The sequence below is a fragment of the Crinia signifera genome, chromosome 6 (assembly GCF_055691185.1).
Source record: "Crinia signifera chromosome 6, ASM5569118v1, whole genome shotgun sequence".
NCBI classification, from domain to species: Eukaryota; Metazoa; Chordata; class Amphibia; order Anura; family Myobatrachidae; genus Crinia; species Crinia signifera.
The window spans coordinates 279,323,575-279,467,753 of record NC_139222.1 but is presented as its reverse complement, the minus strand read 5'-3'; the positions used below and the strand labels follow the sequence as shown (position 1 = coordinate 279,467,753).

Here is a 144,179-nt window from a genome sequence, read left to right as displayed (position 1 = left end):
CATCGAGTAACACTTGGTCACAATTGTTACTCGAGCGCCAAATGTGTATATTTCCAATTTAAGTGTGCACCAAACCCATACACACTGGGAGATTTGGGGACACTATCCAATCTGGATATCCAAATTCTCCAATCAGTGGAATTAATTGCTGGATAATACTGACTGACCATTGCCATCCCTTGAACAAGTCTAAGGTTAAACCTATTCTTGTAGAAATTCAGACACCGAAGACACAGACTTAAATCACCTGATATACCATACAGCAATTAAACCCCCTTACAGTTAAAATATAGGCATACAAAGCCATTGACAAAATTAAGGGTCACTGCTGGGTCATATATCAAAGGAGGTGATTATAGACCAGGAGGGAGTACATGCCAATACCGCACGACAGTTTTTAATATTCACTGTCATCACCCGTTCAATGTTTTATGTAGTTTGTTATATTTCGCAGTTTTAAGTAAACCAATTAAAAGGTATATTTTAGAGTATAACATTTATTTTTCTCTCTGGTGCACCACACCTATGACAATCCCTACCCTGTCTCCAACTATTCCAATTTTAAAATTGTATGGCATTGTATATGGCATACAATGCCATACAATGCGATGGAATGCGATTATAAGTTGTATAAGCACCTTAATGGGTGCTTACAATGTTAAATGCACCCTAATGGGTGCTTACAATGTTAAATGCACCCCCACGCCACCCCCCACTATAAACGTGAACCCGAAGTGTGGCGAGCGCAGCGAGCCCTCGAGGGGCGGCGGAACGCGTCCTACGACCTTTTCATACCCCCACTATCCACGTCGGCGTGGAGTTGATTCTATAAAGTGTGGTGAGCGCGGCGAGCCACCGAGCCTGAAGCGTGGCGAGCGCAGCAAGCCCCGCGAAGGGACACGGACACCTGTGAAGCCCGCGAGGGGACGCGGATACCTGTGAAGGTATCCACGTCCCCTCGTGGGGCTCGCTGCACTCGCCACGCTTCGGGCTCGGTGGCTCACTGCGCTCGCCACACTTTCTATTCTCAACTCCACGCTGACGTGGATAGTGGGGGTATGAAAAGGTCATAGGACGCGTACCGCCGCCTCTCGCGGCCTCGCTGCGCTCGCCACGCTTCGGGTTCGCGTTGATAGTGGGGGTGGTACAGCCTCAAAAATGCCATTTGGGGGCCATTGAACATGTTTCATACTAATTTCAATACATTTGGATGCTTTTCTGTTAAAAATCACATGCGATCGCATGCGAACAAATCGCATGCGATGCGATCGTATGCGATGCGATGCAATTTTTTCATGTACGATGGCCATCGTGGGAGCTGTGATACTCCACAAGTACCTATTTTTTCTTGTATTAAGTTAGGTTATTGAAATAAGGATTTTTTTTTTGTTAGTTGAATTTTTAAGTTTTAATAAGTAGTTTACTATTTTTGATAGTTTTTTACACTGTATTCTGTGATGGAGGGAGGAATGAGGGTTACCAGGGATTGGTTGCTGGCAAGGACAGTGTGTATAGTTATCAAAGAGGTATTACTAGAGTCATGGTGGTGTATTCTACTTCTGCTTTTTAAATTGAATCCCACAAATATAGTAATAATCATAACAGATACACATATACATCATACTACTGATGCTCCCAGGTTTCGGTATGCATCAGAGGATGGTAAAATATACTGATAGCCAATATGTTAAACTAATTAGAAGGTTTAAAATAAATATATGAGTAAAACCATACAAGTAACTGAGAACTCCCACACCAGAACCATTGATAGAATACATCTAGTGAGGTATCGGTATAGAAGAGGCATTCTAAGTAAAGATGGTAACAGTGGTGAAAACATAATATCTATATGCAAACTGACATTTCTTCCTTAGACGCTCATCATGAGCTGATAAAAAGAACAATAAGGTAAACTGATTGTTGGGTATATTGACATCTACGGTATTACTCCGGTAATGTTGGGTTAATGGCTACCTCCATTTTAGTCAAATCAAACAACACTAGATCTAAGGGAACTCATTGAATTGTTTCTTATGATGTTTTCTCAAACATACTGTCTCATAAGCCATGGACATTACCACAAGGATTATATTATATTTACAAACTTAAGGTTTCTAAATGGTTACAAACAAGATCTATTGTAATAAATTTTACTTTTACTAATTAATACAGTGGTGATTCAACATGAAGATTTGAAAGTAACACATGGTATATTAAAGAAACACACTTATTTACATTATCCCAAGTTTATAAAATTGTATTTGAATTTGTGAATATAATTAAAATATAGTACAAGCATCACAAATACTAAACTGATGGTGATGTTAAAAGAAAAGTTGGATGAAATTATTTGGGTTAAAAATTGGTTTATTGAACAGGTGTGAGTGATGTGATTCCCCACAGTTGGTTTATTTGGTTGAACCCCGATAACTGGTTCGCATAAGTCAATGTTATATATATATGTTTTGAGAAGTTTAATGTTTTTGGGCAAGATAATATTGTTGATTTTCTATATACTAGTGAAATGCTTCAAGAAGGTTTTCCGATGTATTAAGAGAGAAACAAATGATGTGTTTTGCAAGATATATGAACTTTCTTGGAAGATATTACCAAGTTCAGAGGATGGAACTGTTAAAACAGAAATAACGCATCAATAATTCTATGCTTTTGTTATACTCTGTTTTCTCAAATACTGTTATTTATTGCTGCAGGTGGTGTTAGCTTGTTGCACAGGATACTAGCCACGGCGTATGAGGCCTACCCTGTGCGCTAAGCAGCAGGTGTTTGTCAGAAGCAGAAACCATCTTCTCAGTTATGGCTTGCATAATGTATTACAAAATGGCGTAAGGAGCCAGAATACTGCTGAAAGAAGTAATTTCTTATGAATAAATGTTTTGGTTTTCTGGGTCTAAGAATGCAGTATTGATAGAACAGAAGACAAGGGCAGACAGTCAGTCTGCACAGTTTTGTCTACAAGTAATGAGAACTAACCAGATAACGGGGTATGCATGCGTAGACCCCAAGGCCAGGGGCGTAACTATAGCACCGCAGCCCCCGCCACCGCGGGGGGGCGCTGTGCATGTGGGGGTGCCGGGGGCTGCGGTGCTATAGTTAAACCCCCCCTCAATCCCCCGCAGACTTACATATCGCGCTGGTCCCGGCGGCTCCGTTCTTCTGCTGAGGACCACCACAAAATGGCCGCCCCCATATAGCACACAGTTCTCTGAAACTGTCTGCTGTATGGGGGCGGCCATTTTCTGGTGGTCCTCAGCAGAAGAACGGAGCCGCCGGGACCAGCGCGATAGGTAAGGCTGTGGGGGATTGAGGGGGGGTTTGCATGGGCGGCGGGGTAGGGGTGCTCGGCGGGGCGGCGACGGGGGGGTGGGGCGCCCAAAACGTAGCTACGCCACTGCCCAAGGCCTCCAGGTCAAAGAGACCTCGACATTTCTCTTCCTAGTTACCAGTTCCAAAATGACGTGACTGATTATAATATCATTAATATAATTAATTTAATACTGACGTGTCCAATCACATTTTAGCCCATATGAATAATGAAGTAACTGAGCTGAATAAAGTATAAATATTGGGCATAAAGAGGGAGTAGCGAAGCGATTGAGGAAGCAGTTCAGGGGACACGTGATTGGAGCTGGAGGTGCAGGTAAATATCCCTGAGGTACTGGCTGATTCTGTCCCCTACTTCTGTTCTTAGATTTAGGTTTTTTATGAAGGAATTAGTCCATTAATATTATATCTTTTAGTGTGTTAAGTTTGGTTTGGCCTTTGCAATACATGTAATCAAGTTATCTTTTATTATCTTTCATTATTTTTCAAGTAAAGCATTTTTTTATATTTTGGTGTTGAGTGAATTCATTTCAGCGTTACATTAAAGGGTTAAATGAAAACTGTGTTATTAATCATATCTAAGTGTTATCAACCTGTATAAAGCAATGTTATGTATGAATGATTTAACACTATCAGGTCGGTGTCCAATGGCCAGGGACGCCGGTGACAGCCCCCGGCTTCAGCCCTAGACGTGTGAAGCCTGAGGGGGACCCCTTTATTGGGGGTCCCCACTCCCCCATGTACCCCATCCAAGGCTGACCAGTCATGGTGCTCATGGTTTGGCCGGAGGACCTTATGAAAAAAGTGTTCCCCAGCTGTGGCATGACACTGCGGGCTGTTGGAGCCCGGCACTGATTTTAAAATACCGGGAACCCCCAGATTTTTTGTCCCCCGTATTTTTGGAACCAAGACCGGTCCAAGAGTCCGGGGCTGGTTTTAGAAATACGGGGGATCCCAATGCTTTTTGTCCCCCATATTTTTGGAACCAGGTCCGGCTCAATGAGCCCGGGCTGGTTATGCTCAGGAGGGGGGACCTCATGTCACTTTCTATTTAAAAATTTTTAACACTTAATCGCAAATTTCCTTGACTAAAATCGCACATTTTCACACTTTATCCAACCTTTTCCCCCAGATTTCGCAATCCATTAAATATGCGTATTCCGGAAAAAAAAATACGATTTTGAAAAGTGCGATAAGGTGCGATTTTGAAAAGTAACTAAAACTCGCATCCTATTAAATGTCACTATTTCTCCTTTCTCTCGCATGTTCTATTTCTCCTCTATCTCACACTTTCCATTTCACCTGTATCTCACAGTTTCTATTTCTCCTCTAACTCACAGTTTCTATTTCTCCTCTACAGATGTAGCAGGCTACATCCTTGCTGGCGGATCGCCAGAACGTCCCCGCTGGCGATCCGCCAGCAGCATCGCCATCCATCATAATGAGACGCGCGTGCGTCTCACGCGCACGCGCGTATCCGTCGCCAGCGCGACGGAAACCCTGTTCGTCTCCGCCTCAGGGAGACGGACAGGGTTAGGGGAGGTTAGGGGGGGTGCGGGCAGGCGGCGGGGACCCCGGGTTACCGCCGACAAGCCGGCGGTGACCCGGGGGAGCGGCTGGAAGCGCCGTCAGAAGGGGACGTGCGCGCCTCTCGTGCGCGCGCGTCCCCTTCTCGCCATCTATATGGAGCTGGTGGGGGATGGCGGCTGGCGTCGCCAGCGCCATCCCCTGCCAAGATTGGAAGTACTCCATCTGTAATTCACAGTTTCTATATATTTCTCCTGTTTCTCACACTTTCTATTTCTCTAGTATTTCGCAGTATCTATTTCTCCTTCATCTCTCACCCTCTATTTCTCTTGTACAGTACTTCACAGTTTCTATTTCTACTCTTTCTCACAGTTTCAGTTTCTCCTCTATCTCACACTTTCTATTTCTTCTCTTTCACACTTTTTGTTTCTCCTTTATCTCACACTTTTTATATCTGCTCTATCTCACATTCTGTTTCTCTTATCTCACAGTTTCTATTCATCCTGTATGTCAAACTTTCTATTTCTCCTCTCTCTCACACTTTCCATTCCTTCTTTATCTCACAGTTTCTATTTCTCCTCTCTCTCAGTTTCTATTTCTCCTCTATCTCACAGTTTCTCTTTCTACTCTCTCTCTCTCACACACTTTTCATTCCTTCTTTCTATTTCTCGCGTATTTCACAATATCTATTTCTCCTTCATCTCTCACCCTCTATTTCCCTTGTACAGTATTTCACCGTTTCTATTTCTCCACTTTCTCACAGTTTCAGTTTCTCCTCTCTCTCACACTTTCCATTCCTTCTGTATCTCAAAGTTTCTATTTCTCCTCCCTCTTACAGTTTCTATTTCTCCTCTATCTCACAGTTTCTATTTCTCCTCTCTCTCACACTTTCCATTCCTTCAGTATCTCAAAGTTTCTATTTCTCCTCTCTCTCACAGTTTCCATTTCTCCTCTATCTCACAGTTTCTATTTCAACTCTCTCTCTCTCTCTCTCACACACACTTTCCATTTCTCCTGTATATCACAGTTTCTATTTTTCATGTATCTCACATTATCTATTTCTCCTCTCTCTGACACTTTTTATTTCTCCTCTATCTCACAGTTTCTATTTCTTCCCTTTCTCACACTTTCCATTTCTCTTGTATCTCAGTTTCTATTTCTGCTCTATCTCACACTCTCTATTTCTCTTGTATATCTCAGTTTCTTTTTTAATTAGTATTTAATTATTTTATTAGATATTGCAAATCACATATTTTTAATAACAATCATGTTTAAAATCAAGACAAAATATTCTTCCATATTCTGTGCATTCTTAATCACATTTCAATAACATAGTACTTTCTTAATCTCTTATAAGATAACAAATACACGCCATCTTCTTAAATTTATCTTACTATATAGCCTTCTTTTTCTTATTTTCTAGATTCATTATCTTAAAAAGGTGTTTTACCCAATTTTACCATTGCCTCATTATACCATTTTGTTAGATTTACTGCCAAAATCTAACAAATTGTTTCTCTAGTTTGCGGGGAGAGAGTTTGCACATATGGTATCCATATTTTAGTAAAGTTATCTGCTTTCTTATCCCTATTCATTGGCAACTCTATCCAGTCCATTTGATACAAGTGGTCCACTGTAGGTTGGAGAAGACCAAGGGTCAATGTGTTTGACAAAATCCACTGTTACAATATCGTTTTTTTTCGCTGCTGCTGCTGCCATCTTTGCTAATAGTTGATGCTGGCCTTGGTTTAATAGATATGATTTATGGTTAGGGACTCTATCCCACAATGCCCATTTGGGTGTTAAGTTGAATGTTATCCCCAATATATTTTGAATATATGTGTGCACTGTGATCCAAAACTTCTGTATTTCTGTAAGCCCATCAAGTATGGCACTAGGGATATGGAGCTATGGTTTAATAGTGTTCCTGCTAGGCTGTTTTAGCGGGGCGCTGTGCCCTGCCCGATTTTTAAAGTGCAAAATGCACCCTGCCCCTCTGGCAGCGCCCCGCTAAAACAGCCTTCCTTTGTCACCGCTGTTGTGACCGGGGAAGCCCGGCACCGCTGTACATAGCAATGCCCGGCACTTCCCCGGCAGTGTACCGTCTTCCGGGTGGCCGGGCCCGCCCCCTTTGCATGACGCCGCCGGCCGGGCCCACCCCTTTGCGTGACGCCGCCAGCTGGGCACGCCCATTTTCGTCATGGCGCAGCCCGGGCACGGCCCCTTTTGTGACGTCGGGGGCCCGGGCACGGCCCAAATAGTGACGTCGGCGGGCCCGGTCCGACCCCCCTGCCCTGCCCACCCTAGTTCCTAGAAGGAACACTATTTAAGACGCAAGTAGAGGCCCTGGCAGAGAAGAGTGGGGTGATGCAGAAGTCAGCAGGGGGGCCTAGCACGCACAAACAGGACAAGCTTAAATGCTACTTGTTTAACGATGCAGAGTGCACCAGGCAGTCCTGTAAGTTTAAACACGCATGTACACTCTGCAGCGGCAATCACCCAGCGAAGGATTGCTATAAGCGGAAAGGTCAGCACGGGGACAAGACACCCGGAGCGACAGTCACTGATAAAAGCACCTAGACCAGTGAGGCTAGGGGGGATCTGGGGGTGGCCATCCAGATACCCTAGAAAGTCAGAGGCCAAGCTGTTACAGGAGGGCTCCCGGGAGGGTTTTAGGATCCCTATAAGGAAGCCCGTCTTGCCCAGCGCGGGCAGCTCGAACCCGGAATGGGTTGGTATTAGGGAGGATGTATAGATGACTGTTAGTGAAATGTTGGTTTAAGGTAAAGTCCTGGTTACACGGTATATACAACGATTAGTGGCATGTGGGTTTAAGGTAAAGACATGCTTACACTGGACATGCTTACACTGTATATACAGTATGAGCAGATGCGCGTTAAATTTCCCTGGAACAAAACTCCAAAGGTATTGCATTTTGTCCCCTTTTTAGAATGTGTCCCAAACAGCAGCTATGCTGGGAGAGATAGTTCCACAAGCGCCCAGGGGCAGCCCCCACCCTTCCAGATAGAGCGAGGAAATACTTTGTTGCTAGATTGATACCAATTAAGAACATTTCCTGCTACCCCACCCTTTTGTTTTTTTATGGCAGGAAGTCACACAGCTTGTTGTCTTTGAAAGAGGAAGCTAAATGCTGATAACAGGATCACTCTGGGGGGGGGCAGAGTATTACACATTATTCACAAGGCAGGCACAGCTGGACTAGTAGAATCAAACAGCTAGGCAGGAAAAACATACAGGCAAGTTCATTAATTATTTGTTTATTTACAGTTTCTTAAATAGAGCAGCCAATTCCAGGGCACCGTACATTGTTAGACAGTGATTAAACAAACTGGGTAACAACGGACAGACTTGGAGGTAGGGCCCTGCTGCAAGCTTACAAACTATAGGGACATAGGAGGGAAACACAAGGACAGGCAGCATTATAGCATAGCAGTCCCACCGAGTGGCAAGTCCAGAAGGGAAGCTAGATAATACATAAGTGCCTCAGAGGGTTATGTGTGTGATATAAAAATATGGCAGGCTTGCCCGAGAGGTGAGTTTTCAGGGCAGACTGGACAAGATGGATGGGGGATATTTGGTGATAAGGGAAGAGATATATGCTGGTGCAGTATGGTTAATAGCTTTATATGCTAGTATAAGTGTTTTATATTGAATATGGTAAGATACAGGCAACCAATGGAGGGACTGGCAGAGCGGATCAGCAGACGATGAGCGTCTTGCTAGGAAGATCAGCTAGCAGCAGCATTTACAATGGATTTCAGCAGCGAGAGTCTGTTCTCCGGAATGCCGGTTAAAAGACTATGGAGATAATAAATGCGGGATAAAATGAGTGCATGGACAATAGGGTCTTGTGTGAGATAGGGCCGTATTTTGAATATGTTTTAGATGCAGGTAACATGATTTGGAGACTGTTGGAAGGTGGGGAACGCGGGACAGTTCAGAGTCCAGGAGGACCCCTAGGCAACAAGCTTGTTGGGTAGGGTGGATTGTCGCAAGTGGCAGGGCGGGCCCAAAGAGCATTTGCACGATCCAGGTGGCATCAGGTCACTGGGGGCAAACATTGGGGAGCAGTCACAGTCGGTTAGAAGTGTCCCATGCAGTGCAGGCAAGGAGCCGCAAAGTGCATAAGTTGCGGAGGAAGGTGGTGTTGCTAGGGCAGGGTGAGGCTTCGGTACCTCGTGTGGCGGGGAGGGAGCGGTGCACAAGGCAGGAAATGTAGGGGAGTTACAGAATGCCTTGCATACTCACCATTAGGCGGCCGCACGCCTGATTCCAGCTTTATTACGGCAGGGGCCATACGGGTTGCGTGCCAGGTAGGGTGAGGTGCGGATGGTAGCTGATCCCAAAATGGTAAGGGGCTTGCTCACGTGAGTCACATGACGGTGGCTGGCACGGCCCATGCGTGTAAGGGGCGTGTTCACGTGAGTCACATGGTGGTGACTGGCACGGCCCAGGCGGTACCAATTTGGTAGGGGGCATGGTCGCGTACCTACGGCGGTGGAACGGACACGTCCCAGGGGTACCACATTAGCAGGAACAGAGCGCACTGCTCCCCTTTCTATTCCTTGCCCTGCAAAAGTGTTTGGTTATGATTATGGATTTGTGAAATAAAGCTGTGACCATTTTAATTGCCCACAAACTATGTTGTCATGTTTCAGTTATTTTGTTGACCAGAGCTGGGTGCCGGTAAGTCGCCCTCTCCCGCCTTATAGTGAGTGCTACTTTTATTTGAGCTCAGGCTTGTTGCCAGGCTAGAAACATGGCATTAATTAGAATGGATTCAGTATTGAATCCCGGCGGTCGGGATCCCGGCGTTCAGAATCCCGACGCCGGAATCCCGACAGCCGAAATGCCGACAAGGGGGGGACGTGGATCGCCCCCCCTTGCGGGCTCGCTGCTCTCACCACGCAGCGGGCCCGGTGCCTCGCTACGCTCGGCACACTAATTTATTCTCCCTCCAGGGGTGTCGTGGACACCCCAGGAGGGAGAATGTGTCGGCATTTCGGCGGTCGGGATTCCGGCGTCGGGATTCTGAACGCCGGGATCCCGACCGCCGGGATTTTAACTGCATCCCATTAGAATATTATTTGTCAAATGACATGGTACACATGCAGGTCTTGTGTGCAATATTCCAATTAGTGATTCTTTCATGCTGAAGGTTTGTTCCAGAGCCGTGTCCTCGAATGTATCGGTACCTTCATTGATCCAGTCATTTGCATAGCGATAATTTGCTGCAATCACATATGTTTGTATGCCGGGTAGATTTACCCCGCCTAGCTGTGGTGTTTGACTTAATTTATATAGTGTCATTCTTGTATTTTTATCTGCCCATATAAACTTGCTGACTGCTCTGTTCCAAATCCTCAGATCTGAATCCGATGGTAATAAAGGAAGCATCTGAATTATCTCATAGTTTCTATTTCACCTCCATCTTACACTCTTGTATCTCTCATAGAGATGGGTCGTTCGCGAACGAAGCGGGTCTTTTGAACGGATCCTATAAAAGACTGAGGGAGCCGCCGATCCCAAAAAGGTGATCCGTCGTTCTTTTACTTTCAGTTTCGTTTTTCATTACAATGCATTTGCCTGATCTCAGCACTGCCACCTGTGGCAGCTGAGATGTACTTACTCTGGAGATTGAGTTCAGTGCTGCGACTGCAAGTGAAAGAAAGAATAACAAGGCTACTGCTGCTAGGGATGGTCATCGGTGCAGAAGCCGTCGATGGTTGCCATCGATGGCGATTCTGCACCCAGCCATCGATCAGTGTTTTACTCGGTCATGTATCGGTTATTTGTTCAGCTCACTGTTTAAAAAAAAAAAAAATGTAAAAAAAAAAATGGCAAAAAATTATTGTAAAACAAATTATGCTTCATTATTATCAAATTACACCTTCTTTCAAAGTGAACCGATGATCCGTGTAAAAGATACAGATCTTTTCACGGACTGTTCTTCTGGATCCCATCTCTCGTTAGTGACCCGTTTTGCCCATCTGTCAGTCTCTCTCTCTCACACACACACACACACACACACACGCACACACACATACACAGTGGCGTAACTAGAAATGCAGCTCACCCCTGCCAAAAAAATTCTTGCGCCCCCCTCCCCTATAGTATGTAAGATTTGTGCCACTAAAAGTCTGACCCAGTCAGCCCTTGGGGATAGTGCATACTGGGACCTGTAGTGCATCAACTTGCGATCTTCATATTGCCGCAGCCCAGGTGTACGATAACTCTGGATAACACATAATGGCATGACACACTGTACACAAAGTACCTTGTGAGAAGCACGGCCATAGTGCAGAGCCCTAGCTGCAGCCACAGGAAGATCAGGCTAGCATGACGATCCATCTACACCCCCCCCCCCCCGGCTGTCCCCACCTCAGCACTGCATGTCTTCTGGGGGGCTGTTGTACAAAAAAAGCATCACTATCCAGCGCAGAACCTGGCAGGCCTGTACACCCTACTCCCAGCGGGTGAACGGTCCATTGCACAAGTGAAAGTGACTTGTGCAAGGGTGTGTAATCTCCCCTCCTCCAGGGACCGCAGCAGATAGGCATCAGCTGGGCTGAATTAACACCAGTGACAGCCGGGCAGAGAGCGGTGGCCTGCCCGGCTGTCCACAGAGCAGGTTCTTGGCTATTCGAAATTTCCTGCTGACTCGCATGCCAATCGGAGCTCGGCGAACCTGCTCTGGGGACAGCCAAGCAGGCCACCGCTCTCTGCCCGGCTGTCATTTGTGTTGGCTTGCCCTAGTGTGAAACCCTGCCTGCGCCCCAGTGACACTGGGGTGTCAGCAATGGAAGTGCGGGGGATGTGAGGCAGGGGCCCCTGTGTGCAGGACAAATAGGAGGGGAGAAGCAGGGAGGGTGCTTGATGTCTGGGTGCCTACCTGAGGCTGTGCATCTCAGTAGGGCTGCTACTGATGTCCTCTGCGGATGAATGACAGGTTGCCAAATCCCACAGGCTCCAGCACCGGTGAGACACACGGGCAACGTGTCTGTACTTTGTACCTGGAGCCAAGATGGCAGCCGCCATACACTACCGCACAGTGGGCCTTATTCTGGTTGGAGCGGCCGGGCCGTACGCGTACGTCCCGGGATTTTTTATGATCTGCGCATGCGTACATTCGCCAATGCGCAGGCGCGACCACTCACCAACGCTTACGGACGGGTCTCTACGTGCGAAAAAACCTGTACGCGAGTGTACGGTATTGGGGGCGGCATAGGGGCGTGTTGAGGGGAGCGGCCGAAATAATGAGGGAAAATGGGCGTAAATATGGGCGTACACGGGGGTGTGCACCAAAAATGAGCGGTGCTACTACCGCACGATCGACTAAAGCACCGTTCATTTTGGACACAAAACAGGCGGCCGCCAACCGCCATCTCAAACCACCCCTACAGATACCGCATGCCAGCGTGCGCCTGAGTTTGCTAATTAACGCTGATTCCTACTCAAACACATACACCTGAATGTAATAAGCAATGCTGCAGTCTATTAATGTGGTAGCCGCCACGTTAGGGGTAGCTATATACCCTTGTTGTAGATATGTATATGTTATGAATGTACAGTTAATGTCATACTACAAGTCTCATAGAGAATACTTTATGTTTTGTGTAATAATTAAACCCTATAGGGGACATTAAATGTATGTCTATAGGCATGCCTCCACAGAAGGCAAGAGACCAGGGCCGGCGCCACCACTAGGCAAATCTAGGCATTTGCCTAGGGCACCGGCCACTGGAGGGCGGTATTTCGCCCCCCCTTGCCGCCCGGGTACCTGTCCTGCGGCGTATATGTGCGTAAAAGCTGGCGGCGGCGGCAGCAGGGGGTCCCTGCAGTCAATAAGAAATAACGAGCGCTATCCGCTGGGCTATGCGGAAGCGCGTCTGTTTTGGAAACACTGGCCGCACGCTGATTGGCTGAGATTCAGCCAATCAGTGTGCGCCGTGCGGCCAGTGTTTCCAAAACAGAAGCGCTTCCGCATAGCCCGGCGTATATCGCTCGTTATTTCTTATTGACTGCAGGGACCCCCCCCCCGCTGCCGCTGCCGCCGCCAGCTTTACAGCGCCGCAGGACAGGTACCCGGGCGGCAGACACCGGGGCGCCCCCACTCCGACTTGCCTGGGGCGCTCTGGTGCCTTGCACCGGCCCTGCAAGAGACTGTTCTTTTAATGGTTTTACACTGTGCTCCCCGCCAGAGAGACATTAGACAGGGAGCAACGAACTGCTGGCAGAAAACCCCTATGTCGATAAAGTTATTCAGCCCGTGCACATGACGGGCACCGTGAGCCACGAGAGCCTGGGTAAAAAACTGACAGCCGTTAACGGCTGTTGAGGAGTTGCTGGAGCAGTAAGGAAGTTAGCAGAGCTACGCAGCTGGAGAGGAAGGTGGAGAGCGGTGCTGGAGAGAACCGGACTGCTTACCGGCGTTCAGGCGATCCTCCTGGTCTCTCTAAATCTGCGGTGACCCAGCAGTGAGTGTCGGAGGGAACCCCGGTGGTGTCACGCTTCCCAGCTTCAGACGGGGAGCTCCGGAGTCCAGACGCATCATCAGTGGGAGGCGGCGACTAGGCGGGGCTGCAGCAGACGAGAAGCAAGAGAGAGGGGTGTGGTGAGTCAGTATCCAGCCCCAAAAAGGCCGCCCGGTACCTCCCCCGTCCAGCCTCTCTCACAATACACGCATCAGCTCTAGCAAGCCTGAGTGACAGTTCTTAACCGGCACCCCGCTGCTCTACTCAGCTGTGGCCACTAATCTGTGCAATATAACAGTGTTACCTCCCAGTCCAACCTGTATCCAGAGCCTGCATACAGGATCATTACTTAGTACAGAGGAATATTCTTTATTAACAGTCATGGTTGAAGTTATAAACTATATGGAGGAGCTTTGTAATTAAAGACTGATAACTAAAGGCGCTACATTGCTTTAATAGTAGCCAATAGTACTGGTGAGCTTTACTTTAAGCTGCCAGCCAAAACTAAAGCGCTTCTGGGACACTATATCCGGAGACAGACTCATTAGCAGCAGAGCAGTCTCGTCATAATAAACCTCACCTAAGCAGCATCAGACACAGCTCACAAAGTAAACTCTCTGGAAGATAGGTACTGATTCGGCATTATAAACGCCAGAGAGATCAACGCAGAGCATGGAGGATCGATATTGATATCCCAGACACGTCAGTGCAGCTTACTCTTTTTGGGACCTACAACCTACTCTGTATTCAGCATATAGACTAAGGCAGGATATCACTTAGGGAGACTTACCTTTCCAACCTTGGATTACAAATTCCTAGGGAATAGACATCGCAGCGGGGGACCGGAAATCCTACAATAAAAAGTAAAGACAGTTATTTAAAAGCGCTTACATAACAGGTGACTATAGTCATAAAAGGAGTTAACTCTAGCCTATCATCAGTCAGAAGGGTTATTGCGCAATAATCACCCATTTGGGTAATTGAAGGCCTTATAGGAGATAAAAGGTACTGGGAAATGTTTAACGTTTTGATGTAGTTGATATATAGGAAATGTTTTAACAGTAATTAGTTTACCTATCTATAAAAGTAATAACAACTTAGTGTAACGGCTTAGACAGAAGCCTCTAGGTGCTAGTATAGCATTTATTTGCGTTATTTGCCATGGTAATGTTTTGATTATACATTATAATTGAATTGCTATATACTCGTTTATTCTGCTGTCAAACGGTGGAGCTGATTTTTAAAGCAGTATTGTTAGACAGTAACTTCTCACAAATGTTATGTGAGTGAATGTTTGTATTTGCATGTTTATATTTCATGCCCAATAATAACCTTGATTTCAAGCAGGCTTTCATCGAAAGCAGAGTTCCAGTTTAATAAAACTACCTTATTATTTTATTTTTGTGCTTTATTGTAACGAACTGTTTATAAGTGTATAGTTAGATAACCTGTAAAAGAGAAGAGATACTTACCCGAAAAGTAGAAGATATTTACCTGTGAGGACCACAGAATTGGCGTCGCACGAACAGGATTCGTACAAGAAAAACAGCAAAATGTCCAGCGGAGATTCAGCTGAAGGAACCCCGCAACCAGCCATGGCCACCCCTAACCCAATTACCTTGCCATATCATTTTGGAGCGCCATGGATTCCATGCTATTCTGGCGAAGAAACAGGAAAGGATGGCGTTTCATTGAAAGCATTTAAAAAGAAACTGAACTCTATATTTATACTTCATCCATTAAGTCCACAGCAACAAGTGGAAATAGTTATAGGGCAGCTGAAAGGACCAGCACTAAGGGAAGTTTGGTCCTGGCCAGCAAGAGAAAAGCAGACGGCAGATCAGATTTTTCAGAGACTAGCAACAACCTTCCATATTGCCACTCTATCAGAGTTAAAGTCACAGTTTTATGCAAGAAAGCAAAGGTTGGATGAGACTTTGAGAGATTTCGCCCTGAGTCTTCAGGAAATGCTGAAGGATATACAAGAATTCGATGCAGAAGATGCCCAGATTCCAGACGAAAATGAGGCTCTTATCAACAGATTAATCGAAGGAGTACACCAAGACAGTGTCCGGACCCAATTGAAACTCTTGCGTCTGCAAAAAGACGAAGCCTCATTCCTAGATTTCAAAGATGCGGCCATTAAACTAATTGGGGTTAAGCGTAACACTGGAGCTGGATTCCCGGAACTCCCAGGGTATCAGGAACATTCATTTTCAAGTCCAGATGAACTTTTGGGGGCAGCAAAGGAGGTTAAGACACAACAAGTGAATGCTCAGAATGCACAGTCGGCTGCTGGAGATCTAAACTACATCCTAAAAGGACAGATAGAGGATCTAGTTACAGGAATGGCTGACATGAAGAAAGAGATTCAGAGGTTAGCAAACAGTCGACCCAACGAAAGACCAGATTCTGATTGGCATACTAGAGACCGTTCTTCACGAGGCGGATGGTGGGGCCCTAGTCAAGGAAGAGGCCGAAGGCCAACGGATCAATTCGACGCCCAAGGTCGTCCCATCTGCAGGAGATGTGGCCGCGATGGTCATATTGAGCGAATGTGTCGTCAGGAAAGACCTTTAAACTTGAATGCCCCGGGGACAGAGACCGATCCCCGGGGAGATTACCCTCAATAGGTCTGTCCCCAGAAGAGTGGTGCTCTCGATATACGGGGCGATGCCCTGTAATACCTGTATATATCGATGATGTCCAAGTCCTCGCCACTCTAGATACTGGGTCACAAGTCACCACCATAGACTATAAACTTTTTTGCCAGCTCTGGGATAGAAAGGAGACACTCCCACCGCCCCCCACATGGCTTAGACTCCTAGCCAGTAATGGCCTGGCCATCCCCTGTGAAGGATATTGTGAGGTCAATGTAAAAATAGGACAGACACTGTTAACTCGGCAAGGGTGTCTTATCACGCATACTGAAGATTCGTCTATCCCTGCAATAATCATCGGGATGAACATCCTGCAAAGTTGCCCCAATGAACTGATTAATGCCTTACAGTCAGAATTACCCCACGTGCCTTCCTGTCACCAAAAAGCCTTATGTCAAGTGATAAAAGTGTTGCGTAGCCAAGAACAGTTTGTGAAAGAAACTGGAGAAATCGGAAGAGTTAAGTTCACGGATCAGAGAGCCTTTGTGGTTAAACCAAATACGGAAGTTATCCTATGGTGCAAAGCCCGGTGTGGCCCAATGGGAAGATCCTATCAGGCATTGGTGGAACCGAGCAGAACACAATCCCGACTCGACCTAGTCGTTGCTCGAACCCTTGTCACTGTAAGCAATGGAAGGATACCTGTCAGAGTGCTCAATCCGCATGACTATCCCATCCGAGTAGCACATCACCAGACATTGGCGAAATTGAGCTGGATAGCTTTCCAAGATGTCCATGACGTAGTGAGCTTCAATCAATCCTCCACCGCTACAGCTGAAAGTACAGAAGATAAGCCCTGGTGGAAAGAGATACACATCGGGGAGGAAAACACCCCGGAGGAACTCATAGAAGGCGTTCTGAGAGTGGTGCAGGAAAACGCCCAAACGTTCAGTAAATACCCCTCCGACTTCGGAAAAGTTGAGACCATAAGACATTTCATTCCAACTGGGAACGCACCAGCCATAAAAGAAAGATACAGAACGCTGGCTCCTGCCTTATATCAGCCGGTGAAAAAGATGTTAGAGGACATGAAGGCGAGTGGGGTGATTCATGAAAGCTATAGCCCATGGGCGGCACCCATTGTCATCGTGAAAAAGAAAGACGGAAGTTTGAGATTCTGCGTCGACTATAGAAAACTGAATCAGGTTACTCATAAGGATGCTTATCCTTTGCCCAGAATTGAGGAATCCCTGACCGCCCTAAAGTCTGCATCGTACTTCTCCACCCTAGATCTCACCAGTGGCTACTGGCAGATCCAGGTAGCCACTGGGGATCGTGAGAAAACCGCCTTCACCACCCCCATGGGACTTTACGAGTTTGATAGGATGCCCTTTGGGCTTTGTAATGCTCCGGGAACATTTCAACGACTAATGGAGCACTGCCTGGGGCATCGAAATTTTGAAATCGTCTTACTATACCTCGATGATGTGATAGTGTACTCCAGCACGTACCATGATCACCTCCAACATCTACATGAGGTGTTTCAAAGACTGGCAGAATTCGGCTTGAAGGTCAAGCCCTCCAAGTGTTTCCTTCTTCAGAGCAGTGTCAAATATCTGGGGCATGTTGTAAGCGCCCAAGGAATTGTCCCTGATCCAGATAAGATTTCAGCTATCCGAGACTGGCCCGTGCCAAAGACCATTAAAGACGTTCGCAGCTTTCTGGGGTTTATAGGCTACTATCGTAGATTCATAAAGAACTTTTCCCGTGTGGCTGCCCCATTACACGAATTACTACGAGGGATCAATAGACAACAGCAGAACAAACAGACTCCCATTAATTGGACTGAGACCCAGCAGGAAGCTTTCGATACCCTTAAGGAGTTAATGACCACTACGCCCATCCTCGCCTACCCTGATTATAGTCAGCCCTTTCATCTATATACTGACGCCAGCTTTCAAGGGCTTGGGGCCGTGCTGTCTCAAAAGCAACATGATCAAGAGCGTATCATTGCCTTTGCTAGTCAAAACCTAAAAAAAAGTGAAAGGAATGATAGTAATTACAGTGCCTTTAAACTTGAACTGTTAGCCCTCGTTTGGGCAGTCACGGAAAAGTTCAGAAATTATTTGCTTGCAACCCCGTTTGTCGCATTCACGGATAACAACCCGTTAGCTCACTTAGCAACGGCTCAGTTGGGAGCCCTTGAACAGCGGTGGTATTCCCGGTTAGCCAACTTCCAATTTGTCATCAGATATCGATCTGGGAAAAGCAATGGCAACGCCGATGCTCTCTCTCGTGTCTCTCAAGAGCAGTTTATTCAAGAAGATGCGGACAAGTGGGAAGAGATAGAAATGCCAGCTTTCCAAGACATCTTCCTTGGTAAAACCACCGTTTCTAAGGAGAAGAAACAGCTAGCCGCTCAAGCTGAAACCGATACTTCGAGCCCTGAAAACAGAGATTATTGGGAGCAGATTCAGGGGGAAAGTCCACTGTTGACCAAATTGAAGACATTGATAACCGCTAAGAAAAGGTGGAAGTATGAATGCGAACCAGAAGCGGATCCTGAGCTCATCCGATTATACAAACAGAGGAGCAAATTCCGTTTCCAAGGGAACCTACTGGTGCGTGCGATCATCAACCCCAAAACACACGCTTTAATCCGTCAGATAGTGATACCCAGATGTCAGAAGGACAGAGTGCTCCAAGCTTATCACAATGACTCCGGGCATTATGGAGCTGAGAAGTTAGAATCCACTGTGCGGCAACGTTTCTTTTGGGTAGAGATGCGGAAAGATATGGAAGAATGGTGCAAGAATTGCACGAGATGTATACTTAAAAAGAAACCGGCAACGTCACAAAGAGCTCCACTACATCCTATTGTTAGTCATCATCCCCTGGAGCTGGTTCTCATAGACCATGTGAAATTAGAACCGAGTCGCCAAGGTTACCAATACGCCATCACGATCATAGATCACTTCTCCAAATTTGCTGTCATCATGCCTGTGAAGGATCTTACGGCCCGAACCACTGCTGAAATAATTTGGAGAGCCTTTGTAAAACAGTACGGTTATCCCGAAAGAATCCTCACCGACCAAGGGGCTGCATTCGAATCAACCTTGTTCCAAGAACTGTGCAAATGGTATGGCTGTAAAAAGACACACACGACGGCCTATCATCCCCAGTGTAACGGGGCCTGCGAAAGACTCAATCAGTCTCTAATTAACATTCTAAGAGCCCTACCCAAGTCAGAAAGGCAAGATTGGCCTGAATTGCTACCTGAGATTTCTTTTGTCTACAATAACACGGAGCATGGAGCTACCGGATTCACTCCATACTATCTGTTGTTCGGAAGGAATGGCAGGTTGCCTGCAGATCTAAAGTTGGAAGTGCCCCAGGAAATGTCCTCAGTGGAGAATCCAAAAACAGAATGGGTACAAACTCATCAAAAAAGAATCCGTGATGCCTACAAACTTGTTGACCAAAGAAGGGATAAATTACATCAACAACAGACTGAGTATTATAATGAAACCGCACTGGCAGAGCCCTTGGCAGTGGGAGATGTTGTCTGGAAGAAAAAGAACCAACGACAGAGCAAACTGGATTCGTTTTGGGAGGAACAGCTGTTCATCATCAAAGAAATACCAAACCCTGGAATGGACATTTACCAAATCTCAAAATTGGGCGAAGAAAACTCAGTAGTAATACACCGAAACCAACTCAAGAAATGTCATGATTCAGTGTCAATTCCTAAGCTTCCTGTCTCGGAGCCTACAGATACGGACAGCAGCGGCTCATTCCCTGAAATGTTAAAGCTATTCTGGCCAGGGTTAGCCAATGGCATGCCTTACTGCTTTATGAATGTTTCTGAAAATCCAAATGTTGTTAACCTTGGTAATGAAATTCCTGTATTCCCTGAAATGAATGTTTCTGTCATTCCACATGATGAAGTGGCCCAGGATACCTCAGAGTTAAGACGTTCGAACAGAAGTACACAAGGCGTCTTACCTCTCAGGTATAGAGAGTAGAAAGAGAAAGTTTTTAATGTGTTACTGACATGGTCAAATGTAATGCAGTATTGTTTATTTTTTCCTTTTGAATCTTATTCTAAGTAGGAAAGATTCCGTTTATTTTTAAAATTTGTTGCATGGGGACATGCAAGGTTCTACGGGGAGGTGTGTGGTAGCCGCCACGTTAGGGGTAGCTATATACCCTTGTTGTAGATATGTATATGTTATGAATGTACAGTTAATGTCATACTACAAGTCTCATAGAGAATACTTTATGTTTTGTGTAATAATTAAACCCTATAGGGGACATTAAATGTATGTCTATAGGCATGCCTCCACAGAAGGCAAGAGACTGTTCTTTTAATGGTTTTACACTGTGCTCCCCGCCAGAGAGACATTAGACAGGGAGCAACGAACTGCTGGCAGAAAACCCCTATGTCGATAAAGTTATTCAGCCCGTGCACATGACGGGCACCGTGAGCCACGAGAGCCTGGGTAAAAAACTGACAGCCGTTAACGGCTGTTGAGGAGTTGCTGGAGCAGTAAGGAAGTTAGCAGAGCTACGCAGCTGGAGAGGAAGGTGGAGAGCGGTGCTGGAGAGAACCGGACTGCTTACCGGCGTTCAGGCGATCCTCCTGGTCTCTCTAAATCTGCGGTGACCCAGCAGTGAGTGTCGGAGGGAACCCCGGTGGTGTCACGCTTCCCAGCTTCAGACGGGGAGCTCCGGAGTCCAGACGCATCATCAGTGGGAGGCGGCGACTAGGCGGGGCTGCAGCAGACGAGAAGCAAGAGAGAGGGGTGTGGTGAGTCAGTATCCAGCCCCAAAAAGGCCGCCCGGTACCTCCCCCGTCCAGCCTCTCTCACAATACACGCATCAGCTCTAGCAAGCCTGAGTGACAGTTCTTAACCGGCACCCCGCTGCTCTACTCAGCTGTGGCCACTAATCTGTGCAATATAACAGTGTTACCTCCCAGTCCAACCTGTATCCAGAGCCTGCATACAGGATCATTACTTAGTACAGAGGAATATTCTTTATTAACAGTCATGGTTGAAGTTATAAACTATATGGAGGAGCTTTGTAATTAAAGACTGATAACTAAAGGCGCTACATTGCTTTAATAGTAGCCAATAGTACTGGTGAGCTTTACTTTAAGCTGCCAGCCAAAACTAAAGCGCTTCTGGGACACTATATCCGGAGACAGACTCATTAGCAGCAGAGCAGTCTCGTCATAATAAACCTCACCTAAGCAGCATCAGACACAGCTCACAAAGTAAACTCTCTGGAAGATAGGTACTGATTCGGCATTATAAACGCCAGAGAGATCAACGCAGAGCATGGAGGATCGATATTGATATCCCAGACACGTCAGTGCAGCTTACTCTTTTTGGGACCTACAACCTACTCTGTATTCAGCATATAGACTAAGGCAGGATATCACTTAGGGAGACTTACCTTTCCAACCTTGGATTACAAATTCCTAGGGAATAGACATCGCAGCGGGGGACCGGAAATCCTACAATAAAAAGTAAAGACAGTTATTTAAAAGCGCTTACATAACAGGTGACTATAGTCATAAAAGGAGTTAACTCTAGCCTATCATCAGTCAGAAGGGTTATTGCGCAATAATCACCCATTTGGGTAATTGAAGGCCTTATAGGAGATAAAAGGTACTGGGAAATGTTTAACGTTTTGATGTAGTTGATATATAGGAAATGTTTTAACAGTAATTAGTTTACCTATCTATAAAAGTAATAACAACTTAGTGTAACGGCTTAGACAGAAGCCTCTAGGTGCTAGTATAGCATTTATTTGCGTTATTTGCCATGGTAATGTTTTGATTATACATTATAATTGAATTGCTATATACTCGTTTATTCTGCTGTCAAACGGTGGAGCTGATTTTTAAAGCAGTATTGTTAGACAGTAACTTCTCACAAATGTTATGTGAGTGAATGTTTGTATTTGCATGTTTATATTTCATGCCCAATAATAACCTTGATTTCAAGCAGGCTTTCATCGAAAGCAGAGTTTCAGTTTAATAAAACTACCTTATTTTTTTATTTTTGTGCTTTATTGTAACGAACTGTTTATAAGTGTATAGTTAGATAACCTGTAAAAGAGAAGAGATACTTACCCGAAAAGTAGAAGATATTTACCTGTGAGGACCACATTAAGTCAAAACCATGATTTCACTACCTGCAAGCCACACACAGCACTCAAACACATTGGAAGCTTATCTTTCTATACTTCTCGACATTTAAAGGTTTGTTTAATTTAAGGTAAGAATCTTTTGAAGACCTGCTTATATATGCTAAGGTAGCTATTTGCTAAACAGTTAGACGCATTCACTACGTGCTTTCATAGACTTTACACAGTAGCACACTCAATCTACACAAGTCGACATGTGTCAACGTGTTCACTCTAATACAAACATAGGTTTGGTATTTAGGATACAATAACATAAACCACATCTAACACCTACAAAGGATGTTTCAGCAATGTTTGAAGCCCATGACCACTATTTTGCACACAATCTTTGTATAGTACCCAAAATACAGAACTCTACCACTATCTCATCTGCTATGAATTGGATTTGACTACACTCTGGATGTAAGATGCCATCAATAACATTATTGCACTCACATCTCTCTAACAAAGGATTCCTACATCTGCTTATGATACTGTCAAATCATATATATGTAAAAACTTATACATGTTTGTTCACAAGCAATTTTATCATGTTTGGCCCATTCACACATCTTTTTTTAGGGAGGACACATATGCATTCCTACACAAATTTACCTTTTCACCCTTGTTTGTCTGCCTCACCCACTCCATGAGGAAAGCATTGTTCTGGACCTGCTTTTACCTACTACTGTAGGAGCTACCTCACCTGCACACAAACTGCTTTCTCACCTATTAAGTTGCTCTGCACATGTGCTGACACAAACTAATTAGCAGGGAAAAGTTGGATAGGAACATGGGAATGGCCATGGAGAGGGTTACACATGGGAAACTTCGACCACACTTCAACAAATGTTCAAAAATACCCTGGTCAGTAAGTACACATAAATCTAGTATTTGTTTCACACAAGAAATTACACATACAACAATTTTGATTTAATTGGTAAAAGAAATTTATTTGCTGTTCAGCATCACAGCTTAAAGTGTGAACACTTTAATGTCAGAAATGAAATAAATAAATAAAATAGACACAAAAATAAAAAAACAGCCAGAACAAGAGGTTGCATATCTCCAAACATGTGTTACCCTGCAAATGCAATGGTGAAAGAAATGGGGACACCAGAATACATACTGCAACAACCAGGGTGAATACTAAGCAAGATACACACCACCAAAAATTTATCCTGCATTTGTAGAGGTCAAAATAAGAACTTTAATGCCCATGGCACGCAAATGGATAGATGGCCAACTCAGGAAGTGGATGTCCAGTGCAATTTAAACATTTGGGGTCCAACCACAGAGGAAGTGAACCAGGTCTCATTATTTGGGCCCTTTTCTCCCCCTTTTAGATGGGGCCTTGGGGACAGGGGCCTTTGGGTCAGATGGCTTGCGGCATCTTCCCCTAGTGGACACAGGAGGGTCAGCAGAGGTGGAAGGTTGGGGAGCAGCTTGGGGTGGGGCAGCAGATGGGGGATTGTCCCTTAGGGACCTGGCGGTGGGCAGCAGCTCCGCAAGAATGACATTCAGGCGGCTGAGGTGTTGGCCAATGTTTTGCATGCCAGCCGCCAGAGTGTCATTAATGCGGTTGAAGGCCTCACACTGCTGCCTGTTTGTGGCCTTCCAATCCTCCAAAAATTCCCCAATCTGCTGCTGACGGAGCGCAGCATCCACCCCTTGCTGCTCGATCCTCTCCAGCGTCACCATCATGCTCTCTTCCCATGTCTCCTGTGGCTGGGGCTGGGGGTGTCTTCTTGGTGGAGGCTGGACCACTCTCTCCACCTGTGGCTCTGCAGAGGAAGATGCTGCCGGTACATCCTGGGTTTCTGCTTCTGCTAGGATAATAATTGAAAACACTGTCCATATTGGAGATCCCCCTGACCTCGGCAACATCAATGACGTCCAAGGCGTCCTGCTCCAGGGGGGTATACTCCAAATGATCGGGCATAGGACCTCTCCCGGTGGACATGCTGTGGTTGTACCGGTCAGTCATCTTCCTCTTCATTGCCGTTTTGAAGTCAGTCCACCTACAAGTTTAAAAATACAAATATCACCATGAGATATGTGCACCACTGTGCTACGTGTAGGGTTACCACCTAGTCCCTTTAATTCCGGACACATGTTACTTACACAGGTTCTGTGGCAGTTTAAAATTAGGTGAAGTGGAGTCTTGAAGTCAGCCAGCCACAGAACCTGTGTAATTAATATGTGTCCGGAATTAAAGGGACTAGGTGGTACCCCTAGCTACGTGACATTTCCTAGTGTGGGTGATCTTATGTTTTTTAGCCATATGTGTCCCACACACACATTCATGTCTCCATTACGAGGCATTTCAGTGTCTCATCACATTCATTAGGCCACTAAATGCACATACATACATCACTATGCAGAAATGACATCATCCATGGCCAAATTATGCACCTCCACCTGTTGTGAAACTACACATTCCACCATAGCTTGACAATGTGGTTATTATGGAGTAATTTAACTATGGGATGGCATACTGGGATGTGTAGTTTCTCACCAGCTACATGTGCACAGTTTGCCCATTCTTGTTTCAGTAGCATCATATGGAACATGTTACAACAACTCTTTCAAAAACACACTTTCTCTTGTCCCATCACATACTTCACATGAGCAGAACTGTGCCCATAACCTCACATCACACCAATGGTGCATGTTTCATATATCAATGTGGGTTATTAGACATGGTTGTGTTCACATGTGACATTGAAGTGTAGCACTATCTACAAACACACCTTTCTATTATTCTCAAAACATACATGTAACATATGTAAACACATATGACATTATCAGGGGGACAAACACCAGGGCTATTTTTCAGCAGGCTCCAGCAGCAACTGAGGCCCTTATTCTAGGTCACTCTTTCTGAGCACATATTTCTTAGATGGTCAAAACCATGTGCACTGCAGGTGAGGCAGGTGTAAAACCCCACCCAAATCTGATTATCTCTGCACAAGTAACACCTGCCTCACCTGCAGTGCACATGGTTTTGTCCATCTAAGAAATATTTTGTCTGAGTGAACTAGAATAAGGGCCTCAGTTCCTGCTGGAGCCTGCTGAAAAATAGCCCTGACAAACACACTAACCTTTTCTTCACCGCTAGCCAATCTTTGACCACTGGTGACACCTGGTTCACTTCCTCTGTGATCTTGTCCCAAAGCTTTCTCCTTGCACTGGCACTCGGCTTCCTGGTTGCCAATTCTATCCATTCGCGTGCCCTGGGCACTAAGATTCTTAATTCGGCCTCTACAAATGCAGGGTTTCTCTTTCTGGTGGTGGCATCCTGCTCAGTCCTCACCCTCGATGTTGCAGCCTGTTTTCTGGTGGCCCCAGTTCTCTCACCATGCACCTGCTGGGTCACACCTGTTTGGAGAGATGCAACCTCTTGTTCTGGCTGGTTGCTTGGCCCTTGTGGAGCTGGTGGAGGTTGAACAGGGCCTGTTAGTGAGGGGCCCGCTTGGTCTGGCAGGCTACCTCTCTCTTGAGCCCTCCTTCTCCGCTCCTGTTCCCTCTTCTGTAGCGCTTGAAGCAGGGATTCTGCTTGTGCTCTCTGCAGAGCGTCCTCAGCTGCGGAATCGTCAGAACTAGACATGTTTGCAGCAATTCTGGCCTGCATCTGACTGAATATTTATATGTTAATCTCCCGCCATGAACAAGGGGGCGTGTATTTTTTCCCGCAATGGACTTGCTAATTTACGCCGATATTTCCCGCCGATAATTGCCGCTTAAATTACGCAGGTCTCCACGCACCTGATCAATCACCTGTATATGCATATACACAGGTTGTGGAGCATTGTGTTCTGCATCGTGAAATGTGTGCACCTGTCATTCCAATGATGAGTGTTGTCAGCTGGTATCTGTTGGAGTTCGTGTATGCTTTGTGAGTCACATTTCAAAACATCACGTTATAATGCTTTCCTTACAGATGTAATGAGTCTGAAATTGTCATACACCAACATGTTGCATTGTGCCCCTTTAAGCAGCGTATTTATAAGTAGACGCTTGCGTGTATTATTTTCCGCACACTGTATATACAGTACGTCTTTCCATGGAAATGGGTGTATTGTGCCCCTTTAAGCAGCGTATTTATAAGTAGACGCTTGCGTGTATTATTTTCCGCACACTGTATATACAGTTCCTCTCTATACATTGAATGCATGCTGTTGGTTTTGGTCTGTGTATATCGGAACGGTCCGCGTAAGTTTCTATTCGCATCCAGTTTGTTAATGTAAGAAGGATTAATAAAGTTAATACTAAACAAACCATTTTTTACACCAATCAGCAAGCACCAAAAGTGATATATGTACCTGCAATTAATAACTGCGCCATTGCCACTATGACTTCAACCAGGGCTAGGGCGTTTTCTACCCAGGAGCTATTGGCCTTGGTTGAGGTCATGGACCGGCGCCTGGGGCCCAGGGGCCCTTATGTCTCAAATAATGACAAGCGGCGGGCATATAATGCTGCCCGCCAGCTAATCTTCGCCCGGACCGGCGTTCACAGGAGCCTGGGCCAAGTTGAGCGGCACTGGTCTGACCTGCGCCGGCGGCAGCCAGTGTTGCTATCATCACTTCGCCGCCATATTGCCCGATGTAAGTTTTTATTTACTAGTATGCCTGCGTTTTTTTGCAATGTTTTCTGTACTTTTTATAAATATGTTCCTGAGTATGGGGGTGTATAGGGGGTGTATATGGGGTGTATAGGGGGTGTATATGGGGTGTATAGGGGGTGTATAGGGGGTGTATATGGGTGTATAGGGGGTGTATATGGGGTGTATATGGGTGTATAGGGGGTGTATATGGGTGTATAGGGGGTGTATATGGGGTGTATAGGGGGTGTATATGGGGTGTATAGGGGTGTATAGGGGGTGTATATGGGGTGTATAGGGGTGTATAGGGGGTGTATATGGGTGTATATGGGTGTATAGGGGGTGTATAGGGGGTGTATAGGGGGTGTATATGGGGTGTATAGGGGGGGGTTAAGTAGTTGCTCAGTTTTTGGGTGTAGCATATCAATTAGTTTGCATGATAAATGTCTGAAATATAACAGCAATGATAATTTGTAAGGTTATGAGCATGACTAATGTGAATTTTTCTTTCCCCCTTTTTTATGAAACCCAATCTTCGATTTCTATGCCATCAACATGAACATTTCAGCACGGGCAAGGGCACGCATGGAAGCCCGGGAGCAGGCAGCCCGGGACCAGGCAGCCCAGGAGCAGGCAGCCCTGGAGCAGCCAGACGAGGAGGAGGAAGAGGAGGAGGAAGAGGAGGAGGAGGAGGAAGAAGAGGAGGAGGAAGAGGAGAAGGAGGAAGAGGAGGAGGAAGAAGAGGAGGAGGAAGAGGAGGCCGAGACAATGGCTCAAGCTGGGGCCCACACAATTTCCCCATCCCCTTCCCCCACCCCCTCCCCAACCCCCACCCCCTCCCCAACCCCCACCCCCACCCCCTCCCCAACCCCCTCCCCTACCCCCACCCACACCCCTACCCCCACCCCTACCCCCACCCCCTCCCCACCCCATTTCCAACCCCCCTACACCTCTCCACCACCCACCCCCAAACCTCTCCAATCCCCACTCACACCCACTACCTCTATCCAAATTCCCATCCCATCCCCCTTGCTCCTGACCCCCCCAACCACCGCACAGCCAACCAGCGGCGACCAGGATGGCTCAAGTAGCCGTAAGTAAATAATGTGTCTAATGTTTACCTACACATTTCTACACATAAACAATCACAACAACCACATATGTGTATCCAACATCAACATTAGTTGCAACATATCACTGCAGGGCGACCATGAGGTGTGTCCTGTCCTTCTCCAGGAACAAGGGTCCCCTTGGTGGTTTTTTTGAGTGTGGCCATGCCTCACCCCTTGAATAATTGACATAACAGTACATCCAATGAGATATCCGACATTAGTGGTGTGGTAGTTATGTGGCTCCAGGTGTTGGGTAACTCCAGTTCCCAGCATGATGTGCAACATAAATGTAGAGATTGTTTTGTTAATAGTGTGTGAGGCCATGCGGATGCATGCTTTACAAACATAGCTGTAGGCCTATAATTTGTACAGCAATGTCCTAAATTTAAAATAGTAAGGAGTGCTTAAGCCACAACAATGTCATAACCCTTAAATAGCACAGCCTAATTGTGAGGTTAGAGGACAGTCCCCCAAAACCAAACTACCAATTGGGATACAGCATACATTCATCCAAGAAGGAGTAATTGAATTAATGTTATTTACTATGTACAGTATGTGTGTGTTAACATATTATTTTTTAGTACTGTGTTTACAGCAGACCCATCTTCAATGTAGTTTAAAAATGTATGTGGCCTTCACACATAACTCTGAACTTTTTATTATGTACAAATACAACAAACATTTGTGTATGTTATATATTAATTTTTTTTTTTATCCCTTCACTACAGACACTGAACAGCAGCAGGAGGAGGTGGCAGCCCTGATGCGGGAGATCGTCCTGACCCTCCTGTATTTACAGATTCTTTTTGGCCTTCTGGAGGCCCGCATTTAATTTATTTTTATCCCCCCCCCCCCCCTTATTATTTGTGTTCATAATAAAAGTTTAAGTTCAGATAGAAGTTGCCTGTGTTTTTAATAATAAATATGTTAGAGGGCTTGTAAGGGTAGGTACATACAGATGTGTAATGTAAGTTATATTTGTAATTTGAGGTGAGGGGTAATGATTGATGTGTGAATGTGTGTGTTTTTGAGTAAAATAACACATAGTGAAAATGCATGAATGTTTAATGTTGTTCGATTAAAACATCACACATAACATCAGGGTAGGTATACATGTTACACATTTTGGACAAACTAATTATGGACATAATTTAGTACATATACAGAAACACCAACATAACTTGATTTAAAAGTAACAGCAATATGGGGACACATAGATAGTGATTAAAATGCCACATTAGAACATAACAAATATACATGTAATGAGGGTTACCATGTTGTTTTATTAGGTCTTTATTAAGGTAGACAATTGAGTTAATAGAAAACAATAATTGAATAACAAATAGATTAATTAATCAATTGTCAGAATTGTAGTTGAAAGGCAAGATTTGCAGGTCCATATATGTGAAGGGTATGCCAGCGTACACGGACGTACGCTCACTCTCACGAGCGGTGACATAAGCTGAGTTTTCCATTGAAAACAATAGGGACCCGTCCGTGCAAGCTGGCGTACGCTCAGATCTCCGCAAGAAGTCGTTGGGAAGACGGACGAAAGACGTCCGTAAACGGCGCCGTACGCTCAGTTGTACGCCAGTTGTCGGAGTGTAAGGGCTGGCCCGTCCGCGTACGTTGCCGTACGCTCATTTGTACGCCACTCCCCTTCTACGTTGTTTCTGCCCGTACGTAAGCGGCTGATTTGTGGGTGGACTTAACCCCAACGGCCGCGTACGGCTAGCATACGTTAATAGTGACCGTACGCACGTTTGGCCGCTACGATCAGAATAAGCTCCAGTGTCCTCCCCACTCAGGCAGGAGAGATTGACACCAGCGAGGGGGAGAAGAGAAAAAAGACAAAAGAATCACCCCAGGTGATAAAAGGCGCTTATGGAGTGGGCTGTTTTATGGGCTGCTCACACAGAGGGCTGTTCAACCCCCTAACAACAGGATATGCAAAAGTATGTAAATACAAAAATACAAAAAAAATGTAATACTTGAAACAATAAAAATAAAATAAATAGAAATGATCAATTGGGTATAACATGGAAATATAAATTAATTTTATTAATCTCATATGGAATAAATATAATTCATTAAAAATACAATTAATTGTAAATATGTATTAAAATATATAATGCACTTGTAGAGTATACTCAATGGCATACAGTAGACCACTTAATGGGAAAATAGAGGGTTAGAAGGACAATGGATACTTAAGTGAGTCCCGCTTGTTCCTAGATTGTGCTCTCCTCTCGTAGTATATTGTATTCCCCACAGGGGGGTGGGGGGGGGGTGTCCGGAATCAACTGGTAATTGTGGGTGTCCGTGTACCCTGCTGGATGCCTTGATTCTTGAATCCAGGGGGGGGGGGGGTGTTGTCAGCATTGTTTGTTATAATTGGGGGGGGGGGGTGTTGTCAGGATTGTGTGTTATACTGGGAGTGTTGGGTGTTGGCAGGATTGTGTGTTATTATTCCTGGGGGGGTTGGGGGTTGGCAGGATGGTGTTAATACTGGGGTGGGGGGGGTGGGGGGGTGGCAGCATTGTTTGTTATTACAACACCAACAAGAGAGACTGCTGGAATCATGACTCATTTGTTTCAATTAAAAATTGAAAGAAATAACTATAGTAGAAATAAAATTAAACACAGCTCAAATATGCCAGCCATGTACCCACCACCCGTATGAATGCCCACCACCCCTGCCGCCATTGTGACGGAGACACATCCCAGCGCATGCCGCCGCTTCAGGAAATATCATTTGATGCTCTCTGACCACTGAATGATTTCTCTTGCCTTCGCAAATATGTCAGTCTCACGTGACATCAGCTACCCGCTTCCGGCAGGCATCACGTGCCCACATACCCATGGGAATGCCCAGCAGTTTAATGGGGACGGCCATGAAATGCAAGACATTCCCATGGCCCACCGCTGCCAATTCCCCTATCCTCCCCTGTCCCCCCTCCCCTTTTGCTAACTGGCCGGCAAGCGAGCAACTCACCGCAGTCGTTCATAGTCGGAAACCACGACCTTCGGGACAAGCCGATTTCGGAAAACTACGTGTGATCCAGAATCGGCCCACTTGTCTGGAGCCCGTTCTTGGGGTATTTTGCCATATGTGGTATAATCGGGGGTCCTGGTACCAAATTGACGCATTTCTTGTGCTGACAATCACTGGCTTTTATAACGCGTGTACTTCTGGTCTCACGGACATCTGACTTCCGCGTCTCACACCTTCTCATTGGGCAACTGCATTTCATCTGCGTTTCTGCCCCGCCGCAAGAATCATCTTCAGCAGCGTGGGTGAGAGACACGCCAGCCTGACCATCCATACGGCGTCTCCCCACATCCCTCTCACCGGAGGGACACTCTAATTTTCGAACATCGGCTGGATCCTTAGCGCACAGTTTGCGCAGGTGAGAGACGCGCTACTGTGCGCTTACTGCATCATTTATATGCAAAATCGATACAATTGGTGAACGATACTTAATCAAAGACTTTATTCAGTAGGTACCGCAACCCGGCACCACTGTAATTGTGACTGGGCAAATTAATATTTGGAGAAATATCCATTCTTGTTCTGTGACGGCAAATATAATATACGGACACAAAGTGATCTGTTGCTGGAATATGGACTGGGTATCAATTTACATATTGATGGATATATGAAATTATCCCAAGGTTTGTCTTTAACTATATGAATTTCTTATAATATATTAACTTTGATAAATACTGATGTTGTTTTGTAGGAGGCCGCCTATTTTATGTTTTATTACATTTTTTATTACTTATTAATAAAATGATACAAAGTATATTTATTAACATGTTGAGTGTCTGTGTGAAGTGCATTCATCCGTGGTGCCTTAAGTTATTAATAGCGCAGAAACTCAATTTTTCTTTTTATAACATCTGCGTTTCAGGCCTACCTTTCATACTGGTATAGGTAAAAGCCTCAGCATTTGCTATTGGTTAATTGGGTTATACAATGTTGCCCATGATTATTGCACTTACATGTGGCTGCGCCATGCATTGTTTTCGAGAGACTACACCACTTCCTTATTGCAGACCTTATTATTAGGCTACCAGTGGCATCAAAAAGCATTTATTTATATTAATATTAATCATATTTAAATATATAGGTATTACATACCTCCCAACATGACCCTCTCCAGGAGGGACACAATGCTCTGCTCCTGGACTTCCCTCTTAACCCCTTCACGACATTTGACGTATATATACGTCATGGCCGGGAAGTACTTCCCGACCGTTGACGTATATATACGTCATGGCTTAAAACTGTCACTGCGTCTAGAGACGCAGTGACAGAGGGACGATGTCTGCTGTCCCTGACAGCAGACATGTCCGTGCATGCCCAGGGGGGGCGGCGATGCCGCCCCCCCGTCGGCGATCGCTGTGATTGGCTGTTCATTGTGAACAGCCATTCACAGCGTTTTCTGTGTCACCGGCGAATAACGTTCGCCGGTGACACGGGATCGGAGGTGATTGGTGCTGTAAAGTACAGCACCAATCACCGCGGGGTGTAAGGGTGACACTGGTGTCACCCCACCTCACCCCTCCCGCCCCCAAAGGCCGTGATTGGTCCGTCGGACCGACGGACCAATCACAGCCATGGAGGGGGGTTTAAACTAACGGTGACTGCACTGCAGACGCCATTCCGGTCTGGAATAGCGTGCATTGCGGTCACCGTGCCCAGCTGCCGCCTATACTGACCAGAACCCATCCAAAATACTTACCTGATCATTGATATTGCTTATGCTTGTGACATCTTGTGACATCCTGTGACATCTTGTGCTGCTGCGATTTATTAGATAGAGAGAGAGTTAGAGAGAGAGAGATAGAGAGAGATAGAGAGAGATAGAGAGGCCTAGTGCTATATTTTGTGCTGCTGCAGTGTGATAGAGCTATAGATAGAGAGATAGAGAGAGATAGAGAGAGATAGAGAGAGAGAGATAGAGAGAGAGATAGTGACAGATTGTGCTATATATTTTTTATATAACTGAAAGAGATAGAGAGAGATAGAGAGAGATAGAGAGGCCTAGTGCTATATTTTGTGCTGCTGCAGTGTGATAGAGCTATAGATAGATAGAGAGAGATAGAGAGAGATAGAGAGAGAGAGATAGAGAGATAGTGACAGATTGTGCTATATATTTTTTATATAACTGACTGCTGCCCCCCCTTTTGTGCTGATCAGTATAAATTAACTGATCAGCAACTTTTTGGGGGCGCAGGTTTTTTTTTATATATAGATATACCTGTCAGTGCTGCTGCTGCAGTGTCATAGAGTGATAGATAGTGAGAGATAGAGAGATAGAGAGAGATAGTGACAGAGAGTGATAGAGAGTGCTAAATTTTGTGTCTGCTGCCCCCGCCTTTTGTGCTGATCACTATATCTGAGGTGATCAGCAACTTTTTGGGGGTACAGAGGTTTTTTTTTTATATATACCTGTCAGTACCACCAAAGGTTGTGCACCTGCTGCCCCTCACTGGTAATCAGTGTCGCATCACTGATCACCTTTTTTTATTTTTTGTGAGTGCTGTGGGGTCTTTTTTACATTTTTTTTTTTACACACACTGTGATTTTGTGTGTGTCCTGTGGCCACTGTGCGCTGATCAGTGACGTACATCACTGATCAGCTTTTTCGGCACAGGGTTGATCTATTTTTTTTTTTTTTTTAATCAAATTCCTGTTGCCTTTGAGCGCTGTTCAGTGACGGACGTTACTGACCAACATCTGTGCTCAATTTTTGCCGCAGGACCTTTTTTTTTTTTAACCCCTTCCATTTTTTTTTTTTTTAACCCCTTCCATTTTTTTTTTAACCCCTTCCATTTTTTTTTTTTAACCCCTTCCATTTTTTTTTTTTTTGAACCCTTCAATTTTTTTTTTTTTTTGTATTTTTTTTTTTTCTGCACTACATACATACACACTACACACTACATACCCCCCGGGTTGAAATAAAGTTTGTACCCCCCCCTACACTATACACGTGTTGAAACATTTCACTACCAGTAACACAAAAATATAAATGGCATCCCAAATGTCATCCCAAATGTCGTCCCAGTCATCCAGGAGAATGTATTCGGTGGAGGAGGCATATGCCATGCTTGCCTCTGACTCTGACACAGCCAGTGAGGCAAGCGGGGAATTTGAAGGATTTGTCTTAAGCTCCTCTTCCTCCTCTGATGATGAGGGACCCCCTCAAAGACGCCCCCGTAGAGCAGCTGAGACCCCCCCCCCAATAATTGATCTCGTATGGACCCCACCACCAGACAATTTTGAGCCCCAGGTTCCTGAGTTTTTGGCCATCCCAGGAATCCAATTTGATTCAACAGGTCTCAGAGAAATTGACTTTTTCAAATTATTTTTCTCTGATGATTTTATAAATTTAATGGTGGACCAAACTAATTTATATGCCCAGCAGTTTATTGCTCAAAACCCCACGTCATCATTTGCTAGGTGGACCCCTGTAGATGCAGTAGAGATGATGACGTTTTGGGGTCTGGTGTTACATATGGGCATAGTAAAAAAGCCACAAATTAGGCAATATTGGAGTACAGATGTTCTGTACAGCACCCCATTTCACCGTATGGCCATGCCCCGGGCTCGTTTTGAGGCAATCCATAAATTTATACATTACACCGATAATGCACAGTGCCCACCCAGAGATGATCCCACCTTTGACAGGCTATTCAAAGTCAGGCCGGTCATTGATCATTTCAGTGCCAAATTTGCAGAGCTATACATCCCTGATAAATGTATTAGTATCGACGAGTCCCTTATACATTTTAAAGGAAGGGTTAAATTCCGCCAGTACCTTCCCAGTAAGAGGGCAAGGTATGGCATAAAAATGTATAAGCTGTGTGAAAGCACCACAGGGTACACCCACAAGTTTAGGGTATATGAAGGGAAGGATTCAAGAATTGAACCACCAGAATGCCCCCCCTCCCTCGTAGGTGTTAGTGGAAAAATTGTCTGGGATTTAATGCACCCCTTCCTGGATAAGGGTTATCACCTCTATGTGGATAACTTTTACACCAGCATCCCCCTGTTTAAGGCCCTTGGTTCAAGAGGTACAGCAGCTTGCGGTACTGTGCGCAAGAACCAAAGAGGCCTCCCCAAAACGCACATTGCCCAAGTAATGAGAAGGGGTGAAAGCAGGGGAATATGCACCGAAAATATGTTGTTGGTCAAATATAAGGACAAGAGGGATGTCCTTATACTGACAACAATTCATGGAGACAGTACCACCTCCATCCCTGTACGAGGTACCAGTACCCACACCTCAAAACCAAATTGTATCCTAGATTACAATAAGTACATGGGCGGAGTGGATCTTTCAGATCAGGTACTGAAGCCGTACAGTGCCCTGCGGAAAACAAATATCTGGTACAAGAAGCTGGCCGTGTATATCATCCAGATGGCACTGTATAACGCTTACGTGCTATTCCGTTCTACCGGCCAGAGGGGGACATTTATGCACTTTCAAGAGGAAGTCATAAAGAGCCTAACATTTGGGAATCAGCAGGCAGAGGGCCCCAGTACTTCTAGTACTGGCCCCCGTATTGTACCAGGGCAGCATTTTCCCAACGAAATCCCCTCCACTGCAAGAAAGGGCAGGACACAAAAAAGGTGCAAAGTTTGCTATAAAAAGGGAATAAGAAAGGAAACTATTTTCCACTGTGAAACTTGCCCCGACAAACCCGGCCTATGTATAAAGGAGTGTTTCAAAATATACCACACATCTATGGATTATTAGGTTCATCATTTCACCGTGCTTCGGGGGTCTTGCTAATGCCACATAGCACCCACCATTCATTCCACCAGAATCTGAGCTGCAAAAACCAAAAATCACTCCTTCCCTTCTGAGTCCTGCCATGCACCCAACTGGTATTTTTTGGTCACATGTGAGGCATTGCCGTACTCTGGAGAAATGGGGGCACAGATTTTGGGGTGCTTTGTCTCCTTCATTCCTTGTGAAAATGAAAAATTTTGAGCCAGAACTGCATGTTTGTGTAAAAAAATGTAATTTTCCATTTTCACATCCCAGTTGTACCAAAATTGGTGAAACCCCTGGGGGTTTGAAATGTACACTATACCCCTAGATGAATTCCCTGAGGGGTGTAGTTTGCAAAATGGGGTCACTTGTGGGGGGGTTCCACTGTATTGGTAATGCAACATAGCACCCACCATTCATTCCACCAGAATCTGAGCTGCAAAAACCAAAAATCACTCCTTCCCTTCTGAGTCCTGCCATGCACCCAACTGGTATTTTTTGGTCACATGTGAGGCATTGCCGTACTCTGGAGAAATTGGGGCACAGATTTTGGGGTGCTTTGTCTCCTTCATTCCTTGTGAAAATGAAAAATTTTGAGCCAGAAGTACATTTTTGTGTAAAAAAATGTATTTTTTTCATTTTCACTGCCCAGTTGTACCAAAATTGATGAAACCCCTGGGGGTTTGAAATGTACACTATACCCCTAGATGAATTCCCTGAGGGGTGTAGTTTGCAAAATGGGGTCACTTGTGGGGGGGTTCCACTGTATTGGTAATGCAACATAGCACCCACCATTCATTCCACCAAAATCTGTGCTGCAAAATCCAAAAATCACTCCTTCCCTTCTGAGTCCTGCCATGCACCCAACTGGTATTTTTTGGTCACATGTGAGGCATTGCCGTACTCTGGAGAAATGGGGGCACAGATTTTGGGGTGCTTTGTCTCCTTCATTCCTTGTGAAAATGAAAAATTTTGAGCCAGAAGTACATTTTTGTGTAAAAAAATGTATTTTTTTCATTTTCACTGCCCAGTTGTACCAAAATTGATGAAACCCCTGGGGGTTTGAAATGTACACTATACCCCTAGATGAATTCCCTGAGGGGTGTAGTTTGCAAAATGGGGTCACTTGTGGGGGGGTTCCACTGTATTGGTGCTTGGGGGGTCTTGCTAATGCGACATAGCACCCACCAAAATTCCACCAGAATCTGAGCTGCAAAATCCAAAAATCACTCCTTCCCTTCTAAGTCCTGCCATGCACCCAACTGGTATTTTTTGGTCACATGTGAGGCATTGCCGTACTCGGGAGAAATTGGGGCACAGATTTTGGGGTGCTTTGTCTCCTTCATTCCTTGTGAAAATGAAAAATTTTGAGCCAGAACTGCATGTTTGTGTAAAAAAATGTAATTTTCCATTTTCACATCCCAGTTGTACCAAAATTGGTGAAACCCCTGGGGGTTTGAAATGTACACTATACCCCTAGATGAATTCCCTGAGGGGTGTACTTTGCAAAATGGGGTGACTTGTGGGGGGGTTCCACTGTATTGGTGCTTTGGGAGTCTTGCTAATGCAACATAGCACCCACCATTCATTCCACCAAAATCTTTGCTGCAAAATCCAAAAATCACTCCTTCCCTTCTGAGTCCTGCCATGCACCCAACTGGTATTTTTTGGTCACATGTGAGGCATTGCCGTACTCGGGAGAAATTGGGGCACAGATTTTGGGGTGCTTTGTCTCCTTCATTCCTTGTGAAAATGAAAAATTTTGAGCCAGAACTGCATGTTTGTGTAAAAAAAATGTAATTTTCCATTTTCACATCCCAGTTGTACCAAAATTGGTGAAACCCCTGGGGGTTTGAAATGTACACTATACCCCTAGATGAATTCCCTGAGGGGTGTACTTTGCAAAATGGGGTGACTTGTGGGGGGGTTCCACTGTATTGGTGCTTTGGGAGTCTTGCTAATGCAACATAGCACCCACCATTCATTCCACCAAAATCTTTGCTGCAAAATCCAAAAATCACTCCTTCCCTTCTGAGTCCTGCCATGCACCCAACTGGTATTTTTTGGTCACATGTGAGGCATTGCCGTACTCGGGAGAAATTGGGGCACAGATTTTGGGGTGCTTTGTCTCCTTCATTCCTTGTGAAAATGAAAAATTTTGAGCCAGAACTGCATGTTTGTGTAAAAAAATGTAATTTTCCATTTTCACATCCCAGTTGTACCAAAATTGGTGAAACCCCTGGGGGTTTGAAATGTACACTATACCCCTAGATGAATTCCCTGAGGGGTGTAGTTTGCAAAATGGGGTGACTTGTGGGGGGGTTCCACTGTATTGGTGCTTTGGGAGTCTTGCTAATGCAACATAGCACCCACCATTCATTCCACCAAAATCTTTGCTGCAAAATCCAAAAATCACTCCTTCCCTTCTGAGTCCTGCCATGCACCCAACTGGTATTTGTTGGTCACATGTGAGGCATTGCCGTACTCGGGAGAAATTGGGGCACAGATTTTGGGGTGCTTTGTCTCCTTCATTCCTTGTGAAAATGAAAAATTTTGAGCCAGAACTGCATGTTTGTGTAAAAAAATGTAATTTTCCATTTTCACATCCCAGTTGTACCAAAATTGGTGAAACCCCTGGGGGTTTGAAATGTACACTATACCCCTAGATGAATTCCCTGAGGGGTGTACTTTGCAAAATGGGGTGACTTGTGGGGGGGTTCCACTGTATTGGTGCTTTGGGAGTCTTGCTAATGCAACATAGCACCCACCATTCATTCCACCAAAATCTTTGCTGCAAAATCCAAAAATCACTCCTTCCCTTCTGAGTCCTGCCATGCACCCAACTGGTATTTGTTGGTCACATGTGAGGCATTGCCGTACTCGGGAGAAATTGGGGCACAGATTTTGGGGTGCTTTGTCTCCTTCATTCCTTGTAAAAATGAAAAATTTTGAGCCAGAACTGCATGTTTGTGTAAAAAAATGTAATTTTCCATTTTCACATCCCAGTTGTACCAAAATTGGTGAAACCCCTGGGGGTTTGAAATGTACACTATACCCCTAGATGAATTCCCTGAGGGGTGTACTTTGCAAAATGGGGTGACTTGTGGGGGGGTTCCACTGTATTGGTGCTTTGGGAGTCTTGCTAATGCAACATAGCACCCACCATTCATTCCACCAAAATCTTTGCTGCAAAATCCAAAAATCACTCCTTCCCTTCTGAGTCCTGCCATGCACCCAACTGGTATTTTTTGGTCACATGTGAGGCATTGCCGTACTCGGGAGAAATTGGGGCACAGATTTTGGGGTGCTTTGTCTCCTTCATTCCTTGTGAAAATGAAAAATTTTGAGCCAGAACTGCATGTTTGTGTAAAAAAATGTAATTTTCCATTTTCACATCCCAGTTGTACCAAAATTGGTGAAACCCCTGGGGGTTTGAAATGTACACTATACCCCTAGATGAATTCCCTGAGGGGTGTAGATTGCAAAATGGGGTGACTTGTGGGGGAGGTTCCTAACTTTTAGCACTTATGGTGCCTAGAAACCTACATGGTGCCTAAAAAAAAATCTCATAAAAAGGAGGCTCCAAAATCAAGTAGGTGCTCCTTCTATTATGAAGCCTGTGGTTTGGTCAACGTGCACACTAGGGCCACATATCGGATATTTTTGAAAACAAAAGAATTGGGGGAATCAATTTTTAGTCACATTTCTCTAGTAAAATCTACTGTATTCGTTAGAAAAATGTATTAAAATTGAAACTCTGCAAAAAAAAAGAAATTTTGAAATTTCACCTACACTTTGTTTTAATTCCTGTGAAACACCTAAAGGGTTAACAAACTTCCAAAATGCTGTTTTGAATACTGTGAGGGGTGCAGTTTTTGAAATGGCATCATTTATGGGGGTGTCTCACATACAAGTCCCTCAAAGTCACATCAGAACTGAACTGGTCCCTAAAAAAATCAGTGTTTGAAATTTTCATGAAAATTTGAAAATTTGCTATTCATATTGTAAGCCTCCTAGTGTCCAAAAAAATTAAAAGGAAGTTGAAATAATGATGGAAACATAAAGTAGACATATGGTCTATGTTAGTTATTAACTATTTTGAGTGGTATGATTATTTGTCTCACAAGCAGAAAATTTAACATTTTGCAAATTGCTAAATTTTCCATTTTTTCACGATATTTTGGTATTTTTCACAAAAAAACACAGACTGTATCGACGAAAATTTACCACTAACTTGAAGTACAATGTGTCACGAGAAAACAATCTCAAAATCACTGGGATAAGTAAAAGCAAAAAAAAGTTATCCCCACTTCAGTGAGACATGTCAGATTTGAAAAAAAGGGCTCTGTCATGAAGGCACAAACTGGCTCTGTCATGAAGGGGTTAATGCTTGATTACCTTCATCTGTGTTGAACAGTTGAATGGATCAGAAAGGTGCTTCAACACAGGTGATGGCAATCATGCAGTAAGAGGGAAGTGCAGGAGCAGAGCAATGTGTCCCTCCTGGAGAGGCTCATGTTGAGAGGTATGGTACTATACATTTATAACAAAAAGTGGCATATTTCATACCCTCCAACGTGACCCATTGCATTCATTACACAATGCTCTGTTCCTGAATGTCCCTGGTAATGTATGATTGTCATCACCTCTGTTGAAACACCCTTCTCGTCAATTACCTAGATCCACACAGGTGATGGCAATCCTACATTACCAGGTAAGTCCAGGAGCAGAGCATTGTGTACCGAATGCAATGGGTCATGTTGGAGGGTATGATATTTATATATGTACAGTATAAGGAATTAGCAAATTGCCTGCATTTGTGATGATACCAATTTACCAACACAATGCGCCATCTTGTGGACCAAATATATATTGCAATGTTGCTGCCTTATTCCAATGATTAAGTATACCAATTGGATACATTACAGTATAGCAGGTGGAATATATCAGTAATAGGGAACCTTTTAATGTTTCTGTTTATTTAAAAAAAAAATTATTGATCATGCAATTCAATAATATAATAATTGCTAATCATTGAAATAACCCCCACTGTATGTATGAAAAAAGTTGAAATGTCTTGTCCTGCCTCCCCTTGTGTCCCTTGCTTGTAACTGCTCCGTAATCCGCAAAAAATTCCTAGCATACGCGAGTATACATGGCCAATAAAGTTAATTCTGATTCTGATAATATAATAAATTATAATATAATGTATGTCATCTATATATCTCCACAATCTTAGTGCTTTTTATTTGGTGTGGGGATGAAGTAAATATTAAAAACTTCTGTGAATTTTTAAACACTGAGGGGCAGATTTATTAAGCTTGGAGAAGAGATAAACTGGAGATAAAGCGGAGAAAAGGTAAAAGGAGATAAAGCACCAGCCAATCAGCTCCCAACTGTCTTTTTCAAACACAGCTGATTGGCTGGTGCTTTATCTCCTTTTACCTTTTCTCCGCTTTATCTCCAGTTTATCTCTTCTCCAAGCTTAATACATCTGCCCCTCAGGGCCATATTAATAGGGTGTGAGGATCAAAAAGTGAGAGATTTTGGGAGAGTTTTTTTTTTAAAAGCAGCAATCAATTACATGGCAAAATCACCTGGTGTTTCAGTGTAAATGATTGCCGCTTTAAAAAATATTGGAAAACTCTCACAAAATCTTTCACTTTCTGACTCTCACCCTATTACATTTGGCCCTAATTCTCTTAACATTAAGATGACTTTTACCATTAGTAAGAGGCAAGTTAATTTTTTTAGACCTTAACCCTTTGAGTGCCAAGTGAATTTTTATCAAAATAAGTGTGAAAATGACCAAGCAAACATTTGTATTTTTAATAATGATATAATCTACTTCAAACAATATTTTGGTACTTGTGGAGTATCACGGCTCCCATCGTATGGCATCGTATGCCATATGTAGTGGCATACGATGCGATGCGATGTTTTACCGATTTTTGAGCATTTTTGCTCAAAAATCGTATGCCATCGCATGGCATCGTATGCCATATGTAGTGGCATACGATGTCATACGATGCAATACGATGTTTTACCGATTTTTGCGCAAAAATGGTGAAAAATCGGTAAAACATCGAATGGCATCGTATGCCATCGATGCGATACGATGTTTTACCGATTTTTGAGCATTTTAGCTCAAAAATCGTATGCGATCGCATCGGATGCCATACGATGGCATCCGATGCGATGCGATGGCACCCGATTTTGCACTGAAATGCATCAGAATGCATTGAAATGTGTATTAAAGTAGTGAAATGCCCTTAAATGCCATTTTTCATAGTGCACCACCCCCACTATCAACGTCAACCCAAAGCGTGGCGAGCGCAGCGAGCCTGCGAGGGGCGGCGGTACGCGTCCTACGACCTTTTCATACCCCCACTATCCACGTCGGCGTGGAGTTGAGAATAGAATAGTGTGGCGAGCGCAGCGAGCCACGGAGCCCGAAGCGTGGCGAGCGTAGCGAGCCCCGCGAGGGGACGCGGATACCTGTAAAGCCCGCGAGGAGACGCGTATAGCTGTGAAGGTATCCGCGTCCCCTCGCGGGGCTCGCTGCGCTCGCCACGCTTCGGGCTCGGTGGCTTGCTGCGCTCGCCACACTATTCTATTCTCAACTCCACGCCGACGTGGATAGTGGGGGTATGAAAAGGTCGTAGGACGCGTACCGCCGCCCCTCGCGGGCTCGCTGCGCTCGCCACGCTTCGGGTTGACGTTGATAGTGGGGGTGGTGCACTATGAAAAATGACATTTGGGGGCATTTCACTACTTTAATACACATTTCAATGCATTCTGATGCATTTCAGTCCAAAATCGGGTGCCATCGCATCGCATGCCATCGTATGGCATCCGATGCGATCGCATACGATTTTTGAGCTAAAATGCTCAAAAATCGGTAAAACATCGTATCGCATCGTATGACATCGTATGCCACTACATATGGCATACGATGTTATGCGATGGCATACGATTTTTGAGCAAAAATAGTCAAAAATCGGTAAAACATCGCATCGTATGCCATCGTATGCCACATGCGATGCGATGCGATGCGATTTTTAGCATACGATCTGCATACGATGCAGGTCGTGGGAGCCGTGATACTCCATAAGTACCAATATTTTTAATTTGAATTGATATAATAAATGTGAGCGTCGCCGGCATTTTTAGCCAATATTTTTCAGATCTCTCACAGAGACGTTGGCACTCAAAGGGTTAATGTGTACAGTGTGTAGAGAATAACATCAGTTTTCACCGAACCTTCGGACTGTAACACTTATATAGACCCTAATAGCGACCACTTAGCGAGGTGGCAGTCAAATGTTCCTAAAGGTCAATTCATCTTCCTTAAACGCAATTGTTACAAAACTGAGTCATATCAAAATATCGTTAACACAATGAAAAATAAATTCTTGAATGAAGGTTATAAAACAAAACTTCTTGACAGAGGCCATGGCCGAGAGAACATTCCCATCATGTGGGCAGTCCTTATCAAAAATAATTATTTTTTTACATTGTGATAATAACTTAGAATAGGTAACATTATGTCAGTCTGGAAGTTGGCAAACACATACTTCCGGGAGAAGGTCCGCCCCAATTAACCGACCTTCAATGGAGCCTTAACATCCAGTATAAATACCTCCACTATTGAGTCACACTCAGCCTTGAGAAAGATAGCAAAAGCTATCGAAATGCGTTTGTGGAGATGGGCAGTACTGCTTTGTGGATACCTAGCCAGCGGCTTATAACCATGCTTAAGCTATCGAAATGCGTTGGTAGAGAGGGGCTGTACTGCTTTATCGATACCTAACCAGCGGCTTATGACCATGCTTAAACTATAGAAATGCGTTGGTGGAGAGGGGCTGTACTGCTTTATGGATACCTAACCAGCAGCTTATGACCATGCTTAAACTATAGAAATGCGTTGGTGGAGAGGGGCTGTACTGCTTTGTGGATACCTAGCCAGCAGCTTATGGCCATGCTTAAGCTATCGAAATGCGTTGGTGGAGAGGGGCTGTACTACTTTATGGATACCTAACCAGCAGCTTATGACCATGCTTAAACTATAGAAATGCGTTGGTGGAGAGGGGCTGTACTGCTTTGTGGATACCTAGCCAGCAGCTTATGGCCATGCTTAAGCTATCGAAATGCGTTGGTGGAGAGGGGCTGTACTACTTTATGGATACCTAACCAGCAGCTTATGACCATGCTTAAACTATAGAAATGCGTTGGTGGAGAGGGGCTGTACTGCTTTATGGATACCTAACCAGCAGCTTATGACCATGCTTAAACTATAGAAATGCGTTGGTGGAGAGGGGCTGTACTGCTTTGTGGATACCTAGCCAGCGGCTTATGGCCATGCTTAAGCTATCGAAATGCGTTGGTGGAGAGGGACAGTACTGTTTTATGGATACCTAACCAGTGACCTATGGCCACGATTAAGCTATCGAAATGCGTTGGTGGAGAAGGGCTGTACTGCTTTGTGGATACCTAGGCAGTGGCTTATGACCATGCTTAAGCTATCGAAATGCGTTGGTGGAGAGGGGCTGTACTACTTTGTGGTTACCTAGCCAGTGGCTTTTTACCATACACCGCTTCCTCAGGTACCATTTTGTGTTCACATTGCATCGCAGGCTTATCGTGCACTTTTGTCCCTATTAAATAGTTTTAAACTGAAAAAGAATATCTTAATTGTACATACTGCTATATACCTGCCGAGTCACACTGAATTGTGAGATATCTTATGGGAACGCCAATAAATTATTCTATGCCCACTTAGATAGTAAAGTATGAACCAAGTTGGTCTACACAAAAAACGGGAAAAACTTGACTCGACCTTTTGAGTGTTATTGAAGTACATTTATTTATATATATGCAAAGTCTAACTAATTTATTCATTTCGCACCCAACCAATAATTGAATGTCCAGATTTATAATCAATGAATATTATTTATAAGTGTAAACTGATGAAACTGTATCATGGATTACAAAATATTACAATACAGGTATTTATACATAGTAACGATTATTATTAGGCTCCAGCATCCTTAAATAAAGCTAACCTCAGTGTTAAATAATGTGTATGTGTATTACAGTGCTGGGAGGGGGCGTGGCTTATGAAGAAGCAGCCATTTTGTGATACCAAGTCTTTGTGTCCGCCATTTTAGAATACCGCCGCATGGCACACAAAGGAACCTTAACAATCATGGCAATCACACATAAACTGCCTGTACTTTCATATAATTGCTTATTCACAACATTTATTCCAAATTACTCCTCTAACCTGCATTTACACGGTACTCACGATCCTGAATATAACTCGCATATTCAGCAAACACACTTTACCTGCAGCATACACAATTAATATCATTTAAGCTACAATGTACTTCTCTGTACAGAACACCTAACTGGCACATACAATCTATGGCCCTGTTATATCATACTCACATCACATGCCGATACTCACACACCATCCGAGCATCATGCTATCAACATTTGTATCATATAAGTTGGATTTATCCGATAGTTTATCTAGATATTCTCACTGGATATCACACAAGCATTCACACTCTTCAATACACAGAGTCCATACAATGTTCACGCATAGCCTTACACATGCATTCAAATACCAAGAATCCAGGCAATAGAGGACTACCCTCACAGCACATGTTATCTTGCAGTTACATCCGAATATCCAGATAATCTAGCCGGACAACACACTCCAAAAGCTTTCAGCCCCACACCCACACATGGACACACAGTGGACTCCCAGCAGGCCTGGAGCCTGCAGACACATGTCTACACATTCTGCTTACATAGTCTTAGCATTCCACCATGCCCAAACCAGTACAATCACTACAGCTTATCCTTACACAAACCAATCTATACAATCTACCGACTGCTGCCTACTACATAGCCACTGTGAACCACGATACAATCCATGAACTACAGGCTAGCTAAATCATTCACACAGATCACCTTCAACTACAGACAGAAGCTTTCTTTGTCCAAACCATCGGTAAACATACGCTGGGCCTATGCACATGTGTTTATCTGAAGACAACTAAAAATGGAAGTTAACTATTCCTATACTCTATAACATAAACCATATACCATAACCGGGATCCTAGTACAAAATATATCGGTCCTACAAGTTTATACATTACTCAAAGCCATGTGTCCAATCTTATCCAATCTTTCTCCAGGACTGTTGCACTGCATGTTGTCTAGCTCAGGTTCCAAAAGCAACTAACTTAAACTGTATTTTTACTCCTCAAGAAAACTTTCTAGGGGGAGGGGTTGATCCTATTGTCTTCTCCTGGTATCACTAGCTTTTGTTTACAGTATCTGATGACTGGCTTAGCTGCTTTCCAGAGAACCATTCATTCACCTCCTTTCATTAGCCTACAGACACGCCCCTCTGTTACTGTATTTTAAATCTTATGTGAACTTATGATTTGTAATAACATGTGTGTGCAATATCATATGGAATTCTAATAACTGTCATCTGACAGTTATTATAATTTCGCACATTTTGAGTCCAAACATGACATTATGTTATATCTAAAAATATGTAAATTAATATTCGATCTTTTCCTTACTTATGAGATATGAATAATATTTATCTCAGACTATATTAATTTAGTGGGCATGATTATAATTATGATTTATGGAAATTATATGCTGGGAGAAATTAGGTATTGACAGTCGCCCATTTGACAGATTATAATAACTGTCACATTAATAATGCATAATTTCCGCATTAATTTTCATAATTCATAAAATTTCAATATTTTTCATAAAAATATTTTTCATTGATAAAAAAAGATTTTTAAAGGGTGGAACTTATGTGTATGTGTATAAAGAAGGGGATGTATCATTTTTGCGCAATGGCTTAATCCGAGATTAATAATAAATGGGGGAGTGCATTTACTTAACGCCGGCATGTCCAGACTATGACCTCACAATAGTTGTAGGGCCACAGCCCAGACACACACGACTGAATGATACATTTGGGGAGTGTATGTGTAGTCTATGTGGGTGTAGTGTTCCTGCATAGGTGTTGTGTAACCTACCGCAGGGTGTACAGGGTTGTACAACCTTCATATGTCCTACAAAGGATGCTGGGGAAACATTGATGCACAATCATAACGAACAATTTTTACAGAGTATTATAAAGATTTCCTGAAAGAGTGGAGAACAGTCATTTCTCCTTGGGCAGTAGGGGATTAAAAAACCTGAATAGGGTCCCAGGATAAAAAACCTTCTACGCCTTTTGGGTCATTCCTAGTGTCTCTTGACATTAAAACTAAGGGCCAAAGAAAGTCTCTAGTGGGTCTTCTGCTCATCACGACGTGGGGTCGTCTAGGGGTCATCATTCTCTTGGTCGGCTTGTGTATTTCGTCGGATCTTGGGGCTTTCCAGCTGGGTTCCTGTCCAGTCATCTGTCGGTATCCAAGTCGTCATCTCGAGGACCATCATCTGTCTACAGCTGGGCTCATCTCTCCCTCTCCATTGCATCTGTAGGAAAAAGAAGTATCAATATTTTTGCATTTTCACCTATTTTCCCTACCATCCTTGGCTTCTTGTATTCCATCCGATCCACTTGTAGACTTCCGATAGTTCTGTCGTCGACTTGTTTCCCTGCAGAGACATAAACAGAAAGAACTTCCCAAACGTTAAAAATATCCCGCCTCCCACATCTGCGAAGCTTCTACACTCTAGAGTGCTATAGTTTAACCCTCGCCTTACTGTCTTTTGACACTAGGTGGCGCTCTAATTTATTTAAGGGTATTTCTACCCTGTACTACCAAACCTCTTTCAATTTAACCTCTATACCACTCCATATATTACAAATACAGTTTTCTGAGCCAGATAATCTGTGTTCTTCTTCGGAAAAATGTGACTAGAGGAAATCTGAGATATTCAGAATATTCAAATCTCTCATTTTCCTCTTCTCTGTCTAATCACTAGGGACTATCAGTTACTTGACATCTGGACCTAACACTATCAATATCTTGAGATTTTTAAATCTCATTTAAAAACACTGTTATATATATCTCGTTGTCTAGGGGATGAAACTTTTTCAACGTTAGGTCCATACGCTCTCCATGCAATTAGTAGCAATAGGGATTTCCAAATTCAATGCGTCACATTTGACCGGGTCCAATCACAGCTCTTTCCGGCTTACTTAAACAACAAACAGAAAAACAAATCTTTAGACACCTTACACGACATATGTCTGATTCTCCGAACCATTCAAAACAAACAATGACAATCAAACAAACAAAAGAGAGTACGTATAAACTAACTTCCATTTCTCCTTATCTCCTTACCTGATTCCTAAGAACCTGGACTGACAATTCACATCACATACAAGTCACCACTAGGTGGCTATTAACCTTTTTAACCACTTCCCTATGCCTATGTGTTCACATACATATGTGTCATGGGAACTATATGTCATGTAATGAACAAGCATGTTTCAAAAACAAATTTCCTTACACGTCATTACCCTGGTACCAAGGGCGGATCGTATGCAGTACTCCTTTGAATAGAACATGTTATCTTGTTCTCTACCTTTCCTCGTGTTCTATACCTGTATGTCTTACCATCTTCTAAACCTTCATGTGTTTGCTGTAATATTGTGTTCTACATTTAAATCTTTAATCTACTTGCTAAAAGGGGAGAAAGAAAGTTTAGGAGTCTTTCTGGTTACCGTTCTTCTTGTGCGACATCTCTGCTTCTCTATACCTACAGCAGTTATTAACCTGGGGATGTAATTAACTTCAAATACAATTTGGCATTCTCAATTTATCTTGTTACCTTAATACTTATTACCTGAGTCAGTGTGAAACCAGTATACCTACTTCTCCAGCTGTCAATTTGGCGTCAACTGTACATTCTCTTACCACTTGGGAAAAACAAACATCCTCTCTGGCTGTTCGACTCCGCCTTACATTTGACTTCTCTCGTCTCGGAGATGACAGCTGTCTGGAACATTACGTCAACACTTAATAATCCTTAACAAGGAGTTGACACAGGGTATAGGTTAGTCAGTTTCACAATTACATCAGACACTTTAAAATAACTGGTCCCATTATATACGAATGGGGGGGTATTGCTATTCTGCATCAACAGTCTAATTGCATCTTTGTCATCACTCTTCCCATTGCCATTTTCCTATACCACAGTTTTAAACAAACACTATGCCTCCTCTTACCTCGCGTTGATGAGAGCAGACATTATTTTTCAATTCTTATTGTGTAATTCATCCGGTTCGAAGCTACCAGTACCTGGGAATTCTACTATCTATATCTTGTGGTGAGTTACTGCATTACTCACCTGTATGTCTATCTGACATCTCCATCCCTACGTATCACGTTATCACTGTGTGACCCGTTATTACCCATAATCACAGGAATAAACGTTCACAGCTAGTAGATACCGATGGGTTATTACTTATCTGAGAGCTCCCCAAACACTCACTTCTCAGCGTCCTAGAACATCCCCACAATCAAGTGAGGTGCGAAGGCTACGAGGCATTGATACTCAATCACCAAGCTCTCAACTAGCAGCGAACTTCTAGTTGACCTACAAGGCGCGGCCAGTCTCTCCAGGGCACAGCAAACTTGTTTTCCTGTGCCCCCAGAAACCGGAGGAGCTCAACGGAATTCGAAGTTCCGATTTTCGCTCCTGTACCCTTCCGGTAGACCAAAATAGGTAGGTCGACGGAAGGGGCAGTAAAATGGGTACGTCGACTCGTACGTCATCGCGTATCCCCCGTGTGTCCTATTTCAACACACAATCCTTAGCGCTAAGGGCAATCCTTTCACCTTCCAGGAATTTCTACATCTGGGTACCATTCACTTTAACATTACTATCTATATTTCTGTACAGAAAGATCCCATGGTTGGCAGCTCTTATACTGGATGTCACACGAGTGTTCCCTTGACTATCAATGGGAATTTAATCAATACCATTTGAATTTCTTGAATTTTGAACAATAATAAAAGAATCCTGTTTGTAACTCAACAGGAGTCTTACTCAATTTCACTTAATTAATTATCACTACCCATCCTTGGGCATTCACCTGTACAGCGCACCTAGGCAATCACATGTGCCCGCACATGTGTCCATCACGCAAACAGTGTCTCTCTGAGCGGCAGACGTTGACACCCATGTGTCCGAGTCCCGCCTTCTTTTGCATACTTCGCAACATTTTTGCCTTCTATTTAACTTAACTATTCAAGAAATCCCAATAGCACACTCTTTCTATAACATTTGTGGTTAGCACGGATATGGCACTATGAATTTAACCTCTTACAATACTGTAGATATCTCATATTCACATGGGAAAACAAATGCAATTTTACTCTTAACAGGTACAAACTCCACACAGTACAATACCTCTTACTAATTTTCATGCACTTATGCATTTGGGGTAACAGATCATAACAGAAAAAAAACTTTTGTTTCTATTGTGAACTATTGAAACTGCAGTCTCTGGTGGGAGAGAAAGCAAATGAATGAACCATTCCTATTCAAATTTTGCCTTTCTAAGTGGAGTTGCTTTGTCTAAGTTTCCAGGTTAAAATCTATTGTCTCAACACCTTAATTTACATCTAAATACCCGCTGGCTGGTTCTTTTAAAATTAACAAATCTTTCTTTGCATGTTGTTATATGCTTAGGGGAAATCTGTCTTTTATCCTGAAATAAAAAAAAGAAAAATGTTATATATCATACTTGATAACCATTAGTTTCAGTTTCAAATTTAATACCTCAGAGTAACATTCAAATTTCATACTGCTTGGAATTTGTTGATTTTTAACTGTACCTGATTTTTCTATTGACTGGTATTTTATCTCTCTCTGCTTTTATCTTTCTAAAGCAAAAATACTTATGACTCAATCCTATCAATTATGGGAATGAAAGCTTACCATTAAACACTCTTAGCCACCTTGCCTACTATTCTCATTACCATATGTTGAAAGATATACTAAAAATAAAATAAATTTATTTAGTAGACATAGCAGTTTTACCCAGAGTTCTTTGCAGCATACAATTATACAATGGCCTTCTCAGGTTGAGATGGTCTGCAGTAAAATACCTGCAATTTATGGCTATACATTATTCCCTTATAATCCGCTTCTGCTGCAATTATAATAAAAACAAAAATATGTGCATTTATTTAAAATTTGCACTGCTTATAAAACAGTTCAAATTAAAAACAAACAATTCAACCTGAAACAGCCCTTGCCAATCATATCTGACTATTATTTAAAAGATAAACATCAAAAGGAGATACCATCACATGAGAAAAAAAAAACAAATTATTAAAACATATTTACTTATAGAATTGCATCTTGATATTTAAATATAAATAAATGTTTTTCCTTTTGTCCCAAAGTCCAAAATTAGTATCTTACAGATTATGCATATGCAGGCCCGGACTATCAGCATTAGAAAAACCCAAAACAAAACCGAAAAATTTAAAATAATTATTTCTATTTTATATGTGATCCCTCCCTTGCCGATCGGCTCAAATCTGCATAATATTGCATATCTTTAAGTATATAATATCCCACGACGAGCACCCATCTATTGAAGTACATTTATTTATATATATGCAAAGTCTAACTAATTTATTCATTTCGCACCCAACCAATAATTAAATGTCCAGATTTATAATCAATGAATATTATTTATAAGTGTAAACTGATGAAACTGTATCATGGATTACAAAATATTACAATACAGGTATTTATACATAGTAACGATTATTATTAGGCTCCAGCATCCTTAAATAAAGCTAACCTCAGTGTTAAATAATGTGTATGTGTATTACAGTGCTGGGAGGGGGCGTGACTTATGAAGAAGCAGCCATTTTGTGATACCAAGTCTTTGTGTCCGCCATTTTAGAATACCGCCGCATGGCACACAAAGGAACCTTAACAATCATGGCAATCACACATAAACTGCCTGTACTTTCATATAATTGCTTATTCACAACATTTATTCCAAATTACTCCTCTAACCTGCATTTACACGGTACTCACGATCCTGAATATAACTCGCATATTCAGCAAACACACTTTACCTGCAGCATACACAATTAATATCATTTAAGCTACAATGTACTTCTCTGTACAGAACACCTAACTGGCACATACAATCTATGGCCCTGTTATATCATACTCACATCACATGCCGATACTCACACACCATCCGAGCATCATGCTATCAACATTTGTATCATATAAGTTGGATTTATCCGATAGTTTATCTAGATATTCTCACTGGATATCACACAAGCATTCACACTCTTCAATACACAGAGTCCATACAATGTTCACGCATAGCCTTACACATGCATTCAAATACCAAGAATCCAGGCAATAGAGGACTACCCTCACAGCACATGTTATCTTGCAGTTACATCCGAATATCCAGATAATCTAGCCGGACAACACACTCCAAAAGCTTTCAGCCCCACACCCACACATGGACACACAGTGGACTCCCAGCAGGCCTGGAGCCTGCAGACACATGTCTACACATTCTGCTTACATAGTCTTAGCATTCCACCATGCCCAAACCAGTACAATCACTACAGCTTATCCTTACACAAACCAATCTATACAATCTACCGACTGCTGCCTACTACATAGCCACTGTGAACCACGATACAATCCATGAACTACAGGCTAGCTAAATCATTCACACAGATCACCTTCAACTACAGACAGAAGCTTTCTTTGTCCAAACCATCGGTAAACATACGCTGGGCCTATGCACATGTGTTTATCTGAAGACAACTAAAAATGGAAGTTAACTATTCCTATACTCTATAACATAAACCATATACCATAACCGGGATCCTAGTACAAAATATATCGGTCCTACAAGTTTATACATTACTCAAAGCCATGTGTCCAATCTTATCCAATCTTTCTCCAGGACTGTTGCACTGCATGTTGTCTAGCTCAGGTTCCAAAAGCAACTAACTTAAACTGTATTTTTACTCCTCAAGAAAACTTTCTAGGGGGAGGGGTTGATCCTATTGTCTTCTCCTGGTATCACTAGCTTTTGTTTACAGTATCTGATGACTGGCTTAGCTGCTTTCCAGAGAACCATTCATTCACCTCCTTTCATTAGCCTACAGACACGCCCCTCTGTTACTGTATTTTAAATCTTATGTGAACTTATGATTTGTAATAACATGTGTGTGCAATATCATATGGAATTCTAATAACTGTCATCTGACAGTTATTATAATTTCGCACATTTTGAGTCCAAACATGACATTATGTTATATCTAAAAATATGTAAATTAATATTCGATCTTTTCCTTACTTATGAGATATGAATAATATTTATCTCAGACTATATTAATTTAGTGGGCATGATTATAATTATGATTTATGGAAATTATATGCTGGGAGAAATTAGGTATTGACAGTGTCGACCATCGATCAATGCCGACCTATGGTATGTTGAGCATTTCCAGTTGTCGACCTAGTCACTGTACACCATTAGTGGTTGGCCCAGTGGGGAAAATGTACTAAAATCGAATTGCTATGAATTACCGGCCATAAATTATACACAGCTCAGCAATAGTCAAGGATATTTGAATGAATTTAGGGTAATTTGAGGGTTCTGATTCCAAATATGCCATTGGTTTTCCCAGATTGGCTGTATATTGATATTGCATATACCCGCAAATTGCATTTTTCCCCATAAGCCATTTAGACCTGCTTGTCTTAGTAGTTGTGGTTTGATCTTCATCGTGTCCTTACTGCATCTGGCACTTTTAGTTACTTGTTTCTTCATTCACAAACATCATTAAAGAGCAAAATGTGTTGCTTTTCTAGGCAAACATCAGTTCATCTCGAAGATCTCGCTTAAAGTCTCCTGAAGTATTTTACAGGCAGGCCCTGAAGCGATACGGTGATTGCTTAAAGTATATTTGCAGGCCATTTCCAGGATGAAGCATTGAAAAAATAAAAGCTGGTGTCTTTCATGGTCCACAAATTCAAAAACTTTTGAATGATTCTCATTTTTTAAATCTATGAATCCTGCTAAATCTTCAACGTGGACCAATTATGTTTCTGTCATTACATTTTTTTTGGGGGGGGGGGGGGGGGAATTAGAAAGCAAAGATTTATCAGTACTTCCTCATCTTTGTGGCCACCGCTTACGTTACGGAAATTACGTTGCATCATCGTCCCCTCGCGGGCTCACTTCGCTCAACACGCTTCGGGCTTGTTGGCCCGCTTCGCTCACCACAACTTTCCTAATGGTAATAGATGTCCATTAGGCCAGTAATTCAGCAGAAAATGCACCTGGAAAATACTCCTAATTTTCCAGACGTATTGGGCTGAAGCCTGAATGGATCTGTCAGATCCGTCATATCAGTCAGATCCGTCATATCAGTCAGATCCATCATATCAGTCAGATCCGTCATATCAGTCAGATCCGTCATATCAGTCAGATTCGTCATATCAATCAGATCCGCCATATCAATGAGATTCGTCAGATCCGTCATATCAATCAGATCCGTCATATCAGTCAGATTCGTCATATCAGTCAGATCCGTCATATCAGATCCGTGCAGGCTTCTTTGTTTATAAATTAGAAGACATAAATAATTTAGAAAAACATCGTACTCACCAGCTCCTAAAAAAATAAGTGTCCCCCCGGCTGTGGCATTACCCAGCTGGCTGTTTGAGCACAGTGTTGGTTTACAAAATATGGGAGGACCCCCTACTCATTTTGTCCCACGTATTTTGGGAACCAGGACCGGGCCATGAGCCTGGTGTTTGTTATAGAAATACAGGAGGACCCCAGCATCCCCCCCCCCCCCCCGGTATATTTTCAACCAGAATTGGGGCTGGTTATTGCCGGGCGGGGGGACCGCACGCAGGTTTTTTAGTTATTTATTTTTCAATAATTTTTTACACTGAGAAGCCTGCACTGATCCGTGCCATGCTGGCAGCTCGTACGCATTTGGCTGCTGTGTATTTACGGCAACCAAATACGAATGGCTTCGGCACTGGAAAATATGAATCAGGAGAATATGGCAGCTTAGTAAATTTGCATATTCTCCGGTCGTACCTGGATAGGCCGTAATCGGCAATCTCCGTAAATTTTAACCCATGGTCTGCATTCTCTGAGCCATGAATACCTGTAAGGGTGCCTTGGGGACCGAGTTTAGGAACCTCTGTCTTACACATTGGTGTAATTTTCACACTTTATTGCACAGGTTCGGCACTCAGGACCCCCCCCCCACAGGTCATGGTTTCCAAGCCACCTGTGAATTTTTAAAATATGAGGTTCTGATAGACAGTATACAGTAGCTTCCAGGTGACCTGAGAAACGGGACCTAAGGAATGAGTTAGAGCCCCACTGCTTTAATGAATCACCCATCATTCAACCTAATTGTGCCCTAGAGCTAAAAGTGACTAATGGCCTCTTCTGAGAAGGAGGAGGTGTGGCTAACTGCGTGGCTGGCCATACAGTGATCATGATGTCATAATGATGGGGGTATTTGTATGTGGAGGTCTGTAGCTATGGTCCTACCTGCCTCATTGATAATCTGACCCTGCTGGCTATGCTGATTTCCTATGATATTGAACATGCTGCACCCTAAGCTTGCACAGAGTACTAGAACCCCACAGTTCCTCTTTATTTTACTGCAGTAATAATTATTTGTTACTGTGCTACGTGCTGTCTACATCCTGAGAGATCCATATTTTATGTGTTTTTTTAAGCATTTCATAGATGGGCGCCAGTAATAGTTTCCATGCTGGACTGTGTTTTAGGCCACTGCCTTGCCCTAAAAAATATGTACTGCAGGAAGTTTCACTCCTAACTGGCACCATATAATATAACGAAAGCCATTCATAGGATCTAAGAGACATCATCCGCGTTAAAGATAACTGACGCTCCGTTAGGGTGTTCATGCATTTTATTCAGGGGGTGTCTGCATCACAAGGGTGAGGGATGGGTGCAAAGATCGGGGGAGAAGGACTTGTCTCATTCACTCGTTTCCCCTGCAGAGAAAAAACAACAAGATGAGACAAAATGACAAAGCGTAGTCATACAGACTGGTGTTATCCACATGCTAACACATCTACAATCGGCCAATTACCAGGTAATATACAGCAGGGCGGGTTGGTAAATGTGGTTGGAAGGCGGCTGCACGTTACCGCGGATTTTACAAAGGTCCATGTTTACCTATCATTCTCTCACGTTCTTGATAACTCCTCATGTCTCCACTTTATCTCCTCCGCCATCGCTTCCTTCATCATGGAGGACTTATTGATCCCAACTGACAACCCTTCTACCAACGAACTTTTGTCCATCTCCTTCTCTTTTGGCCTCTTTCAATGGACCTCCTCCTTCTCTCACACCAACAATGACTCCTCTAACCGGATTTCTCGCATCTCTGTTGTTTCTGAATTCAACAACTCCTTCATCTCTGACTATCACCTACTCTTACCACGATTTGGGCCAATTTCATCCATTCCAGATGGAACGGGATGAGAAATCGGCCTAAATGGGGTTCGTGTGATATCCCCTCAGGTCCGATAAGTAGTCCCGTGGGCATCGGTCCGACCTTGGACCCTCCTCAACGGACACCCCCCCCAGGGTCCCCGCTGCTGCCACCGGTCCCCCTCGCCACCCCGACCCCTCCCCTAACCCTGCCCATTTCCCTAAAGCAGAGATGGGCAGGATGCCACTGCCCCGCTGCCGAAGGATTGGGACGCGCATGCACGTGAGACGCACGCGCGTCCCAGTTCAGTGTAGTCCCTGTCCGTCGATGCTCGCCAGAGGGGAGGCTCTGGCGGGCGCTGAGCAAAGATGACAGGGGCTACATCTGTATGTCATCTAAGCCTTGCCAACCGCAGTGATAGAGGATAGTATTACTGTATATTGTATATGACATTAATAGATAGGAAATCTGTTGTCAGCCCCACACAGCTCTATGGAAAATGGTGAATGCTGATATACCCACCGCACGGTTTTGAACCATCACAAGAAAATTCCCATCAATGACTGCTCGCTGGGCAATTTCCCTGTTCTCATCGTCCCAGTCTACACTATCCATGCTCATGATGGCTTCCATTACGCTGGAAGAGACAGTAGGAAGGTGCATTAGAGAGATGGGTTGTGTGGACTATAGATATGAAACAAATGAAAATGCAAACAAGTTTATAATCAAAACTTCTAAAGATACATTTCACACCATAAGGCGAATGTAATGCTGCACAGGTGGTGGCAGTGTGGGATGACGTCCGAACTCAGATTTTTTTAAAGGGGCAATCACTTACAAGGCAAAACCATACCTTGTAAATGATGGCCTCTTTAAAAAAAACAAAAACATACGAGTTTGGCCGGCATCACGCATTGCCACTGAACTCACGCGGCAATACATTCCACCCTATATTTATTATTGCACTTTGTTTTACAGGAGCCTCACACCTCTATTCTGTACAACAGAGACACTGCTTTTTCTACTATAATAACTCTCGGTCTGTGGCTTCCTGCTGCCTCCATTCCCCTCCTCACATCATGTCACTGCCCCTGTCACATGCAGCCCTGTCCTCACTGACATATCACTAGTCTCCTGATATACTCTGTGCTGCTGGGGACCCTGCCCATCCCAATATATAACTCTCAGTCTGTGGCTTCCTGCTGCCTCCATTCCCCTCCTCACATCATGTCACTGCCCCTGTCACATGCAGCCCTGTCCTCACTGACATATCACTAGTCTCCTGATATACTCTGTGCTGCTGGGGACCCTGCTCCTCCCACTATATAACTCTCAGTCTGTGGCTTCCTGCTGCCCCCATTCCTCTCCTCACATCATGTCACTGCCCCTGTCACATGCAGCCCTGTTCTCACTGACACATCACTCATCTCCTGATATACTCTGTGCTGCTGTGGACCCTGCTCCTCCCACTATATAACTCTCAGTCTGTGGCTTCCTGCTGCCTCCATTCCCCTCCTCACATCATGTCACTGCCCCTGTCACATGCAGCCCTGTCCTCACTGACACTTTACTCATCTCCTGATATACTCTGTTCTGCTGGGGACCCTGCTCCTCCCACTATATAACTCTCAGTCTGTGGCTTCCTGCTGCCCCCATTCCCCTCCTCGCATCACGTCACTGCCCCTGTCACGTGCAGCCCTGTCCTCACTGACTCATCACTCATCTCCTGATATACTCTGTTCTGTTGGGGACCCTGCTCCTCCCACTATATAACTCTCAGTCTGTGGCTTCCTGCTGCCTCCATTCCCCTCCTCACATCATGTCACTGCCCCTGTCATATGCAGCCCTGTCCTCACTGACACATCACTCATCTCCTGATATATTTTGTGCTGCTGTGGACCCTGCTCCTCCCACTGTATAACTCTCAGTCTGTGGCTTCCTACTGCCTCCATTCCCCTCCTCACATGTCACTGCCCCTGTCACTTGCAGCCCTCTCCTCACTGACACATCACTTATCTCCTGATATACTCTGTGCTGCTGAGGATCCTGCTCCTCACACTATATAACTCTCAGTCTGTGGCTTCCTGCTGCACCGAATCTCTCCTCACATCATGTCACTGCCCCTGTCACATGCAGCCCTGTCCTCACTGACACATCACTCATCCCCTGATATACTCTGTGCTGCTGGGGACCCTGCTCCTCCCACTATATAACTCTCAGTCTGTGGCTTCCTGCTGCCTCCATTCCCCTCCTTACATCATGTCACTGCCCCTGTCACATGCAGCCCTGTCCTCACTGACACATCATTCATCTCCTGATATACTCTGTGCTGCTGTGGACTTTGCTCCTCCCACTGTATGACTCTCAGTCTGTGGCTTCCTGCTGCCTCCATTCCCCTCCTCATCTCATGTCACTGCCCCTGTCACATGCAGCCTTGTCCTCACTGACACATCACTCATCTCCTGATATACTCTGTGCTGCTGGGGATTCTACTCCTCCCATTAACACATCATTAATCTCTTCATATATATATATGTGTGTTTGTTTGGACCTCTCAGTCCCTCCTTCCCTGCACCTCTCCGTCCTCCTGTCACCCCTGCACTTCTCCATCATGTCACCTCTCACCCCCGTGCACCTCGCCGTCCCCCATGCACTTCTCCATCCCCTGTCCTACGTGCACCTCTCTGCCCCCGATCCCCCTGCACCTCTCCACCCCCCTGCACCTCAGGCTTGCCTACCCTCCCGGAATCGCCGGGAGGCTCCCGAAAATCGTGTCCTTCTCCCGGCCCCCCGGGAAGGTGGGCAATCCTCCTGCATTGGCCAGGCAGCCCCCGCACCCTCCTTCCCTGCAGCACAAAAATTACCATTTTCGCTGGTCCGCGGCGAGGAGCGGGGCTAAAATGACGCAAATCACGTCATTTTAGCCCCTCCCCTAATTCGCTGACCCTCAAATTCTGTTGTTTGACTGTCATGGGGGCAGGGCTTGATGACGTCTGCCTGTCCCGCCCCCCTGACATGCTGCTGTTGGGTCTCCTCTCCTGGCTTCTCCCGGAGAGGAGAAAGAAAAAGTCTGTCCCTCTGTCCCACCTTTCCATTCCCCTGCACCTCGCAATCCTCCTGTCCCCCCTGCACCCAGGGCTGCCAAGAGAAATCCTGGGCCTCGGTACAACAGCGTCACGGGGCCCCCCTGGAGTGGCAAGCAACAGAAAAGAGGTGTGGCCATTAAAGGATATAGGGGTGTGTACCACACCGTATACCCTTTATGCAACACAATAGTAGACCCCTTATACTTGCCCCTTACACATTATGCTAGACAGAATTCACAGTATGCCACATGGAATGACACAAAATTCAAATTATTCCACACAGATTGAGGCAAAATTCAGGGACAGTGAGAGGAATGGTGGGGATGGAGGGAGAGAGATGGTGGGGACAAAGGTGCATAGAGCGGGATGGTGGGATGCAGGGACAGAGACGGTGGTGACGAAGGGCCAGATGGTGGGGACAGAGATGGTGGGGACGCAGGGACAGAGACAAAGTAGGTCTAGAAGGTCATTTCTATGTAAGGGATGGCAACAGAAATCTTGGGGCCGGTACACCAATATCACTGGGATTGAAAAATGCTGAAACCCGGTATTCCCGGGATCCAGGGATAGGCATCCCTAAAAGAAAATTGCCCCCTGTGCCCCCACACTGACTTGCTGCGGAGGGGGCAGGCGGCCGCAGTGCAGAGGCAGGTGTCGGTTAGACATGTGCGACGTGGGAGGCCCGGTGGCGAGCAGGTTCCAGCGTAGGGTATGATGTGGGAGGCCCGGCGGCGAGCAGATTCCGGTGTCGGGTATGATGTGGGAGGCCCGGCGGCAAGCAGGTTCTGGCACTGGTGGTCAGCGATGCGGCCTGCGCAGCGTGACCTATGGCTGAATCACACAGCGCAGGCCGCACGCCAGGTCGGGAACAGCCGGGCAGTGTCTGAGCGAGTGCTCAGACGCTGCCCGGCATTAGACTGCACACGCGAATGCGTGAGTTGGTGCATGGACACAGCTAACCCCATGCCCGCTCTCCTAGTCCAGTGGTCTCCAACCTTAATTGAGCGAGAGCTACTTGTGACAGAAAGACAAAAAAAAAGTCCAAGAGAGCTACTAAAATTTGAACAATGCCCCTAATACTATTCCGCACACCGTAATGCCCAGCGAAATATGCTGCACACTGTAATGCCCGATACATTATGCCACACACCACCATTTCTCTGAAACATGATGCAGCACACCATAATGCCTGATACTATGCTGCACACTGTAATGCCCCTGACACATTATGCCACACATTGCAATACTCCTCACACCTAATGCATACCTCCCAACTACGGCAGTGGAGAAAGGAATATATGTGCTTGCCGCAGGCACACGTCAAAAATTTTTGGGCGCCATTTTGTCGCTGTGAGGGCATGGCCAGTGTCTAATTCCCACAGGACCGTCCCAAAAAATGGGATGTCACACAAAAATCGATACACACTGACTATGCCACACCACGTTGCCCCCCACAGTAAGGCTTCTAATACATTATAAATTACCTGCTTGTTGCCAAGGGAGTTAATGTCCGTTGCCAGGGGTTCTTGCTCGTTGCCAAGAGGGGGGTTAATGTCCGTTGCCAGGGGTTCTTGCTCGTTGCCAAGGGGTTATTGGCAATGAGCAATACATTGCCAGGGGTTATTGCTTGTTGCCAACGGGTTTATATTTGTTCCCAGGGGTTAATGCTCATTGCCAAGGGGGGGTTAATGTACATTGCCAGGGGTTCTTGCTCGTTGCCAAGGGGTGGTTAATGTTCATTGCCAGGGGTTCTTGCTCATTGCCAAGGGGTTATTAAATGTTGCCAAGGGGTTAATATTTTTTGCCAGGGGTTCTTGCTCGTTGCCAAGGGGGGTTTATTTCCATTGCCAGGGGTTCTAGCTCGTTGCCAAGGGGTTAATATGTACCCAGCCACCCGCCCATCAGCTGCTGCTGCCCCTGCTTTACCCTGCCTTCCCCAGCGCACAGAGAGACAGACGCTAGAAGTCATTTTTCACATCCAGTGTCTGACAGGGAGCACAGACCGGCAGCATTACCAGGAAGTGCAGAGATGCGCTACCTGTCATACGCTAGAGGTGAACTATGACTTCTAGCGTCTGTCTGTCTGTGTGCAGGGGAAGGACAGACAGGGGAAGGCAGGGGCAGATGACGGGCGGGTGGCCGGACACATGGGCGGGCGGGCGGACAGGTCCTTGTCCTCCCGACGCACCCGCAGCCCAAAAAATATATTTTAAAGTGTGTGTCCGGACCCGGGCCCCCCTGGCAGGCCCGGGGCCAGATACAATGTACCCCCCCCCCCCCCCTGCCTCTCGGCGGCCCTGCCTGCACCTCTCTGTCCCCCCTTCACCTCTCCATCAGGGGGTCCTCCCTTTACCTCTCCCTCCTCCTGTCCTCCCTTCACCTCTCCATCTTCCTGTCCTCCCTTCGCCTTTCCCTCTTCCTGTCCTCCCTTCACCTCTCCATCTTCTTGTCCTATCTGCATCTCTCCATCCCCCTGTCCTCCCTTCACCTCTCCCTCTTCCTGTCCTCCCTTCACCTCTCCATCTTCCTGTCCTCCCTTCGCCTCTCCCTCTTCCTGTCCTCCCTTCACCTCTCCATCTTCTTGTCCTATCTACATCTCTCCATCCCCCTGTCCTCCCTTCACCTCTCCCTCTTCCTGTCCTCCCTTCACCTCTCCATCTTCCTGTCCTCCCTTCGCCTCTCCCTCTTCCTGTCCTCCCTTCACCTCTCCATCTTCTTGTCCTATCTACATCTCTCCATCCCCCTGTCCTCCCTTCACCTCTCCCTCTTCCTGTCCTCCCTTCACCTCTCCATCTTCCTGTCCTCCCTTCGCCTCTCCCTCTTCCTGTCCTCCCTGCATCTCTCCATCCCCCTGCCCTCCCTTCACCCCTCCCTCTTCCTGTCCTCCCTTCATCTCTCCATCTTCCTGTCCTCCCTTCATCTCTCCGTCCCTCTGTCCTTCATGCACCTCTGTATGGTACTCAAATAAAATATCCATAGAAAACATATAAAATACTCCACAAAATTTCTGCCATTTACCTAACCTCAAGCAGACAGCAGGCGGAGGATGGGGCGGATGGCAGGCAGAAGATGGGCAGATGGCGGGGCGGGCAGAGGAGGTAAAGTGCTGTCGCCGGGTCGCCATCTCATCTATTGCAGCCTGCGCGCCAGCCACTCCCAGCCCAGGCTGCAACTTCACATATAGCAGTCAGCTGTCACAGCTCAGCACGGCTCTGCAGTATCGGTGGCAGTGGCGGCTGCCACTGGGGGAGCAGTGCAGTGGCTGCTAGAATGGGACCTCTTTCGAGACTATCTGTAGCGGCTGGTGCGGGGGGCCCATTCAAGACCACCCCACCTTAATCCGGCTCTGATCTCCTGGTATACTCTGTGCTGCTGGGGACCCTGCTCATCCCACTATATAACTCTCAGTCTGTGGCTTCTTCTCTGGAAAGCAGTAAGCTGATCTGTGTGGTAAGCTGAGGTGCACACTGATCAGCTGACCAAGTGATAGAAAAGGAAACCCCTTATCAAAAATGTGTCACGTGCGATTTTTGGCCAAAAATTACCCAAGTAATAGGCAGTGATATTTTAAAACAAACCAGAAATAATTTGCGATTTCTGCCAATTTATTTTAGTAATGGGAGTGTGCTCTTTTTTAATAAAAGTAAAAAAAAAATGGCATAGGTTCCCCCCAAATCATAACCAGCTCTGGCTTCTTTGAAAGGGTCCTGGTTTGAGAAATACAGGAAAAAAAAAGTGCTGCTGTCCCCCCTGTATTTCAAAAACCAGAACCTGGCTCTTGAACCTGCCCTGGTTCCAAAAAAAAGTGCATCACCTCCTGGCTAGTCAGCGCTGGGGGAGTGGGGACCCCTCTAATAAAGTGGCCCCCCACATGCCTCCGCATCCAGTTCTGAAGCCTGGGGCAACCCCTGGAACCCCTAGGTGGTGGGTGCCCGGTTGATACAGTAGTTTGTATTGGGTTGTGCTGTGGAACTTTAAGCCCCAGCAAGCCTCCCACCAAGCAGGTATTGAAGAACCACTAGTCCTTGCATGCGGGGCATTAAAGGGCTCACTGGGACTTGTAGTTCCACAGCATGATCAATACTAAAAAAACAAGACCGACACCCTGTATAGAAAAAGTTTAACAACATACTGGCGTATACATACATACATACATACTTACCTATAGGATCCCCTGTAGGGCGGTCCTCTTTTCCAGTAAAATAATCCAAAATGGAACTGGGAAAAAATGTATACTCACCTCCTCACCAGCACATCACCCTGACCGCAAAGTCAGTTGGGGTCAACCACAAAGGTGTTACGCTACACTGCATCCCAAATGACTGCCGGACTTGCCACCCATTGCATCCCTCCCATAGGAGCTAATGAGCTCTCTAAGTGAAGAGGTATAAAGAGAAGATTAAAGGGCCCAAAACATACTTTGGGAGGACACCCACATGGAAAAACGAGTGGTGTAGGTGGAGTCAGAGGAAGAGATTCGCTGTAGAGGAAAGACGCCAACTATCAGAGGACAAGTCATAGCACCAACAGAATGGTGGGTTTGAAGGTGAAGAGTTGAACAGACAGGAAGAGGGAGAGTGGAGACAAATTATCCTTAGATTTGACTTCAAGAAGTTCGTTAACAGCAAATGTAAGGTCGATTTCTGTTGAGTGTTGTACAATCTAGGAGTCTAGGAGATATTTGGAGGAGTGAGAAGTGGTGAAGCCTTTATAGACAAGCTACTCAAAGATCTTGGATGGAAAGATGAGGAGGTGGCTGAGTTGGGAGCAGCTATCAAGATAAAGGAAACAAGAAGGGTGAGAAGGAATGGGTCAAGGGGGCAGGTGGGTAGAGGCTTGGATGAGACAAGGGCATGTATACAGTATATAAAAACACACACACACACATAACCATACGCATACATAAATAACAACTTCAAAATAGCAACACGTTTCTAGTGAAACACTCTGGTAATCTGTCAGGATAGCAAACCATGTTTAAACACATTCATCCAATTCTCCCATAGTGATCGATGGCTTGAATGTGACAAAGGTTCACGCCAGCTGTCCAGCATCGATGGCCCTGTCCACAAGAATCAGCACCTTCAGAAAACCTTAACTCCGCCCCAGCTCTACTCTAATTGGACGTTATCAGACCCATGTGTTTCCATGACTCTGACAGTTCCCTCTTTCCCTATATAAAGCTGGCTGGCCAGGTGCTGGAGAAAGTAATCCCAGAGAACCGAAACGTTTCAAATAAAACATACATTAATATGCACATTCTGTTAGATGAACTGGGACGCACCTTTCCGCCTTTTCCAGCCCTAGGGCATCTGCCACATGAAAAATATCCTGGTAACTCCAGCAGGCCGCAATTGGAATGTCCGGGTAATAGAACAGGAATCCAATACACATCTCATTTACGGTAGCAGGACCTCCCTATGGAGATACAAGTTATTCACATGCAAATATCTCTCAGCGGGGCAATCAAGAGATTGCTCAGGCCCTATGCTAGGAGGTGTGGCCAAGCCTGTGGAGGTGTGACCAGGTCCAGGGGCTCTCCTTACATGCTGCAGAGGGCATAGCCACACCACCTATGGGTGCTGCACCTCACTGACAAGCCTGGGTCTTCAGACATGCCCAGGCCTTGGTATTTGCTTCCCACCTACCTCCTCTGGGTATCCCTGTCTTTAAGTGCTAATTTATCTATGTGTTGAGGTTTATAGTTGATGTTTTTAATTAAAAAGGATTAATGTCACCCTGGTCTCCAAAGCCAATGTTTTTGGATGACAAAAACAAGTTTTTTTTTTTAATCAATGATAGTGATAGGCATTTTTTGATGAAAATAATATGGGTGACATTGATGTTACCACTTGAATTTCCCATTCGTAATACCAAATAGTAAGCTTTTACTGGGTGTTCTTATGTAGACAAATGTCAGAGCAGTCTAGTTTAGGGGGGTCTGGGGTGGCCAAACAGTTCGTGGAGATCTACCAAGGGTCCATGTTTTCCAGATCACCTAGCTGGTGCACAGCTGTAGTCATTACTATCTATCACATTCCCCAGATCACCTAGCTGGTGCATAGCTGTAGTCATTACTAACTGTCACATTCCCCAGATCACCTAGCTGGTGCACAGCTGTAGTCATTACTAACTGTCACATTCCCAGATCACCTAACTGGCGCACAGCTGTAGTCCTTACTAACTGCCACATTCACCAGATCACCTAGCTGGTGCACAGCTGTACTCATTACTAACTATCACATCCTCCAGATCACCTAGCTGGTGCACAGCTGTAGTCATTACTAACTGTCACATTCCCCAGATCACCTAGCTGGTGCACAGCTGTAGTCGTTACTAACTGTCACATTCCCCAGATCACCTAGCTGGTGCACAGCTGTAGTCGTTACTAACTGTCACATTCCCCAGATCACCTAGCTGGTGCACAGGTGCAGTCATTACTAACTGTCACATTCCCCAGATCACCTAGCTGGGGCACAGCTGTAGTCATTACTAACTGTCACATTCCCCAGATCACCTAGCTGGGGCACAGCTGTAGTCATTACTAACTGTCACATTCCTCAGATCACCTAGCTGTGCACAGCTGTAGCTGTAGTCATTACTAACTGTCACATTCCCCAGATCACCTAGCTGGTGCACAGCTGTAGTCATTACTAACTGTCACATTCCCCAGATCACCTAGCTGGTGCACAGCTGTAGTTGGATGGAAGCACAAATACAACAGTTTCAATGCTTATCATTTGTGCCAGTGCATGTGGTCATTGCAAACAAAATATATAAATAGGGGGGTGGACGGACTACAATGATACATGCAACTCTTTACACAGCAAATTATACCACTTTCAGACAGAAATGTCTGAAAATCCCGGCTTTTACCCAGGATTTTTATTGCCAGGTAATTTTGGCGGTCCAAGCCTGAACCACTTTCACATAGAAAAGCAAATTACTGGGTTAAAAATTCCCACATGGTAATTTGCTGAGTAACACGGGTATTTCTTCTTTGTGGAAGGGTCAACCCTGGTCGAAAATCCCAGGCAGGGCCGCCGACAGGGGGGTGCCAGGGGTACAGCTGTCCCGGGCCCCGGCCTCTGGAGGGGCCCAGGCCGCTGCCCACAGTGGCGCGGCACCACCCCACCCCCCACACACACACACCCCCCCGCACAATGCATCCCCCACCCCGCGCCAGCGGCCAGGCATGCACAATACACAGTGCAGCTTGCAGGACGGCGAGCCTAGGATGCAGAGGGGCTCGGCGCTCTGCAGGCTGCACTGTGCAGTGAGTGCTCTGAGTTCCGACTCCTGACATGAAGGAGGGAGAAGATGCTGCGCTGCTTGAGCCTGGGAGATGTTGCGGCGCCACCACCGCTGGTAAGTAATAGTAATTGGGGGGGGGGTAGGGGGAGGCGGGGTGCCAGGGCGCGAGGGGGGGGGGTGCCGCCGCTGGGGGCTCGGGCTGAAGGTCAGTCCTGGGCCCCAACATTGTTAGTGGCGGCCCTGATCCCAGGTCCTCGACCCCTGCAAATTCCTGGGATTGACAACCCGGGTTGACCCTTTCACACAGAAATAGGACCCGCATATAACTGCAAATGACCGCATAGAACGGCTTCACCCGGTAATTTGGTTTTCTGTGTGAAAGGGAAATTACAGATTTATTTTCCTGCACACATGACAAGTGCAATAATATGCAATTTGCATCAAGATCATTTTGTACACGGGAGAGCAAACAGCTGTATCTGCAGATAAGAGGAACTTCCCAAAACCACTTTTCCTCACCCCTGTACTGGAGCCTATTTTGTCACTTCTCGAGCTGGTTACATTTCAGTCATTTTTCTTGCAGTATCCTAGCAAAGGATTACACTTTTTCTTCAGTTTTCTGAAGTATACAGAAGTTTGCGTAATAAAGGTGGCCATACACAAGCAGATTTATCTGCAGATCTGGCTGGTTGGAACAAGAACATGGTTATGGATGAGAGCAAATGACAGTTGACCATTTGCTTGGAAATGCTGGAAAACTGCCAAACTGTCACTCATCCATAACCATGTTTTTGTTCCAGATCTGAAGATAAATCTTACTAGTGTATGGGCACCTATAAAGTACCAGCCAATCAGCTCCTAACTTCCATGTTAAAACCTAAGCTTGAAAAATGACACGATTGGCTGGTACATTATCTTTCTCCATGTTGGGCCTGATTCAGCTTGAGTTGGTTGAGTTAGTCCTTGACTAAGATGGCCAAGATGGGGGGGGGGGGGGCGGGTGCAGACGTCATGTGACCGCATTCTGACAGGCCCGCCCAGTGTTTCTATAGCCGTGTCCAGCATTTTTGTGGGCGGACCCCGGCAACCTCCTAATGATACTTACATATGTGACTCCTTCTCTGTCCATTGTCCCGGATGCACATTCCACCACTATCTGATCGCCCTGTGTACATAGGGAAACGTTACTGAAGGCTATAGACAAACAATGTCCCAATACATGTAACTGTAGCGATTATGGGCAGGACATTGTAAGTTATGTTCTTGTCAAGTCCTGCTAAAATTCTGCTCACATGGGTAAGCAGGAGGCAATTACACCCAGGAAACCAAAACGGGGGTGGTGCAGTTTCTTTAAAATGAACATGATATTTGTAAACATAATGGGGGGGGGGGGGGGGGGGGGGAGCACCTTCTAGAAGATAATAGATTGTATCTGATTGGTTGCCAATAGCAACTTCCCATCTGAAATACAACTCCAATCCTAGTAAATTTCCCCCCAATGCCTTTTGTCAATGTCTGCATATATTGTACATGACTTGACGGCACCAAAGACAGCAAGGGGTATTCAAACAATGTCCCATCGCATCTGATCACATCAAGTGGTGCCCAGTGCAGCACCCGAAGTCGCATGCCATCCTGCGATGGACATCAGGTGCTGGAAGAGGGGTGGTGTGGGGCTGTGTAGGCGGGACCGGAGCTGGGGACCATAGCGGTGGAGCTTTCAGGCGGCGGGACTTGTCAGCAGCAGCAGTGACTTTGAAACACTGGACGGCCCTCTGATTGGCTGAGAGAGCTCTCTATCAGCAGCCTCAGCCAATCAGAGGGCCGTCCAGTGTTTCAAAGTCATCTGCTGCCACTGCCGAGTCCCGCCGCCTGAAAGCTCCACCACTTCGGTCCCCGCTACACAGCCACCATGCCTCCCCTGCTGCTGCTGAGTACCGCCGGTCCCCAGCATTAAGGTACCGGCTCCCCACCAGCGCTCCGGTCCCCATCCCGGCCCCGCTCCCCGAACCCGCCTCTGATTGCATTAGAGCAATCGCATGTGGTTAAAAACCACATGTGATTGCTCATGCAATTCGATAAATATAATGTGCAGCTCATAATATCTATCGATGCGACATTCGATGGCGTGCCTGGCATCGCGTCGAACGTCAGCTTAAAAATGCATGCAATCATTATATTTATCAGCCAGATGTGGCTGAAATCGATTGATTGCATGCGAGATCTCACATATGTATGGGCAGCATTAGATTTGGCGGCACTTAGGGCATACAATTTGGGAGATTTGCCATTAAAAAAAATATGTTTAGTGGCATGTAATTTCTGTAATTCTATTTATCAAGTAGCGATAATATTACCATATGAAGGAAAGAGAGGACCAGGGACTGTAAGTCGGGGGCTTGTAGTTTGTAGTTAGTTCATAGCATATACATTCACATGGTTCATACCATTTTTACTGTTACTGTTCTGGGCAGATTTCTAACTTGTTGGAAACGGAAGTCATATTTTTTGTCTTCCCCGAGACTGCCGATCAAAGTTCCATTCCTATAGAGAGATCAGATAATGCCAGTTATCAGTAAAGCAGTGAAACACTGTCACAGGCACTTAAATACGATCTACTCTACGAGATTGTAATTGATCTGTGCAATGTATGGCTTTAAACTGGGAATATGTTTTCTGAAGATGCAATTCTAAAGATTACTGTAGGAAAAATGAATGCAAGGCCTATCTGTACATCCAGGGGCGTAACTATAGCACCGCAGCCCCCGCCACCGCGGGGGGGGGGGGGGGGGGCGCTGTGCATGTGGGGGCGCCGGGGGCTGCGGTGCTATAGTTAAACCCCCCCTCAATCCCCCGCAGACTTACCTATCGCGCTGGTCCCGGCGGCTCCGTTCTTCTGCTGAGGACCACCACAAAATGGCCGCCCCCATATAGCACACAGTTCTCTGAAACTGTCTGCTGTATGGGGGCGGCCATTTTCTGGTGGTCCTCAGCAGAAGAACGGAGCCGCCGGGACCAGCGCGATAGGTAAGGCTGTGGGGGATTGAGGGGGGGGGTTTGCATGGGCGGCGGGGTAGGGGTGCTCGGCGGGGCGGCGGCGGGGGGGGGGGGGGGCGCCCCCCCCCTAATGGCGGGGGGGGCGCCCAAAACGTAGCTACGCCTCTGTGTACATCACTATTCTGCAGTAAGGGGGTGCGGGGTGCAGCGGTGCGACGGTCTGCGCAGCGTGACCTCTGACCACATCACGCTGCACAGAGCTGCACAGCCGGAGACAGGAGTAGTCAGGCACGCACCCATCTATGCGAGCGAAGGGCGGGAGGTGTGGGGCGCTGGGCTGTTTCCATGAGAGCGCTGGGTTGGGCGTTCTCATGCAATTGTGGCAGTGACAGACATGTGGGGGTTGGCAGTTGACATCACCGGTTGTCAGCTAGCGTGGGCTCCATGGCAAAATAATTTGAGGGCACCCACCCACAAACCTATGTGCAGCATCGGCGGGGAGCGCTATTTGCCGGGCGGCGGGCAGGAAGCGCTACTGATTTAGAAAGGACTGTATGGAAGCTGATTGGCCTGACGCTCAGCCAATTACCATCCGGTCAGTCTTTTCAAAATCAGCAGCACAAATAGCGATAGTACAAGCTCCCAACCGCCGCTGCCCGAGGCAGTGCCGTCTTCCCCATTGGAGTGGGGCCCTAATATCCTTGGGCCCCTGGGCAACTGCCCAATAAGCCCAATGGGAAAGATGGCACTGCGTTCATTCAACTTTTCTATTAATAAACAAATTCCTATTGTTCACCTGTAAGAGATCCCCAAAATATCCGTTAAAATTGCCGGCGTCGCTCACAGCTTGGGAGCAATATTTAACTAAACCTCACTTATTTGACTCGGCCGTGTCTGTATTTATTTATACTAAGAGAACAGTCGCTGTGAGCGACGTTGGCATTTTTAGCGGATATTTTGAAGATCGCTCACAGCAACGTTGGCAATCAAAGGGTTAAGAAAAGTTCATCATTAAACTGCTTTAAAAGTTTTTGAGGAATAATTGATACCGGTAATGCATTATTCTCATTCCGTGAACGCTGAGATGACCATGCAGGAGATATGTGGTAACGGTCAGGTCACCCACCGTCTCATTCAAAAGCTAAAGGAAAGAAAGAAAGTGTCAAAATACTATTTAGATTAGACTTGAATCCTGTCCAATTTAATTTTCTTTGTCTACCCTATGTTTATCAGCAGGTTTTGGTATCTTGACATTCTTAAAACTTTTATAGTTTAAATTTGCCATATGTCTGTGATTGTGATTGTTTAATAAAGGTGCAGTGTAGCAAGATATTGTTAGGATTGCACACTGGTTGCAAACAGTCAATAGCAGAGATTCAAAAGACTTAGGGATTGCATGCTGGTAGCAATGCGCTATACAGGTACTAAGTACTACAATCCACTGTAGATTTATGTTTTTATTTTAAATTGTTTCAAAACTAGTCTTAAGGCCCAATGGAGGGGTGAAAGTTTATGCTTGTGCAATGCTCAAACGTTTGAAAATGTTTTTTTTTTAATTTAATGGACCTTAGAGGTCATTAACTCCTTAGGTGGTATGGCACTATTTCTTGGGCTGAGCTGCAGGAGTGGTATCTCCCAAAAAATTCTGTGCATGCCACTGTAAAGAAAGGGTGTGCCAGGGGTGAACCATTGGCGCACCACCAACCCCCCAGTCACTGATCCTCCCCCTGTTGCCGTTTCTCCCCATCACCACCACCATAGCGATCCTCCCTATCACCGCTCCGGGAGGTTCGGCCGCGCTCAGCTCTTCATGTCCAAAGACAGGAATGCCCGAACAGATGAGCGCCTGAACACCTGAGCAATCCTGAGCCCCTCCCCCAAGCAGCCCCAAACTTCTCCAAGCATCCACAGACAGCCAAAGCCGGCAGCTTTCCACAGAGGAGCAGGGTCTGCTGCATAAGGCAGCGGCTGCCCCTTCTGTGGTGAGTATTTCTGGGGCAGGACAAACCTGTCCTGGTAGGTTTGTCTTGCCCCACAAAAACCCACCATTCAAGGTGTTAAGGGTCCACTTAACAAGCAGTGCTGCCATATAAGTTCAGTGGTGCTGCTGTATAAGTCCAGCGGTGGTGTCCTATGCTGTGCTGCTGTATAAGTCCAGTGGTTCTGCCATATAAGTCCAGCAATGGTGTATGTTGATACAGAAATGGAGGAGGAGGACACACAATTTAAAGATCAGGAACCACTTCCTAGTGCTGAAGCTGCTGCCACTAGTCATGAAATTGACAATGCAAGTCTATCAACATTGTCTGCTAAAGCTGATGCCCAATGTCATAGAGGGCCTGAAAAAACAAATAAAAAAATCTAATGCTAATTAAAAAAAAACAAAGTCTGTTAAGAGAAACTTAAAATTGACAATATGCCATTCACTGCATGAAGTGGCAAGGAAAGGCCAAGGCCTTGGCCTATGGTCATGACTGGTGGTTGAGCTTCTCCTGAAGATGGGAGCCTCTCAAAAAATAAAAAAAATAAAACTGGTTAAAGCACAGCTATCCAAGTGTGTTGGTGGTTGCCATGTCTAGGTCTGACCTTCCCAACACTATACGGGAAGAGGAGGCTCCTTCCACCATTTGCACACCTTCTGCAAGTGCCGGGAGGAGCTTGACCAGTTCAGTTGCTGACATTGAGATTGAGGATGTCACTGTTAAGGATGAGGAGGATATTGGGGTATCTGGCATTGAGGAGGAATTTGTCGATGAGGCTTCTGATGGTGATGTGGTTTGAATCAGGCATCGGTGGAGACAGATCTTGGCCGTGGGATGAGAAAGCCAATAATCATGCCTGGGCAGAAGACCAAAAAATCCACCTCTTCGGTCTGGAATTATTTCTATCCAAATCCAGACAACTGTCTTGCCACATGTAGTCTTTATAAAAGTGTAATAAGTAGGGGTAAGGATGCTTACCACCTAGGAACATCCTCCCTTATACGTCACCTGCAGCGTATTCATCATAAGTAATTGTTAAGTTCAGAAACTTTGGCTAAGAGCGTAAGCAGTCCAGTGACACCTAAATCCCTGTTGTATCCAAGTGTCTGCAATCCACACCGCCAACTCCCTAATCATCAATTTACTCCTCAATCAGGATCAGAAGTAGTTCTGCAGGCCATGTCACTGGTCCCATTGAAAATGGCGCCCTTCAGGAGCCAATCATGGCTCCCTAAGGGGCAGCCAACAGGAGGCAGCCACGGCGGGCCAATTGGCGCCCGCCACACTGCCCTCCACCCCGCCCCCAACATTTGACATCAGATGCCAGTGGGGGGTTAAACAGGAAGAACCCGCCACGAGGAGAGACAAGTGGAGAAGAGAAGAGAAGAGGGAGAAGCGCCACGTGGATGCTGTCAGAGCCAGAAGCGGCTCCAGAAGATGGTGGAAGCGGCGGTGGCAGACGGGACCAGAGAACATTGGGATCAAGCCTAAAAATACCCGGTGGCCACAGCAGACAAAGCAGCACCGCTGGCCAGGACGGGACAGAGGCAGAAGAAAGAAGAAGAAAAAGCAGAAGGGAGCGGCCTCCCGGTGGTGGAAAGCAAGCTTCCCCCCCGGGTGGCTCTACCAACTAAAGGTAAATGGCCGTGGGCCGCCTACCTCTGCATCCTCCCTAGATCACCAGGGTTCGGGCACTAGGCCTGTGGGGTGCATTCAGGCCCCGTCGGCCTGTGGAGACAGCAGCTGGATCCTCTTGCCCCGTGGGCAGGTACAGGAGGACCCTCCTGGCCCTTGGGCAGGAGGTCTGGGCCCACCAGTATCAGCTCTAGACCACCAGGGTTCAAGCACTCGGCCCGTGGGGAGCATACAGGCCCCGTCAGCCTTTGGGGACAATAGTCAGGCACTCTTAGTCCGTAGCCATGGTAAGTTGGGCCTTCTGGCCCTGGGTGTATTAGGCCCAGACCCCCCAGGTCTGAGGCCTTTCCAGCCGGGCAACAGGCCTGCAGCAGCAGTTAGCCGGGCAGCAGGCCCGTGGGCTCAGTCACAACCACGGTGGCTACTGGGGTGTGGCCGTGAGCAGCCAGAGGAAGGTAAGCCCCCTAGTGTTTTGCGCAGGTATTGTCTTGCTTGCATTGTACTTTGTATTTTCACTGAGGATTTCTTTCTGTGTATTTTGCTACGTTTTAAGTAACCCATGCAAAAGTATTTCATTGCAAAGTGTTTTGCTTACAGGCCAGGTGTTTACGGCCTCTGGTTGCGTGGGAGCTAGGACGCAGGTTTCGCAGGTGCTAGGCCTCTCCCCTGGAGCATTTCCCCCCCAGGTTGCAACCACCTGGACTGGGCTGCATTGACTATATAGTACAGATCTGTACTATATAGTCAAAATTGCATGCATGTCTCATGGCTGGCCGTGCGATCCGATGCGATCCGATCCGACTGTCGATCTTGTGTACACACGATTATTCTCACCAATGGCATTCCACCTGCCGATCATTCATGTGTATTCCTGTGCTTCGTCTGCCAATCCCATAGACAGTGCTCATAGATGTTATCATTATTGCTGCTTCTGCTGCTTTGCCATCTACTCAGTTCTGATTTCTGGTACTTTGCTGCCACCTAGTGGCTGCATCCTAAACAGTCGCCTGTTTACAACCTTTCTGTTACACTCCTGTTCTCCGTCCCTGTGCTCCAGCTGATTATTTCCCTGAGCCGCACCTAGGGGTTTATTCTAGTTCATTCTTTCTGACAAAATCCTTCTTAGATGGACAAAACCATGTGCACTGCAGGGGGGGCAGATGTAACATGTGCAGAGAGAATTAGATTTGGGTGAGTTTTTTTGTTTCTGTGCAGGGAAAATACTGACTGCATGATTTTACACTGCAATATAGATCTCACTTTGAAGAAAAACCCCACCCAAATCTAATTCTCTCTGCACAAGTTACATCTGCCCCACCCGCAGTGCACATGGTTTTGTCCATCTAAGAAGGATTTTGTCAGAAAGAATGAACTAGAATAACCCCCCTTGTTATCTAAAGCTACCCGATAACGTCGCCATTGCTGTTTCACATTAATTACTGCACAGCTGAATTTGGACCCACTTCCACCCCCGCTCTGAACTCGATAGACAAATGCGTACAGCTCGCATGAGCGAGGACATTATACCCAAACATACTTCTCCTCCTTGTTTGGAAGGAGAAGTGTGTTTGGGTACAAATACCCTGTCTTGCAGTATGCCTCCATACCTTGATACAGGGCTACTTTTAAGCCCGAAACGCATTGGTCTATTGAGTTTTTGTTGCTGGATTAGGTGTTGAGGCATGCTGTAAGACATGCTGTGTGCTCCATCCGGATTGGTGATTCACAGGATCGTCTCCACTTGCCAGCTTCTTTTATTTTATTTTATATGCTTGTTCAGGTCCTTTGACCATTGTTTTACTTGTCAATTTTTATGGAATAAAACATCTGTTTTTGAGGAACTACGATTACCTGCTTATTCCCTGGGACCACATTGAGAGGGACAGACAAAGAAACCTTTCTGCGCACATAGGGCTCAGTCCCTAGGTGAGTGTTGGACACAAGGGGTGAATCTGTGAGAGTGAAGTTGTGGGGCGGAAGAGAAATTGTCAAAGATACCTTTGTGTGCAAATAGGGTATTGACATAAGGTCAGTATCGATCTAACAGATATATGGTCGCTGATGGTATTTTCGTGTGAAATTGAAAGTTGAGTAGGAGGAGGATCGATGAGTTCCAAGTACTGTACAAAGAAACCCCCTATATGCACATAGGGCTTTGAGTTAAGGTCAGTTAGTAACATAGGTTCCCCCTTCTAGACAGAGGAGGATCCCTTAAATTCACCCCGGCCTATTGGTGAATAGAAATACATGTAGGGGGTACAGCGCCAGTGACAACATCTGTCATATCAAGCTTCCCCTAACTCTGCTCAGTTGTTTTCTTTGAAACATAATTCAATCAACATAATCAAGAGTGGACTCTAGTAACTTAGAGGTGACCGCTCTTCACTGCTTTCTGCTATGTTCATTGCAACCAGGGCTAAAAGTGGTCCTGGAGAGGTGCGGGAACTCCTTTCCATCTGCCACCTAATTACCCCTCCTCCCCTCACCCCACTAGGCAGAGCCAGGGCCAGTGGCAAGGTTTTCGGTACCCACATGCAAACTATAATGCTTTTCTGCTAGAATTACTGTGCCAGGGCCAAGGCAGAGCTGAACTAGTTTCATCTCACCAATAGAGGTGGTGGAACTCAGTTCCACCCCGTTCCCCCCCACACTTTAACCCCTGATTGCGACAATAAGAAGCTTAGCAGTCCAGGCAGAGATACTTTTCTAGGAAGCCCGAGCACCTACCTCCGGGATCAGATGTGTGTTGCAGACTCCATAATTTCTAAAGTCTTCAGAACCCGGAGGAATAAATTGGAACGGAAATGTAAATATCCCAGTCATGAGGAGAGCGCCGTCATGAGGGCGCAGCTCAGGAGTGTAATAGACTCTTATTCCGGAACTGTCTAGAATCCCTGCAAAACAAACATCCCCAGCATAGTCATCTAGAGCTTACAATATAGATGGAGAAGCCAGAGCTCCAAGTCAGTAGTAACAAGCGTATCACAGTGTGGACACAGAGGAGAGGATGAGGCAGAAGAAGCAGTACCAGATGGGCGTAGATTAGGCTTTAGAGGTGAGGAGAGATTAATTTGGTGAGATTAGGTAGGAATTTTCACAGTTGGGGAAAATCTTATGAAGTCCTTCTGCTCCACGGGAGGTTTTTGTCTTTCCTGAGCTTGCCTTAGGACACCTATGTTACGGTTTGAAAGGTGTGCCACCCCAGTCAAACTCCCCCACCTGACACTTTCTTGGACACTGAAATTAGAGGTGGTTACCTGGCAGGAGTAGACGAGTACGTCAGAGGGAGATCAAAAGGATGAGGGGGGTGTTTATCTTGTGATGAGACCCCAGATATAATATATATATATGTAAAGTAAAGAGTGAGTTGGGGACATCTTTGACGGTCAGAGTAAAGGTGCCCATACACTAGTAAGATTTATCTTCAGATCTGGCTGGTTGGAACAAAAACATGGTTATGGATGAGTGACAGTTTGTCAGTTTTCCAGCATTTCCATGCACATGGTCAACTGTCACTTGCTCTCATCCATAACCAGGTTTTTGTTCCAACCAGATAGATCTGCAGATAAATCTGCGTGTGTATGGCCTCCTTAAGAAACAATGAAAACAAACTACAGTACCAAGAAGTAGTGGCTGATGCACTTGTTGAGTGGAAGCTCTAACAGCAGCTGCTAGAGGGTGGGGAAAGTCAAGCCCCGCAAGAAAAGCAACAAGACATAGGGCAGTATTCAATGTAGGCCGGTGAGGGAGTTTGTACGGCGAGGATGGTTTTTCCTTGTCGAAAACAAGCCATCCTTGCCGTTATACCCCCTTGTTGTCCCTCACCGTATTCAACATAAGGAAGAATTCCTTGCCGTGAGAGGACGGTGAGGATCCCCTTAAACGGCGAGGTTTCGCCGTTTCCCACTCACCCAATGAAGCCAGTGAGGTGGAGACGGTGAGTGAAGGGAGCGAGTTGAAAACTCTGATGGCGAGCTATCGGCACTGCTCGCAGTGATACCTCGCCCTCAGTGCATTAAATACACCTCAAAGGGTAAATAGCTGCCCTCTCATAAATGGAGGAATAAAGTATAAAGTTGGTAGAGGGACTGTCAAACAATTTTAATGGTCTAAAATAAGAATGTGAATAATAACACCTAAAAAAAACACAATCAATACCAACAGACTACCACATGTGAATATGGCAAGCTGGGTTGTTCCTATTTAGCACTGGTTAAGACCAGAGAGTTTGTGGAGCAAAGAAGTCCCTTGAAGATAGTCATATGAATAATGAGTAATTACCAATGACCTTGGACGATGGAGAAGAGTGGAAGAGTCCGGGCACTCTCCTCCATCGATCAAGTTCATTGGTAATTACTGTGATTCATGACTGTCTTCAAGGGACTTTTTTTGCTCAACAATTGATTTCTAGATGAAATGGGTAACCAATTTAGGAATTTACAGGGAGGTGTGGAAGATGTGGGGCAGCAACAGTCTAACAATAGCATCAAGGATAGATTGTAGAGGGGCAGGTTGGGTGAGGATAAGACCAGATAATAGAAGGTTGCAGTAGTCAAGGCAGGAGAAAATTAGTAGACCAATAAGGGTATCAAGACAAGACAAGGGACAGGAGGAACAACAGAAGTAGAGTCAAGGATGACACTAGTGCAATGGGCTTGGGGAACTGTGTGTAGTACAGTCAACAGGAAAATGAGACTACAGTAGGGGCACTACCAGGATGGGTGAAAATGATGAACTCTAGGTAGTGTTGGGATACACCGGTGTATTGGCAGGGAGGCAGGTGGAAACACACAATAGAAGATTAAAGGAGATCAGGTAAGGAATGATAGTATTATGCAATATCTGCATGGAGGTGGTAGTAGAAGCCAATGAAGTGCATTCATTTTTGAGAGATGAATAAATTCCGGAGAGGTATGAGAACCAAACCATAGAGTAGCCCCAACAGAAAGATGAACTGCAGGATGTTTCAGTGGTAGGGTCACAAAGATTAAAAAATCTAAGTGAAAAAGGTGAACAAGGAGAAATCTGTGGGGAGTGACGGGTGGTGGTGCACTGTACTGGAGGTGGCAGGGGAGTGACCGGTGGTAATGCACTGTACTGGAGGTGGCAGGGGAGTGACCGGTGGTAATGCACTGTACTGGAGGTGGCAGGGGAGTGACCGGTGGTAATGCACTGTACTGGAGGTGGCAGGGGAGTGACCGGTGGTAATGCACTGTACTGGAGGTGGCAGGGGAGTGACAGGTGGTGGTCCACTGTACTGGAGGTGGCAGGGGAGTGACAGGTGGTGATACACTGTACTGGAGGTGGCAGGGGAGTGACGGGTGGTGGTGCACTGTACTGGAGGTGGCAGGGGAGTGACGGGTGGTGGTGCACTGTACTGGAGGTGGCAGGGGAGTGACCGGTGGTAATGCACTGTACTGGAGGTGGCAGGGGAGTGATGGGTGGTGGTGCACTGTACTGGAGGTGGCAGGGGAGTGACCGGTTGTAATGCACTGTACTGGAGGTGGCAGGGGAGTGACGGGTGGTGGTGCACTGTACTGGAGGTGGCAGGGGAGTGACCGGTGGTAATGCACTGTACTGGAGGTGGCAGGGGAGTGACCGGTGGTAATGCACTGTACTGGAGGTGGCAGGGGAGTGATGGGTGGTGGTGCACTGTACTGGAGGTGGCAGGGGAGTGACGGGTGGTGATGCACTGTACTGGAGGTGGCAGGGGAGTGATGGGTGGTGGTGCACTGTACTGGAGGTGGCAGGGGAGTGATGGGTGGTGGTGCACTGTACTGGAGGTGGCAGGGGAGTGACCGGTGGTAATGCACTGTACTGGAGGTGGCAGGGGAGTGACCGGTGGTAATGCACTGTACTGGAGGTGGCAGGGGAGTGACCGGTGGTAATGCACTGTACTGGAGGTGGCAGGGGAGTGACAGGTGGTGGTCCACTGTACTAGAGGTGGCAGGGGAGTGACAGGTGGTGATGCACTGTACTGGAGGTGGCAGGGGAGTGACGGGTGGTGGTGCACTGTACTGGAGGTGGCAGGGGAGTGACGGGTGGTGGTGCACTGTACTGGAGGTGGCAGGGGAGTGACAGGTGGTGGTGCACTGTACTGGAGGTGGCAGGGGAGTGACGGGTGGTGGTGCACTGTACTGGAGGTGGCAGGGGAGTGACAGGTGGTGGTGCACTGTACTGGAGGTGGCAGGGGAGTGACGGGTGGTGGTGCACTGTACTGGAGGTGGCAGGGGAGTGACCGGTGGTAATGCACTGTACTGGAGGTGGCAGAGAGTGATGGGTGGTGGTGCACTGTACTGGAGGTGGCAGGGGAGTGACCGGTGGTAATGCACTGTACTGGAGGTGGCAGGGGAGTGACCGGTGGTAATGCACTGTACTGGAGGTGGCAGGGGAGTGACCGGTGGTAATGCACTGTACTGGAGGTGGCAGGGGAGTGACAGGTGGTGGTCCACTGTACTGGAGGTGGCAGGGGAGTGACAGGTGGTGATGCACTGTACTGGAGGTGGCAGGGGAGTGACGGGTGGTGGTGCACTGTACTGGAGGTGGCAGGGGAGTGACGGGTGGTGGTGCACTGTACTGGAGGTGGCAGGGGAGTGACAGGTGGTGGTGCACTGTACTGGAGGTGGCAGGGGAGTGACGGGTGGTGGTGCACTGTACTGGAGGTGGCAGGGGAGTGACAGGTGGTGGTGCACTGTACTGGAGGTGGCAGGGGAGTGACGGGTGGTGGTTCACTGTACTGGAGGTGGCAGGGGAGTGACCGGTGGTAATGCACTGTACTGGAGGTGGCAGGGGAGTGACAGGTGGTGGTCCACTGTACTGGAGGTGGCAGGGGAGTGACAGGTGGTGGTGCACTGTACTGGAGGTGGCAGGGGAGTGACAGGTGGTGGTGCAATGTACTGGAGGTGGCAGGGGAGTAACAGGTGGTGGTGCACTGTACTGGAGGTGGCAGGGGAGTGACGGGTGGTGGTGCACTGTACTGGAGGTGGCAGAGGAGTGACGGGTGGTGGTGCAGTGTACTGGAGGTGGCAGAGGAGTGACGGGTGGTGGTGCACTGTACTGGAGGTGGCAGGGGAGTGACGGGTGGTGGTGCACTGTACTGGAGGTGGCAGGGGAGTGACCGGTGGTAATGCACTGTACTGGAGGTGGCAGGGGAGTGACAGGTGGTGGTCCACTGTACTGGAGGTGGCAGGGGAGTGACAGGTGGTGATGCACTGTACTGGAGGTGGCAGGGGAGTGACGGGTGGTGGTGCACTGTACTGGAGGTGGCAGGGGAGTGATGGGTGGTGATGCACTGTACTGGAGGTGGCAGGGGAGTGATGGGTGGTAATGCACTGTACTGGAGGTGGCAGGGGAGTGATGGGTGGTAATGCACTGTACTGGAGGTGGCAGGGGAGTGACCGGTGGTAATGCACTGTACTGGAGGTGGCAGGGGAGTGATGGGTGGTAATGCACTGTACTGGAGGTGGCAGGGGAGTGACCGGTGGTAATGCACTGTACTGGAGGTGGCAGGGGAGTGACAGGTGGTGGTCCACTGTACTGGAGGTGGCAGGGGAGTGACAGGTGGTGATGCACTGTACTGGAGGTGGCAGGGGAGTGACGGGTGGTGGTGCACTGTACTGGAGGTGGCAGGGGAGTGATGGGTGGTGATGCAATGTACTGGAGGTGGCAGGGGAGTAACAGGTGGTGGTGCACTGTACTGGAGGTGGCAGGGGAGTGACGGGTGGTGGTGCACTGTACTAGAGTTGGCAGAGGAGTGACGGGTGGTGGTGCAGTGTACTGGAGGTGGCAGAGGAGTGACGGGTGGTGGTGCACTGTACTGGAGGTGGCAGGGGAGTGACGGGTGGTGGTGCACTGTACTGGAGGTGGCAGGGGAGTGATGGGTGGTGATGCAATGTACTGGAGGTGGCAGGGGAGTAACAGGTGGTGGTGCACTGTACTGGAGGTGGCAGGGGAGTGACGGGTGGTGGTGCACTGTACTGGAGGTGGCAGAGGAGTGACGGGTGGTGGTGCAGTGTACTGGAGGTGGCAGAGGAGTGACGAGTGGTGGTGCAGTGTACTGGAGGTGGCAGGGGAGTGACCGGTGGTAATGCACTGTACTGGAGGTGGCAGGGGAGTGACAGGTGGTGGTGCAATGTACTGGAGGTGGCAGGGGAGTAACAGGTGGTGGTGCACTGTACTGGAGGTGGCAGGGGAGTGACGGGTGGTGGTGCACTGTACTGGAGGTGGCAGAGGAGTGACGGGTGGTGGTGCAGTGTACTGGAGGTGGCAGAGGAGTGACGGGTGGTGGTGCACTGTACTGGAGGTGGCAGGGGAGTGACAGGTGGTGGTGCACTGTACTGGAGGTGGCAGGGGAGTGATGGGTGGTGATGCAATGTACTGGAGGTGGCAGGGGAGTAACAGGTGGTGGTGCACTGTACTGGAGGTGGCAGGGGAGTGACGGGTGGTGGTGCACTGTACTGGAGGTGGCAGAGGAGTGACGGGTGGTGCAGTGTACTGGAGGTGGCAGAGGAGTGACGAGTGGTGGTGCAGTGTACTGGAGGTGGCAGGGGAGTGACCGGTGGTAATGCACTGTACTGGAGGTGGCAGGGGAGTGACAGGTGGTGGTGCAATGTACTGGAGGTGGCAGGGGAGTAACAGGTGGTGGTGCACTGTACTGGAGGTGGCAGGGGAGTGACGGGTGGTGGTGCACTGTACTGGAGGTGGCAGAGGAGTGACGGGTGGTGGTGCAGTGTACTGGAGATGGCAGAGGAGTGACGAGTGGTGGTGCACTGTACTGGAGGTGGCAAAAAGGTTTGGAGCAGTGACCCTTTGAGGGTTATTCTGGTAGATTTGTGAGTCCACCAAACCGTACCTTGCGAATGGTGGCATGGCCACCACCCATTCCCAGCGTGTGTTCGCACGCACTGGCTGCGAATGGATGTTTGACACAAACTGCGGGGGAACACCCTCATCATTCAATGGTCGCCGATGTATTGCTACTGGAGAGGAGGACAGGCCTACGGTGGACCATATAGGTGAGTATGTATGTGTGGGGTGTGTATTAAACTTTTCTTTTTCTAGGTATCAGTGTGTTTTATTGGGCTATTGGTTCCATTGTAGAAAAACTCTTGTCTACCTTTTTTCTGTCGACGTTCCTGTCGTTGACCTAAAGCTTGTGTCGACATGTTGATCCTGTCAACCTTAGACTTGTCGACCTATTTCCTTTGTTTACCTAAGCCATGTTGACCTTTAGTGGCCGATCTAATGTATGTCGACCTTCATAGTGTGTATAACCCATACTCACCGGAATACCGACAGCCTGCATCCCGATAGGTAAGTATGCAGGAAGGGCTAGCGTGTGGCCGGGGAAGGGGGGTCAGGTTTATGCAGGGCCGGTGCATGGCTCACACACTCCACGGGGGGTGATGCAGCCGCTGCGCTCCACGTGGGGGGGAGGGGGGATGGGCAATGCTGCTTCTGCCGCTGCGCTCCACAGCGGGTGTGTGTGTGTGATCTGGCCGCCGCCTCTGCACTCCACGGGGGGGGGGGGGAGAGTTGGTGGTGGGAGATGCGGTGGGGGAGGGGGGTTGGAGATGCGGCTTCGGGTGGGCTCCAGGGGGGGGGGGCGCTCACCTGCTCCCAGCTCCTTTCTTCCTGCTCTCCTCGGAGGGAGCTTTGCCGCTGCTGCTGTTTCCTGCTGCACAGTACCGCCCTCCAGTGGCCGGCGCCCTAGGTAAATGCCTAATGCTGCCTAGTGGTGGGGCCGCTCTGGGTTTATGCACTAGTGTGGGGAAGTGGAAGGTTAGGGTTAGGCTGCGGGGAGTGGGGGTTAGGATTAGGCCTTTAGAAGTAGGGATTTAGGATGCAGAGCAGGAGGGTTATATTTAGGCACTAGCGGGGAGCGTTAGGGTCAGGCTGCGGGGCGGGGGATGGGGGGGAGGGTGCTGAAAGGGAGTTAAGGGTGTAGAGGGATAGGGTACATATGGAGCCCTTGTTGATCTTTTGACCGCTAACATCCTGACAGATATCGTATGTATCCCGTGAATAGTCAAAGCAACCATGACATATACTGTAAGCCTGTGATACATGGTGGTAAATGATAATGAACAGATGTGTAAGGTGAAGGGGTCATACATTTCCATGTGAATCTCCCATTTACACATCACAAGAGATAATCAGCAATGCGTCTAGAACGGCAGCACTGTAACCACAGCGACAGCACATCCGGCTGAGGAGCATCAGGCGGAGGCTCAGTACCTACCTGGCTTATTTTCAAAGTTGCTGTAATGAATCTCAAGTCGGATGTACAGAGGGTCCTTGTCGGTGCCGACAGAAACGCCCATTTCTGGTGGATAATCGAACGGCTACAGAGACAGAGGATACAATAATAAATAATCCAAATGCAGATTAAACTTTCAGACAATAATCACTATATTTTAGGGGCCCATTTACTATTGAATATTTGTGGCTAATTCGGGTTAGCTGCAAATATTAAGTATCCCCTAAATGTAAGACAGAGGGACCTCTGGTGAAGTGATAAAGTGGAAGGGGATAATGCAGCAGCCAATCAGCTCCTACAGATGGAGGGGTAGATTCTCTAAGCTAAAAATGCAGGAAAAACCCCGTTATCAGGGTTTTTACCGCATTTTGGGATGCTGATCGCCAGAAAAATCTGGCGATGCCCCATAGAAGCCGATGGGCTTCTACCGCATCCCGCCGCCCCGCAACGACCCCCCGCCGCCCGGCACGGACCCCCGCCGCCCCCGCATCACCCCCTCACCTGTGTCCGGGCAGCACAGAGCTGTGCTGCCCGGACCTGTGACCTCCTCCCTGCACTGATCCTCTTCCGGGTGCAGGGAGGAGGAGAGCCTGGCGCAGCAGCAGCGCCGGGTGTGTGAGGGAGGGGGGAGCCGCCGGGACCCGGCGACTCTCACCGCAAAGGACAGCTCATAACGCAAGAGCTGTCCTTTGCCTTAATTATCGCATATGTTACAACATATGCGATAATTAAATATGCGAAGGGGGCGGAGATTCTTAGAGAATCTCCCCCTAAGTCCGACAGCTCTGGATCACTTATGGCGGGATGTATTAACATACACCTCCGCCCTTCGCACGGCAGCCGCCGCGATGCTACCGCATATGTACTAACATATGCGGCCAGCATCGGGCTGCGGTAACGGAGACCCCCGCGATACCTGTGATGTTGGCTGCGGGGGTCTCCGTCACCTCCCGGCGGCTGCCAGCGTCCCCCTGTGTCTCCTCCTCCCCCCTGAAGCCGGATGTCCTGCCGGCTGTGACACCAGGGGGAGGAGATGATCACAGGAGGACGGGAGGGGGTGGGCGCGCAGACGGCGTTCGGCGGGCGGAGAAAGAAGCCCATAGGCTTCTATAGGGTATCGCCACCCAGAGGGTGGCGATACCCTGCAAAGCGAAAACGCTGCGGACGTTTATTGATACATAGGAAAATGCCGTAAAACGGGGGTTTTACGGCATTTTCCCTTTAGTAAATCTCGCAGTCAGTCCTATTAAAGGGATAGATGAGGATGGCTCTATCTGTACCTGTCATTTTTTAAACCCAGCCTTTAATTGGACAGTTATGAACTGATCGGCTGCTGCGTTATCACCTTCAACTTTATCACTTCAATCCTACAATATCTCTAGATAGATAGATCAGATGGGTGCACCACAAGGATGACATCTAGAAGAGTTAACATTCTAGTTCAGGAGTTCGCAAACTCGGTCCTCAGGACCCCACACAGTTCATGTTTTCCAGGTCACCCGGCAGGTGCACAGGTGCACTTATTACTCACCGACACATTTTAAAAGATCCACAGGTGGAGCTAATTATTTCACTTTGATTCTGTGAGGAGACCTGCAAAACATGCACTGTGTGGGGTCCTGAGGACTGAGTTTGAGTACCTGTGTCCTAGTTGATATATCTGTATTAACAAGAACCAGGACTATTCTGGGGAAACTACTGTATACATCTGACATTTACAGCAAGGCCCTGGGATTCATATGCATTCTGTATTCCACTCACCTCTCCCCCTACTGCCCAACCAAACATGGAGGTCCTACACTGGGAAAATCGAGGATCTTCTCCATAACAATCTCCCACCTCCGATGTGATGTCGGTGGAGTTGGCACAGCCGTATACCAGGACGTGATGTACTATCCCAACGGAGTCTGGATCAATAGCCGGTTCGTACTGCGTACGGTATAAAAACAACTGGATGTAGCAGGAGGAACTCAGGAGTGGGTGGAGAAGGGTCATATAGGCACAGACATGCGGAATGACAGCGGACGTGCGTACAGTACCAGATAACATGAACACGAAGGGGGTTATTTACTAAGATGGGAGTACTATTGAAGATGTTGCTATGGGCAACCAATTAGATTCGATCTATTATCTTCTAGAAGGTGCTAAATAAATAAGGCAACACCCGATCTTCAATAGAACTCCCATCTTAGTGAATAAGGGGCCAATTCAGGATCGCTTGTACCGATGGTCGGGGTTTGCTCATGTGAACCTCTGCATATCTGCAAACCCCAACAGCGAACGGCGGGTTGGATAAGGGGGGGGGGGGGGGGGTTGGGACCATCAAATGATTTATTTCCCCTTTGGCTGTTTGCGAGGGTGTGTGTTCTCGTACACATCTCCTCGCATGGTACTGAGGGGATTCGGGGGTGGGCATTCTGCCGGGCTGTTTGTGTGGCATTAAGCCAATCGCTGAACAAGAAAGGACTGCTGCTTAGCAAGCGCTACTGAATCAGGCCATAAATCTATAAGAGGAAATGTAATGACGGATTGTTGCAGTCATATAAATACTTCATTTGCGGAGAACCTTACCCGGATAACATGATGTTTGCGAGACACCCTGGGCATGGGAAGGAACGTGCAGGCGTAGGTGGTGTCCTGCTCTGGAATCGGGAACTAGTAGAGAAAATGATTATTGTCGGCGTAATTTCACTAAACATGAATTCATGTATAACACTTCTGTATATATTCTGCAACATTGTCCAGGAGGATTTGGAAGGAGGAGGAAGAGGCTGAAGATAATCTTTGCCCTGGCAAGCAAATACAGGACTGCCATGAGATCTGGTGGGCATCGATATTGGGTTTTGCCCGATGGGCATGGCCACGACAGATGGGTGTAGACGTCAGCAGGGACGGCACAACACGCTCAGCAGAGGTATGCAACCCTGGGAGGTGCTGGTCTGAAGAGGCGCTCTGCCCGCTCTGATGCCCTGCTGATGCTGCCAGCTGCTACTGTGTCTGTCACACTGTGAGACATGCAGCGGCACCAGCAGCGATAGAGGCGTGGCTTCCTGTATCAGGCCCAGCCCTCTTCTGACCCCTCCCCACTGCACCTATCAAGCGGTATGATGAGCAGCTCTTCTGTCTCCAGTTATTCTGTGTAAGTACTGCCCTCCCCCCCGACCACCCCTCCTGTGGACATATGTGTAAGTGGCACTACTACTGTTGGCAATATATGTGGCACTACTGATATGGGCATTATGTGTAAGGGGCACTGCTACTGTGGGCGTTATGTATATGGGGCACTGCTACTGTGGCCATTATGTGTGGCACTAATACTGTGGCCATTATGGCACTAGTACTGTGAGCATTATGTATGTCACTAGTACTGTGGCCATTATTTGCGGCACTAGTACTGTGGGCATTATGTGCGGCACTAGTACTGTGGGCAATATGTATGTCACTAGTACTGTGGGCATTATTTGCGGCACTAGTACTGTGGGCATTATGTGCGGCACTAGTACTGTGGGCAATATGTGCGGCACTAGTACTGTGGGCATTATGTGCGGCACTAGTACTGTGAGCATTACGTGTGGCACTAGTACTGTGGGCATTAAGTGTGGCACTAGTACTATGGGCATTATGTGTGGCACTAGTACTATGGGCATTACGTGTGGCACTAGTACTGTGGGCATTATGTGTGGCACTAGTACTATGGGTATTATGTGTGGCACTAGTACTGTGGGCATTATGTGCGGCACTAGTACTGTGGGCATTACGTGTGGCACTAGTACTGTGGGCATTACGTGTGGCACTAGTACTGTGGGCATTACGTGTGGCACTAGTACTGTGGGCATTACGTGTGGCACTAGTACTGTGGGCATTATGTGTGGCACTAGTACTGTGGGCATTATGTGTGGAACTAGTACTGTGGGCATTATGTGCGGCACTAGTACTGTGGGCATTATGTGTGGCACTAGTACTGTGGGCATTATGTGTGGCACTAGTACTGTGGGCATTATGTGTGGCACTAGTACTGGGGGCATTACGTGTGGCACTAGTACTGTGGGCATTACGTGTGGCACTAGTGCTGTGGTCATTACATGTGGCACTAGTACTATGGGCATTATGTATGGCACTAGTACTGTGGGCATTATGTGTGGCACTAGTACTGTGGGCATTATGTGTGGCACTAGTGCTATGAGGCTCTGCGCATGGTATATTATGCACATGTGCAGGTCCCCTTTGCGAATGGTTTTTGTGATTTGCATAGTTGCCGAGCCGTTCGCAAGGATCAGGGCAGACCGCAGCGGGGACCATGAGAATGCCCAGCGTTTTATGGGCGTCCCCATGAAATTGCTGGGCATTCACATGGTTACTCAGAGGGGCTAATGTCTGCCGGATGCGGGGGGGGGTGATGTCACATGACGTCAGCCCCCCACTCCATCTTCGTCCCGGCGGCTGCAAATAAGTCAGTTTCCACTGATTTTTATTTGCGATGGCAGCGGAACCCATTCAGTGGTCAGCGGTCAGCGGTCAGCGAATGATTCTTCCTGCAGCGGAGGCATGCGAGGGAGTCTGTCTTATTACACATCCCCTTGTATGATAACAAGGGGAGTCAGCAGCGGAGGGGGAGCGGGAGCCCAGCCGGGTGACGGGCGGCATCTCTGGTGCTCGGTAAGTTGTGGTCCATGCAGCTCACTGAGCAAACCAGAATGAGGGCCATTATGTGTAAGGGGCACCACTACTGCAATCACACTAGCTCCGCCCCCCCACCCCTTTTGCGTCACATCGCAGCCCGGAGAGAGCAGCCAGAAAGTAGGCAACCCTGCATATACCCCATTACAAAGAAGGGGGAGGAATATTTCCGTTACTCACGTCAGTCATCCTAAAGACATACGGGATCATTACATCGGGATATATAATGTCTTGCAGGATCTCCAGGAAAAACATGGATTTCCTGAATGTGTGGTCCTCGGAGAACTGGAACCCATCGTCTTCTCCATAAACGACAATCACCCTGACGGTGTCATTCTAGGGATAAACACAACACTGTCCTTTACCCCCACATGGAACAGCAGGAGAATACTTCTACACTGTGATGGCTGAGCCTGTGTTCAACCCAATAAAATAACTACAAAAATAAAATATGAAAAATGTTCTAGTGTTTATGTCACCCTGACAGACAGACAAAAGGATCCACTGAGCCTGACTGACTGATCCACTGCACATCTGACAGACAGAAGGATCCACTGAGCCTGACTGACTGATCCACTGCACATCTGACTGACAGAAGGATCCGCTGAGCCTGACTGACTGATCCACTGCTCATCTGACTGACAGAAGGATCCAATGAGCCTGACTGACTGATCCACTGCACATCTGACAGACAGAAGGATCCGCTGAGCCTGACTGACTGATCCACTGCACATCTGACTGACAGAAGGATCCGCTGAGCCTGACTGACTGATCCACTGCACATCTGACAGACAGAAGGATCCACTGAGCCTGACTGACTGATCCACTGCACATCTGACAGACAGAAGGATCCACTGAGCCTGACTGACTGATCCACTGCGCATCTGACAGACAGAAGGATCCACTGAGCCTGACTGACTGATCCACTGCACATCTGACCGACAGAAGGATCCGCTGAGCCTGACTGACTGATCCACTGCACATCTGACTGACAGAAGGATCCAATGAGCCTGACTGACTGATCCACTGCACATCTGACAGACAGAAGGATCCACTGAGCCTGACTGACTGATCCACTGCACATCTGACCGACAGAAGGATCCGCTGAGCCTGACTGACTGATCCACTGCACATCTGACTGACAGAAGGATCCAATGAGCCTGACTGACTGATCCACTGCTCATCTGACTGACAGAAGGATCCGCTGAGCCTGACTGACTGATCCACTGCACATCTGACTGACAGAAGGATCCAATGAGCCTGACTGACTGATCCACTGCACATCTGACAGACAGAAGGATCCACTGAGCCTGACTGACTGATCCACTGATCATCTGACTGACAGAAGGATCCGTTGAGCCTGACTGACTGATCCACTGCACATCTGACAGACAGAAGGATCCGCTGAGCCTGACTGACTGATCCACTGCGCATCTGACAGACAGAAGGATCCACTGAGCCTGACTGACTGATCCACTGCTCATCTGACTGAAAGAAGGATCCGCTGAGCCTGACTGACTGATCCACTGCACATCTGACAGACAGAAGGATCCGCTGAGCCTGACTGACTGATCCACTGCACATCTGACAGACAGAAGGATCCGCTGAGCCTGACTGACTGATCCACTGCTCATCTGACTGACAGAAGGATCCGCTGAGCCTGACTGACTGATCCACTGCACATCTGACAGACAGAAGGATCCTCTGAGCCTGACTGACTGATCCAGTGCACATCTGACAGACAGAAGGATCCTCTGAGCCTGACTGACTGATCCAGTGCGCATCTGACAGACAGAAGGATCCGATTCACCTCTTACTGACAGATAGATCTGTGGAGCCGCTAACTGATCCATTGTGCATCTGACTGACTTAACGATCCAGGGACCCGCAGACTTATGCAGGGTACACACCAGAACGATTTGGGTCAATTCACCCAATTTCGATACAATCTCAACCGATTATATGCAAATTGGGCATGTTTTGGGCCATTTCTGATCCGATTCCGATCCGTTGCGCGTCCCCGCTGGTTGTTTGGTCATTTTTCTGATCCTACCTGCTGCAGTCAGGATTTGAAAAAGATCCATTCAACTGTATACGGATCGGGATCGGTTCGGATGCAGATCATGTGCTTCAGCAGATCGTGAGATGATCGTATGATTGTCTTACGATCTGCAGCATTCTGTTGTGTACCCAGCATAACTGCCAGATCTGCTGAGCCTTGGCTGACACCTGTCAGACATAAGGATCCTCTGAGCCTCTTACTGACAGATTCAAATGCTACATTAACTGTCTGATGGATCCACTGAGCCTCTGACTGACCAATCCATTGAGCCTCGGACTGACTGGCTGTTCCACCGAGCATCTGACGGAGCGATCCACTGAGCCTTTGACTGACTGACTGAGCAATTCACTCAGCCTCTGACAGACTGACTTAGCTATCCACTGAGCCTCTGACAGACTGACCGAGCTATCCACTGAGCCTCTGACAGACTGACTAATTCACTGAGCCTCTGACAGACTGACTGAGCTATCCACTGAGCCTCTGACAGACTGACTGAGCTATCCACTGAGCCTCTGACAGACTGACTGAGCTATTCACTGAGCCTCTGACAGACTGACTGAGCTATCCACTGAGCCTTTGACTGACTGACTGACTGATTGACTGAGCGATTCACTGAGCCTCTGACAGACTGCTATCCACTGAGCCTTTGACTGACTGACTGACTGACTGAGCGATTCACTGAGCCTATGACAGTCTGACTTAGCTATCCACTGAGCCTTTGACTGACTGACTGAGCGATTCACTGAGCCTCTGACAGACTGACTTAGCTATCCACTGAGCCTCTGACTGGCTGACTGACTGAGCGATTCACTGAGCCTCTGACAGACTGACTTAGCTATCCACTGAGCCTCTGACAGACTGACTTAGCTATCCACTGAGCCTCTGACTGACTGACTGAGCGATCCACTGAGCCTCTGACAGACTGACTGACTGACTGAGCGATCCACTGAGCCTCTGACAGACTGACTGACTGACTGAGCGATTCACTGAGCCTCTGACTGACTGACTGAGCGATCCACTGAGCCTTTGACTGACTGACTGACCATCTGAACACTTGACTGACTAATCCACTAAGTGACTGACTGATCCACTGAACCTCTGACTGACTGATCCATTGTACATCTGACTGTCCATTCCTTGCACACATGATACAATGCACTTCTGACTGACTGACCTATCCGCTGTGCTGCAGGCTGACCCCGTACACTGTGGGCGGGATATACAAAAGTGAAAATGCATTAAAAACTCAGTTTTCAGGGTTTTTACCACAATTCCAAATGTACAGTACTAAGCCATTGATGCCAAGGCTTCGACATGAAAAATAATGCCAGCGTTTGCTGGCATTACCCTATAGAACAGGCATGTCCAACGTTGGCCCTCCAGATGTTGTGAAACTACACATCCCAGCATGCTTTGCCACAGTTTTGCTATTAGAGAATGCTAAAACTATTGCAAAGCATGCTGGGATGTGTAGTTTCAAAACATCTGGAGGGCCAACGTTGGACATGTCTGCTATAGAAGCTTATGGGCTTCTTTGTGCAGTCCCTGTGATGCCTGCGTCACTGGACACATTTGCAGAGAGGACTCTGGGTCATAAACCTGGAAGCCCCATCATTGCAATGCACAGCTCTTATCGCAAGACGTGAATTTCTTCATGCGTACGAGTTCATAAACGCCAATATGCATGCAGTACCTCAGGCTGCTCACCCACTGCTGCCCTCTATAATATGTACTGACCTCAATCTCCAGATCATGCGGGTCACACGTGAACCATCGACGCCAAACTCTCAGAATGCTATGAGTATCGTTGCGACTTAACTCGATGAGGTCATAGTCCTGTGACTCGTCTCTCACTGGTGGCCAGCCCACGTCTGTGTGACCATCCTGACAAGGACAGAGCCTGTGTTAGTGAGGTGATGAAGGATGGGATAAATAGATCTGCGGTAATCTTATCCAAAGGCCACATCAATATCAACTAGAATGTTGGATGGAAGATTGCAACTAATTTAATCATATATAGTGTTATTATAACTGGAAAAGTACTGCAACCGATAGTAAGCACAGGCAACCTGCAGCTGTAGAACCACAAATGTAAGCATTCTCCCGTTCCGGTGTTGCTATAGAGGCACAGGCTTACAGCCTTTGCTGTGGAGGGAGGACCTGTGTCTGAAAGTGGCAGCTCCATATGAATTATTACTATGCATGAGCTTAACAACGTAAACAGTAAATGCCTTATAAACCTGATTTGGACTCATTCACAGACACGGCTGTCTCTGTGTATTTTGGGCGTGATTTAGTTTTGTTAGCAAAGCAAAAACACACCAAAATGGGCAAAACCATGCTGCACTGCAGGTGTGGCAGATGTAACATGTAGAGAGAGATTTTGGTGGTATGTGTTCAAACTGAAATCAAAACGATTTTGACTCTCTGAACGCAACCACTATCAGCAACACTCCCAAGACACACCCATGGCACGCTCCTGACAGTCCCATAGGACACAATGTCTTCCTGCATCTGATTAGCCACGCCTCTGTTACCACCCAGGTGCTGCCCAGGAACACTCAATATATTTCAGAAAGAAGGAAGAAAAATGGGTACTTGTTTCCTAGCTTGGCGTCACCGATTTACATTGTATGGCATCAGGTGTGTGAAATCGGTCGCATCGCATGCGACCAGATCGCATGCGATGCGACGCGATTATACCCGATTTTTAATTGTACAGCCACCCTGATGGCTGATTACAATGTTAAATGCCCCCCCCCAGACCCGATTTTTCATTGTACACCCACCCTGATGGTTAATTATTATGTCAAATGCCCCCCCATTGTTAACGCCACGCCACGATCAATGCCAACCCCGAAGCGCTGCGAGCGTAGCGAGCCCGCGAGGGGCGGCCGTACGCGTCCTCCGACCTTTTCATACCCCCACTATCCATGTCGGCGTGGAGTTGACTTTATATAGTGTGGCGAGCGCAGCGAGCCACCGAGCCCGAAGCGTGGCGAGCGCAGCGTGCCCAGTGAGGGGACACGCATTACTTCACATGTATTCCGCGTCCCCTCGCGGGCACTACTGAGGACATTATACTGTATGTAATTGGCACTACAGGAGATATGATATAATATATTTCAGAGACTACTGAGCGCCACTCTACAAGCACAATAAGAATGTATATACAGTGTGCATAACTTCACTGCATCCGACATTGAGGCGTCTGACTCCGGACATCCACGGAGCTCATTATTACCTCATCATTACCTCATTATTACCTCATCATTACCTCATCATTACCTCATTATTACCTCATCATTACCTCATCATTACCTCATTATTACCTCATCATTACCTCATTATTACCTCATCATTACCTCATCATTACCTCATCATTACCTCATCATTACCTCATTATTACCTCATCATTACCTCATCATTACCTCATTATTACCTCATTATTACCTCAGCATTACCTCATTATTACCTGTGCTGCTATTGTCATCCTAGGAATATGGGAAAATAATGGAATTGTATCTCAAATATAATCATTTGCAAACAAATATTGACTGCATGCATAAAGTTATGAAACATACTGTAGTTCATCTGCTCATCTCTAGGTGGAAAGTAGCAAAATAGAAAATATTTTACACGATTCTAATGCTGTAAAGAAATTGGGGTAAATTGACTAAAATGTGTTTTCTAGTTCACATGTGATGTTGCTATAGGCAACCAATCGGATCCTGTCTACTATCTTCTAGAGGGTGCTAAATAAATAAGAAGTAGGTTCTGATTGGTTGCCCACAGCAACATCACATGTGAAGTAGAAAACACATCTAGTAAATTTCCCCCATTATATCTTAATTCAGAGTTTTCAAAGCTTGGGATTCAAGGCACCCCAAACAGGCAAAGTTTTAAGAATATCCATGCATTGCACATAATTACATAATCAAACTGCCAGGGTACTAATTAAGAAAAAAATGAGTTATTTTTAGCCGGGTGCATTCCTGACCCTTTTTCGCACTGCCAAGCAAATTACCGGGTCAAGTATTTCCACCCCGTCATTTGTCTGTGAACACAGGTTGTTTTCTAGTTGAAAAATGGGTCAACCCGAGTCGACATTCCTGGGTCTTCAACCCTGCTTTGTACCCAGGTGAAAGACCTGGAAATGTTGACCCAGGAAACGCAGCAACCATACAGGTTTGAAAAATGACAGTTAGGAGCTGCCGCGTTATCACCTTCTACTTTATCAATTCACCAGTCTTAATAAATCAGCCCCCGACATTGAGAAACACTGCAGTAACCAATCCCAGACATTGTGCACCGTAGACTCATGTTTTTGTAGAGTCCAAATACAAATTCAGAACATTACCGGCCGACTCACATAGAAAAACGTCTCTTTTTCTTGATTCCAGCCACCCACAACAATGTCAGTCCCATTCAGGGATCCATCGGGGCTGAGACCCAAAGCCAGCCATGATGCTAAGGGCGTCTGGATCTCAATCACAATCTCCTGGATCTCTCGGTCATATCCCCACTCCAGGAGAACAACATTTTCACTTTCAGCAGAAAGAATCTCTCGGGAAAAAGGTAATTCGAGAGGTCCCTGGGACCCCAGGATGGGTAGAACCCCAGACAGAAGCAGCCAGACGTTCCTCCATGTGGAACCTTTCCTAGTCATGGTGGGGAGCTCTAGCTGGTGTCCCGTACAGCATGGCGATGCATTGTGCTCGGATTATGTGTTTGGGGGAAGTAGAGACATTTATAAGATTGCATTAGAGAGGTGTATGTTACAGGAGCCAAGTCATGCTTCCTGTACAGGTGTTACGGAAGAGTCACCTTACCTGGTTCAGGTGTTCGGACCAAGATAATATTGTACTCAGCTAACAGAAGAATATTTCATTGATTTTAAGCCACCTTTATTCACAGCTGCAAAGACTTATACAAGAGTTACATCACCTGTGTTTGACCACAACAACCAAACCCCAGGAAGCTAACATCAGGAGTTTTGTGTACTAGTTTGACAGTCACCATCAGGATGTCAACATTGTGCAAATGTTGGCAGGCATCTTGTGAGCATGATCAGCATGCCGACATGGACACAATGCTGAAAAGACATTATGGGGGCAGATATATTAAGTAAGTAGGAGGTGATAACAAACAAACCAATCAGCTATGTTTGAAAAATGACAGTTAGAGGTTTATCCACCCCTGGGACATATATGCTGAGGGGGGACTCAAACAACTCCCGAGTTATTACATTGGGGAGACTGTCATGTAGATAGTCTCCCCAATCTTTCAAAGCCATAACAATGGGGAAGAGCTCCAACAATGGAAAGCTTTTGTCACACCCTCCCAGATCCATTTGGGCGGCCTCGGTGCAGTGCACGATGTACCGTCAGGTTACACCAGAGGAGCCAGCTGCATCTGTAGAGAGCAGTGGGAGCCCTCGGGTAGCGCCGTCCCCTGCAGCCAGGGCCAGTGTACTCGTGCGGTCACTGGCCCTGCTGCTGGTTGGTGCCTGCTTCCTTGCCTGGGGTGGCCTGGCGGAACCGGAAGCAGACCCTTGGAGCCGGAAGCAGACCCTTCGATGACACTGCGTGTGGGGGCAGCGGTGAATCCTCACCACTGCTCCCCAGGAACAAAGACAATTCAAATGTGGCGCCAAAGGAGAGCCAATCATGGCTCTCGCTCGGGCCCCCAATGGGAAGCGGCGGCGGCGAGCCAATCCTGGCTCGCCACGTCACTAGCCCCGTCCCTGGCGCTGGTTTGAACTAACCAGCACCGGGAGCGAGAGAGAGAGTTCAGCGACGGAGAAAGAAGAGAGAGGAGAGCCCCAGAAGGCGGCAGCTGTGTGCGCAGGACTGCTACATGCTGCCGCCCGCCGGTGAGTCGACTGGTGAGTAGAAATTGTGTTGCATCTGTTGTGTTGTTTGTGCTCCTTCCCCTCCCCGGAGCGTTCCCCCACCCGAGTTACACCTGCCGTGTTCCACAAGCGGGTGTAACCAGTCTGAGGCCAATAGTGCCTGTGATGAGCATCCAGTCCCCCCCCGAGGGGGATTCCCCTCCCCTGTTTCCCTTACAGGTGCAGTCGCTTCGGAAACCAGTGGAGCAAGAGGGAAGTACCGGGACCATCGTCAGCCCGAAGGTGAGAGATGGAGAGCAGCGAGGTGAGTACGCGCAGCGAGCGTCAGTGTAGGCCACGCCCCGTGCCTCTTACACATCCATGAAAGGTTGTACCTCATACTGTATCTCAGTCCCTCAGGGGTGGTGCTGTTGTTGCATGAGTGACACCTGAATTTGGCTGGCATTCTGTCTGGAATGGCACCCTGCAGCCTGGAGATCTTGCCCAAAATCATCCCGCACATCCTTGGGACATTCTAGGTACTCAACTTCTTCTTGGTTCCGGTTGCCCCCTCATCATGATTAGGGAGATAGGGGTTTGACTCAGTCGTGTTACCACTGGTGATTGTATAGGTGTAACAGGGTGGCAGAGGAGTGTCTGTACACTGGATAATTTAGCAAGGGAGTGTGAACAGTATTGCAGGCTATGCAGAGATCTGCATATGTGTAATCACTCCTGTTTTCAGGCAATCTCGTGCACCGTAGGCGGCAGTGCCAACTACCTAGTACAGGTGGAAGGGGTTGCTAAGCTTACATGAACATAGATGTGAAGATGTATATACTGTAATATATGTGCTGGTAGATTATCTGGAATCATCAGCGGAGTTGTATACCACAGCTGTATACCACAGCTCTGTGCAGAACCCGCAACTCTGATCAGGCTTCACTCCCCTAAACCTGCCCCCCTGACTCCTGTGAAACTGGCCAATGAGAGTCTGGGGGCAGGCTTATAAGAGCGAATCGTAATGCTCTGAATGAGTCCTGCTGGTCTCGGATACACTGCCAGCAATTATGTTACATACCCCTCTCATACAGCAGCAGAACAGTGGACATTGATAGAGGTCCCGCAGGCTGCTGATCATTCTGACAGCAAACTTCCCAGGTGACATCAGTGGCAGGCTGCCGGTTCCCCTCCAAACTGGGGCTCAAAACATCAGTACCGATAGTGGCCCTGGATGCTAAACCTATGAGACAGAGGGTCTGATTCTAATCTTGGTAAGCTGTCCAGCGGGCCTGCGTACCCATGGGAACGCCCACGCTGCAAACGGCCCGGTGAATGTGTAAATATCGCAGTCGGGGTTTGCCCATGTGAAGAAATACGCATACGCAAATCCCGACCATTGGGGCAGAGGCCCGAATTCGGATCACTACGTGAGATCCGGAATCACCCCCAGAGTATATTTGCCCAAAAGCAGTTATATATGTTATCACTACAGAGGATAGGGTGTAAAATATGTCCGATGCGCTTGTCCTGAACATTAATATCTTATTCTGGGGGAGATTCTCTAAGCTAAAAATGTGGTAAAAACCCCGTTATCGAGGTTTTTACCGCATTTTGGGATGCTGTAAGCATCCCCCGCTGGATTAACACGGCGGGGGGCATCGCCAGAAAAATCTGGCGATGCCCCATAGAAGCCAATGGGCTTCTACCGCATCCCACCGCCGCCCCGCACGGACCACCGCCAACCCACATCGCCCCCTCCCCCCTCACCTGTGTCCGGGCAGCACAGCCTGTGACCTCCTCCCTGCACTGATCCTCTTCCGGGTGCAGGGAGGAGGGAAGCCCGGCGCAGCAGCAGCAGCGCCGGGTGTGTGAGGGAAGGGGGAGCCGCCAGGACCTGCTGGGACCTGGCGACTCTCACCGCAAAGGACAGCTCTTAACGCAAGAGCTGTCCTTTGCTATAATTATCGCACATGTTAGAACATATGCGATAATTATAAATGCGAAGGGGGGCGGAGATTCTTAGAGAATCTCCCCCTCGGTCATTGAGTTTTTATTTTCATTTTCCATGATACTTTTCTAATGTCCCAACAGTGACTAAGGCTCCTAGGGAATTATGTTGTTGTTGTTTATCTATACCTTAACTTAACTCTTAAGCCTAGAAATAACTGGACAAACCTTAACTGAAATAAGACACGGACACCAACTGCGTAAGGTTAAAGGTCATGGATATTTATTTAAATGGTATGACCCCTATTTGTATAAGGGATGGCAAAGAAAGCACTTGAGACCAGCCCCAGTTCCGGGTGTTGCCATGGTAACGACCGTAGTGTCCCAATCTAGCAACACCCCTTCACGTGGGGTACAGCCCGCGCTGTGACGGACATACCGCCCCCTTCTATTGCATGACGCGGACCTTCCAGGAAGTGTCCGACGCCCCCAGCCGGAGCATGGGGACTCGCCCGCCTTCTTGGCAAAGGGGGGGCAATACCGCACAGTGACCACCTGACACCCCACCTGACTGCTGGTCGAGAGCGCCTTCTCGCCGATTGGTTAAACTAAAACTATGGCATGCTAGCCGAATTTGGTGAAATGGCGTCAGGCCAGATAGCACGTGGAAAAAAGAAAAGGGTAGGGAGGGTGGGAATCCAGACTCAAAGAGGCCTCACTTCCTGGCTGCAATCCCAGATATACCCCTCTCTGCGCTGACGCCCCCCTGTGCCCTGATTGGTGGTTCCACCTACTGCTCTCTGCTATTACCCACGGCTATGCACTGCTGTTGATGTTACACTGCTTATGGACCACAAATTCCCAGTATCTTAAATTCCCTCTGACCTATGCGGCCCTCGCTCTATCTAAGGCTCCTAGGGAATTATGTTGTTGTTGTTTATCTATACCTTAACTTAACTCTTAAGCCTAGAAATAACTGGACAAACCTTAACTGAAATAAGACACGGACACCAACTGCGTAAGGTTAAAGGTCATGGATATTTATTTAAATGGTATGACCCCTATTTGTATAAGGGATGGCAAAGAAAGCACTTGAGACCAGCCCCAGTTCCGGGTGTTGCCATGGTAACGACCGTAGTGTCCCAATCTAGCAACACCCCTTCACGTGGGGTACAGCCCGCGCTGTGACGGACATACCGCCCCCTTCTATTGCATGACGCGGACCTTCCAGGAAGTGTCCGACGCCCCCAGCCGGAGCATGGGGACTCGCCCGCCTTCTTGGCAAAGGGGGGGCAATACCGCACAGTGACCACCTGACACCCCACCTGACTGCTGGTCGAGAGCGCCTTCTCGCCGATTGGTTAAACTAAAACTATGGCATGCTAGCCGAATTTGGTGAAATGGCGTCAGGCCAGATAGCACGTGGAAAAAAGAAAAGGGTAGGGAGGGTGGGAATCCAGACTCAAAGAGGCCTCACTTCCTGGCTGCAATCCCAGATATACCCCTCTCTGCGCTGACGCCCCCCTGTGCCCTGATTGGTGGTTCCACCTACTGCTCTCTGCTATTACCCACGGCTATGCACTGCTGTTGATGTTACACTGCTTATGGACCACAAATTCCCAGTATCTTAAATTCCCTCTGACCTATGCGGCCCTCGCTCTATCTAAGGCTCCTAGGGAATTATGTTGTTGTTGTTTATCTATACCTTAACTTAACTCTTAAGCCTAGAAATAACTGGACAAACCTTAACTGAAATAAGACACGGACACCAACTGCGTAAGGTTAAAGGTCATGGATATTTATTTAAATGGTATGACCCCTATTTGTATAAGGGATGGCAAAGAAAGCACTTGAGACCAGCCCCAGTTCCGGGTGTTGCCATGGTAACGACCGTAGCGTCCCAATCTAGCAACACCCCTTCACGTGGGGTACAGCCCGCGCTGTGACGGACATACCGCCCCCTTCTATTGCATGACGCGGACCTTCCAGGAAGTGTCCGACGCCCCCAGCCGGAGCATGGGGACTCGCCCGCCTTCTTGGCAAAGGGGGGGCAATACCGCACAGTGACCACCTGACACCCCACCTGACTGCTGGTCGAGAGCGCCTTCTCGCCACAGCCCGGGCTCCCACGGCCCAAAGGGTCGCCTCTTGGAACCCGGACCCGCCATCCAACAAATAGCAACCCTACGCTAAACTACCCTAAACTAGCAAAAATATTCTGTAGGAAAACTGCCATACCGGTGTCCGACAGATGGACCCCGTCAGGCCTGTACAAACCGGGGGACCCGGTTACTATGGAGGGGTGCCTAACCGCGGTGCCACCCAATGCAACAATGTGCCTGGTGACCGCGTGGTTCAACTTCCGCCTGGCCCTTTCGATTGCCGCTACATTCCGGCACCCACGCCAGTTAACACGTGGAATGACGTCAGACCAAACCAGTCTCAAACCCGGCCAGAGTTCTAACAGCCGCGACAAATCTTTCTTGATCTTAACCGTCAGGTCGATGCCTGTACTTCTAACCAAGTCATTGCCACCTAAGTGGATAACCAGCACGTCGGGACGGCCCCACCTACGGGCTTTGGCAGACACAAGGTCCCAAAGACCGTCCCACTGCATGCCCCGAACCCCTAACCACCGTGTTTCTGAAGCTTTTGCTATGACGGGAGCCCCGGAGGCTAAAGGGTGCCTAGCTGCCCAAAATATAAATGAGTGTCCTATGAACCAAACCCTCCCCTGAGTCAATTCGGAGGGGAGAGGGGCTGAAAAAGAAGAAACCTAGAGGTTAACATCATGATATACTGTACACACAACAAAATACATTTTCTACGACCCAAGTGAAGGGGAAAAACTTAAAAAACCTCCTGTGAACTTGGGGGGGATGCCAATTGAATTAGTCCATCGAAGGAGGAAAAATTAAAAAATTCCCTTCACACCGTCGATTCCGGAACGCTAGCCTTCCAGAACCGATTGTAAACAATCGTTTTTGGGCCGGCGCAACAGGCGCTTACTTCTACTACTTATCTAACTTATCTAGCCTTACGTATTTCCTATAAGCGGAAGACTTCCACCTGCCAACCGCTTGAATAACGGAAGGTGGAAGCCCTGCCGCCGCTGCGCAAGTGGCTGCCCCAATTCGGAAGGAATGTGTTCCGAAATCTTGCTCCCGCAGACCTAACGCAGCCAAACATCGCCGAAACACAGCCGAAAACTGGAATTGGGTCAGCAGTAGACCATCCGCATGTGCTAGGAACTGCAAGGCAGCCCCCGGTCTGCGGGAGCTATATTCCTGATATAAGGAAACCGGACACGTAGCAGCGTTAGCCTGCGCTTTCAGGGTAACCCATTGGCCCCTGCCCAATTGGTCCGTTTTGGACCTCCTGAGTTTGCATAATACCTGTCCTCCTCGAGGATTACGTCTTCCCCGAGGAGTCCAGTGAGGGCTTGCTTGCTAGCTGCCACCAGCTCACTGATGCGGAATGCGCCATAAAAAGCAAATGCGAATGCAACCTTAAATAAAGACGCCTCAAACTCATTTTCTGCTACTGAGGCTAAACATCCTATCAATTCCCCCAGTAAGTTCTCGTCTATGGGTTTGCGTGAATCCGGGGGCACCGGACGCACTTTCGCCCAACCCTTCATGGCTTTCGATAGGACAAAGGACCTCGTGGGGTCTGGTTCTCCGCGTAAGCGCGAATGAAAGGCGATGCCTGCCAAAGCCGCCGCCATAGCCGACTTTGACCTGCCTCGCCTATGGTGACCCCAAACGAAAGCGAGTAACCGGTCGTTGACCGACTTACCCCTGGCTTCGGGGGAGCCCTGAAATGTCGACCAATCCTGCCAAGCAGCCCCATATGCTCTGCGGGTGGAAGGGGCCAATGACAATAAAGCCAGGTCCGTCATGCCGGCTCTATGATCTGCCACACAGAAGGGGGACACTTAAGCCCCAGTGGTGAAGCTTTCGGGGCCAATTCCCTAAACCTACCAAACTGAAATCTGGATAGAGCGTCCGCTATGTTGTTATCCACCCCCGGGACATGCCTGGCTCTAAAGTGAATGTTGTGCCGCAAGCCGAGTAACACCAAATGCCTTAGGAGGCGTAATGCCTCCGGGGATGACGCTCGCTGATTATTGATGGCGTGCACTACCCCTAGGTTGTCACACCAGAACACTATATGTTGGTTCCTTAATCGCGAGGCCCAGAGCTCTGCTGAGACTATGATCGGGAAAAGTTCCAGCAGCAGCAGGTTCACCGTGAAACCACGGTCAACCCACGACTGGGGCCACCTTGCGGCGCACCATTCGCCATTGAAATACGCCCCGAAGCCTGACGATCCCGCCGTGTCCGTGAACAACTGCAGCTCGACGTTGGAGGCGGGGTCGGAAGGCCAGATGAGTTCCCTGTTGAAGTGCTCCAGGAATGTGGACCACACCAACAGGTCGTCCCTCATTTCTCTGCACAGCCTAACGGTGTGGTGGGGGTCCCTCACCCCTGCTGTGGCCCGTTCCAGCTTGCGGCAGAACACCCTACCCATGGGGATAATGCGGCATGCGAAGTTAAATGATCCAAGCAGAGACTGCAACCTGCGAAGTTGGACCCTCTTCTTCTGTCTGCATTCCTCTATGAGGGCGTGTAACTTAATCACTTTATCCTCTGGGAGTCTACAACAACCCGCTCCCGTATCTATCTCTATGCCCAGATATGACAGAACCGTGGTAGGGCCCTCTGTCTTATCTGCTGCAATGGGGACCCCTAGGGCCGACATAATCTCCATGGCTGCCGATAATATGTTCCCGCAAGTGTCCCGATCTCCTGGCCCCATGAAGAGAAAATCGTCCAGATAGTGCGCGACTCCTCGACATCCTGTGTCAGCTTGGATGCACCAATGAAGGAAGGAACTGAATCTCTCAAAATAGGAGCAGGAGACCGAGCACCCCATGGGGAGGCACTTGTCTATGTATATCCCCCCGTCGAGCCGGAAGCCCATGAACCTAAATGACTGGGGGTGCAATGGGAGCAGGCGGAACGCTGACTCTATGTCTAGCTTAGCCATAAGGGCACCCCTGCCCAACTCCCGGACCATGACTAGTACCTCATCGAATAATTGGTACCGAACACTGCAATAACTTTCGGGGATGGCGTCGTTGATGGATGCCCCGTGGGGGTAAGACAAATGCTGAATTAGCCTGTATTTGCCGGGTGTTTTCTTGGGGACCACCCCCAAAGGGGAGAAACACATTCCCGGTAATGGCTCGGTCTGAAAAGGCCCCGCCATGCGGCCCAACTCAATTTCAGCTCTGACTTTAAGTCTTACCACCTCGGGGAAATCCCTCGCCGACTTGAGGTTCTTGTGGGACACTACCATCACTGACTCAGGGACAGGGAGGTGGAAACCGTGGGTAAAACCAAGGCCCAGGAACGATGCGTCGGCCCTGTTAGGATAACTGGCCAGGCGGCGCAACAGTTCCGGTACCACTATCGGGGAGGGGGCCTTACTTACTGCTAGTCCCGGCATCTGCTTGGTGACCGGGTGCTCTACAAGACTTGCCCGGATGCCCTGCCCCGCAATGACGGCATTCATGGCGGAAGCGACATTTTGCGCCCCGTTCACATTTGCCGTCATTGAAAGCAAAGCACTTCCCTTTGCCGCCGGGTTTAGCCCCGGGTTTCCCCCCTGGAAAGGACTTCTTTGATGAGGACTCGGAGGAGGGCTGCCCCTTACCTATCACCTCCAACCATATCTCGACATGTTTGCACCCCATGGGCATGACTCTGGACCCGTCGTGATTAAGGCGAAACTTCTCGTCATATTCACGCCAGGCATTAGCCTTGTAGGACATGAATGTCTCGTTGATTAAGAATAAGTAACGGATGACATTCATGTGTTCCTCGGGCCTGGTGCTGAGGTAACACGAGGCAAACACCAGGAACCCCTTCAGCCAATTGTGAAAACTCTTAAAGGCGAGCTCACCATTGCCTGGGGCCTTCTTGGCTTTGTCCAGGTCCTTCTTCATGTCCGAGGTGAGTGCGAACAGGTCAACGAACTTGCCCCTGTTTATCCTGTCCTTGACCCCCTTGCGTAAACCTCGGGATACGGCTGTGTTAGCGCAGTGCACCATGTCCCCGGAGGGGGGAGCCTCAGCTGCTGCGGTCTCCCTCCTGGGGCGCTTGGTGCCCTTGACCCTCTTTGCAACCGCGCGTGCCACTAATTTAGCCAGCTTACGCGGGCGCTTGGGGGAACCAGACCCATCACTACTGGCAGATGAGTGATAAGATGAAGAATCACACATAGAAGAACCAGTATGCTCACCACCCATAGATGTTTCTCCCTGCTCCACAGCGGCTGATGTTGACGGCTCTGTGTCGGCAGCCGCCGTTGACAGGCCCAATGCCTGGTGATCCCCTGAAGCAGAGCCAGCTGACTCCCCGCCTGTGGAGGCCGTTGGGGTGGGTGGTCGAGGTGGTGGGGCTGTTCTTCGGACAGACACGTTGACTGCATTTCGGGATGGCCCTCTGGGTACCGCGTCGGGACCAGCACTTGCGTCATGTTCTGGAGACAAAGGTACAATATTACTGGCTGGACCGTAACGTGCAGCCTGCGCCTGGCTGTATCCCCCAAATTGCCCGCCTGCAAAGCTACCAGCTGATGAGACAGGGGGCTGGGTGGGCGCCGCGTACTGTTGCTGCATTTGGGGGTAACCTGCGCCCTGATAAACTTGCTGGTGGCCGGTCGGCCATTGTGGAGCTGTTTGTGGGGGGTACCCCTGCCAGGAGGGGCCTGAAACCCCGCCCCCCAAACCACCTGTGCCCGGGAAATATGGGAAACCCGGGGAGGGGCCCCAGGTTGGCTGCTGAGAAAACTGAGGCGGGGCGGGCTGGTAGCCTTGGCCCCCGCCCACCGTTGGGGTAGCTCCGGGCCACGCCTGGGAAAATTGTCCCTGGGTGGCGTGGGGCTGGACATGGCTGAGCCCGTGGGGCCCTGAAGCGGGTGCTCCCTGCTGCATCTGATGGGGGCCCTGAAAACCACCACCATAACCTGCCCCGGGGCCCATGCCGGGGTACCAAGGCTGTTGCTGTGTGTATGTTGGTGCCATAGGAGGGGCATGGGCTGCGGCCTGTGCCCTCCCTGCGCCCCCCGGTTGCACCTGTATTACCATGGCCGTCAAAGGAAAGACCCCCGGGGCTGTCCCCCTGCTGCCAGTGGCGGGGGTCCCCCCACCCCTGGGAAATGAAATGACCTGGCCTGCCATGAGGGGGATGGGGCTGCCGGCTGGCCCGCCAGTGATGCGCTGGATGGGGCTGCCCACAGGAGTGGATGCCCTCAGATTGTCTGGGAGGGAACCTGAGGGGGAACCTGGCGTCTGGGTGGCGATTAGGCCCAGACCAGGTAACCGTTGGATGTATGGGCTGCCTGACCGTGATGAGGCTTCAGAGCCTCCAGCGGCGGGGGGGGTCCCCCACCCAGCCGCTGGGGTGGCGTCTGACGCCCTGCGTGTGCCGCTGCTGCCCGCTCCGTCAGCCGCGTGACTTGCGGCCTGGGGCCGGGACTCGTCGCCCGCTGTGCCGCTGCGACCGCCGGGTGAGCCAGGCGCATGGCGCGCGTCAGCACCCGGCGGCAGCATGTACGCGCGCACTGGAGAACCTGCGCTGGGGACCGCGGACGTAGGCCCCGCTGAGTAGCGGGGACCTGCCGGCGTCCGCCCCCCTCCCCGCGACGCTGCGGAGGATAGAGGGCGGGCGGCATCTGCGAGCCAGCGCGGTGGGGGAGCTGAGCGGCGTGGGCGGCCAGACATGTTTGCAAGGTAATGAGAAAATACTTAGCTTCGCTTCCAGACTGTCTCCAGATGAATCCAGACTCAAAGAGGCCTCACTTCCTGGCTGCAATCCCAGATATACCCCTCTCTGCGCTGACGCCCCCCTGTGCCCTGATTGGTGGTTCCACCTACTGCTCTCTGCTATTACCCACGGCTATGCACTGCTGTTGATGTTACACTGCTTATGGACCACAAATTCCCAGTATCTTAAATTCCCTCTGACCTATGCGGCCCTCGCTCTATCTTACTTGCTCTGCTTCTGAGCTGCGCCCTCCTATTCTGTACCTGTCCTTTCTGCCATATGGAGTGAGCAGCCTGGCACGCCAGATGCCCCAGCACGTACTCACGGACATTAGCACTTACTCCTGCCCTCAGTGACTTATTCACATTGTAAATGTTGGGGGTTATTCAGACCTGATCGGATCTCTGCTAATTTGCAAAGCCCTATAATAGCTGGGGCATGGGTCATTTGGTCGACCCGTATTAGTTTTGGGGTCAACCTTGCTGACAGTCAACATGGACACTTTATAGCTTAGTTTTTCACTTGTGTGCTGCCCTGGGTGACTGGCTTATGCTGGCCTTTTTTGGGTTCCGCGCCCCAGATCCAAACTTAGTATTAGGAACCCACCAGAAATGAGGTCACCGTGAAGCTGGTTGGTGGGCAAATATTTCTTGGCCAATGAATATACCAAGAACCTATATTATTGATTGATTTGATTAATTATATGGAGTGTGCATCTGCACCACATGTTTTTCTTTGCTCAACATGGACGCTGTCAAAGTATACAGTGTACCCTCGCCTGGCTTGCTGCGCTCGCCATGCTTAGAGCACAGTGCCTCACTGCGCAGTGTGCAGTCTCTGTGTAGCCCAGGACTTACTTGGCGGCTGCGATAGAATCAGGCTGTTCGGGGGCGGAGCTGATGTCACATGACCTCCTCGACGATGTCTGGGCAAGTCTGCATTTTCCCTGACACTCCCAGGAAACGGACGTTACCACCAAAAAAAGTGGACTTCCTGTCAATCACCTTAGGCACAGCCAGCAATAAAAAGAGTAGCAGGATGCATTTGTGTACCACAATCTGGATGCGTTCCACTCGGACGATAATCAACCAGCCTGTGAACTCACACTCACATGATCAGGTCTGAATAACCCCTTAAAGTTGCTTATAGAGTCCTGGGTACATTTGTATTTATGTTGGGATTATTCTGGGTGATTCGTGTGGCGGTACGGGGTGGTACGGCGTACCGGTAAAACATATTGTGCCGGTACCCCATACCGCCATAACGAATACCCTCCAACTGTGTAATGCGCATGCATGCATATGTAAGTGGCGGGGCGTGGCCTCCACCGCCCCGCCACAGCTGATTCCCTTTGGAGGGGAGGGGAGCGCATTGCGCGTCTCTCCTTCCCCTCCCTATGTCACTGTGACTGGGCTGTCAGCCAATCAGAGCTCACGAGCCGGCAGCCAATCAGGAGCCAGCCCGTGAGATATGATTGGCTGACGGCCCAGTCACAGTGAAGCCAGGGAAGGAGAGACGCGCGATGCGCTCCCCTCCAAGCCTTGGTGCCGGAGTCAGCAAGCAGCAGCAGTACCACCACCACCACCCCCAGCACAAGAAGCAGCATGAGGCAGCAGAAGAGGCACCGGCCAGGCGGCACAGCTGAGCACAGGAATCACATTCTCAACCTTGGTAAGAGGGGGGCTACTAGTGGGCACTATAGCTGCTGCTGCTGCTGGAGTCTCATTGCTTGGCATGAGGGAGGGGGTTTGCTGCTTTCAGAGCACTGTGGGGGCATATCTGGCACTGGGGGCATACTTAGCACTGTGGGGGCATATATGTGTGGCACTGGGGGCATATCTGGCACTGTGGGGGCATACTTGGAAATATGGGGGCATATGTGTGGCACTTTGGGGGCATATCTGGCACTGTGGGGGCATATGTGTGGCACTTTGGGGGCATATCTGGCACTGTGGGGGCAAATTAGTAAGGGGCATCAGATGTGCGGCAGCAGCGCAATGGGCATTATGGTGTGGGCATAAAGGGTAACGGGCATTATGGCATGGGTAATATGTATTGGGTGTGTGACGCATAACAGGCATTACTGTGTACATTTTGTCCACGCACCATCGGCGTGCAATATCCCTGTTTGTAGTTTATCTGGCTCCTACATTTTGTGTGAAGGATGCAATGCACAAGCCCAAACAAAATGTCATTGTGTTCTAAAGTTTTGTCATGTAGCCACTCCCCCTCGTGTCATATGACCATGCCCCGACCACGCCCATTTTCACCATGGGCCTTTGGCGCGCAGCACTGTACCATTAAGTCGATTTTTCTACTTGCACCACTTGTCCTCAGACACTTGCCATATTACCCAGGTTAGCATCTGAGTCACACATACGTAGCCGCTACACACAGTGCCAGCGCCATTGTCCAGAATGTGAGTAAAATGCTAATTTGCTGCACCAAACTCGGCTACAGTATTTGGCACAATTTGGGGTGTAAGTGGACACATCTGCACAGATAGCCTAATTCTACCAAAGCTCTCCACAGACACTTCAGGGGGTGGAGGCAGAATGACATTAGTCCCCACCCCTAACATAGAGAAACACCTGCAATTCGCTGGTCCAAGACGAGGGAACAGAGCTAAATGACGCAATCCTGACATTTAGCCCCTCCTCTTCCCCACGGTGCCCGTAACATACACAATCCTGCCCACTTCACTAGGAAAACGGTCAGAATGCGGGAGAGCTGCCTTCTTTTCCGGTGCTGCGGGAGACTACTCCAGAAATCAGGAGCCTCCCACAGCTTTAGGGAGAGTAAGTATGAGCAGACATTATGTTTTAGTGTCACATAAAGAGGATGAGACAGTGACAGACACACAGAACATCCAGAGTGTTTAATAGGAGGCAGGAAAAAGAGGAACATTTCCATTCTCAGGCCTCTATGGAGTTTCTCATAAAAGAACCAACACACAAGACGCACAGCTGCAGAGCACACTGTAGACGATGGCTCCTCGATCCGCACGAGCTGAGCTCTGGGGTGGTACGACCATGTTCATATCCTCACTTACGTCTCCTGATGAGTCTACAAATAAGATGTCTGTCATGACCTCCTGCCCTGTAAGAGAAGACGCAGGTTACAGTCTTGGCATTGGGTGACGGCCTCCACAGATAACCAGGGTTCCTGAGATACGTTGGGCGTGCTGCAGCCATGATCGGACATTCAGATATGAAAAACTTCCAACATGGCCGACCGATCGGATTATTGCTTGGCTGCGTCTGGCTGCGTTTGCCGACAGCCCAACATTTCCCATGTCTGTTCATAGGGGAGGAAGGGGAGAATGTCTTCTAACGAGGGGAGCAGAGCAGATATCGCGGTCATACTAAAATATGTCACGTTATATGGACACATTGGGCCTAATTCAGACCTGATTGCAGGACAAATTTGTTCTCAAAATGGGCAAAACCCTGTGCACTGCAGGTGGGGCAGATGTAACATGTGCAGAGAGAGTTAGATTTGGGTGAGCTATTTTGTTTCTGTGCAGGGTAAATACTGGCTGCATTATTTTTACACTGCAATTTAGATTTCAGTTTCTACACACCCCACCCAAATGTAACTCTGTCTGCACATGTTACATCTGCCCCACCTGCAGTGCACATGGGGCCCGATTCAGACCTCATGACTGGGCTGCAGATCCGTGCAGCCCAGCGATCAGGTAAACTCCGCTCTGCCAGAGTGTCTCACCGCCCCTTTGCACGGCTGCAAATGCTACTTGTTTCATTAAATAAAAAATTGTGTATGTACAGATTCTATTGCCATTCGCCGTTCCCCCGCCAACTGAAGCAGATAGAAAGCATTCGATTCTCGCTGGCCATCGGATGATTTCTTTCCTGTTCTGTAATAAAAGTCATTCTATACTGACTTTTATTTCCATCGCTATTCGCCAAACATGGGGCGGGCGCTGGCGTCGAGCAAACCTGAATCGGCCCTATTGTTACATTTATTATATGTCAAAAGTGTTTACAATGAATTGTGCTATTGCTTCAGCCAAGAAAATATCTAAAAACGATATAAAATATACATACATATACATATACCCTCCAAAGTTTTAGCCATGGAAATCGGTACAGGGGGCGTGGTCACGGATATAGGGGGCGTGGTCACATGTAGAGGGGGTGTGGCAACAACTTATATATTCGTGGCTATGTCCCCACCTGAGAACAGACATTAATTTAAAATTGTACTGTACCCCATTGAACGGCTCCATTGTCCTAATCCCATGGTGCCGGTCAGATCAATGAACGCGCAGGCAGTGTGGGCGCCCAGCCGTTGGTTGATGTGAGGGGACCGGTAGCCGCCGTCGCAGAGCAGACCCGGCCCAGGCTGATCATTGCCTCTGACTTATGGCAAGCTCACTAGAGGGTGATCCGGGGAGCGGGGAGAAGGCTGTGCCTGTGAGGGAGTGTGACTGGGGGGCTGCTATGGAGCATAGCACTGGTACTCGCGGGGGACTGCACTGAATTCCGTGGCTCCGGTCAGATCAATGGGCGCGCAGGCGGTGTGCATGACGGGTGCGCAGGCAGCGTGCTGACGTCATGCGACGCGTGAACGCTGGCTGCCGTGCAGGGCACCCCTGGGAACGGGAACAGCCGCACTGAGACACATTAACCCCCACTGGGCCCAATCACATCCATAGCAGCCCGGAGCATTCGCCTGCAGAGTCGGAGGAGCAGCCACCGGCGCAGAAAATCGGTACATTTGTTTTTTTTAGCCGGTACAGTCCGTTAAAAAACGGTACTGTACCGGCTAAATCGGTACAGTTGGAGGGTATGCATATTATAAATACTTCCCGTATATTATATATAGAAGTTATTTTTCTTTGAACAGAGCAAATGGAAAGAGTTTCTATTCCCACTGGTGCTCCAGGCAACCCACGCACGCCCAGTAGAGCAGAATGGCAGCCTCCGGTGGCGATAAATAATTCACATCACTCTGGGTATTTGTTGCAGTGGCAGCTGCATCATGGGAAATCACGGCTAAAATAAAAATGGCTGCAATAGCTGGTGATATAATGAATAGATACCATCCTATATAATAAAGGGCATCGCTGCTCCTCACCACTACGGGTGGAATGTAAGTGCTTGGCACCAGGGGCTGGCTGGCAACTTTCAGCCTGGGGGGCAACACAAGCAAGTGGCCCACCACCATCACCATCATTTCACCAACCTACCTTCTCCCCTCTATCTAGTATGCAGCAATTATTAAACAATCATTCCCCTACACACACCCGAAATGGGTACAGCGCGCGCCAAAGGCGCACTGTAAAATTTTACACTGTAATGCCCATTCCACATAATGCCACACACCGTAATGCCTATTAAACATATATTTGCCTGCTTTATATATATATATATATGTGTGTGTGTATATACTGGCACTCTAAGGTCTTTTCAAAGTATGTATTTAGAAAAACATGGAACAAACATGGTTTGTTCCATGTTTTTCTAAATACACGCTTTGAAAAGACCTTGGAGTGCCAGTATATACACACACACACATATATATATACATACGGTGAGACACAGTGAAGGTAAGTGTGACACAGAGATAATGGGTGACACGGAGAGGGTAAAAGTGACACAGAGAGGGCAAGGGTGACACACAGAGGGCAAGGGTGACACAGAGAGGGCAAGGGTGAAACAAAGAGGGCAAGGTTGACACGCGATAGTGGCTGCCACGGAGAGGGAAAAGGAGGACAGACTTGACAGAGAGGACAAGGTTGACACAAAGAGGACAGGGTTGACACAGAAGAGGAAAAGGGTGACACAGAGAGGACAGGGTTGACACAGAAGAGGAGAAGATTGACACAGAGAGGACAGGGGTGACACAGAGAGGACAGGGTTGACACAGAAGAGGAGAAGGGTGACAGAGAGGACAGGGTTGACACAGAGAGGACAGGGTTGACACAGAGAGGACAGGGTTGACACAGAAGAGGAGAAGGTTGACACAGAGAGGACAGGGGTGACACAGAGAGGACAGGGTTGACACAGAAGAGGAGAAGGGTGACAGAGAGGACAGGGTTGACACAGAGGACAGGGTTGACACAGAGAGGACAGGGTTGACACAGAAAGGACAGGGTTGACACAGAAGAGGAGAAGGTTGACACAGAGAGGACAGGGTTGACACAGAAGAGGAGAAGGGTGACAGAGAGGACAGGGTTGACACAGAGAGGACAGGGTTGACACAGAAGAGGACATGGTTGACACAGAGGACAAGGGTGACGCAGAGAGGACAGTGTTGACACAGAGAGGACAGGGTTGACACAGAGAGGACAGGGTTGACACAGAGAGGACAGGGTTGACACAGAAGAGGAGAAGGGTGACAGAGAGGACAGGGTTGACAGAGAGAACAGGGTTGACACAGAAGAGGACATGGTTGACACAGAGGACAAGGGTGACACAGAGGACAAGGGTGACACAGAGGACAAGGGTGACACAGAGAGGACACCCCCTTCTCTCTTAAGCAGCAGCAGACAGCAGCTGACCTCCAATGCAGGCTCCTGTAGGGAGTGAGTGAGTGAGTGAGTGAGTGATACCCCTTTCAGACAGAAAAAAAGACCCGGTAATTTCCCTGCTCTTGCCGTGTCGACACGGGTTTTTCTTCTGTCTGAAAGGGTCAACACGGGTCTAAAGTTCCGTGTCAGACACGTGTTTGCGGCTGTGTGAAAGGGTCCGACCCGTGTTTTTCTCCCGACTATTGAAAAATCATGCTGATTGGCTGTGCAGCATGGCGCTGCGTGATTGGCTGATCTTTACAGGTTCCCTGATTGGCTGAGCGCACGTGGCAGAGGCGTGCAGCGCAGCAGTAAATGGCCATGGCACACTGGAAAGATGAGGAGATCCGTGAGCTGCTCAGTGTCAGAGGGGAGGAAGAAATCCGAAAACAGATTACTGGCACAGTGAAGGACGCTGTAGTCTACACCAATATTGCCAAGGTCCTCACTTCAAGGGGCATTGTGCGTACCCAGCAGCAGGTGGTCAACAAACTAAAAGCTCTGCGCAGGTACTACAACAAAGTTTGTGACAACAACAGGAGGAAAAGTGGTGCTGGGAGGATGGAATGGGTTTACTTCGACCAATGTAACGAGGTCTTTGGCAATTCTGCCCTGGTGAACCCTGTTGCCATATCATCATCCAGTGCAGCTTCATCACGGAGCATAACTCCAGAATGCAGCCCATCTTGCCCACCTATAATGGAGTTGGAAGACACCATAGACAACAGCATCCCTGATCCTATTGCTGCCATGGAGGACACAATTGATCCATTAGAGGCTGAGGTTGAGGACAGTGGAGCCAGCACCATTACTCCATCTGGGACACCCACTCCTGCACAGACTGAGACCCCAACGTTGCGTCGCAACAGTAAGTTTTTCAAGTATTGTTTGTGTATCTATTTTAATAGATGTACAGGGGGCTATACGTATCAGCAGGCCTTTAATGCCCCACATGCTGGTACCTGTGGTTCTCCCAAGTATCAGCATGTGTTGCAGGCTTGCTGGGACCTGTAGTCCCACTGTAACACAGGTAACAACCCCACACCCACTACTACAGCACACGTGTGGTGTGCCCTGGAGAGGGGTATTGTGGGAACCAGTAGTAGTCTCTCTCTCTCTCTCTCTCTCTCTCTTTTTCTCTCTCTCTCTCTCTCTCTCTATATATATATCTATATCTATATATACACTGGCATGCCGCTATTGGATTGTAATGATTTTTCCTTTATTTTTAGTATTTGATGTACCTGCAAGGAAGAAAAAAACGTCAAAGATGGAGCTTGCTACGCGCTCAATGTCAAGAATCCTGGTAGATCATCTCCGAGAGTCCGATCTTGAATTTCAAACTCAAGAGGATGCCCGACTGCAGCGCTTCTTTGACAACGAGAGACAGTTGCAAGATTCCTTTCTCACACAGTTGGTGGGTCTGCACGAACGCATAGCGCGTGAAAATCGAGATGCACAGATGACCTTCCTTACCAATATGGTGTCTACATTACAGAATCCGCAGCCTTACAAGCTGTGTAGTCCGTACGCTGAGGGTGATTATTGTAATCCACCACACAGAGGCCATACATTTATGCCTTCAAATTCAAGCCAAACTACTGTGCAGGGCCAAGGGCGTAGTTATACTGAAAACATGGGCAATAATTTTTCACATGCCACACAGCCAAGTAGGCCACATGCCAATACCAGTCCACAGGAGACAGTGCATGATACTGTCAATGGCACAGGATATAGTAGGCAATATGGCAATGTGAAAAATTATGCTGATGATTCAGTGAATGCCAGTAATCATAACACTCCTGTTAGCACTGTAATCAGCACTGCCTACAGGCATTTGTAGTAATGTTGCTATATGGTTGTTCTTTTTCTCTTTTTTCTGGGCTCGTTCAATTTTTCTTGCTTAAAAAGTGGCACTTACAAGGCCCGTTAAATGCTGTGTTCCATTTTGATGTACACAGTAGAGTATTATGGTTCTTAGTTTATGAGCCTCAAAAAAGCTCATTTGGTTCTTCAGTTTGGAGCTGAATCAAAGTTCTCAAACTTTTTTTTTATTTAAATGTGTACAAATAGAGTATACTCTAGATATGTGGCTGAACATAATCTATAATGTGTACACAGTATGCCTTCTTTATCTTTAAGGCAATAAAAAAATTCCCTGTTTGGGGCTTATATTTATATATTTATATTTTTTTGGGGTGTACTAAGGGCTATTTCACACACTCTGACTCCTGTCGGATGGCGAAACCCCGCACGGCCAGGAAGCCGTGCCACACACCGTAGTTAATAATGGGCACAGATGTGACCATTCACCCAGGCCGCCTGGTTTCAGCCGGATCCCATCATTGTAAACTGCTGTGTGCGGCACAGATTCCTGGCCGTGCGGGTTTTCACTGCCCGGCAGGAGCCAGAGTGTTTTGAATTGCCCTACAGCACAGGTCTTCAACCTGTGGCCCTCCAGATGTTGTGAAACTACATGTCCCACCATACATTGCCACATTTTTTCCTATAGTAGGATGGCAAAAAAACTCAGGGCATGCGGGGACATGTAGTTCCACAACATCTGAAGGGCCACAGGTTGAAGACCTGTGCCCTACAGGTCCCAAAAATTGCAAATACAAGTGTTTATCTATATATACAGTGCCGGATGAAAATGTGTGGCTGCTGGACAGTCAAGTGTGTCTCCCCTATACAATACCAGCTTGGATGGCAGCACAACCTATTCACCCACCACTGATAGTAGACCTATGCTAAATACATATTCTACCTCGTGTTGCAATAGTTCAATTTTGTTTCAGTGTTGAAAGGGTATTTATGACCACTAAAGATTTATATTTGAAAACATTTTATATTTAAAGTGAACTGCATAAAACATATTTTGTGAAAAATAAAACAAGTTCTTTCAAACATACAACCAATGTGTCCTTGTACTTTTACTGTGTCATAGTATTTAGGTTAATAGAGAGGGTGTTCTGCAACTTGTCAGCCATGTTTAATGCAATGCAGTGAGCAGTCACCTCCCACTTTTCATGACCTCATCTCTGTGTGCCTTTAAAACTGTCCTTTTCTTATGACACACAGAGTTTTGCAGGAAAAATCCGGCTTCTGTGTGAAAGGGGTCTACACGGGAATTACCCGGGTTTTTGCTCCTGTGTGAAAGGGGGTCAGCCCCTTGCTGTCTAGTTGTACCCGGGTTTTTGTATCCGGGAAATACCTGGGTTTTTGGGATTTTTCTGTGTGAAAGGGGTATGAGTGAGTGAGAGTGTGTGTGTGTGTGTGCGCGCGCGCGCTCTAGGGGGGAGATAACTCAGGGTTGCAGGGGAACATACCTGGTGGGGGGCATGCACAACATATTGATGCTCTCAGATGCTGGGCCACACTTTGCGCTGGAGCTTGCCTGCAGGACTGTGCTCGTTGCCGGCATGCCATGGTTGGGAGGCTGGAGCTGAAAGGTGGGAAGCTCCTCCTCCAGCAGCCTTCAGCGTGACACTTGTCTCTGTGCACTGCTGCACCGTGCGTCTCTCCAGGCAGCAGGAGAGAGCCGCGCGGTGAGATCCGGGGGGGGGGGGGGGGGGGTAGCTGCAACCCCCAGCCTGTCACTGTCTCCGGGTTCAGGCAGTCGCTCCCCCCCTCGCTTCCGCTAGGACTGCGAGTGCGGACCCGGCCGCGCTGTCATCCAGGCTCTGACAGACACTAGAGGTACAGCAGTACCTCTAGTGTCTGTCTCCTCCAAGGCGGCGGCCATTTTTGGAGGGGCCGTTGCCATACAGTACATGGAGGACTGTGCGGCAGGACCCGGAGACAGCGGCAGCGCTGTTCAAGATGCACAAACAGCCGGCCCCGGCCCAGCCACTTCATACCGGCCTGGGGGGCATGTGGCACTCTGCCCCCCGGCCCAGCCCGCCCCTGCTTGGCACGCCGGTGGCCACTAGGTGTCAGCTGATGGAATGCGCGCAGAGCCACCGGCGCTGACATTACAGTTATGTTGTCCTGTCATAGTGACGGGCTGGTAACTATACTATATATTATTCACCTTCCTCTATGTTGTCATCATTATCTCTCTCTTCCAGGTCTTCTGCAGAGAATATCGTGGCTCCGCCTGAGTGCAGGGCGACCAATATAAGGAGCAGCACAGTCACACCCATCATGCAACACTCAGTAATTATCTTCTTTCAGTCCTTTTGCTTTATCTGCTTGCCGGCCTGTTTGTCTCTTGTAAGGACCTTCTGCAGTACCATCAATACTGCCTGAAGGCTGGTTCTCTGCTGTGGTGTCACAGTGGGGCTCCTGTAGGCTGGTTCTCTGCTGTGCTGTGAGGCCACAGTGAGGCTCTTATAGGCTGGTTCTCTGCTGTGAGGCCACAGTGGGGCTCCTGTAGGCTGGTTCTCGGCTGTGCTGTAAGGCCACAGTGGGGCCCCTCTCCAGCAAGCCCGAATCAGGCTGAAAGTACCAGTCAACCAGCTTCTAACTGACATGGCACATGCTGTGTGTGAAAAATGACAGTTTGGGGCTGGTTGGTTGATATCAGCATAGACTGAAATGCCGATCACAGTGTGCAGGGGGGGGGGGGGAGGGGCTGCTTATTACATACAAACATACATGTTATGGGGCACGTACTTGATTGGGGGAGGGGGGCTGCCTCAGCCGCATTGGGGGTACCGCAATTCAGGCACCCCCCTCCCCCTGTCACCGCTGCCGCTGCCTCCTCTCCTGGGCCCCTCGGCGCCTGTGCTCTGATAACAAGCGCTGGGACTGAGGCATACGCATTACCGACCTCGGTACTGCACATATGGCCAACTTCTGTGGGCTGCTTCAGCAACAGCGCATAGAAGTAATCATGGTCCCGACGCCTGTGCTATACAAATGACAGGCACCGGGACCAGCGCGTGCGCAGTACCGATATAGGTACTGCGCATGCACACTCGCCATTTGTGCCCCGGCAGCCCGCAGCAAGGCGTCCTGGAGGGAGGGAACGCCTCCCAATGGGATGCCTTGGTGACTGGCAGGTCAGAGTTCCAATAGGAAGTCACTACCAGTCACAGTGAAGCCAGTGCAGTCTCACAGACTGCATCTGGCTTCACTATAGTGGTGGATTCTACCTGGGGTAGCTGCAGCCCTGCAGCCCATAGGTAAAAACCGCCACTGGTGTTGTCTGCTTATCGGCAGGGCTGTGAATATTAAGTTGCTGTGTGAAAGAGGGCCCCGTAAACTGGGCAATACAGCTTCCATGTTTATGATTGTGACGATCAATCGCAGGAAAAGACCCCAAATTGAGCAAATATTGCAAGGTCTGGTACTATGATATTAGAAGGTCCACGGGGGGTTTCACCCAGAGCTACTGCCCCAGTTACCCCACTGACTGATCGCAGCAGTAACTGCAACAGTGAGACTGATGAAGACACAGTCCACCAATCAGAAGTGCCTAAGCAAAGGTCTTATACCGCTTCATTAAGCTAATGTCCAAAGGCTTCATGATGGGGAACGCACTGCGCCAAAACGGACGCGCAGTCCCAGCATGTAAGGTTTATACATTGCACTGAAAAAATAAGCTAATAAATGATCGTTTATTACTTAATAATATTAAAATAATATTCTGCATAAAAGGGTTAAATAAACTCTACCAGTAAGAATTGCTTATATTACATAGGTGCACTCTGGTACTTGGAGGAAACAATTCCAGGCAGAAATAGTTTGCAGTAAGGAAAGTTAATAGAATATTCTCCTTTCCAGCTCAGACCCCTCTCCCCTGAGATATAAGAGGCTGCAGAATGTGGGAGCGCAAGGTTAATGCACCCACTGCAGGGCATCTCCCTTACAGGGCTATCTCCTCATCTCAGAGTAATGTCTCTCCGCTCTTATCGTCTCGGGAATCTTAAATGAATTAGCTCTGATGGCAATTGCGGGACTGGACAGGAAGCGCGGTCCGGCTGCTGATAAAATCCCACCATTATACCTAGACATCAACACAATGTTGCACAATCGCTAATAATCTTTCCATCTACAAGTAAAAGCGAATAAACATAAGCAAGCTGTCAAACAGAAAATAAAAATGAGCAAAGGAATAAAAGCAAACTCAATCGTTCATCTTATTGTTGTACGAAATATACGGGGACCTTATTCACTAGCTTAATGTAGTAATCCATATATTCAGTTGGGAAAACAAATACATAAATAAATAAAATAAAAAACTTATGTTAAAGGTCACACACCTGCACCTAGAGGTCACACACCTGCTCCTAGTGGTCACACCTGCTCCTAGAGGTCACACCTGCACCTAGAGGTCACACACCTGCTCCTAGAGGTCACACCTGCACCTAGAGGTCACACACCTGCTCCTAGAGGTCACACACCTGCTGCTAGAGGTCGCACCCCTGCTGCTAGAGGTCGCACACCTGCTGCTAGAGGTCACACACCTGCTTCTAGAGGTCACACACCTGCTGCTAGAGTTCACGCACCTGCTCCTAGAGGTCAGGCACCTGCTGCTAGAGGTCGCGCACCTGCTCCTAGAGGTCACACACCTGCACCTAGAGGTCGCACACCTGCTGCTAGAGGTAACACACCTGCTCCTAGAGGTCACACCTGCTCCTAGAGGTCACACACCTGCTCCTGGAGGTCGCACACCTGCTGCTAGAGGTCGCACCCCTGCTGCTAGAGGTCGCGCACCTGCTGCTAGAGGTCACGCACCTGCTGCTAGAGGTCAAGCACCTGCTGCTAGAGGTCAAGCACCTGCTGCTAGAGGTCAAGCACCTGCTGCTAGAGGTCACACACCTGCTCCTGCATGGAGGGTTAGCGAACTGTGTAAAAAACTTGCGGCGCCGGCGTCCCTGCAGTGCTGGAGCGGGCAGGGGTGTCCGTGCCGCGGGGGGTACCTGCGGCGCTGTCATTGTGTATAAAGCTGACGGCGGCCGGCGGGTTCCCTGCAGTGAATAGAAAATACAGGTACCACCACCACGCCCCCCCTCCCCCCGGGAACCGGGGCGCCCCCACCCCGACTCGCCTGGGGCACTCCGGTGCCTCGCACCGGCCCTGGCTCCTAGAGGTCACGCACCTGCTGCTAGATGTCCCGCACCTACTCCTAGAGTTAGCACCTGCTCCTAGAGGTCACACCTGCTCCTAGAGGTTACACACCTGCTCCTAGAGGTCACATACCTGCTCCTAGAGGTTGCACACCTGCTGCTTTAGATCGCGCACCTGCTCCTAGAGGTCACACACCTGCTCCTAGAGGTTGCACACCTGCTCCTAGCGGTTACACACCTGCTCCTAGAGGTCACATACCTGCTCCTAGAGGTCACACACCTGCTCCTAGAGGTCACACACCTGCTCCTAGAGGTCACACACCTGCTCCTACAGGAACCTCAATGCAATAAAAGAGACGTATATTACCTCTAATTGGTTAGGGGTTGAGAAACACTCTGATTGGCTAGCCGGTCACAGATCTCTGAATGAGCTCTATTGTATCAATGAGTTGATTTTATCAATGTATCATTTAACTTCATAGCTTCCAAGGGATACTTATGAGTCTTGTTATTCAGTTGTTGTTTTTTTACAATCATTGATCCCTACATGGAACGAAGAGGAAGTGATCTCTGCTGGATGGGATGGTGAGTATACTGTAATTTCTTTTCACAGGCGCCCCTAAGGATTCTACTGGACAAGAGGACAAGCCTATGGGGGACCCTATAGATAAGTATGTGTGCATGTGTGTAGAATGTATTAGTTTTATTTATTAGTGTGTGTGTATGTGTGTGTGATTTATTTGGGTATTGGTTATGTTGATGAACTACAAGAACCAACGGGCTCATTAATGCCCGCATGCTGGGACTTGTGGTTCTCCAAATCCCTGCATGTGGGGAAGTTGTCCCCGGACTTGTAGTTCCACAACATAACTGAATACCCCTGCCCGAGGTTTCCCTAGGGTGATGTGGCCCCGGCTGACCAGCCAGGGTGATCATGTTTTGACTGTGGGAGCTTATGTAAAAAGTGTCCCCCAGCTGTGGCATGACACTGCTGACTTTTTAGGCATACTTGCCTACCTGACCCTCTCCAATGTATGATTGCCAGCACCTGTGGTGACACCTTTCTTAGCAATTACCTAGCTCCCCACAGGTGATGGCAATCATACATTATCCATACCTCCCAGCATGCCCCTCTCCAGGAGGACACAATGCTCTGCACCTGGACTTCCCTGGTAATGTAGGATTGCCAGCACCTGTGGTGACACCTTTCTTAGCAATTACCTAGCTCCCCACAGGTGCTGGCAATCCTACATTACCAGGGAAGTCCAGGAACAGAGCATTTTCTCCCGCATGGAGAGGGTCACGTAGGCAAGTATGTGTTTAGGCACAGTGCTGTTTGTCAAAATATGGGGGACCCCTACTCCATTTGTCCCCCGTACAGGCCCGGCAACAGGGCGGGTCAAGAGGGACATCTGACCCGGGCCCCAAGGGTCGGAGGGCCTCCATGATTACGGGGCTCACAAAAAAATGCACTCCGTTTTTTATTATGCTGTCTGCTCTGCCGCTGGCTCGGAGCAGACAACAAACATTTGCAGAGCAATCTCTCCCCCCCGCCCCCGGTTATCCGTCACCTAGCAGAAGTTTTTCAGGGCCATCTAGCTGCAGAAGCCAGGCGGAAGATGGCTCTGCTCCTGTATGCTGCTGTGTATGCAGCAGGAGCTAAAAGAAGATGGCTGCTCCCATAAGACTACACAAAGATGGCCGCCGCCCACCTATGAGAAGCCAGGGTTTCCTTCTCCAGGAAAAATAGAGGATACAGAAAAAAGGGGCGGAGCTTAACGGAGGAGTGTGAGGGGAAGATTTGCAGGAAAAAGGTCTTTTGATGCACCCAGGGAGGAAAAAGACAGAGAGGCAGGGCCGGTGCCACCACTAGGCAAATCTAGGCATTTGCCTAGGGCGCCGGCCACTGGAGGGCGGCATTTTGCCCCCCGTGCCGCGGGGGTACCTGTCCTGAGGCGCTGTGTATTTAAAGCTGGCGGCGGCAGTGGGGGGTCCCTGCAGTCAATAAGAAATAACAAGCGCTATCCGCCGGGCTATGCGGAAGCGCTTCTGTTGTGAAAACACTGTCCGCACGCTGATTGGCTGAGATTCAGCCAATCAGCGTGCGCTGTGCGGCCCGTGTTTTCACAACAGAAGCGCTTCCGCATAGCCCGGCGGATAGCGCTCGTTGACTGCAGGGACCCCTCTCTGCCACCGCCGCCAGCTTTAAATACACAGCACCGCAGGACAGGTACCCCCCCCTCCCCTGGCACCGGGGCGCCCCCCACCCTGACTCGCCTGGGGCGCTCCGGTGCCTTGCACCGGCCCTGCAGAGAGGTCAGAGACTCAGAGGAGAAGAATGCTCCAGAGAACCTACTCATACCTCCCAACTGTCACGATTCCGTCGGGACAGTCCCGATTTTCGGGTCCTGTCCCGACGTCCCACCCGCGGCAGGCATTGTCCCGCTGCGGGGGGTGGCAGTTGGGAGACCCCCCAATGTAGTAGAATAGACGCTGTGCGCATGCGCACAGCGTCTATTCTCGTATGAAAATGAGGTCGCGGCTAATTAGCATAAGCCGCGCCCTCATTTGCATACGCCACGCCCCCTTTTCGGGCGCTCGCGCGGCTTCGCCGCGCGAGTGTCCCTATTTCTTAACATGAAAAGTTGGGAGGTATGCCTACTTCATGCCTACTCCACCTTTTTAATTAACCAGGTAAGTGCCTTGGGGGAGGGGAGACAGTTCTATCTATCATGCTTACAGGCCATGGAGTGTTTCCTATTAAAAGAGACACAAACACACACCTCAAAGTGAACCTAAAACGGTCACAGGCAGGGTTTGCATCGCAATTCCCGCCACTCCTGGTCACAGCTCAAATTGAAAGTTCATTGCAGAAGCTGTCATTTTGATGTGCTTTTAACGGGTGTGGAGCAATAGGTCACCAGCAAGTTGTTAGACAGTCATTAGGTGAACACCACTTGGTCGACATGCATTTAGGTCGACATGTGCTTAGGTCGACATGCAGGAAGGTTGACAGGAGTCTAGGTCGACATAGGTTAGGTCAACAGGGTCATAAGGACGACATTGGTAAGGTCAACAGTGAAAAAGTCGACATGTTTTTTTTTTTACCCTTATGTTCTAGTGGATGGTAGGGCATGAAATACTGCCTGTTAGTACACGTTGTGTCGACATGGACACTGAAACGTACCACCACATTGGGCTGTGCTCCGAATGCTTCAGGCACGGTGCCTCGCTGCACTCAGCGCACTATTTTATTCACCCACCACACCCTAGTGGATGGAAGGGCATGAAATACCGCCTGTCGGCACATGTCGGCTCAAATAACCAGTAAAAAAAAACATGTCGATCTAACCCATGTCGACCTGAAGCCATGTCGACCTATCTGCATGTCGACCTAGTGGTGGCGACCTAATGATTCTCGACCTACTTGGTGGTGACCCAATAACCGTGTCCCCTTTTAACTAGTATGATAATAAAAGTTTGATTTTATACACTTTTTATTTTTCAATGATTGTTTCCTTTAACCTGTTGTATATTGTTACCCACAATGCACTGTGAGGTACTTGCAGTAACATCGGATACCATTGAGTTCAGGCCAGAGCACTTACACCTTCCTCTACTTATTATCGGTGTTTTGTCCATTTTATCTGAGTGTAATCTGTAATGTAACAGGAAATGATGGTATCAGATGTCCGTAATCTCAGATGCCCTCAGGCACTTGTGTATCCTGATAATATCACGTTAAACGGAATACGAGTGTGGTCCGCCTAATGTGGAATTTCTGTCTAACGTCTTCACGCTCTGTGACTTTATTGTGTCTTACATTCCAAAACATCCGATATCCTCACCCGACCTGTGTCTCACCGGTCTCCTCCTATCCGAAGGACACTCAGCTGAGCGCAGCCGGAGCCTGAGTCTACAGATGTGTCCTCAAACGCAAAGCCTCAGTACGCCATGCAGCGCAGTGACGTCACTAGAAATACTGCCCCCCCCGGCCAAAAAGGGTTTCTGGCACCCTCTCCATACATCCATGCCAGGGGTTACATGTTTGTTGCCAGGGGTTACATACTTGTTGCCAGGGGTTACATGCTTCATTATATACTAGGAGACAGGGTAGGGATTGTCACGGGTGTGGTGCACCAAGGGAGAAAATAACTTTTAGACTCTAAAATATACCTTTTATTTGGTTTATTTAAAACTGCGAAATATACAAACTAACATGAAACATAGAACAGTGATTACAGTGATTATTTAAAAACTGCGCGTGCGGTATTGGCATGCAGTACTTCCTAGTATGTTGGTCACTTCTTCTGATATCACCTCTAGTACTGACCCTTAATGTATCTGATGGCTTAATGCAGCCTTTGTAACAGATATCAACGGGTAGGGGTGCTTATATCAATATATCGGGTGATCCGGGTTTGTGCCTCTGGGTGTCTGGATTACTACTAAGTGTGATTGTGTCCCTATGTCCGTGCTAGGGGTGGCAGCAGTCAGTCAATGTTTATCAAGGAACAATTCCTTATTTTGGAGAGTGGTAAGTTCAGGTTGGATCAATTTCCAAATCCCCTAGTGTGTATAGATTTGGTGTACGTTTTTAGGGGCAGATTGGGTAAATCTCCCAAAACGTCCAGTGTGTGTAGCCCTGGTGCACACCCAGATTTGGAGATAGACCTTTATTGGGTTTGCAGTAATGATTCCACTGATTGATCAGTCGGATTGGGTACTGATCTCAAATCTCCCAATGTATATAGCTGAGTTGAATTGCATTCCCAACTCTCCCAGTGTGTATGGATTTAGTGCACATTCACATTGTACATATACGCATTTAATATTTCATTGGTGGTAGTGTAAGCCAATGACTTTTTACCATGTGAGTGTGGTCTGAGGTTTTATTTGGGGGGATAATGCCCCAACCGGGTCCCCTCTCACAATTAGCCACAGACTTTTTGCGCTATCTCATCACACATACGACTGTAACATACAGACTATTTGACTGCTTGCTGTTCCACAATTATACGGACAATAGTCCTTCAGGATATATGTTGTATAGAATGCTTTCCACTTATGTGGGTGACCTGACCCATTCCAACCACCTTGGGTGGGTGATCAGCTGCTAATACCGCACGCGCAGTTTTTAAATAATCACTGTAATCACTGTTCTATGTTTCATGTTAGTTTGTATATTTCGCAGTTTTAAATAAACCAAATAAAAGGTAAATTTTAGAGTCTAAAAGTTATTTTCTCCCTTGGTGCACCACACCCGTGACAATCCCTACCCTGTCTCCTAGTATATTCTGCCTAACCTATTGTCTGTGGTTGCACACCCCTGTACCCCCATTGTTACTTAACAATATCAGTACCTGCAGGGGGCCTATCTCAATCAACCTATATCTCATTGCCAAAGTCTTGTGCGATTGAACCCCCAAAAAAACTCTCGTGTTACATGCTTCATATACAGACTCATTCGCACACAGATGTACCACTGCGCATATCCAGTTACGCAGTGCAGTCTCGTTAAACCGTTTTCTCACATCTTATTGTATCATTTGTGTGACTACAATGTGCAATTGGCTTGGCGCAACCAAACAGGGTTTTTAAGTGTTTTTTAAAGGATTTATCAATAAATAATTGTCAATATTTTTACTATAGAGTTTTCTGTAGTAAATATACAGGGTATGCTGTAGATATAGACGCCCCGAGCAGGCATTGACCCGCCTGTGTTCCCTGATCATAATCAACCAATCAGCATGCACTATGCAAATGGAGCGACTGGAAACTTCACAGCTAGGCTGCACATTTACACAGCATGCAGTGCTGCTGAGATGCTGGCCGGGCCCAGGGAACATTTTAGGGGCGTGGCCCAATCGCAGGAGGCGTGACCTTTTTTAAATTTAGAAAGACGTCCCTCCTGGAGAGGATCATGTTGGGAGGTATGCACCCTGTATACCACCAAGATCTGCACCCGCGGCGACACATGTAACTATGACATGGAAGGTGGCCCCTCTCAGCAGTGCCAGATTAAGGTCTAAATGGGCGTGGCGTGGTGCTGAAAATGATTATGCATAATAATAGGGGTTGTGGCCAGCACTTAATAATATAGGGGGCGTGACCAGTATTCTGGTTGGGTGGTCTGCTCTTGGGTGTGTCTCTATTTGTGTAAATACTTTCAACTAATATTATATATATATATATATATATATATATATATATATATATATATATATATATATATATATGCATGCACTGGCACTTTATGCACATCTTTGCATGTCCTGATGAAAAGGCCTATACCGCCCTGAAACGTTGACGAACACGATGTATGCTGTTTAACATCATTAAATTCTTCTGAAACCATCCCAAATCCGTGGAGTGCCGCCTCATTCCTAGGGGCCCACACACATACACATATACATACATAAATACATACACACACACACACACACAATATCTTCCCCGGCACTTCGGTGTCCTAAATCTGGGTTTCCTCCTTAGGGGAAATGATAGGGAGATCGCGTGCCTGGTACCGCGCCCCACCCCCCTCCCCTCCCTGAATCCGCCACTGGTTGCAGGTGCCGTGGGACTATTTGGAGAGTGGGCCTGGAGCTGCAGCTCCATCAGGCTCATTGTTAATCAGGCCCCCCCTCTCAGCTCTGGGCCTCATTGCAGCTGCACCCCCTGCACCTATGGTAGTTACACCCCTGTATATAACACATGTAACAGTGACAAGGAAGGTGGCCCCTCTCAGCTCTGGGCCCCATAGCAGCTACACCCCTGTATATAACACATGTAACTGTGACAGGGAAGGTGGCCCCTCTCAGCTCTGGGCCCCATAGCAGCTGCACCCCCTGCACCTATGGTAGTTACACCCCTGTATATAACACATGTAACTGTGACAGGGAAGGTGGCCCCTCTCAGCTCTGGGCCCCATAGCAGCTGCACTCCCTGCACCTATGGTAGCTACACCCCTGTATATAACACATGTAACTGTGACAGGGAAGGTGGCCCCTCTCAGCTCTGGGCCCCATAGCAGCTGCACTCCCTGCACCTATGGTAGCTACACCCCTGTATATACCACATGTAACTGTGACAGGGAAGGTGGCCCCTCTCAGCTCTGGGCCCCATAGCAGCTGCACCCCCTGCACCTATGGTAGCTACACCCTGTATATAACACATGTAACTGTGACAGGGAAGGTGTCCCCTCTCAGCTCTGGGCCCCATAGCAGCTGCACCCCCTGCACCTATGGTAACTACACCCTGTATATAACACATGTAACTGTGACAGGGAAGGTGGCCCCTCTCAGCTCTGGGCCCCATAGCAGCTACAGCCCCTGCACCTATGGTAGCTACACCCTGTATATAGCACATGTAACTGTGACAGGGAAGGTGGCCCCTCTCAGCTCTGGGCCCCATAGCAGCTGCACTCCCTGCACCTATGGTAGTTACACCCCTGTATATAACACATGTAACTGTGACATGGAAGGTGGCCCCTCTCAGCTCTGGGCCCCATAGCAGCTGCACCCCCTGCACCTATGGTAGCTACACCCTGTATATAACACATGTAACTGTGACAGGGAAGGTGGCCTCTCTCAGCTCTGGGCCCATAGCAGCTGCACCCCCTGCACCTATGGTAACTACACCCCTGTATATAACACATGTAACTGTGACAGGGAAGGTGGCCCCTCTCAGCTCTGGGCCCCATAGCAGCTGCACTCCCTGCACCTATGGTAGCTACACCCCTGTATATACCACATGTAACTGTGACAGGGAAGGTGGCCCCTCTCAGCTCTGGGCCCCATAGCAGCTACACCCCCTGCACCTATGGTAGCTACACCCTGTATATAACACATGTAACTGTGACAGGGAAGGTGTCCCCTCTCAGCTCTGGGCCCCATAGCAGCTGCATTCCATGCACCTATGGTAGCTACACCCTGTATATAACACATGTAACTGTGACAGGGAAGGTGGCCCCTCTCAGCTCTGGGCCCCATAGCAGCTGCACCCCCTGCACCTATGGTAGCTACACCCTGTATATAACACATGTAGCTGTGACAGGGAAGGTGGCCCCTCTCAGCTCTGGGCCCCATAGCAGCTACACCCCCTGCACCTATGGTAGCTACACCCTGTATATAACACATGTAACTGTGACAGGGAAGGTGTCCCCTCTCAGCTCTGGGCCCCATAACAGCTACACTCCCTGCACCTATGGTAGCTACACCCCTGTATATAACACATGTAACTGTGACAGGGAAGGTGGCCCCTCTCAGCTCTGGTCCCATAGCAGCTACACTCCCTGCACCTATGGTAGCTACACCCTGTATATAGCACATGTAACTGTGACAGGGAAGGTGGCCCCTCTCAGCTCTGGGCCCATAGCAGCTGCACACCCTGCACCTATAGTAGCTACACCCCTGTATATAACACATGTAACTGTGACAGGGAAGGTGGCCCCTCTCAGCTCTGGTCCCATAGCAGCTACACTCCCTGCACCTATGGTAGCTACACCCCTGTATATAACACATGTAACTGTATAACTTTTGGTGCTTCAAACATTATAGAGACGCTTTTTCCTTCTATAACCACTAGGTGTCGCTTATCACCGTCAAGACCCAGCACATAAGCGGATCTCAAGTGACAGCACAGAACTTGGGCTGCTGCCATGACAAGCTCTAAGCTGTAAATATCCCCAAGAATCTCTTAAAGTTGTTTAAAGAGACAGTTAACTGCAATGTTGATACATTTAATTGGCCTGTTCTTTTGTGGCCTATAAACGCTTTGCGCCAGCGTGGTCAGTGCCAGGCATGTGTCTCCTAGGGGTCGCGCAGTGCACTGGGTGGGGTGTTTTATATGCGTGGCAGAAAACCATTGTGTGTCCACATGATACGTAAGAATATGATGTTAAAGGTGACGATCAACTTTCCTCTACAGCTGGTCCGTGATTTATCAGCAATCGTGTCCTTGTGAACCAAATTTACTGCCTGAAAGGACAATAATAAAAATGGATATATTCAAATGTTACAAAAGTTTAGAACCCACGATCACAACCCAGAAGCCTAATATAATGATCTGCGTTGTCCTAATTCTGAGCCTGATTCAGACCTGTTCAGGTATGTTCGCCGCCAGGTCCAACACCTTCTCTTATGCATGACGTGCGTAATTCTCATCAAACGTGTTTATTCCCCCAGCTCGCCGCCCCACGCTCCCGGCCGCACTGTTGAGAGCAAAGCACTTTATCATTAAGAAGTAGATACATTGAAGGCTTATACAATATACATTCACTTTGAGTTGTGACAGTTTTACTTTCACTTTGATCTGTGACAGTTTTAGCCCAAACACTCCCCACCCCCAGTCCATATCTGCTCCTACCTCCAATCCCTGTCTTCACAGCTCCCTCTCTCCATAACTAGCAAGTTTGAAACAGATCAGTGTCCCTGCAAAAATTGCTTTCACTGTTACAACATTTTTTTCTGACACAAAGGAGTAATTTGGTCCGTCGAGTGGCCCCTAGTGGTCACTGTCGATCTTATAGGTGAAGATTAGTTATATATATATATATATATATATATATATATATATATATATACATACATGCATACATACAGAGTACCACAACACTCGCCATCCCTGCGAATGGGGTGCAAGCAGCACTCGCCATTCCCAGGTTGGGGTGAAGTGGCCTGTGGCCACATGCTCTAATAAATACAAATACAGGGACTCAACACTCTCCATAATGAACTAACTCACCTTAGTATACAATTAATCAAATAAATAATGGGGTTTTAGTTCATGAACTGATCAATGCATTTAAGCTTGCAGCCCATCGCCAAGGGACCCCATTTCACTGCAAGTCCTACACTAACAATTGTCTCTCAAAAGCCTGCCAACTGCTGACACATCATAGCTAAAGTGGACATGTGTTTTTTCCTGGTTTAAAGCTCACCTGCCAAGTGCCTTATGTGTATATATGTGGGTTCATTTTTAATTAACCTTTGTTACTGTGATCATAGCTTTCTCTTTCACCCCAGATGAGCTAATTTATCTGTAACCTGACAGCTGCCCTTTTAATTCTAAGTCAGGTGTTGTGTTAGGTGACTGCCTCATCTTTAAAAGCCATAAGGCACTTGGCAGGTGAGCTTTAAACCAGGAAAAAAACACATGTCCACTTTAGCTATGATGTGTCAGCAGTTGGCAGGCTCTTAGAGACAATTATCAGTGTAGGACTTGCAGTGAAATGGGGTCCCTTGGCGATGGGCTGCAAGCTTAAATGCATTGATCAATTCATGAACTAAAACCCCATTATTTATTTGATTAATTGTATACTAAGGTGAGTTAGTTGATTATGGAGAGTGTTGAGTCCCTGTATTTGTGTGTGTGTGTGTATGTATATGTATATGTATATATATATATATATATATATATATATATATATATATATATATATATATACTCATCTTCAGATCACTATTATTAAGCCTACAGTATATGACAGATGCACAGTGGCACTTATCAGTTTATTCTGTATGCAAAGTTTATTCTGTATGCAATAAAGCTGGGGTGAAATGTAATAGGATGAGAGATTCAGAAAGTGAGAGATTTGGAGAAATCAATTCAGAAAGTGAGAGATTCGGTGAGAAATCCCCAGGGTTTTTTGGCAATCATGTACACTGCAAACCCAGTTTGATTTTGCAGTGTAAATGATTTCCGCTTTAAAAAACCTGGAGATTTCTCACCGAATCTCTCACTTTCTGAATCTCTCATCCTATTAAATTTCACCCCTGAATTCTGTTCTGACTCGATCCGGTGGTTGCCATGGCACTTCACGGCGGCAGCTGGCCGCCCGCTCCTTCCGGGTCCATGTCAGCTCGCCCACATTTCGGGCTCGGTAGTTCGATGTGCTCGTCACACTTTATCAAATCAACTCTATGCCGATGGGGATAGTGGCGGTATGAACTAGTGTGGAGAGCATGAGGGTACGCAGACCCATAAAGAATGGGTGACCAGCTGGCGTCGTGAACCTACACAAGTACTGTTGCCATAGTTGAATCCAGTGCCCAGCTGTAGCGCAATGGACGGAATAATGACATACAGTACAGTAGCTATAATTATTCCAACACAAAAACAGCAACTTGATTAATAACAGTAATGAATCCTCTGATAATGACTTCGGCAGCCTGAACTATCTGTGGAATCTCACATAATTACTTTGGAAAGTGCACTGTATAATATTCTTAATTGCCATGTCATTTAAATATATGCAAAACATGCATGAACTCAAAAACCTTACATCGCAACCTCTAATTAAACAGAAACCCTGTCATTATTTTCACTAATATTGTATACAGTAATATACTAATATAAATAAATAGGTAATTATTATAGGTTCAGTCTCCCATATCCAAAATTCCCAATACATTGTAAGTCATTTCCTAAGCACTAGCACGCACGCACGGAGGAGGGGGGGATTGAGTATCCAAAACAGCACCCGTCCTCGCACCCCCAGAGAGAAATCAAACACTTACTGTAACTTCCATTATAACTCCATCCCATACCATTATGGCAGCAAATATTCCAAACTATGGAAACATCCGATATCCAAATTACTTGTGGTCCCGAGCTTTTCGGATGTGGGAGACTCAACTTATTCATGCTTTGCGGAAAACAAGACATACATACAGTACATAGTACTGGTCTCTCTTCCCAGCTCCTGTATTAATATATCCCCTAATTTCATTGATTCATAGAAAGAAGAAAGAAATAACATACCAAAGTGACTTATTATATTTTGCAATGTTTATACATTAATAATTGTGTAGTAACAGTTAATGCAGCATAAAAAGAGAAAGACAGCAAACTACTTGGTGTACAACCTCCGTTTTGTGTTTCATACAGAAGTGTGTTTGATAACGCAAAGTAACATATCAGTGTAAAGGCTTGTACACAGGGTGTGACGGGTTCCCCCTGTGCTAAGCGATGTGCTTAAGCACAAATTGTTCTGCACATCATGTCACTGCCCCCGTCATATGCAGCCCTGTCCTCGCTGAGACATTACTCATCTCCTGATATACTCTGTGCTGCTGGGGACCCTGCTCCTCCCACTATATAACTCTCAGTCTGTGGCTTCCTGCTGCCCCCATTCCCCCCCTCACATCATGTCACTGCCCCTGTCACATGCAGCCCTGTCCTCACTGACACATCACTTATCTCCTGATATACTCTGTGCTGCTGGGGACCCTGCTCCTCCCACTATATAACTCTCAGTCTGTGGCCTCCTGCTGCTCCCCCCCTCCCCCTCACATCATGTCACTGCCCCTGTCACAAGAAGCTGAGGACGGAATAAGATAATAAGTTGCTCACTTATCAGTGTAACACACCGTATTATGCACAATTACACATGAACCATTTGTATAGTATTATACAATCGCTATTGCGTGTTTTACTTTATAAGGAAGTTGTACATTATATAACAATTTCACAAACAGACGGAGCTTTTTTTATTTAATTGACATGTTATGTAATGTTGCTGTTGAGGTAAATGTATCTGGAAATAGCCTGGTAAGTCAGGGATACATCCAGCTACCGTGTCGCAATCAGGAATTATTTTCACTATGTTGCATTTTGCTCACTTAATAGAAATCCTGTAATCTCCCATAAATAATTATTTTATAGCGAAACACATGCAGGATATTATGGGGCTGATTTATCAACAAGTGATAGAACTCACTGTGACCGATAACACTTGTTGCATGTGATATAAATGGCCAATCAGCTACTGTCATGTGTTCAGCTCCCACCTAACGGTCATGTGTTTGAGAAATAACAGTTGGGAGCTGATTGGCGGGTCCTCCATTTATCATACTCAATGGGATTAATCATTGTGTGGATTAAATAGACATGGTCGATATGAATAAATTCGACATGAGTTTTTCACTTTTTTGTGTCTATGTTGACCTATGTCGGCATTGGACACCGTAGAAGTGTACCATGTCCCCTCGCATGGCCCCCCTGTGCTCACCATGATTCAGGCGCGGTGCCTCGCTGCGCTCAGCAAACTAGTATTTTCACTCTACGCCCACTTGGAAAAATATGAAAAATCACAATTTTATTTTCAATAAAAGTGAAAAACTCACGTCAACCTTATTCATGTCGACCACACCCATGTCGACCTTAAGCTTGTGTCGACCATCTGTCAATGTTGACCTAAGATGGAGCGCCTTTCAGCCAGCGCTGGAGCTCAGCAGATTGACCCCGCTGGCAAGATGGCGCTCCATCTGACTGGGACGCACGTCCCACACGCACGTGCATCCCAGTTATTGGGGGGGGGGATGCGAACCCTGCCCGTTTCCACTTCAGGGAGACGGGCAGGGTTACGGGGGGAGCGGGGAGGTGGTGGCAAGTGCCGGGGACCGGCGGCGAGGCAGCATGGACCGGTGGTGAGCCCCGTTTGAAGGGGACGCATGTGCGTCTCGCGTGCGCACGTCCCCTTCCAGCGGCAGGTGGGGGTTGGCACTCCATCAGTATGTTGACCATTCTTAGGTGCCAACCTAGTCACTGTCGGCCATTAATTTTGACCTAGACATTGTCGATACAGGGACAGCATACTGAAAATTGTATTGCTGGCAATTTTATCTAAATTTGTTTACGGGGCTGGCAATTCAATCTTCCCACGTGCCTCCTGCTGGATTTCTAAGCATTGCAGTTTCAGTGAGCTCACAGGTGGTATTTGGCATGGGTAGCGGACAGGACAACTGTGCCCCCCTTCCTCTATGCCAGGTCCCCGTCCACTTTCAGACCGCAAAACTGGCTTTGACCAGGTATTTTAAAACGTTTCTAAAAACGCGTCTGCCAGCTAAAACCCCTTTCACACCGCATGTCTTTAAACGGTATTTCAGTGCAGTTTTTGTCCCTTCACAACACTGAACCAGTTTGAACCCTAAAGCCCCTTTCACATTGCAGTTTTAACACGGCATATTGCCGATTTTTAACTGCTTTAAAACGGTACCAGCTGCAATATGAAAGCTCCACAATCAATTTACCGGTTACAGAATACCGGTATTTTGAAACGTGTTAAAAGCAGGATCCTACACGTTTCTGAGCCGTTTTCCCTGCAGTCTGAACAGCTCAGAAACGGTATTTGCTACAAATGATAACCACACATGATCCCCGCCCACAAGCAGGAAAAAAACGTTTAAAATGACATTGTATGGCTTTCTATGGGTGAAACGGGTTGAATCTGAAGGTACAAAAATGGTATTGAAACTGCAATATACCATTTACAACATGCAATATGAAAGGGGTTTAACTGGCTTTTGACCAGTTTAAAGACTCGTTTACAAAAACGGTTGAAAGCAGGTTTTTGCAATGTGAAACCAGCTATAGAAAACAGTGGATGAAAAAAAATTGGGTCTGAAATGGGTAGGACCCTGCTTTATTACCGTTTAGAAATCCCAGTTCAATAGAACCGGTAAATTCACTCGGCACCTTTCAGACTGCACAAATTAACGTTTTCAAACGGTAAAAAAATGGCAAAATACCGGGTAAAAAGTGCGGTCTGAAAGGAGCATAAGTGATGTCTGCACATACAGTATTTATTTTATTATTTATTAACAGTTTCTTATATAGCGCACACAGATTCCGCAGCGCTTTACAGAGTATAGTTGAACATTCACATCAGTCCCTGCCCCAGTTGAGCTTACAATCTATATTACAGTATGAGTCAACAAGTTCTCTAGAACACAAATAAAATATATATTATGGCATAATCTGTGGTGTTACTCTGAAAACAGGGTGGGACAGAATATTTTTGCTTCGCTCCCCTATAATTAATGTACTAATCAAATCTAATTATTGCATCAATAAATACTGTAACTACTTTCTAGATTCTTCCACACCTGTTCCAGGAGGTCACACACATCTATTAAGACAGATGATAGATGGACACATACAGTATAAGCGAGTACAGTAATTACCAGGGGATCGTCGTATTATATATATATATATATATATATATATATATATATATATATATATATATATATATATATATATATATATATATATATATATATATGTATATGGGCATGTGCCAAAGAACTTGGCCACCCTTAGTTTTTCTGTTCCTTCAAAATTTCTTTAGTATCTAGCAAACAGAGATATTTTTAGTTTATTTAATCGATTAAATATAATTATCCTGAATCGATTATAATCAATAATATTTATAATGATCAATTATAATCGTAAAAGTAAAGGTTGAATATCCCTTATCCAAAATGCTCGGGACCAGAAGAATTTTAGATAACATATATAACTGTCACTACTGGGAACATGATTTGTTCCCAGTAGTGTCAGTTAAATATGTTTATTTCAGAATATTTATATATTTCAATGATGTATCTTGAAGTATCTTGCATTTATGTTGTACAAACACATCAGACACATGGAATGCACACAAATATATTTTATTTGTGCATAAAACAAGGTTTCAAAACATGAAACAAATTTTTTGTACAATCTCAGATACTGAATTTGAATGTTAAGCAATCATTGTCTTGTACAGTACATATTTAGTGCCAGTTACATATCATGTCCCCAGTAGTGCCAGTTACTGATGTCCCCAGTAGTGCCATTTACATATTATGTCCCTAGTAATGCAAGTTACATATCATGTCCCCAGTAGTGCCAGTTACATATTATGTCCCCAGTAGTGCCAGTTACATATTATGTCCCTAGTAGTGACAGTTACATTTCATGTCCTCAGTAGTGCCAGTTACATATCATGTCCCTAGTAGTGCCAGTTACAGATCGTGTCCTCAGTAGTGCCAGTTACATATTATGTCCCTAGTAGTGCCAGTTACATATCATGTCCTCAGTAGTGCCAGTTACATATAATGTCCCTTGTAGTGCCAGTTACACACCATGACCCCAGCAGTGCTAATACAGATGTCCCCAGTAGTATATATATATATATGGTCTAAAGAGGTCCACAATTTGCTCAGGTAGAATCAATAAAAAACTGTATAAGAAACACTCCCTTATGTATAGGGTGTCAGCTATACACATATATATACACACACACACCAGGGCCATATTAAGCACAGGGTGACAGGGCCGGTTGCCCTGGGGCCCCCACACCTCAGGGGCCCCCACATCGGCACTGCTGCGGCAGGCAGCAGGTTCAGGCAGCGCGGGGCAGGCAGGGGATCCCTGCGGCAGCTGGGCACTGCAGTCAGCGGCTGGGTTGCTGCGGTGGGTGCGAAGTCAGCGGCGGGGTCCCTACTGCGGATGGGAAGTCAGCAGCATGATCCCTGCGGCAGATGGGAACTAGTAGCGCTACAAGTTCCCATCCACCGCAGGGACCCCGCCGCTGGCTGGCCAGGGCATGCGCTCCACGGTTCCCACTGCGTCGCAGAGGCCTGACACACACACACATAATATAGAATATATTTATACAGTGCATTTAAAACCTTAAACATAAAGTAAGGGAAAAAAAACCCATGCATTATACTGAACACTGGGATGGGATCAGTTTGTTCTATTCTGCAAAATGTGACTTTACTATATACAATGATAACTGACATACGCCTACAGACATTTTACATCACATAAACCAAACAGTACTCAACATAGAATACAAAAGTATTATTTATCTAGTATCAATAGGCATATTATATTATTCCCAAATCACTTATACAGGTTGAGTATCCCTTATCCAAAATGCTTGGGACAAGAAGACTTTTGGATAATGGATTATTCCGTATTTCAGAATATTTTTATATTTCAATGAGGTATCTTGCATTTATGTTGTATAAACACATCAAACACATGAAATACACACAAATATATTTTATTTGTGCATAAAACAAGGTCTCAAAACATGAAACAAAGTTTGTGTACTATCTCAGATACTTAATTTAACTGCTAAGCAATCATTTTCTTGCACGTATTTAGTGCCAGTTACTGTACATATCATATTCCCAGTAGTGCGGTTACAGATGTCCCCAGTAGTGACAGTTACTGTACATATGTCCCCAGTAGTGCCATTTACTGTACATATCATGTCCCCAGTAGTGCTGTTAATCTGTAGTGCTTTTAGCAACAACAACAAAAAAACAACAACAAAAAATGTAACTTTCTGGAATGTATGGTTTTCAGAATAATTCGGATAACGATATTTGGATAAGGGATACTCAACCTGTATACATTACTTTTCCATACCTTTACAGAAAAGAAGATTATTTGTAAATAGAAACAGACAGAACAGGAAATGCAAGACTTATGTAGTTTATTTTTGGGACAATTCGTGTACAAAAAAATAAAAAAGTATTTAATTGTCATTCTTTTTAATTTGTTATAAAAAAAAATAGAAATTCATTTAGTTTAAAAAAAAAACTAAAATTTCAGAAGTTGAACGGGTCGGATGTAATTTTCAGCTGATTGCACTATAAAATTGGAAGAGACTCAATAAACATTAAATAAGAAGTGGGAAATTGCTCATATAAAAATTCTGAAATCAACTTGTCAAAGTTTTATATCCTCATAGACTTCATTTATACACATAAAAACCAGAGAAAAAAACAACGTGATGCTTTACCAGACAGAGTAAAATTCCATTCTTGTGAGGAAAAACAGTGCAAGACTGGAAAAGTTTTTCATAAATTAGAATATTCAATTTTATGTCCATTTATTTATATATTTAATAAAAAAATGAAAAATATTGTTAGCTTGCCAAGTTATTTATTCTGTTTTGTAAATTGTAATTATTTACACTAAAATTATAAAAAAAATCTAAAAAATATATTTCTATTTAAAAATAAAAAAAATCTATTGCCATCAAAGAAAGTATTGCTCAGCATCGATGAGCAAATTCAGTGAAATCATTATTGCATAATTAAGAAAAACATTATTGTAGAGGCGTATAAACTTTCTAAAGCACCGAACACAGCATATCCATATTGTATTTTTAAAATAAGTATTTCTAATGATTACTTAAATATTGGCTATAAATTTAGTTCATTATGGATTTAAATAGAATATTATAACAAAACAATCCCAAAAATGGGAATAAAATACTGTATAAAGATAAATTGTCAACAGTCACTTTTATAACGAACACATTTTCAAACAAACATCAACCACATTTGTTATTTATTTCCATTTTTTTTTACAAAAGTAAATTGAAACGTGATATATTTCCACTCATAATATCTTCTGTCATATTTACAGATTTATTACTCATTCTATTACAGTAAACAGAGCTACAACTATGATAATTATCTACCAGTCATCCACATACGTTTCATTCTTGGGTGAATCATATCACTGTAACTGGGAAAGAAGCTATAGGTATTTTTCCATGGTTCATGCAATTATTTCAAATGTACGCATATGTTAAAAACAAAACAAAATACTACTAGTCTTTTGGCAGGTGCAAGAAAATGCATTATTTAATGCATTGATTTAAGGAAAATGCTAAATTATTTTTTTCTGCAAGAAATATGCAACCTCCTACTGCTCACCTGTACAGATGGAGCAACACGAGATGCTTGTGCGCCCCGTTCCGATGGAGAGCCCTCCGCCACCCTCTGCAGCTCTGTCGATGCCCTCCCCTAACCCTGCCAGTCTGCCTGAAGTGGAGACAACCAGGGAAAGTGCTCCACTCCCCCGTGTTGATGGGGATGCTCCTGCGAGATGCTCATGCATCTCCACCAGATGGAGTGCCTTATCCGCTGGCGAACACCAGCTAAGGAAATCTGGCGATTCCCAGGGCTGGCTGAGAGGCGCTCCATCTGTATAAAGCGCTACTTTTTTTGCCGGTTGACTTGTCACAATTAAAAATGTCTACTTGGTAATGGATGTGTATGTAAGCATGGCCAAGCAACAGTTTAGTTGTGTTGGTGCAAATGCAGGACAAGGATATTTATCATTATTATTTATACATACATCATCGATGGGGGGGCAAGAGGCTGAATACCACGGCCAGTTACAGAATGGGAGGGGGCCTACTTTTTTTTTTGGACAGGTCAGACAGCTGTGACTGCAGAAAGTTTTCTTGTCCACTACACCTCTATTTTCTGCAATTTATTTGGCGCGGTTATGGCGATATGTGTAATCAACACTTAATTGGTTTTAATGGTATGGGCAATTGTGATCAACTATTTCAAATGACTTTTCTTTTCAAATGTATGAAGATTTGCATCTTTGCCAGAGAATCACCAGAATATTGCAGATTTTACAAAATTAGAGGCTATGGTATAACTGATTAGCCACTGGCTATGGGTAGGGTTTAAAACCCAGTCTCCAGTGGGGGTGAGGCCAGCCACCACAGATAGTGCAATGTCCATTCCCCTTGATAAAAATATATTTATATATTAAATACTGCTAGCGAATGTATGATAATATACCAGATTAATAACAGGAATGCCCAATAGAGAATAATCCACAGTCATGTGTAGTATAATGTAACAGATGTATAACGGATAATTCAAGTCTGGAACTTAATCCTTAAAGGATGAGAGGGGCCCACAGTCAGTGGGGCCCACCGAGGGGTTTCCCCTGTACACCAGTAGGCCAGTCCAACTCTGGTCACAGACACTAAGATTTATATATTTTATATATAATTAGTCTTAAGGCCCGTCTGATGGGCGGGGGAAATTTATACTTATGCAATTCTTGTTCCACCTTCCCTTCCCAACCACAGCAGGGCAGGAGCTGCTGCAGCAGCCAGAGCAGGTCTCCAACTATCCACCTTCCCTTCCCAACCACAGCAGGGCAGAAGCTGCTTCAGCAGCCAGAGCAAGTCTCCAACTATCCACCTTTCCTTCCCAACCAGAGCAGGGCAGAAGCTGCTGCAGCAGCTAGAGGAAGTCTCCAACTATCCACCTACCCTTCCCAACCACAGCAGGGCAGAAGCTGCAGAAGCAGCCAGAGAAAGTCTCCAACTATCCACCTTCCCAACCACAGCAGGGCAGAAGCTGCTGCAGCAGGCACAGCAAGTCTCCAACTATCCACCTTTCCTTCCCAACCACAGCAGGGCAGAAGCTGCTGCAGCAGGCACAGCAAGTCTCCAACTATCCACCTTTCCTTCCCAACCGCAGCAGGGTAGAAGCTGCTGCAGCAGGCACAGCAAGTCTTTAACTATCCACCTTCCCTTCCCAACCACAGCAGGGCAGAAGCTGCCTCAATGAATAAGAAAACAATGAAGAGAAGAAATAACTGACTGGGGATCGATCTCACATCGATATCACAACGATATCTACCGTGTTCCATTCATAGATTACTGCTGCTTATTAATTTCAGTTTGTCAAAAGTTTTGTAAAGTGCAAATGTTTTTCTTTAAATGGACCATTATAGGTCTTTAAGGGTCCACTTAACGGACCCTTAAAGACCCAGAAAGTCATAAGCTATCCAATGACATATCACAATACAGGAAAACAACAGAAATAACATGGACCCTTATGACAGCACCCTTAAGGGCTCACCCGATTAAACCCATCTTTGAACTTAGATCATCCCATAAAATGATAAGGTGGAGTGCAAAGTTTGATGACGATTAGTTAAAGTGTTTCAGAGTAATCGCGGAACATTCACACACACACACAAACATCAATTATACGTGAATAATACAGTAAGTGTCCACTTTTCAGTCTGCATGAACCCTGTAACATTTCCGTCATTTGCAGAAAAACAAACCAGTCATTCATTGCCGATTGTCCTGTAGTTTTGGGAGATAAATGATAGAGATTATTTGTCGCGCTCGATCACTCGGAACAAATGTGTCAATGTGCTTTTGCACTGCCAAATAAAATTATGATGACTTCCGAATTGCTCACCGCTTATGTCCTCGCGTGTGTGTCTGAGACATGCAGCGCGTGTGACCGGAACCAAGAATCTACGCAGCGATTAAGTGCATAGATAAAATGCTGGGGTTTATAGCTCATGTCAAACCAACCATAAGACTTGGAATATTCCATTAAAATCAGTGTTATTGGGATTGAAAATCAAAATGTTAAAGTCCCCTTAGTAAATTATTGAAAAATGTTTTAGTGTTAAGATAATTAGAATTCTAAATAAAAAAATTCAGTTTTTCTCAATGACAAACTGAACGTACGTGATAGACTGTATTTAGAATTTTTCCAGAAGAGTGTGTAATAATTTATCTTCATTTCTTGCAAATACAAAGCAAATTGACAGCTTTAAGCTACTGTATCAATCTGCGAAGAGTCTTTTTAAATGTGTCTCAAAATGTATAAGTATTGTATCGCAAATTTAGCTGTAAAATGATCACATCTGCATTAAAAAAAAATGCGGATTTTTATTAACAGGTCCCTATAGGTGTTCCTGTGTTAAATCCTAATATTCCCTAAACCGATGGACAAAAAGTAAGTTTCGCAGTTTGTGTAATGTGTCCGCAAACTGTTACCCTTTATTCCTAACTACGGGCATACTAATGCGTAGCGCCACGTAGTGTACCTTATCAGTGTATCTCACGCTACACCTATACCCTTTTGGAGGTATCCTTATCAGTACAAAGTACTTACACACACTCTCAATATACCAGGGATCGTTTCTGTAAACACTTCCGCTTATTGCGAATAAATTACACGAGACTTGGTATAAATTCGGAGCAATGGTACAAAGTCCTTCACCATGTATTTAGTCCCTAATGGGGAAAAGAAATGCAAATGGGTAACCAAATATAAAGAGCTCACACAGTATACAATCCTTATACAATCTAACAATAATAACGAAAAAATACAATCACATCAATACATAAGCACAATTACCGTCTCTCACTCGCAGGCGCCACCCGGACCAGAGTTCTGTATTCAAAGTCTGAGCACAGTCAAGTAGAAAGTCCCTAGCCCAGGCGCAGCTATATATAGGGTCCAGACATTAAGGTACAATAAAGTTCTTCATTGGTCAAGAGGTCAAGTTTCGCCTCTCCTTATTGGTACAGTAAGTATGCACAGCTGGGTCTTTGTTCAAGGCTTCGTCATCATGTCCGGGGTCCCTGCTGTGCCACTGGTTGCAACTGGATTCCTTCTGTTAACCTTTCCTTGTGGCAATGTATAGATTATTATATGTAATGCCCATAACTTCTGAATGATATATGCTGCGTATTCCAAACAAACACCGGAGCTCTGCGAGTGAGACGCTGATTACACAGATACTGAACTTGACGAGGGAAAATCTTGTGTTATCCTTGTGTTGTGCTATTAAATCATATAATTATATTTTATTATTTATGAATGTGGAGTATGAATCTCTGGGTGTTAGTATGGCTGCCCCTACATTCGCACGATTCTCCTACTCATCTCCGTACAATCTTTGAGTAAATATGCAAATGTAAATGGCGGCCATAATACACTAGGGCAGTGTACATACAATCCGACTTCGGCACTCGCGACAGTGAAAAGGACAAATAATGTTAAAAAAAAGCCATCGTTTATCAAAATAATCAATCGGTTTGACCCTGGTACAATCAGTTGACCATGGCGAGAAGATGCAGTTCCCTACTGTTGTCTAGTGATGGAGGTTAGACACATTCAACGTTATATACAGCATGTTGTAACAATGTATGTAGGGTGGACAATCCTGGGATTCCGGGACAGTTTTTTATTTAGGGAGGCCAATCCCGGGATTAAAAAAAATGCAGCTGGCATCCCTAATTGTATGATTGTTATCTATACAAAGAAACACAAAGCTTCAGACAAGTGCCGCACATTTCAGGAACAATGGAGACCGTTTTGTTTTTATATTGTACATCGGCATAGCAACACGCTTAATTTGCAAAGAAACTGTGGGTGCAATGACGGGGAGCAAACATCCTGCTAAGTACCCTGACAAGTACCCATGACGCAAGCATGATATTAAAATCCCCTGCCCCCTCACAGCAAAATCCAGCATATTAAAATCCCCTGCCCCCTCACAGCAAAATCCAGCATATTAAAATCCCCTGCCCCCTCACAGCAAAATCTAGCATGATATTAAAATCCCCTGCCCCCTCACAGCAAAATCCAGCATATTAACCCCTTCCCGACATTTGACGTACATTTACGTCATGGTCGGGAAGTACTTCCCGACACATGGCGTAAATGTACGTCATGGCATTTAACTGTCACCGCGTCTATAGACGCGGTGACAGTTTCAACATGTCTGCTGTCCCTGACAGCAGACATGTCCGTGCATGCCCAGGGGGGGCTGCGATGCCGCCCCCCCGTCGGCGATCGCTGTGATTGGCTGTTCAGTGTGAACAGCCAATTACAGCGTTTTCCTGTGTCACCGGCGAATAACGTTCGCCGGTGACACGGGATCAGAGGTGATTGGTGCTGTAAAGTACAGCACCAATCACCGCGGGGTGTAAGGGTGACACTGGTGTCACCCCACCGCACCCCGCCCGCCCCCAAAGGCCGTGATTGGTTCGTCGGACCGACGGACCAATCACAGCCAAGGAGGGGGATTTAAACTAACGGTGACTGCACTGCAGACGCCATTCCGGTCTGGAATAGCGTGCAGTGCGGTCACCGTACCTCCCTGCCGCCATACTGACCAGAACCTTGCTCCATAGCTTGCTCCATACTTACCTGATCGCTGCTTCATCACTGCTTCCTGGATCCTGTTACTACTTGTGCCTTCCTGTGAAATTGTGCTGCTGCAGTGTACTAGCTAGATAGAGAGAGAGATAGATAGAGAGATAGAGAGAGATAGAGAGAGATAGAGAGAGATAGAGAGAGAGATAGTGTCAGAGAGTGCTATATTTTGTGCTGCTGCAGTGTGATATAGTTATAGATAGAGAGAGAGAGATAGAGAGAGAGAGATAGATAGAGAGGCCTAGTGACAGAGTGCTATATTTTGTGCTGCTGCAGTGTGATAGTTATAGAGAGAGATAGAGAGAGATAGTGTCAGAGAGTGCTATATTTTGTGCTGCTGCAGTGTGATATAGTTATAGATAGAGAGAGATAGAGAGAGAGAGATAGATAGAGAGGCCTAGTGACAGAGTGCTATATTTTGTGCTGCTGCAGTGTGATAGTTATAGAGAGATAGAGAGAGATAGAGAGAGAGAGATAGAGAGAGATAGTGACAGATTGTGCTATATATTTTTGATATAACTGACTGCTGCCCCCTCCTTTTGTGCTGATCAGTATAAATTAACTGATCAGCAACTTTTTGGGGGCGCAGGTTTTTTTTTATATATAGATATACCTGTCAGTGCTGCTGCTGCAGTGTCATAGAGTGATAGATAGTGAGAGATAGAGAGATAGAGAGAGATAGTGACAGAGAGTGATAGAGAGTGCTAAATTTTTTGTCTGCTGCCCCCGCCTTTTGTGCTGATCACTATATCTGAGGTGATCAGCAACTTTTTTGGGGGTACAGAGGTTTTTTTTTTTATATATATACCTGTCAGTTGCACCAAAGGTTGTGCACCTGCTGCACCTCACTGGTAATCAGTGTCGCATCACTGATCACCTTTTTTTTTTTGTGTGTGTGCTGTGGGGTCTTTTTTTAATTTTTTTTTTACACACACTGTGATTTTGTGGGTGTCCTGTGGCCGCTGTGCGCTGATCAGTGACGTACATCACTGATCATCTTTTTCGGTACAGGGTTGATCTATATATTTTTTTTTTTGATCAAATTCCTGTTGCCTTTGAGCGCTGTTCAGTGACAGACGTTACTGACCAACATCTGTGCTCAATTTTTGGCGCAGGACCTTTTTTTTTTTTTTAACCCCTTAAATTTTTTATTTTTAACCCCTTCATTTTTTTTTTTTTATTGGTATAAAGTATTTTTTTTTTTCTGCACCACATACACACTACACACTACATACCCCCCGGATTGAAATAAAGTTTGTACCCCCCCCTACACTATACACGTGTTGAAACATTTCACTACCAGTAACAC

The 144,179-nt window shown here is 47.0% G+C and overlaps 2 protein-coding genes and 2 long non-coding RNA genes across 4 annotated transcripts; 2 read left to right on the top strand and 2 right to left on the bottom strand.

The window, feature by feature from the left end:
- Nucleotides 1–30,468: 30,468 nt before the first annotated feature.
- On the top strand, nt 30,469–31,658 carry LOC146007306 (uncharacterized). Its single transcript, XR_014444323.1, has 2 exons — nt 30,469–31,287; nt 31,379–31,658. It is a non-coding gene; the product is annotated as an uncharacterized LOC146007306 (long non-coding RNA).
- A 23,961-nt stretch (nt 31,659–55,619) lies between these two features.
- LOC146009780 (putative DBH-like monooxygenase protein 2) lies at nt 55,620–94,785 on the bottom strand. Its single transcript, XM_083150240.1, has 13 exons — nt 94,489–94,785; nt 91,854–92,000; nt 88,235–88,390; nt 85,949–86,032; nt 85,139–85,306; nt 83,360–83,462; nt 75,847–76,013; nt 70,552–70,643; nt 68,953–69,049; nt 67,611–67,670; nt 64,536–64,669; nt 56,688–56,802; nt 55,620–55,722 (listed from the first exon to the last, which is right to left on the bottom strand). Exons 1-13 carry the CDS (start codon nt 94,783–94,785, stop codon nt 55,642–55,644), a joined length of 1,701 nt encoding a protein of 566 aa, XP_083006366.1. The 3' UTR covers nt 55,620–55,641.
- Nucleotides 94,786–108,597: 13,812 nt separating this feature from the next.
- LOC146007305 (uncharacterized) lies at nt 108,598–116,777 on the bottom strand. Its single transcript, XR_014444322.1, has 2 exons — nt 116,303–116,777; nt 108,598–108,833 (listed from the first exon to the last, which is right to left on the bottom strand). It is a non-coding gene; the product is annotated as an uncharacterized LOC146007305 (long non-coding RNA).
- Nucleotides 112,419–115,036, top strand: LOC146009418 (uncharacterized). Its single transcript, XM_083149750.1, has 2 exons — nt 112,419–113,137; nt 113,502–115,036. Exons 1-2 carry the CDS (start codon nt 112,585–112,587, stop codon nt 114,110–114,112), a joined length of 1,164 nt encoding a protein of 387 aa, XP_083005876.1. The 5' UTR covers nt 112,419–112,584; the 3' UTR covers nt 114,113–115,036.
- Nucleotides 116,778–144,179: the final 27,402 nt, after the last annotated feature.

What these genes read in the sequence shown, in the direction of transcription:
- LOC146009780 (XM_083150240.1), bottom strand. Translation starts at nt 94,785, where the DNA reads ATGACTAGGAAAGGTTCCACATGGAGGAACGTCTGGCTGCTTCTGTCT. An exon ending in GTTGGGCAGTAGGGGGAGAG is followed by an intron (nt 83,463 to 85,138) that starts GTGAGTGGAATA and finishes CTGTCTCTGTAG; the next exon opens with CCGTTCGATTATCCACCAGA. An exon ending in ACAGAGAAGGAGTCACATAT is followed by an intron (nt 64,670 to 67,610) that starts GTAAGTATCATT and finishes GTATCTCCATAG; the next exon opens with GGAGGTCCTGCTACCGTAAA.
- LOC146009418 (XM_083149750.1), top strand. Translation starts at nt 112,585, where the DNA reads ATGGCCATGGCACACTGGAAAGATGAGGAGATCCGTGAGCTGCTCAGT. An exon ending in CCCAACGTTGCGTCGCAACA is followed by an intron (nt 113,138 to 113,501) that starts GTAAGTTTTTCA and finishes CTTTATTTTTAG; the next exon opens with TATTTGATGTACCTGCAAGG.